The 144,179-nt window shown below is 42.5% G+C and overlaps 1 protein-coding gene across 6 annotated transcripts; it reads right to left on the reverse strand.

Moving 5' to 3' along the window:
• Positions 1-3,827: 3,827 nt before the first annotated feature.
• Positions 3,828-100,695, reverse strand: NUDT14 (nudix hydrolase 14). Of its 6 annotated transcripts, XM_061612339.1 has the most exons (6): positions 100,444-100,695; positions 52,070-52,113; positions 19,073-19,137; positions 13,884-14,121; positions 6,214-6,460; positions 3,828-4,518 (listed from the first exon to the last, which is right to left on the reverse strand). In XM_061612339.1, exons 1-5 carry the CDS (start codon positions 100,522-100,524, stop codon positions 6,220-6,222), a joined length of 669 nt encoding a protein of 222 aa, XP_061468323.1. In that variant the 5' UTR covers positions 100,525-100,695; the 3' UTR covers positions 3,828-4,518; positions 6,214-6,219. The 6 variants fall into 6 exon arrangements, with proteins under 6 accessions (XP_061468323.1, XP_061468329.1, XP_061468327.1 ...); XM_061612345.1 differs by having other exon boundaries at positions 3,828-6,460; XM_061612343.1 differs by lacking the exon at positions 100,444-100,695 and adding an exon at positions 74,532-74,564 and having other exon boundaries at positions 3,828-6,460.
• Between the last annotated feature and the right edge of the window lie 43,484 nt (positions 100,696-144,179).

Below are 144,179 nucleotides of genomic sequence, written 5' to 3' on the forward strand. Positions count from 1 at the left end.
GAAGCTAAGCAGTGGTGGTACTGTCCTCCAGGTTCAGGCCATGTGGGGCCAATGTGTCCAGAGAGTAAATCCAAAAGTTCTCCCTTTGGGTCAATGCTGCTGGATCTGCTGGCATCTCTATCGCTGTTATGGAAAAGTCCAACAGGCTGTGACCCTCGATGTTAAAATGCTTTGCAACTGGTTGCTCCACTTTTTTGGTCAAGATTGCCGACTTGTGGTTCCTGAAGCGCATGCGTAGGTCAGTAGTGTTTTTTCCTACGTATTAGATATGGCATCCTGGTCTTTTGCATTTGATGACATAAATTATATTGCAGGACCTGCAGGTGATGTTCTGTTTGATGTAATATGTCCTGCCTGTCCTAGTGCTTGTGAAAGTAGCTGTCTCCCTGAGGTACACACAGGTGATACAGCGTTTGGAGTGACAAGGATGAGACCCAGGATTGGTGATAGGTGGCTTAAGTACAGCTCTCACTTACAGTCTTAACAGTGCCCCACACAGCCATGAAGCTCACTGGGCATTTTAAATAAATTGAATTTTCTGTGGGGAAAGCATTTGGGAACCTCTGCCCTGTTGTGTTCAGTGGGACTTGGGCTGCAGTCTAATACATATCTACTCAGAAGTAAGCTCCATTGGGTTCAATAGGACTTACTCCCAGGTAAGTGTGTATTGGATTGCAGCCTTGGAGTGCCTTCAGCACTCTATCTTGCAGCAGGGATACCAGCGCATAACAGTGCATAAGCTTTCGGTGTGCACAATTAAAGTGGGTTAAAGCACTCTGCTGCCCCAGTGCAACAAATCCACTTTAATAAAGAAACATCAGCAAAAAAAAAAAATTGTTGAAAGATGTGTAAACAGCCCGCAAGCAAACCAGGAGGAATGCAGATGCAAGCCCATTGCTGTATAACCCGTGTCACATTCAGAAGTGCAGGGTCCCTTCATGGGTCATGCCACGCCCCCTCACAGACATACCAGCAGCCACGCCCCCCTGCGGCCCCTTTCTCTCACACTACTTGATCCCATCGCACTAGCGATGGGATCCGCAGCCACTGTGGATTCACTGCTAATCGGCTGCCCCCACAGATAAGCAGGGGACAGGAGAGGAGACAGGCTGCAGCCTGGGCAAATATCCACTTAATTCTGACCCCCACCCCCCGGCAGCCGAAACTGAGTGGATTTTTTGCCCCCTACAGCCTGCCTCTTGCCCCATGGTGTGGCATGCCCTCTTCCTGCTTCTCTTCCTCCTCCACAGTCTGGCCATTTGGGCAGGCTGCTGCTGAGGCCTCCGCTCTATCGGCTGGCCTGGGTGGGGGGCTCCTCTCCTGCCTCTTAATTCTTTGTGATGGGCAGTGTGTGTCTGGCAGATCGGTGGGTGCTGGCTGCAAAAAAAAGTAACAGGACAGCATCCTGACAGGATTACACATATGCATGTAACTGTCCCCCCGAAACAAATACAACAAATGCTCAGTAAAGAGTGGACATAGTCTAATCACCACATAAGCTTTGTGCAAGCAAAGCAGGATGAATGCTGAATGAACAGGTTGACTGGAGGAGATCTTCCTCTCGGAAATGTGTGCGTAAGCTTGCAGCTTTAATTTCTTTTCTATCTGTGCATTCATTTGGGAAAAAATGTACATATGTACACTGACCCTGTCCAGGAACTGGAGGTGGCCCAAGGATTTGACCACCCTAAATAAATTAAAGTGTCTCCCCATCGTTTTTGGTGTTTCATGTGCTGAGCAGTATTACAAGAGCACAATTTCAGAATTGGCCCAAGGATATTCTTTCTTATTTCTTTTATTGCAGCTAGTTTTTACAATTACAAATAGGGTTGCCCAATTTTCAGTTTTCATCCGGAGACTCTGGTTTTTGAGGGTCCTTTCCAGGTCTCTGGATGAGTCACATTAATATCTGGACTCTTAGCTTTCATTAAAAAAAAGTTTCTAGGTGGTCTGGTTCAAAAGATATAAACCAGAATGTCAGCTCCCCAGCAACTTCTGTTAGTAGGTTGCAAGCTATGGTCTGAAGGCACATGAGGCCAACTTCCTGCTGAGGCTAAGCAGAATCAGGTCTGGTCAGTGTCTGGATGGGAGACCACCTGAGAACCATATGTAAGCTGCCTAGGGTTTCTATCGTGAAAAGAAAGGCAGGGTATAAATGTAATAAATAAATAATAGTACTGGCTGCCCTAATTCCTGCCCTTTCAGGTTTTTAGCCCATAAGTGAAGTCAGGGTTGACAAGATTTTTTGACCCCCAGGCAATACCTAAACTGCATTTCAAGTTCTGAGAACAGTTTCCTTTTCCTGCTTGTCTCACCTCAGGAATTCAGTAAATATATAGCTTTCAGCAGCATAAAGAGTACCTTCCTTGTACAGGATTAGGACTTGCTTCTGAGTAAACATGCATAGGATTGCCCTACAACAGAAGATCACAGCAGGATCTTGGTGGGCATATGCAGTAAACAATGTTAGTTATAAAAAAGTGTGCATGCAGGTTTTATGTTATACTTTTCTAATTAAGGAGTCAAACAGGTTTAAATTTTACTAGACTATTGAAGAGGGCAGTTTATTTGTCTTATCATAACCTGTTTTCAAAACCTTCCCAATATGAAGCTTTTCTGGGAGTAAAGCTGCAATGCTAATTCCATACACCTGGGAGTTAACTCCTTTGAATTCAGTAGGACTTACTTTTCAGTAGACATGGTTAGGATTTGCTGAAAATCAGTGGGACTTTTGAGGCAACATAGAAAAGGATTGTGTTGTAAACCTTTCCCTGTCCAATCCTTTTTTTAAAAGCAGTTAGGCAGGGCTTACCTAGGTGTCACTGCTTTTATCTGGCAGGAAACTAATACTTTACATTACAGTGCTTGGTCTGCACACTCATATTGATTTTACAGGCAAACTTCCCTTCATAAAGAAATGCATTTTCCCCCCCAAAACAGACTGAGAGCTACCACCTGTGTGCAGCTGGATGTTTTACTTCCTTACTCCCTGCACCACTGGAGTAGCTTTAGCTCTGTGGCACTACAGAGCCACCACAATGTCGGACCAGAGGATATTACTGCAGCTTTCAGCCCAGCAGGGATTGGGTGACCTCAGGAGCAATCTGGCCTTTCCCAGTTGCTAACTCTGGCCTAACTCCTCAGGCAGAGTAGCATGTTTCTTTGCACAGACTGATCTATCACTATCTGAAGCCATCCTTGAACATCTACTGAACCACCAGCTTGCCTGCCTACATTATCCTAGGATAACGTGGTGCAAAAGGCGGTATACATTGCAGAAACTTTTATGCACAGAGTATCAGTAGCAGCAATGGCTGTGAAGAAGGATCTGTTTGGACAGGGCTTTGCTGCCACAGCAAAGTGCAGAGTTTTGACAGAGTCCTGTGTAAAGCCATTCCCTGTAACATTATCAACCCGAAAATATGCTCACACGGCTGCATGGTTTTAAATCAGTGGCACTGCTGCAAAATGTGTGCTTCTCACATCACACATCTCTTGAGATTAGTTGCCTTGGAACAAGCATTTTAAATCGCCCCACTGACACAGATAGCATTGCCATGGAAATTAATACTAACATAGTGAGGGAACATCACATTTAAGATGAGCTTTTCTTTTCTTCCATTTGTAGACATCCCATTTTAGATTTCCTACTCTTTGGAGGATGGCTATTCTACTCACAGTCTGCAATGACAGCACATTTCACAGCATTACTGAAGGCTGCATTTTTAAGGCTGAAGAATCCTTTTTGCTACCAGTATGACGATTCCAGTAACTTCATTTGGAAGTGAGAACAGGTAACAAGATTTAATTTGTCAGAATCACACAAACACTGTTCTAGAACTCTTTATTTCATGTTATTAGACACCTTTTCAATTTGAATCAAATTCTCAGAGCAGTTTACAAATTAAGATAAAAAGCATAATTAAAACAATGTCAAATCAATACACAAAACAAAATGAAACTGTCATCTCCAGTTTCTGGGATTGCATGAAGCCTCTCAGATTTTCAAGGCTTCCTTTACAGTCTTAGGAATGAAAATATTAACTGCCCCTTGTACTTACTGAGGTGATTTACAACTAAAGCAGCAGTACCAATGTTAAAACACAATTACTAAATATTAAAATGATTAAAAAGTAAATTAAAAACAGCAATAAAAATCAGTTGAAAAAGAGCAGCAAGATCAGAGAGCTAGATTCCATTAGAAACCTGAGATAAAAGCAACATTCAATGTGAATCAAATTCTCAAAGGGGCTTACAAATTAAGTATTAAAAAAGACATAATAAAACGACATCACATTAATATGCAAAATAAAACAAACAGCAGAATACAGCTCAATGCCATTTCCAGCATCAGCAATTATTTGTCCATGGAATCCAGTATTGTCTCCTCTGACTGTCAGTGGCTCTCCAGGGCCTCTGGCCGAGAAAGGTCTTTCTGATATTACCTGATCCTTTTCAGCTGAAGATACCAGCTACCCATGCAAAACATGAGCTACACCACTGAACTGTGTCCCCTCCCTTAAAAAAAAAATCATACAGAGGAATAAAATTATTTTTGTCAGAGGAAATCAAGCAAAGATCTATCCCAAAGTAGATGAGATTCAGGTTCTAGGCCAAGGGTATGAGAAGGATATCATAACAGGGAACATTTCAGAAACAAAATTAAAGTGACAGGGGCCACAGGGAAGCCAATACAACTTGCAATAAAGTTAGGCAGCAAAAGAGCAAAAGTGCAAGGAGGGACCCCCCCCCCCCCCAGGCACCCTCTGTAGCAGGCATGGGGCATCTTTTTGAGCCAGTGGGCCAGAGCTTTCTCTCCCCACCCTTATAGGCCAACTTTGACAGGGGGCAGAACCACCCACATGTCAATTATATCATTATGACATCAGGTCATATCATTCAATCATTATGTCAGTCATTATGACATCAGGTGACTGACACTTGTCAAAGTTCAAAGGCACAGTGCTTCCCAAGCGCCCAAAAAGCAGCTGATTGTGGTACACTTGAGAGGCACTGCACAAGGAGCTTTGCAGGCATTGCCAATCCCTTTTGGCCAAGCCCTGCCACATATGACATCAGATATAGGACCAGTGGGTGTGGCTTGGCCAAAACAGCCTTGTGGGCCAAATGGGTAGGCCTGGCAGGCCAAATATGGTCCCCTGTCTGAGTTTCTCCACCCCTGCTCTGTCGCATCCAACCACTGTCTCAGCAGTTCCCAAACTGGACCCAGGCAGGCACACCAGTGGGCTATGAGAGAACTTCCAATATGCCAAGAAAAAACATTAATCAAATAACTGGAAGCCAGGCCAAAGCACTTGCCCACAGAGACTGCTCTGCTCTTGCTCCTTCCAATAAGGACCCATCGAGGGCAGGTCATTCTACTGTATATTTCCCTAGAGTGTGATTGGCTCATACAATCACTTCTTTTGCACAGACATAACAGAATTACCTCTCTTTTGACAATTGCCTGTTGCATCTCTGCAAGAGTCACAGCTCTGAGTTGGTCTCCTACTCAAATCAGGAGGCATGGACAGATAATTGGCTTATGCAAAAATACATGTGTGTGTGTGTGTCATCGGAAGGCTAGTCATTCTTACTCTTACACTCAGTTTTTTGGAGTGCAAGGATGAGGGCTGTCTGTGATTATTATTGCTCTGTCCGTTAATACGCTTTTCCTGCTAATAGAGGGTGTATGGTCAAATGACATGCTACATGCATATATATGTAGCATAATCCAAATGGCCTTTAGAAATGATAAAAAAAACCTCTGGGAGTGGATGAAATGGGAGGCAGGCACATGGGAGTGTAATCCTTCCACTGTTTGCTGTTTTGTCATTCCAAATGGCCCTCCACAAACAGCTGGTGTTGAAATACACATCTAACCTGGCAAACTGGGATTCTGCAATCCCAGCTTTAGCAGCTTCTGTGTTGCCCAGTGTGACCTTCACCCAATCAATAATAAAACCAAGGTTGTCAAGATACACTGCCAATGGTGGGGGAGGCATCATGTTTGTGGCTGCAAATGGTTTCAAACACTTAACCCCTGCAGGGGAAAAAAAACCAACAGACTAAAGCCTCTTAATTTCTATTCATATTTTTATGACTCTTGCCTGAAATGGGTTTCTGAACTACACAAATTCAGCAAAAAATCTTATACATAGTTTGGTCTTCTGCTTTTTAAATTAGCCTCACGCTTCCAGTACACTTCAGTACCTGTTGCTATTTTTCTAGTAGCTTTGGAGCTATGTTGGTCTGGAACCATATGAAGCTAAAGATGACGCCCATCGTTTTAGGGCAAGATTCATCAAATGCAAAATTCATGCTGTTCTGCAGAGGTATTTCCACAACTTCAATCAGTTCACCTTCTTCTGGCTGACCGCCTCCTTCGCTGGCTTTCATCTCATCTGTTACCTCGGCATAGAATAATGTCTGCTTTGATCCTGTCACGCCAACTCCAGATCTTTAGGGGTGAGAAAGAAAAATTACAATATTATGTATTTAAGAAATCTTGTAGGAATACCTGCGAGAACAAGGGACACATCTCATCTGACGACAGAACCGCACAGTATAAGAAACACAGGCTGGCGCTAAAAATAGCAGCCCTGAGTTGTCAAACTCTTGCACTTTGCCTCAGTAATCTGTAGTACAGCTTACCCTGTGTACCAAAGTCATCAAGCTGAACGTTTTCCTGCCTCTACCAACCAATGATGTGGGGATGGGAAGGAGGATACACAAAGCATCATAGTGTAGGGTCACTGGTTAAGTTGCATGAAGAAATTAGCAGAATGGAACAAGGCAGAGGCTCCTATTAGCAGCAGCCCTGTATTGGCAGCTTCTTAGTACAGAGAAAGGTAACCAGAATGTTCAGGGGATTGGAATATTTTTCCTCTGTGGAAATGCTACGTTGTTCAGAAAAAAATAAAAGGCAACGGAAGAGGGAGATGTTAGGAGTCACTTAAAAACAAAATTAATCGGCAGCAGATTCAGGACAGACAAATGAAGCATTATTACGCACAATGCATAATTAAAGATATGGAATTTGCTGCATCTGGATGTGGTGATGGCCGCAGCTTGAAAAATGGAAATGGACTGCCTTCAAGTCGATCCCGACTTATGGCGACCCTATGAACAGGGTTTTCATGGTAAGCGGTATTCAGAGGGGGTTTACCATTCCGTTCCTCTGAGTCTGAGAGGCAGTGACTGGCCCAAGGCCACCCAGTGAGGTTCATGGCTGTGTGGGGATTCGAACTCTGGCTTCCCAGGTTGTAGTCCAACACTCTAACCACTACACCACACTGGCTTTAAAATGGGATTAAACAAATTCATGGAGTGAATGTCTATAAAAGGTTACTAGTTACGGTGTCCATATAGAATCGCCACATTCAGATGCAGAAGCATGCCACTGAATGACTTTGTAGAGGAGCAATAGTGGGGTAGGGCCCTTCAAGCCCTGGTTGTGGGCTTCCCAGAGGCATCGGACCGGGAAGCAAGTTGCCAGACTAGATAGACCTTTGATCTGATCCAGGAGGGCTCTTCTTAGGTTTATGTTCTTATAACATGTAGCCTTGGGGTTTCCAGTTTAAAATGTTGCCACTAAGTACTCTGACACAGTTCCATCGCTCTTCCAAGTTACAGCTGAATATTGATGAAAATTATGTACACACACACACACACACACACACAATGTAGCCGCTGGAGGGGAGAGTGTTCTTGCACTCATGTCCTTCTCATGGGCTTCCCCACTGGGGCACCTGGCTGGCCACTGTGAGCACAGGATGGTGGACTACATGGGCCATTGGCCTGATCCAGCAGAGCTCTCCTTACGTTTAGCAGGTCTCTCTGACAACTGTGTTCCATTATAGTCCCTGGATAATTTCCCTCCAAATCTTTTCTTCCTTTTTTTTTGCATTCACTTTTAAAAATTGACACATAATGACTGTCCTGTACTTTTAAAAGGGCAAGCCTCCCGTGAAATTATGAAGTTTATTCATTAATAAAATGAAATGTAAGTGAATGTATAACATGGCATTCAGGGAACGCTTTATGCCGGGTTTATAAGCAAATCCAAAATCATGGTGTTCTTTGTACTCCATGCCAAATCCATGCACACACACAATGAGTAAGCTGATGAGCAATTAAGGTAATTTCCCAAGGTAATTGATTTGGACCTTTACACAGTTCTGAGGTTATAAGTAGCAGGTGCAGGAAAAAATACACACAGAGAATAGAAGCAATTGACACAAAATTATATTATATTATACCATCCACAGGCAGGTGTACTGCCAGGTGATCCCTCTAATTACAAAGCATGTCATTGTACTATGGCCATTAACCACCGTGCAGTAAGGTTAAAATGGTGTTTATGCATAGATTACCACATAGAGTACAGGCTGACACAACATTAACTCTCCCAGGTACGGTCAGTTTATTGTTATTTTACTACTGGAAAACATCAGAGCAACCCGATTTGCAAAATCAAAAAAGAAATGAAGTGAGTCTACACCAGATGATTAAATATGCTTCTGAAATGCAGCCACAGTTTGAGGAGAGGCAACGACATTCCCAGTGGCTCTTTGTAAGGAGTAGCCACTGATAGTCTTGTCCTCCATGAATTTGCCTAATCCCCTTTTAAAGCCATCTTAGAGTTAGTGTTAAAGTTAAAGTTAGAGCCAGTGTGGTGTAGTGGTTAAGGCAGCCTTTCCCAACCGGTGTGCCTCCAGATGTTGTTGGACCACAACTCCCATCAGCCTCAGCCATTGGCAATGCTGGCTGAGGCTGATGGGAGTTGTGGTCCAACAACGTCTGGAGGCACACTGGTTGGGAAAGGCTGGGTTAAGGTGTTGGACTCTGACCTGGGAGACCAGGGTTCGAATCCCAACATAGCCATGAAGCTCACTGGGTGACCTTGGGCCAGTCACTGCCTCTTAGCCTCAAAGGGAGGCAATGGGAAACCCACTCGGAATACCGCTTACCATGAAAACCCTATTCATAGGGGCCCCCTAAGTCGGGATCGACTTGAAGGCAGTCCGTTTCCATTTCAAAGTTAGTGGCCATCCCCCACATCTTGGGGAAGTGAATCCTTTGCTGTATATGTGCCAGGGCGCCGCTCACGTCGAGCTGTACCCATGGTGGCTACATGTTTCCTGCAGGATCAGAGACTACATGCCTCCAAAACGTTCCTGGGGAGCAGCCATGGGAGAGGGCTCTTGTACTCAGGTCCTGCTTACAGGCCTCCCAAGGACATCTGGTTGGCCACTGTGGGAAGCAACGCTGGACTGGACAGGCCTTTGGTCTGATCCAGCAGAGCTTTTCTTGCAGTCATGTTATGTATTTATTTAGCATCCCTATACTATTCCTCTGCTACAAAAGCAGCACTCAAAGCAAGGCACACCACGAGGTTGGGGGGAGAAAAGCCTACCTAATTTGCACTTCCTGAAACAACGCATTTTTATTTTTTTCCTTAGCAAAATTTATACTCTGCTTGATTGTAAATAGTACCTCTAAGTGGTTTACACAAAAAGAAGCAGCAAACATTAATACTGTCAGTAAGAGAAAAACACAAAAATGGAAACATCGCTATCCTTTGAAATTTGCACTTCTTTGAATGTTGTGCGACAGTTCTCCAACAAACAATGTGCGTATTTATTTTATTTATTTATTTATTAAATTTTTATACCGCCCCATAGCCGAAGCTCTCTGGGTGGTTCACAACATCAAAATATCAACATACAATTTAAAACCACACATGAATCAATTTAAAACATGTCAGGGGAAAGTGTGCATAGAAATGTGCATATTAGTGAAAACAAAAAAAGGGCTTTAGATTATGGGAAAGTGCTTGCAAAATATTTATAATGGGGAAAGTGGTCTGCAAAAATGTGTACATCAGGAGACATGCACACTAAAATGGTGATGAATTTTCATGACACCTTTACTTGGTTTTGAAAAAAATCCCAGACTGATGTGGAAATGTAGCAAACAGAATTTAAGATTGGAAAAATGAGAAACGGAGTGAAATTGACAGATTTGTCTATCCTCATGCAGCACATATACACTACAGTTTAGATTTTCCTTCAGGTCCTAACTTGCTGAGAAGAATCTGGAGGGAGTCAGGACCCAAGTGGCCACCAAATGTCCTGGTAAAGAGAGAGGGGTTTCTGTAACTGGAGTACTCTCCCAAAGTGTAGGGTGGCTTGTTCTGTCTCTTCCCAGTCTCTGTAAGGACCCCCTGCTCTCCTCTTTGTCCCATCTGCAAATCCTCTGCATCCTGACTTATGTGGGAATCCTTGATGTTTGTGAGGGTGCTGGATGATTCCCAGCTGAGTTATAAGAACTGTATGGCAAATCGCAAGTGTGATCATACTGCTGAAAAGTAGGACATGTGCAATACGTGCTTGTAGTAACACCTAGATTCAAGCTCGGCATCTCAAGTGAAAATATATAAGGCCCCTCAGGCTTGGGAAACCTGGTGCCCGGGACATACACTGCTCATCAAAGCTAGAGGGAAAAAAACCCAGGATATCCTTATGCTGGATTCTGCACTAGGACATGTATCCAATGTAACACTAAGTAACTTGTTCCATTAGTGCAAAGATTTACGCTCGTCCAACAGAAATGTCCCCTCTCTGCTCCACTTGCGTGTCCCCCAAGTCTGTTCTGCGATTTCTCAAAACTAGGGATTGAAGGATCTGTTAATTTTGGTTCTCTCTGTTTCTCATTTTCCCAATCTTAGATTCAGTTCTCCACATTTTTGCAGCAATTTGCTATTTTTTTTTTAAAAAAAATCTTCATGAAAATTCTTCTGCATTTTAATGTGAATTACAACACACACACATGCATAGAGGACAATAAAGATGTTGTGTAAGGAAAAGGAATAAGTACTCAATGGAAATAAAGGATATTTTCTGCTTTTTAAAAAACTGCAGAATCCACATTATCCAAGGCTCTTTTGAATGTGCCTGTTTTTGGAATTAAAGCAATAACTTGTTCTGGGCAAAAGTGCTCTAATGCACACAAGGAGCTTCCTCACCTGCAAGGCCTCCCCCTCTGTCCTTTAAGGCAGGGAGCAGATCCAGAGACATAAATAATTCATTCTTAAAAATGGCATCACATCTTCCTTCACCATTTACATAGCTGCAGCACGTTGGCAGAAGGATATTGAGAAGGCTGTGGACAACTTCTAGCCTGATCCTCTGTTTACTCAGAAGTAAGTTCCCTCGAGTCCAATGAGGATTATTTCCAAGTATGCATGCCTAGGATGGCAGCCTTTGTTTCACACCAAAGAAAGCACCTTTTCATCTAGCAAGGCAGTCATATAAGCTGGCTCCAAGGAGTTGCAAGAGACATCTCCGTTTCACTCCTCCTCCCCCAGCAAAAGCTTGTTAATCCAGCAGGAAACGACATTTGCCAGGATTGACAGCTGTGGATCCGAATTTAATTCCCAGGTCCCATCCCCCCCCTTGCCCGTTCTTTTTAAAAGCATGTCAGTGTCCACTTCAATAGAGTTGTCAAGAGGAAAAGCAAAGAAAGTTTTTGTTTTCTTTTAAAGTCCCGGTTCTTCATACATTTTGATGTGTATTTCCAAGTATGAGAACAGATGCTTTTTTCACAAAGCTACAATCTGGGGAGGCAGAAGGCTCTGAGCACATTTTCAATTATTTAATTCTTGACATTTCCTTAATTCCAAATACTAGACGCATACTACACACACACACACACACACACACACTTGGCTTTTCCTCTTAGTTGTGGTGGAATTTCAACTAAAAAATAAAATAAAATAATTAAATTCCTTCTAAAATAGTTGGGATTAGAAAACGTATCTCAAAATGCATCTTTTCTTTTAAATCACCATGTAATGCCTGAAGAGCTGGAAAATGACCTACTCCAGTAATTCCTAAATGATATGCTGGGGCACACTGGTAGGCTGTGTAAAACAAATTAATTTGAAAACGCAAATATCCTGAGAGCCCAATGTACTTTCTATAGAGGAGGTTGCCTGTTGTGCCTCTGCATGATTTATTCTTCCGGCACTGCCTTCTTCCAATCACCTGTGCCAGGCGGTGTCATTTAGCCATGTATCTGCATCAGATGTGACCTGAGAGGTCTGAGGTTTTTAAATTAAAATATTAGCAGAAGAAATGCCTAAATATAATCAGTGGAAGGGGACAAGACAGATGTTATGCCCCACAGTGTGAATGTGTGTGTGAGAGAGCACGCACCAAAAACAGTAGCCCCATATTAAGTAATTTTCCTCACATCATTTCCCCACTTACCTGTTATCACGTTGCTTATTTCCCCATGATGTCATCATGTTGTGTATTTCCCCTCCCCAACTCAACATCATTGCCTGCTGCTGACAGACAAATGCACAGTGATGACATCATGACATGGGCAAGTATGTTTACATGCTATGGAGAGGGGGTGGAAGCAGGACAGGGAGACACATGACAGAGCTATCCTTTTCAGGAGCAGCCCCGTGTCAGATGTAACATTTTAGTTCTGCCCTGACTAATTTTGAAAGGGAAAAGGTTCAACAACAAATTGTACGAAACTGAAGGGGGACTTCGTTAGACTTCTGTGCAAACTAACAGTGGGAAGAGATATTATCTCTCCTATGCACCCGCCACACAAACCCCCAGGAAGCAATGCTCTTCTCAGTTACATAACAGCAACAGGTGAAGGCAGGTGAAGGCATTTCTTTTCAGGTTACTGTTAAGGAAGGAATAAAGCTTTTATTGCCTCCCTCAACTTCCAATTTTGTTTGTTTTATGGTGTTATTTGATGACTGGACTGGGTTTAGGGTGGTTGTTATCTGACCAGAGAGGGGCCATAGCTTAGTGGCACAGCACACGCTTGGCATGTAGAAGATCTTGAGTCCAATCCATGAAATCTTCAAATTAAAAAAAAATCAGGAGGGAGGCCTGGGAAAGGTCTCTGAGTCCCTTGAGAGCCATTGGTAGAGGGCATTATGCTACAGAGACCAATGGCCTGACTCAAAATGGAAGGGAAGAGGAACCTGTGGCCCTCCAAACGTTATTGGACTCCAGTTCCCAGCCAGTAGGGTCAGTGGTAATGGGATGATGGAAGTTGTAGTCCAACAGCATCTGGAAGGTGACAGGTTCCCAACCCCTGTAACATGGACAAGCTTCAGCTATTCAATGTGATGTTAGCTGCCATTGTTACTGGATGCTGTCTTGACCTAATGCATTATTTAGAGAGATAGCAAATGAATAGAGTTTGCCACCATTTCCCCTGATTACATAAAAAATGACTGGCCTTTCAACGGACTCTATAATGTTTAAAAGGAAATGGATAGAAAGATTTTTGCGTCTATTTCACTGAACGCTTCCCTGCTTTTCCAATTTATATATGCTTTGGAAAATGGACTTCCGACTTATGGGCAACCCTATGAATAGGGTTTTCATGGTAAGAGGTATTCAGAGAGGGTTTACCATTGCCTCCCTCATATATGGTTTAAAGCTCTTTTATTGCCCTGAAGCCTTTAGCAAACCCAGCTTTCTTATTGCTTTCACCTTCCAAGTCCTTCTTGAAGATGTTACTTCCACCAATTCATGGGATGACAAAGGTAAAAAGCTGTCATTCTAGCACACACTTGAACAATTTGTGGTCCATGGCCTGTTGGCCATAGCCTGTTGGCCATATGCTTCAGTGGCCCACCAGAGACTCAATACACCCTCTTGCTTTTGCTGCCTGCCTGACATTGGAGGCGGGAGGGAAGAGTGATCAAAATATCTAGCAGGCTACAATATACGCTTGTATATTGTACAAGTGTAAATATGGTTGTGTTCAGCTTGGCAGGTTTCATCACAGTCTATCCTACCAGCTGCTCTTTGAAAATCACCGAGCCCCGATCTACTTACCTGTATGAAGTAATTCTCTTCAGGCTGACTATAGGGACCTCATAGCCACACTCTTCTAAGACTTCCTTGCAAGCTATTTCTTCCAACGAGAGCTGTGGCTTGTCTACAATACCGGCACAGAGTTCATAGGTTACTCCCTCTGAAGCAGGCAAGCGATCTGGTAGAGTACGCCAGCTCTCCTGGTTTTTACACTCCAAGTCTTGAGGACAGTGTCGCTCCATCTCACACATGTAGACAGCTGGGGGAAAACGTAAAGTGTCAGACTCGGTGCCATTCATATCTTCTTGAGCATGCATGGTCGTGCTGCTCTGACCTTAACAAGGAACAGATCAAATGAAACAACCACACTAATCAAGCAACTCCAGGAAGCACATGGCACACATGCAGTCAGGCATAGGCCCACTTCTTCTCCCTGTATAAAAAATGGTGTGAGGGTACACTTAGGACATTCCCAGGCATTGGAGAGGATGGGGGAGTCCCGGCTCTTATAGAGCTCAATGTGTACCTTGGAGCCCCACAGAACTTTGGTCTGTACTTGTATATGGTGACAACAGGTATGCCATGTCCTTACCCAAAGGGGCTTACCATCTAAAACAGATCCAGGAAAACAAGAGAGGAAGGGGGAAAATAAAGCACTGAGGAAGAATATGTGATCATTTCAAATACTGTACATGCAGTTTGGCTTCATTGCAGTAGGCTTGCAACCACGATCCATGCCTTGGTAACCTCTAAACTCAATTACTGTAATGCACTAGCTTGTTGGACTGCCCTTAATATTGATCTGGAAGCTGCGGCTAGTGCAGATGCAGCAGATAGACTGCTGACTGGAGCACAGAACACCACCCTTAAAAAGAAGAGTACCGGCTGCCAATTTGCTACTGGGCCATCTTTAAGGTTTCAGTATTGACCTACATAGCCCTAAATGACGTGGGACTAGATTATCTGAGAGAATGGCTTCTCCCATACAGACTAATATCTGAGGCTCTCAGACAGAGCCTCCCGATAGTGCTGCAGTATGTCGAAACCCATCTAACAGGGACCAGGAAGAGGGCCTTTAATGTTGTAAAAGAAGAGCCTGTAGGATCAGGCCAATGGCCTCTCTAGTCCAGCATCCTGTTCTCATAGTGGCCAATCAGATGCTTATGGGCAGCGCACGTGCTGGACTGAGTACAAGAGCACTCTCCTCTCCTGCACTTTCCAGCACCTGGTATTCAGAAACATACTGCTTCTGACCATGGAAGGAGAGCATAGCCACCGTGGCTAGTAGCCACCGATAGCCTTATCCTCTTTGAAGCACCCATTCCTTATCATAGGAATAAGGCATGCGTCAGCAGTGATGCAGTTTTGGCACATGATGGAAACATATCCTTTCACCGAGGCTTTTGCTGGCTCCTACTACTGCCAGCCATTTTTTAAATTACATTCTAAGTTATATGTTAATTATTATTACTAATAATTAAATTTATAGCCCACCCTTCCTCCCAGTAGGAGCCCAGGGCAGCAAACAGAAACACTAAAAACACTCTTAAATATCTTAAAAACAGACTTTAAAATATATTAAAACAAAACATATTAACACAAAACATATTTTAAAAAGAGCTTTAAAAACATCTTCAAAAGTAATTCCAACACAGAAACAGACTGGGATAAGTTCTCTACTCAGAAGATTTGTTGAAAGAGGAAGGTCTTCAGTAGGTGCTGAAAAGATAACAGAGATGATGCCTGTCTAATATTTAAGGAGAGGGAATTCCAAAGGGTAGGTCCCGCCGCACTAAAGGTCCGTTTCCTATGTTGTGCAGAACGAACCTCCTGATAAGATGGTATCTGCAGGAGGCCCTCACCTGCAGAGTGCAGTGATCGAATGGGTATATAAGGGACGGTCTTTCAGGTATCCCGGTCCCAAGCTGTATAGGGCTTTGTACACCAGAACTAGAACCTTAAACTTGGCCCGGTAGCTAATGGGCAGCCAGTGCAATTCTTTCAGCAGTGGGGTGACATGTTGGCGATGCCCTGCCCCAGTCAGCAGTTGCGCCACCACGTTTTGCACCAGCTGTAGCTTCCAGACAAGCCTCAAGGGCAGTCCCATATAAAGCGCATTACAGTAATCCAACCTGAAGCTTACCAGTGCATGGACAACAGTTGTCAGGCTATCATGGTCCAGAAATGGCCAGAGCTGTCTTACCAGCCAAAGTTGGTAAAAGGCACTCCTAGCCACGGAGGTCACCTGGACTTCTAGCAACAAAGATGGATCCAGGAGCACTCCCAAGCTATGAACCTGCTCTTTCAGAGGGAGTACGACCCCATCCATTGATTGTTGCATTGCATTGACTGTTAATGCTGCTTGATTCATTTTATTGTTGTTACTGTGTTTTTTTTATGGATTCTAATGTAAACCACTTTGGGATGTTTTCATAATAGGTGGCATATCAATATTTGTAATAAATAATATTTATCAGAGGGATGAAGCCAAGTTTCAGTGAGGGAAAGCGGCTTGGACTAACTGTTGTTATTTTTTCCAAATGGTGCAAACTTTCAAACTACTTGTCTTTCCCTGGGGAAAAAAACCTTAAATATATATCTTGTGGGCAAACAGCTTTGTGGCTGGATCTGCTGCTCTTAAAACAAAAGAGGTGAGAATGGACCTGTTAATGAGATAATTAGGCTTTGCCAGGGTTAATGACTAAGGGCTCAAGTTTCCTCAAGTCAGAGTAAATATAGCAAATGGAAAATATGGAACAGGTGAAAATATAATAGGAGTAAGGCATTTTTACTCCTACTCTCTGCATTTATTACCACTGCAAACTCAAAATGGTAGAACTGACAAAGTAAATCCACTTTAAGAACACCCAACCCCTTGCATACATTCAGACTGGAAAAACTTTAAGGTATCTTTGAGGCATGTGCACAAATAATCTGAACCCATTTAATGGGGTTTGCACATCCAAATTTATCATAATTGAACACACACCTAGCATGTCATAACAGTTGCACTTAGAAGTCCCTGCAGCATGTTCTGTTCTGTGTAGTTTGAAAATAAGTGTGTGTATGCGTGTGTGTGTGCCTGAATCTATTAATGCTGTTAACAGAACACAGAACATTTGTAGTGTGTGTGTGTGTAATCTTGTAATGCAAGATTCCCCCCACCTTCAAAGTTCTCCTTCTTCAGCAGCAGCTTCTGTCTCAAGGCAACTTCCATTTGTCAGCCAAAGTGCATATTTCACAGGATTCATTGATTCTTACTGGGATGTTGGATTGTACATGATGTACCATGTGCACAATGACAAGTCTTTCAGCCTGTCAACTCAGCTGCTGTTTCGGCAGAGTTATGAAAAGCATGCATGTTTGTTTGAAAAAGTCCTTTTTGAACGTATACTATTCCCCCCCTCCTTGTACAGATTGTGGAGCGGAATTTGCAAAAGACCTTTTGCATTAATCTAGAAACAGCTGTTGTGGTAATACTCTCCTAAAGGAAATGCTAAGAGCCACTTAATACCATCAAAGGAAACACAAAGCGCTGGATTCTACATTGTTGGTTCAGTCAATGTCGCTGTGCAGACTGCTGAAAGACAAACCACTGTTACTAGCAGCCTTTGTTTTAGGGGTGCCACCTTTTTTATTGGCCTTGCTCCTGTGCCTTTAACAGCAGTCTGGCAATATCTAAATGACACAAATGAAATTTTTCCTGTCATGGGAGGTAACTGTTCGGAAGAGTGTCATCCACGCAAAGGCTGCTATTAAAGGCATAGGAGTAGGCCCAATGGAAACAATGGCAATTCTACTTTCTGATGTCCCTTTTATAATTTTGGTACAAAAAGGAGGGAGGTGGGGAGAGATGTTTTGCACTCCCTGGTGAACAAAATAAACCAAATGGAGGGAATCTCTGTGTATGGCTGCTGCTGCTGCTATCTTTAGTTTAGAGGGTCACACATTTTGAAGCCCTAGGATAAAGTTTTGGATTTAGAAAGGGAAAATCCTGGTTCAAATCTCCATTTGGTCATGAAGCCAAATGGTTGGGGCTAGGGAGTCTACAGCCCTGTCGTCTCCCATATGAATCTGCCCATCAGTTTTTAGCACGAATGCATTTGTCAAAAATGTGATATATAAATAAACTGACTGTGATCTCAGATTTAGAGGAAGCAGACCTGTGAGTACCAGTTGCTAGGAACAAGAGCAGGAAAGACCTATTGTGCTCATGTTCTGCTTGTAGGCTTCCCAAAGGCATCTGGTTGGCCAGTGTGAGAAATAAAATGTTAGAGTATAGGGGCCTTTGATATGATCTAGCAGGGTTCTTGTCATGTTCTTAAGAGTGGTAGCTACTTCTCTAGGGTCCCTCACCACCAGAGGCTTTTTAATTCATTTATTCACATTTATATCTCACCTTTCTTCCACCACAGAACTCAAAGCGGTTCCTAGGCAGTCTCCCATCCAAGCACTGACCAGACCCAGACCTGCTTAACTTCAGTAAGGTAGCAGCCTCATATGCCTTCAGACCGTACCAGTTAAGGGATGAAGTAAGGTGGTTACAGGAGAGATGGCCTTTTCTGTGGCAGCATTCCCACTGAGGAACTCCCTCCTTCTGGAGGTTTGCTTGGGACCATTGTAACTACCATTTAGGCTTAGAATATTCTATTTTCCCAAGATTTTAACTGAGTTTTTAATTAAGGATTTGCACCTCTAATTGTTAGGGTTTTTTTTTTTTTACTGTACTGTTACTTTATTTCACTTTCAGTTCATTTTATTGCATTATTTCATTTTATGGAGGTTTTGTAAGTTCCCTTGTGGATTTAAAAAAAATATTACATCAATGGCACGGCAGAGCATACATTTCTTAAATAAATGAAAGAGGCTCACTAGGTGACTTTGGGCCAGTCACTGTTTCTCAGCCTTGGAGAAGGGGCAGGATACAGATGTGACAGATTATGAATAATCACTTCCTTCTGATGAAGAACCAACCCTTCCCTCCTTAACTTGAAAGGGCATCAACGTGATAATTAACCTCAGGATGGAAACACTGTATCAGGAAGTGTAGTGGATCCTCATTTATCACAAAGGTGACTGCAACTGCCTCTATCTCCAGAACAAAATATTATACCACAAGTATTAACAGGCCTACCTGCGTTTTACTGGTAAATCCCTATAAAGCTTTGCTTCATTGGAGAGTAAAACCTAAAGCAAAGGAAGAAGATTACCTGGACGGAACTGCTTCACCAAAACAAAGCACCGCCGAGAAGTATTAAAGATCAGAATGGACACACTGAGGAAGGAGGAGAGAAAAACACAGATCAATGCACTTGTAAGAAAATAGGGCAGTCCTAGGTTTTAATGTGTTCAGGGCTGGGCCTTAGAAGACAGGATGAGTTAGCCAAAAATTAGGCACTAAAAGACATAATTATTAAAACCACAGTTGTACACACGGGCAAGTTATTTTTAGTAGCAGGCAGATGTCTAAGATAGGGTTGCCAGGTCAGAAGCATCCCAAATCCTGAGATTTCAGGGGCGGGCCCTAGTGATGTCATGGGGGTGGACCCGAGTGATGTCATTAAGCATGATATATTAAGCATCAATCACAGTTGCTTGGAACATACAATTCAAACAAAAACATTTCTCTGATTGGAAATTAAGGTAGAAATCTTAGCTAAAAGATGGAACTTGGGTAGGGAACATTTAATCTAGCCTACTTGCTTTCAGCAAGGAGGGTTTAAGTGCCTTCAGGCCAGGCCAGTCACCAGAAGGCCACTGTAGGAAGAAAGGAGCCTGGTGTTGTGGAGATGTTAGATGGGAGCACTGAGGAGTAAAGATGGATGCCCCTGAAGGCTGCAATTCTAAACACGCATACTAAGGGACTAAGCCCCATAGAACTCAACAGGACTTACTTCTGAGTAGATATACTTTGGATTGTGCTGTTGGTAAACCTTGACTAGGGATCCTCTGCAAAGACATCCATATCCAAGTAGGGTTGGCAACCCCCTGCCTGGAATGCCCTGCCCCTACCTTTTAACATGGCTGCTCCAAACTTCTTTACAGATTTGACCCTTCACTTCAGGAGGTGGTCTGAGAAATGAGTAAGAGTAAGAAGATTCTCTACCCTTTCTGTCTACCCTGTGGGCTGCTATAAACTCACTTTGACAGCCAACCCAATTCCAGTGAGTAATAATAATTGACAGAAAACACCCATGGTTTGGTCTACCTTCACAGGCAGCAGCTTGGGAACAACAATTGCAGCCACACTTCCAAATATGTGAATTCTCTTTTACCACTATTGGGCAAGAAACAAACTGCCATGCAACCAACAAGGTGCATCATCAATGGGTTTTAGGGGGCTAAGCTGAGCACATGCAACCACTGCTGTTGCTTCTATGGATGTAAGGGAGTGAGGTTAAAGGTAAATGAAATGCAAACAGAAAATGAAAAACACAAGACAGTGATGCTTTCCTAAATGCAATACCATACCAACCACAACAAGATTCCTATGAGTAAGGCAGACAACTCAGCATCCCACAACCAGTCAGGATTCATAACTAAAAACCAAAAGTAAAAAAAATCTGGCAACCAGTCAGTTAATGCAGAATGCTGTGGCATGATTGCTGACATGAGTGAGATCCTATCAGCACATCATACCTCTGCTCTGAAATCTGCACTGGTTGCTGATTTGCTACCAGGCCAAGTTCAAGCTGTGCTTTCAATGTTATGGGTGTCACATAGTACTCGTTCTGCTCTTGTAAGAAATCAGTCCTGTAAAGTCGCAGCAAAAATCAACTCATTTGAAATGTGGTGCTGGAAGAGAGCTTTGCGCATACTATGGACTTCGAAAAAGACAAATAATTGGGTGTTAGATTGAATTAAACCAGAACTATCACTTGAAGCTAAAATGTTGAAACTAAGGTTATCATACTTTGGACACATAATGAGAAGACTTGATTCACTAGAAAAGACAATAATGCTGGGAAAAACAGAAGGGAGTAGAAAAAGAGGAAGGCCAAATAAGAGATGGATTGATTCCATAAAGGAAGCCACAGACCTGAACTTACAAGATCTGAACAGGGTGGTTCATGACAGATGCTCTTGGAGGTCACTGATTCATAGGGTCACCATAAGTCGAAATCGACTTGAAGGCACATAACAACAACAAAAACAACAACATGGCAGCACCTACGCTTTGGAACTCCTTGCCTATTGACATTAGGCAGATGCCTCTTTCCAGCACCTGCTAAAATCATTTTTGTTTAGGCAAGCCTGTAGAAGCTATTGTGTTTTTAAATCTGTTTTTAACTCATTGTTGGTTTTATTATTTTGAATGTTTTTAAATATGTCTTTAACTGTTTTTGCCAATAATTTTATTGTTTTAATTCTTTCTGTAAACCGCTTTGAGATTTTTTTACAATAAAGCAGTATATAACTGTTGTAAATAAAATACATAAATAAATTTTGGAGTCATTGTGGCCCTTGAGTCTCTTCCCACTTTTAGGAACAAAGGAATCTGCCTTATACTGACTCAGGCCATTTGGTACCACATAGCTCAGTATTGATGACATGGACTAGCATTGGCTCTCCAGGATTCCAGGCAATAGTCTTTTCCAGAAATTGAATTCTGGACCTTTCCATGCGAAGTATATGCCCTACCAATGAGCTATAACCCTTCCCCTGTTTAAAAAAGTATCTTTTAAAATTGTTTTTTTCAATTCAGTCTTGAATGCATATCATGCCTAGGGCAGATCCACACCATTCATTTGAAGCACATTCAACGCCCATTTGAAGAACATGAATCCCACCACAGAATCATGGGAACTGTAGTTTGTTAAGAGTGGTGAGAACTATAACTGTGAGGGGGAAACTACACTTCCCAGAATTCTTTAGGGGAAGTCATGCGCTTTAAATGCAAGTTGGATGGACTTTACCTGCATGCAAATTTTTAAATTAATTTTTCAAAATGGAAATGAGCTATAAGGTATAGTGGGTGATATGGGCTACTCACCATCTCTCAGCCTATCTGCCCCTCAGGATGAAAACAATGGAGAACCATGACCACCTCAAGGAAGAAAGGCATATTTAAAATGTAGAGGAAGTACTGTATAACCATAGCGTGAAATCGGATACTTATTGGGACACAGTATGAAGAAATAGTTATATAAGCATGACTATCAAATATGTTTATTATATATACAATCTGTAAAGATATTTATAGTACAATCCTATGTTTGTTTACTCAGAAGCAAGTCCCAATGTATTCAATGGGACTTACTCAACCAGGGAAAACTGCAGCCTCAAGTGACAAGGAACTTGTTCTTTTAACAAGTCTTTTGAAAACTCATCCCAGTCTGTGTCTGTGTTGGAATTGCTTGTTAATATGTTTTTAAACCTTTTCTTTTTTAATTTTTTAAAAGCTTTAAAAATGTTTTTAAAGATGTTTTATTTTAATATATTTTAAAGTTTGTTTTTATGATTTTTAAAATGTTTTTAGTGCTTTTGTTTGCTGCCCTGGGCTCCTACTGGGAGGAAGGATGGGATATAAATCAAATAATAAATAAACAAACTTCATTCACCCAACCCAAAATTCAGAATCATGCCACTTTAAGCTGTTTTTGCAACTGTTTATACTTGTTTTATGGTTATTGTTTTTTTAAAGGGATTTATTTTTTATTGTGAGCTGCCTTGGTTTCCAATCACCAACCCTACCTCACAGGGTTGTTGGAAAGACTACACACACACCATATAATAGCTTACTGTCAAACCAGTCGGTCATTGCAGAACATTTAAAAAAACACCAGTATTAGTTTCCTACATAATAAAAACTGTGATACCTAGGTAAACCCTGTCTAATTGCTTTAAAATAGGATTGGAGAGGGAGAGAAAGATTTACATCACAAACACAATTCTTTGCTATGTTTACTCAAAAATCCCATTAAAGCACAATCCTAACCATGTCTACTCAAAAGTAAGTCCTAATGAATTCAGTGGGGTTTACTCCAGGTACATGGGATTAGCATTGCTTTACTCCCAGAAAAACAAGTATTGGATTAAAGACTTTCATATTGTGAAGGTTTTCAAAGCACTGCCCTCTTCAACAGCCCTGGGTCTGACAAGCTATATTCTTACTTACTCAAACTGAGAATCTCAAAACCACCATTTTCTGATGTTGTAATTAAGTCTAGGCACTGCCTGTGTCAACAAATCACAACCCTGGCTTCACTTATTGGCTACAATCCTGAAAGGGCGGGGTTAGAGCTAGGAGCTGCTAGAACAGATCCGTTAAAACAGATTTAACAGTTGTGGGGGGAGCAGCGGCTGACGTTTTGGTGTATATCTCGGGAACCAGACCACCTAGAAACTTTTTTTTTTTAAAATTGAAGCTGAGAGTTTGGAGATTAAGGTGAGTCATCCGGAGGGGACCCCCAAAAGGCAGAGAATCTGGCTGAAAACTGGACACCTGGTAACCCTAGTCTAAGACCACCTGATTTTGGAGATTTTGGCATGTATGAGTCTGTTTGAATGGACCCAAAAGGCTCTGTCTCTACGTTTACACAGCCCTCAAGGGCCTTAAAACAGGGCACCCCACCTTTCCACTAGAAAGCTGTGCTGGAATCACTTGGGGGCAAATTCAGATAATAATTAGAATTATCAGAAGTGGGGCCTGCCACAAAATGTTGCAGTATAGCATGCTTCTGTTCAGGGTTCCAGCCAGTCACACCCTCTTCCAGGATTCTCCATTTCATCCTCCCCCTTCTGCTCTTCCCCCAACAAAGCATTCTAAGCTCACTGAGCATGCTCCATCCTCATTGGACTGCTTTTGTGACCCCCCCACCTTCCCCCCAATGTCTTTTGCACTTCTGCAAACTTTGCCATTCCCCCAACCTTGCTCTCCTCTTCTGCATGGACAGTGGCATTTTTGGCTACTTACATATCCTCGAAGGGCTGGTTCACATGGCGATTTAATGCGAGATAGGTGCTACTTGCATCCCCGTTTAATTCACAGGGTTTATATGATGCTGCAGGCAAAGGGAAGGTGTGTTGCTGCTTTCCCCTTTAAACTCAAATTAAACCAACCTGCTGAAAATGCAAAAAGTGAAGGAAAAACTATCTCCGCTTTGCCCATGTAGGCGCTTTGCTCCAATGTTTTTTGCTGAGGAGTGGATTGTCACTATCAGATACTCTCCCTTCCCACTAAACTCTCCATTTTATTTCTGATGGCTCAACAAGCAACTTCCAACTGACTGCTCCTGAACTGCTGCAGCCCTTCTTTCTTTCACCCCTTTCTCACCCAGTAAACTTTCACTCCTGTTCTTTCTTTCTTTCTTTCTTTCTTTCTTTTTCTTTCTTTTTCTTTCTTTCTTTCTTTCTTTCTTTCTTTCTTTCTTTCTTTCTTTCTTTTTTAACCTTCAGCATGGTTTGCACTCTTTCCACCCAAACTCCTTTGGGCTTTGCAAAAGCGAAGCTGAATTATCCCCGAGACTTTCCCGCACAGCGCCACCAATCTGCAGGAAGGAAGAGAAAGTTGGGCTGTGAAGCGTGTGTGGGGGCGTTGGCATCTACTTTTCATTGCAGCATCTCTCTCTCTCTCTCTCTCTCTCTCTCTCTCTCTCTCTCTCTCACTCTCTCACTCACACATAACCTGTCTCTGACTACCTAACTTAAAAAAGAAAAAGGAAGAAAGGGTTTTACTAGGAATAGGAGGGGGGGACCTAGTCAGTGTCATGTCAACTTCTCCTGGTTTCAGCCTTGAAGCCAGAACAGTCATGGGGATTGCACTCCCCTCTCTATTCTGAGTTCCATAGTCTCTTCTTCCGACCACATCATGAGTGTGTGTGCGTTATTTAACAGCCCCCTGCATGATGGTCGATGGAAAAAAAACCCATATCGTTGTATCGCCCAATTACCGATATGAATGACAGAACACACACACTCTTCCACTAAAAATTGCATTTCATAAGTACTTAATAAAAAGGGGTTTTGCTATAAATAGCTCAGGAGGAAATGAAATTGACAGAAAAAAAGTTCTTCCTGTCAATTGCACCCCCACGCTCTCCCGCTTCTGCATGCAACTGTCAAGAAGCAATTAAACAAACCCCCTCTCCCCTTCTCCATTCGCAATACTCTGGAGGGATTGAATATGTAAATTTTGGGGTGGGGCCATAAGGAAACAGCAATACCTAATGTGAATGGAAAACAGCAGATTGGAAGGTAGTGGAAAACAGCGGATTGGAAGGCAGTGTGAATCTTGCAAATCTATCGCAAAGGGAAAAACTGTGTCTTTAATCTGAAGTTCACCTCCCGTGTGAATCAGCCTGTAGAATCAGTAAACTCTGTAAGATATGACATGGCAAATTGACTGTTCAACTTCCATCATGTGCTGGATTGCCAACATTTTCAACAAGTTCAAGTGGTGGCACCAACGAAAGAAATAACACATACATGAATGGAGTGTTGAATGGAATGATTTTGGCTGATTTCTCTGCAATAACTTCTGTCACTTTGATGCTTAGAAGTTAAACTTATATCAAGATGGGGAAGAGGTTCTGGCAGTTGTTTTACATTGGACACAGGAAAGAGACAGATACAGTTGCCAAAGAGTTTGCAAATAATCATTGAAAAATTAAATAATAATCATTAATCAAATTATCCCTAGAATATGTTAAAAACAATAGTCAATATCTGAGGCTACAGAGGTCTTTTAGTATTCTCTTTTTCTCTCACACCCAAACTTCATTTTCTCTACTGCTGGAGAAACTGCTCTCGCTCTGATTTGGCCTAACATCATCACATACCCAAATCTGATGTGGTGATTGGATGGCTTTAAAGAGGATTTAGACAAGTTCGTGAAGGATAAGGCAGTCAGTGACTTCTTTCTTCTCCATGATGACTGTGTACTACCTCCACAGTTGGTAGTACAGTGCTTCTGAATACCAGTTGCTGAAAACTGCAGGATGGGAGAGATCCAGTAGGATCCTTTTTATGTTCTAAATAACATTTCTCCCTAACTGATTCTAGCAGCCTTGGACTACTCATGTCAACCACAAGAAACCCTTCACCAACATTCTAAAAGGCTTACAAGCATTATACATGTAAATTAACTAAGATCTGGATCCTACTGCACTTAACACAAATTATGCTGTGTGCAGTGGTGTGCTGGTAAATATTTAACAACCAGCTCTCTGGGGAAAAAAATCCAAGCTGGATTTAGAAAGGGAATTGGCACCAGAGATCATATTACGAGCATACGCTAGATAATGGAATGGACCAAGGTATTTCAGAAGAAAATCACCCTGTGCTTTACAGATTACAGCAAAGTCTTTGATTGTGTAGATAACAAAAAACTATGGAACGGTTTTAAAAGAAATGGGGGTACCACAGTATCTGACTCTTCTGATGCACAACCTATACTCTAGACAAGAGGCTAGTGTAAGGACAGAATATGGAGAAACCAATTGGTTCCCCATCAGAAAGGGTGTGAGACAGGGCTGTATTTTATCATCCTATTTGTTTAATCTATATGCAGAACACATCATATGGAAAGCAAGATTGGCCCAAGATGAGGAGGTGTGAAAATTGAGGGAGAAATATCAGTAATTTAAGATACAGTAGGGCTTCGCTTTACAGCGTTCCGCTAATACAGCGGTTGTGAATTGTAGAAAGCCCCCGCTTTACAGCACTTGTTCCGGTTTTACGGCGTTTTTTTGCCGCTGGGCACAAGATTTATGTAACTTCAAAGTTGATAATGAGGACATTGAACTTGTCAAGAATTATCAATACCTTGGCACAGTCATTAACCAAAATGGAGACAATAGTCAAGAAATCAGAAGAAGGCTAGGAATGGGTAGGGCAGTTATGAGAGAACTAGAAAAGGTCCTCAAATGCAAAGATGTATCACTGAACACTAAAGTCAGGATCATTCAGACCATGGTATTGCCAATCTCTATGTGTGGACGTGAAAGGTGGACAGTGAAAAAAGCAAATAAGGGAAAAATCAACTCCTTTGAAATGTGGTGTTCGAGGAGTGCTTTGTGCGTATCATGGACTGCAAAAAAGACAAATAATTGGGTGTTAGAACAAATTAAACCAGAACTGTCACTAGAAGCTAAAATGATGAAACTGAGGTTGTCATACTTTGGACACAAAAGTAAGATCTACTGAACTCAATGTGACTTTCTTCACAAGGAAGTGCCCTTAGGATTGCATCTCTAAGCAATGAGAGAGTTTAAGAGGATGAGAGGCTAAAGAAATATAAAAAAATGATTTTAGAAAAATTAAAATGACTGAGGTAGGGGTAGCCAATGTGGTGCCCTCCAGATATTGTTGGACTACGAGCCCCATCAAACCCAAGCAGCATGGACAGTGGTCAGGAATAATGCAAGCTGGAGCCTAAGAACATCTAGAGGTCACCATGTTCGCTATTAGGGCTGTGCACTGTATTTGTACAAACCACAAATCAAATGGGGCCTCTTTGTATCCTGTCTGAATCACGTTGAAGCAGCTCCAACTCTCAACAAAGCGGATCGGCTAGTCCCAAATTGATTTGTTCAGATTTCTACAGGTCTGTCGTTCAAAACAGTCTATAATGAACTCAGACAGGGTGTCTCTGAAATAGAGCAACTACAACACCATAAAGGAGAATGCCAGGCTGGGAGAGAGGGAGGAAAGCTAAAATGCTATCACCCCACCCAACTCTCTCCAATCACAGTGCTTTGAAAGGGTGGAATCTTAAAATGCAGAACTCTTTTGTGAATTATGTCTCACAGAAATGTTTGGCGGAGGCTGGGTGGCATTTGTTCAACTTCTGCATGTTTTGCTGTTTTTCCAAATCAATCCCAGTCCCATCCTCTTTTCTTTTTCTTTTTAATATTATTGTCTGTGTTTTTATTTTATTTGATTCTCATTGCTAAGAATTATTATTAAACCTTGTGGGCATATTTAGCCACAGCCTTTGAATTCATCATCATCATCATTATTTTCCAGTTGCTACCCACAAAGAAAAAGAAGCGGCCAGCTTGCATGGCTACACTTTTTTTTAGTTATTATCAGTATCCAGCCAAACCTTGTGGGCATATTACCCAGCATTCTGAGTTAACAACAACAACAACAATTATTATAATTATTTCCAACTGTTAGCTACAGTGAATATTATTAATATGAAGTAGTATTTTAATATTATTTTAGTATTTTTATTTTTCCACTCACTACTTTTTTAAAAAAAATCTTTCTTGGAAAAAGCAATTTTAAAGATGGCTTGAAATTTGGCAGAATTAATCCCCTCTATAGGGACTACCCTGTCACCAAATTTCATGTCCCTTTCATTACTTCCAAGCTCTGGTCTCAATGCCCCCTAATGTTTGTTTTTTAATATATATATATATATATATAAAGAAAATCAAATACAAAAATAACAGCAGATCAACAACAAAACTGTCATGGCTAACAAAGGTTTTACAAAAAATAAAAAATAGATATAAAAAATAGATATATACACAATTTCTAGTAGGTATGTTGAGGTTCTTTACATGTTTGGTTAGCAAATACTTTATAGATTAGATCATTTAAAAGAATAAGAAAAATATGACATTTGTAACATCTATTCAAAGAGTTCCCAAGATCCTACAGTAGGGCCCCGCTTTACAGCACTTCGCTTTACGGCGCTTTGCTAATGCAATGGTCTCAATTAGACGCAATTAGACTAAAGCCCCACTCATACGGCGCTTGTTCCACTTTTACTGCGGTTTTCAGGCATCGCACGCCATTCTATTCAATGAGTTCCGCTTTTCAGCGGGGGTCCAGAACGTAACCTGCCGTATGAGTGGGGCCCTACTGTGTAACGATTGATATTATCATGAACCATATTATTACATATTATCCATGGGAAGATGTTTTGTTTTTAACAAGCCTTAAAGATGTTTATAGATGTTTTTATCGTTTCGTCGCTTGTTTGCCACCCTGGGCTCCTTCTGGAAGCATGGGCAGGATTTAAATTTAATAAATAAATAGCCTCCAGTGAAAGGATTCCTTAGAGAATGTGAAAAGGGAGGAGGAAAATTAGGAAAATGTTTTTCTTGTTCTCCTACCCTGAAGATCAAAAATGGAAAAATGAGAGATATTTTTTTGGGGGGGGGGTAAGAGTTAAAATAATCTAATGAAATATTTTCTCTTTCAGAATGAATACTTTTTAATGTACTTTTTAAATGAGTTTGATTCAGAGGTAATAAATGTTAGTAATCATATTATTGCTGTTGCAACACTCTTAAGACCTGATGCTCGAAAAAGGGATTTGCAAATATTGTAGATTGCAGAACACCATCAGGTTTTAAGTCCAGAAGTGCAGTCTGTGGTTCTGCAATGTACAAAAAGTAACAAAATGAGTCTAGATTTCATAAGAAGGTAAGTATTGCATGATTTCAACTTTTCTCAAAGTAAGTCTTTCCTCTGAAAATGGGGGAGGGAACAATATCCCCTATAAATGGCTGCTAAATTCCCCTCCCTCAAAAAATTCTAATCCCAGAGGGGAGTTGTGTGCTTCCGAAGGGTTCTTAACATGAGTTTCCACTCTTTATCACGGTAACCACCATGATTGGATACTTTACTAGTCATAAGCTTTAAAAGGCTCATGAAATTAGAATTTATATTCCAACAAAGAAAGAATAATGATTACTTGAAAATGAAGTAACATGTGTCAACTCACTGAAGAATTGGTTATTATTCCCCTTGCCCCAGATTCAGTCACTTAAAGACATGTACAGAACAGATGGAACAATCAGAACCAAGCTGTCGAAGTTAAGGAACAAGATCAAATTAAACTTGAATGAAATAGTGTTTTCATTACAACTGTCTCCTTTCAGTTGCCATCTTGAGACAACAGGGAACACTGAAACACGAGATTTGTTAAACTTACCAAAGTAACAGCAAAAAACCAAATTATTTGTTAATTCAATTAATAGTTCAGTTTCCTGAAAAGTGATGAAGGGGATTTTCTTGTTCTATATCAGAAACAAATATTTGTTTACTGTCAGAAATGTAAGGCAATTCATAGAACTAGGGTTTGGATGATGTACTTTACATTGCATAGTGACATGATTTAGGTTGGGGATGGGCAAAGTGGAACAAGCCCAAGCAAGCCTTGCCCTTATATGGCCCCCTGTCCTGCTCCTGTGTGGCCAGAAGGTCTTCGTTAGCATTTACTTTCAGTTTCCCTTAAATCTGGCTAGTCCTTCAATGTGAATTGAGGATTGTGGCTTATCACTAATTCAGGTCAGTTTTAAAATAAACCAACTTCAAACCATGGTTTATGGACACTGTCGTGTTAAAAATGAAGCAAGGAAAGTGTAAGCCATTATCCCCAGTTTGTACACAATGACAAGCTGAGTTTAAAGAAAACTGAACATAAATGCGGCCAATCCTTCTCCTAGCCATGTGAAAGGGGTGGGAGGTACACAAGTCTGAGGCTTGCTTGAGCTAATTCCACCTCATGCACATTACACTAAACCATGGTTTAGTGTGACCTGCAAACACAGCCACAGTGAAGCTTAGTTAGGCTAGTCGTTGCTCCGCATCTCAGACAACTGAGAACATGAACATGGAGGGCATATTGAAGTAAGTAATGGGCGTGACCATATAGTGTGACCTGAAAAACATTTTGGTTTGGGAGTTGAACACTCAAACAATCTCTATACAAGGAATATACGCAGAGCCCAAATCAGTGAACCAAGTCTCCCCTTCCCTGTCTTTCTCCCTAGGAAAGAAAGGCCTTATTTTGAGAAAGGGGGAGGAGAAACAGGACTGATCAGCACCACACAGGAGAGGACCTGAAGGCCTCATCTTAGCTGGAAAAGATGCTTGGAGCCCTTATATTGCTTCTCCTGTTTGACAGCGAGCCTTCTCCACCTGTAGCCCCTTCCTCAAGATAAAGCTCATTTTTGGCTTGCGAAGATGGTGGAGACCAACATTGAGGGCTGGGTAGTGAAAGGGGTGGACTGTGAATATCATTTTGATATGGGAGAAGCTCCCAGGGGACTGGACCCAATAAGAAATATAGGCAAACTTCTCAGACAGAGCCTTTTTTTTTTTTTTTGCATTTTGGGTTCCTCTAGCTGAAGTCCAATGTTAACTTGATAACAGTGTAACCGTTTTGGTGCTGCAGGAATTCCAGTAGTCTTGAATTTCTTCAGATAATGGGGAAGGGGCTTCCATCATTGGAAAACACACAGAAAGGTTATTAAAAGGTTCATTTAAACAGATGAAATCACTTGATATTTTCCCTATATTGTAGTGACAACATGTTTGGCACCATAATGAACAAAAGATTAGCTCCAACCACTGTATTGTTATTGGAATGCCAAAGCAGAACACAAGAGCAGGAAAAGAGTAGACTTTCCTTGGAATGTATGAAGCCAACACAAGAATTTAATCTGAAATTGACATCAAAAGGCACTGAACAATAGGTCTCATGTGCAAACATGCCAGAAATGCATACAATTTGTTTTTGTTCTTACTCCCTCCCTGGAGAATACAGTCAACAAAACTTTGTTTCAGGTGCCATGGGATGCTGAGAGCTTGCTGAAACATTTCATAGGCTACAGAAAGGAGCAATGGAAAGAGAAGATATTTTGGCTGGTGTGGGAGCTTTGACTCATGCACAGTGCTCCCTCACCCGCAAAGGCTTACCCATTCAAATTTAGAGAATATTTCTATGCTCATCACTTTAGCCTGGGCAGCTGCCCCTCCCCGGAAGAACCTGCAAACTCAGGAGATCCGTACCCACTGGAGAGCTCACAGGAGCACAGGCCAAGTTCAAGGTTCTGGTTTTGGTGTACAAAGCCCTGTGCGGCGTGCGACCAGGATACCTAAAAGATCATCTTGCCTCTTATATTCCCACTTGATCACTGTGCTCTGCAGGCGAGGGCTGCCTGAAGATGCCAACTTATCAGGAGGTCTGCTCCGAACAACATAGGATGCTGACCTTTAGTGCAGTGGCACTTACCCTTTGAAATTCCTTCCCCTTAAATATTAGACAGGCACCGTCTCTGTTACCTTTTCGGCGCCTACTGAAGACCTTCCTCTTTCAATAAGCCTTTTAAGTACAGATCTAATCCCAGTCTGTGGCTTTGTTGGAACTGCTTTGTAAGATAGTTTAAAGATGTTTTGTTTTTAATATGTTTTTAAAGAAGTTTTGTTTTAATATATTTTAGAGTGCCTTTAGTGTTTTTGTTTGCTGCCTTGGGCTCCTTCTCAGAGGAAGGGCAGGATATACATTTAATAATAAATAAAACAAATTGCCCGAGTCACTGTCAGGAATGCCAAGCTTGAACCAGCAGCCTTGCACCTGGCAGACTGCTACAAGTTTCACTAATCATCTTTGAACTTTGCTCAACAAGGGTTTGTGATATGGTGGCACTGTCGTTCTGCATGACTCCCCCCGCTGAGGCAGCCAACTGCAGTTCCCATCTGGCTAATACTTCTGGAGCAGCCTGAGTAACAAAATACCTTGCCTGTTCCTCAGGTCTGGCAGTCTCATTCTGTGTTTCTGTGTCCTATTGTTGCTACTCCCCTATTATTCCTTTGCCTGCTCCTTTGCTGAATTCTCACTCCTCATGGTTGGATAAATTCCTTATTAGCTAGTGATGTCAGCTAGCCTTTGACACTGCTTCTTGCAAGCTCCAGATGGGCCCTTGTGATTGACCTGATGTTACCCAAACCTCTTGTCTAGTCTTGTGCGGCACAGAGGAAGAATCAGTGCTTCCCATTCTAGAATCCTGCAAGCTGTGCCCACTTCCTCTCTTGATTTGGATATTGATTTTGCAATCACTCTTGACTATAACAGTGGGCAGGAGTTGTCTGCAACCCAGTGTGTGATAGTTTTATCATATTTCATTTTCATACCCTCTGCTTGTGAATATTCCAACCAAATGTCACAGGATCTCATTAACAGAAATGATTTCTGGGGGGAAAATATCTGAATAGGTATTCCGGATCTCTATGTATGGATGCGAAAGTTGGACAGTGAAAAAAGTGGATAAGAGAAAAATCAACTCATTTGAAATGTGGTGTTGGAGGAGAGCTTTGCAGATACCATGGACCGCAAAAAAGACAAATAACTGGGTGTTAAAACAAATTAGAACTATCACTAGAAGCTAAAATGATGAAACTGAGGTTATCATACTTTGGACACATCATGAGAAGACATGATTCACTAGAAAAGACAATACTGCTGGGAAAAACAGAAGGGAGTAGAAAAAGAGGAAGGCCAAACAAGAGATGGATTGATTCCATAAGGAAGCCACAGACCTGAACTTACAAGATCTGAACAGGGTGGTTTACAACAGATGCTATTGGAGGTCACTGATTCACAGGGTTGCCATAAGTCATAATCAACTTGAAGCCACATAACAACTAAATTACTGAGAAAAATTACAGCAGAGTCCTAACTACATCTACTGAGAAATAAGCTCCATTGGGTTCAATGGGACTTACTCCCAGGCAAGTGAGATTAGGATTGCAGCCTTAGGCTTTATTTTAACAAAATTTCTATACCGCTTGCTTGTAATAGAATCTTTACACAGTTTACAAAATTATTAAAATTATCAATAAACTTATTAAATTATCAATCATCAGTTTATTAACATTATCAATAAAGGGAAGACATATTTAAAAACATTCAAAAGTTAATTAAAATCAACAGTACGCTAACATGACGTATGTTTTAATCTCAAATTCCACATATTTGGATTGGTTTGCCTAAACAAAAATGTTTTAAGCAGGTGCCAAAAAGAGTACAGCAATGTTAACAATCAGGGAGTTCCATAGAATAGGTGTTGGCACACTAACAGATTGGTTTCTTGCAAGTGTGGAATGAGTATTATGTGGCACCTGTAACAGAGCCAGTTGCAAAAGCATTTAGCTGGTTCTGTGGCAACTGAGATGGAGAAAAGTCAGGTGGAAAAAGAACTGGTAAAAACTAAAACAGATACAGCAATACCTCAGTTAACAAAATAGATTGTTCCTGGACGTTACTTCTTTAACAGAAACTTTGGTACTGGAGGTAGGAATAACATGGAAAGAATAAGGATAGGTTCCTACACCACAAAAAAAGAAGAGCAGTACAAGATATTTCAGCAAACGTTTTATTCAAAACTGACAATGCGCATGTCTGAAATGAAACAACCAGGTCAGGTAAGCCTGGCATATAGACCACTTGAAGGCTTCTTCCAAAATGCATGCAGGGATGCCTGCCTTGCCTTTTTTCCTTTTATCATGTAGCATCTTGATATAGCAATTGAAAGCTCTGAGCACAGTTCTCTTCTCCATACACTCGAGCAGGAAGGCAAGGGGCAACCACCACTACCACCCTGTACTTGCCCCCCCTGTGCCATCCTCTCCTACACCTGAGCAGATGCATCTGCAGTAAACAGGGCTTCCAGGGTACCCGAAGCATCGTTTACTGTGGAGGCGCCTGTGCCACTTGGCAAGGAGCACCATTCCAGCCATGCGTGAAAGCTTCCTGCACCACCCACAATCCAGTAGACAAGGAGCCACATTCTGACTATGTCAGAGTGTGTGCCCCCCCTGCACTCAACTTTTTGTTGTTGCTATTAAAAGCAGCTTCTTCTCTGGAGGATTTGTAAACTGAGGTATTATTGTATTCATTTCTCCACTCAAATTAAAGATCAAGTTTGAAGAAGGCTTCTAAGAACACCCCATAAACATACAATGTGATAAACTGAGTGACATTACCTCTTTTAATCAGGCAGGCACATCAAGGAGCTTAAGCTGGAGAAAACACAGCCGTTCGGTTCCAGAGCAGATGTATTAAAGCTATGATTATTCTATGGTGCAACGCCTTTACTTTCCCAGAGATTTAACCATGAATGTGGGCAGGCCTAAGATTAAATGTGTCCATATTTCCACCATCTTTATTGGTTTGCTCAGAGCTCCTTCAAAGCATGTTGCTTTCTTCCCCCTCCCCAAAAGGCCAATACCATTCCAAATGGCTACTTAAGATGCAGACCGTCTCAAAGGTAAAGCCATAAGCTCTGGACAAAAACACTCAGCCTTTCAGGACTAATGACAAAGAGGACTCCCCCCTCCCGCCCCAAAAGATAATTAAAGAGGTCTAAAAGGCTGTTCCTAAAGAAGTGATGTTATAGCCCTCCCCAGCACGAAAGAAATTTAAAATGCAACTTAAATTTTAAAAAAGTTTGAATTAAAAAAAAGATTTGGCAAATATCTTAACTTTTCTACAGTGGTACAAAACACCGTACTAATTGGATATTGTGGTAATTAATTTGTAAATGTAGCTTTTTGAAACAACTATGTGATATATTTGACAACGACTCCTATCTAATGTAAACAATATAATTTCAAGGATATAACAAGGATTATTTTCGAGTGTACAGGAGTAAAATACAGTGATGATATCTGGGGTCTGTAATGACCCCAATGTTAATTTCTATGGAGTGTTATAGACCTTATTCAAGCATCACACCAAATCCTCTATATCCCCCACTCTTCACACTTGAAGGGAGGAAGTTTAAACCATGCCGTTTCTACAGAGCAAACAGTTTCCTGGTTTATCTGAATAAAGGAAACTATGGTTTGTACATTCTATAGTTAACAAACCAGGATATCAAACCATACATGTCATGAAGTGGGGGAAGGAAGGGACCATTGTTTGCCTTTATGTCAAGACTGGGCCACAGACTCTTGACACCTTCCCTAATGCATTTCTTCATTCAACCAAAAACCTCCTAGATGTATGAATAGCAAATACTGAAAGGTTAACACCTCCTTATCTTAACTTCTGCGGCATAAGGTACAAGTAGCATTGTTAAAATCAAAATTTTAATGCAGACCCCCAATATCTTAAGACGACAGTGGCTTCCTGCCCCCCATTCATTTTAACTGAAGCCTATCTGACCCCAAAACTCTTGTAGTTAAACAAGTTCTTCAAAAAAACACCCTTTTGTGGGTGTGCACATGTGTATGTGCTGAAACACCACAGAACCCATTTTACTGTAGAATACATACATGAAGTATGAACTGACATTAGTCAGAGGAAATGTTTTGTATATTTATACATTTACAGGGACAGTTATGTATGGGAGAGTTAAAAAAACAAGCTGTTCCTTAGGAAAAAAACTTTTTAGACTTGTTAGGAGAGGCACCACAGCAGGAAATTCCTTGTGACACTGCAACAAACCCCACTGTTTTAACAATCAGACTCACAACAGAATGAAGACTAACAATTTTTAAAATATGTTATCAATCCCATAAGCATCTATCTTTGGAATATAAACTACAGCTACTGATTATTATGTGGCTTGCGCTGCCTAAAGTATTTTATTTAATCAGCATATAAAAGAACGAGGCGCCAAAGGAAATTTTAAAATAAATAGATGCTCATCACTGGTTCAAGTGTAATAATGGATAAAATATAGAGGATAAAAATTCAGCAACAACAACAAAAGGAAATGAACTGTCAGGCCAACATTTTGTATACAATACACCACATTAGTCACATCGTTTTTAAGTACAATATACTCTCTGTGTCTGTGTGTGAGAGATACCTTGGCCCGCATCCCAGGATCCACAAGGCAAGGAGACCTTACTGCTCAAAACCATTTCGGGGGGATATTTAAATACATTTGAAGCCTATTGTGCTTAGATTCAATAAGCACCCTGTGGGTGTTATTCGCAACATGTGTTGGAAAGGCCTTTAACTATTTGTAAAAACTGCCTTGCCCCTATGCTAACACCCTAACCCTTAAGGAATCCAAAACTGTGATGGCACACAGAACAAAGGGTGTCACTACAGTGGCAAATCCGATCTGTTGCCTGCTGGTTGCAATCTGCACAATGAATGTGGAGAGAACTCTGCAGAAACTAGGGGCATGCAACAAACTCAAGATTCATCTTGTACCAGTAGCATTTGGAAGCAGCCTGATCTGGTTCAAATCTGCTCTGTGGTGTTCCAATTTGATTTGTTACTCAGTTGAAAAATAAAATCCACTGTTTAAAAGCTAGACCTGTCCATCAAAGTAAAAGATCACCCTCACCACTCCTCTCTACCCCTTCCACTCTTGAACTTTCGTGTTTCCCCAGTCAGGTTGCTTTCATTTCTCAGAAAAGAAAGGAAAGGTTGTGCGAGTTTAACTTTTTGGATAAACTGTGACCACAGAGCAACTTGTAAGATTAGAGGGCCCCTAATCCACCTCAAGACACCTTGTGAATGGTGCAATCCGACTTAGGAACATAAGATCATTGCCCAAATCATCCTGCTTTGCCTCGTTATTTGGGGTATCCAAACGCTTTAGTGTGGTGTGTTGGTGAAACCTCCTAAACCCTATCAAACAGCGATTCCCAAACTGGGTACTGAGGCACACTAGTATCCCGTGAAAAAGCAGGAACAAAGAAATATCCTTATACCAGGTCAGACTATTTCTTCATCTGTCCCAGTGTTGTCTACTCTGACTGAAAGCAGTTCTCCCAGGTTTCAGACAAGGGGAGGTCTTTCACATCACTTGCTACCTGATCCTTGCAACTAGAGAATAAGCGAACAGGAAGGGACAACAGGCTAGTGATGGAGCACATGCCTTGCATGCAGAAGGTTTAAGGTTCCGTCTCTGGCATCTCTGACTAAATGGTTAGGTCAGTAAAGACCTCTACCTACAGCCCAATCAGCTTGTGTGGGTGCGTGTAATTCTGCCACATTTCTGCATCAGTCATGATTGTTATTATCCAAGTACTCCTGATGCAGAGATGTGGCTGAGCTGCCTGCTTTCAGAGGAAGTTGCCCATCGCATCTGTGTATGTGCCACTTTTCTGGGCTTTCTTCCCAGCAGTCAGGAAGAACACAGATCACTGACATATGCAGAAACACAGGCAGAAGGGCTCCTCTGAGGATGACTCTAACCTAGCCTTTCCCAACTAGTGGGCCACCAGATGTTGTTGGACTACAACTCCCATCAGCCTCAGCCAGCATTGCCAATGGTCAGGAAAGATGGGAATTGTGATTCAACAACATCTGATGGCCCACTAGTTGGGAAACGCTGGTCTAACCTGTCATAAAGTAAATTTTCTGAGGTGTAAAATGTGAAGGGAGTCCCCAACTTTAATTCGGGGAGGGGGGGAAGAGTATGGCTCAGTCATCAAAAATTTGAAATTTACTGCCCTACCTTTCTTTCCTCCATTCTCATTTGAAATGCGGTGTTGGAGGAGAGCTTTGCAGATACCATGGACCACGAAAAATACAAATAATTGGGTGTTAAAATAAAAAAATGTAAATGTACTGCCTTCAAGTTGATCCTGAATTATGGCGACCCTACGAATAGGGTTTTCATGAGGCCAAGAGGCAGTGACTGGCCCAAGGTCACCCAAGAACAAAAATAGGGGGAATGGGGCATAAAAACCCAAAGGGACTGTAGGCCTAGGCTCTAACTGGAAAGAAATGTATAAAATATAGCCAGGCCAACACAGCAGGCTGTGCCGCTTGGCATCCTGCTTTCATCTTATGTTCCCATTCAAGCCAAGCTAGAATGAATGTATTTTGAATAACAGCCATCCAAGAGGTAGCGCACTCCATAGTTTTCAAATACATCCTATTACACAAAGATAGGCAGGAGGCAGAGTAAGATCTGCTGGCAGATCACAAGATGAATTGCAGTACACGAAAAAGGGTTTCTCATTCCAATTGTTTAATAACAGTGACAACAACAGATTGCACTGTTAATCTCAAAGATATTTACAAGGAAGCCTTTGAATCTTGCCCCACGACTGCAACCTGAAATGGCACCTTATGTTAACATGTAATGAACATGTCCTCCCTTAAGTTAAGATGCTTGGATACCTGGTAGATGGTAACTGAGATGAGGAATTGTACCTGTATATGCCAATCCTCTCAAGGTGTGGCTCATGGGTTGCAGCAGGTAACTGAATGCATCCCCTAAGTCAGCACCCTCCTCCCCATTTTGCACTTGGGGTGGGTTGGTGGGCCTTGGAGTACTTACAAAACAAAAAAACAAAGTAGACACCCATGAATCGTATTCAACTAAGTGTTATTCAGATTAGATCCAGTGAAATCAATGGACATATCTAACTTGGGTCCATTACTTTTAGTGGGTCTACTCTGAGTAAAGCTTAGCTGGATATAACTCCACAAGTCTAAAGTCTGCTCATGCCTGCTTTAAGATATCATCACTCTTCAGATTAGTTAACCACAGATGATCATCTTACAGAACAAAAAGAGGAAAATCAGCGTGTTCTCCCCAGTTACAAATGCTTAGCCTCAAAAATTAGAATGGCAAATGTGATAATATAACAGGTGGTAACTTAATGCACTGTTTCCTAAACAAGCATACATTCTGAAATTTCATTATTTCAAATTCCATTGCTGTTAAGTAGACGTCAATGGTGTAGTGGTTAAGGTGCTGGACTACGACCTGGGAGACCAGGGTTTGAATACGCACACAGCCATGAAGCTCACTGGGTGACCTTGGGCCAGTCACTGCCTCTCAGCTTCATGAAAACCCTATTCATAGGGTTGCCATAAGTCGGAATCGACTTGAAGGCAGTACATTTACATTTTTATAGTTTTATGACTCTCTTAAGTCGTACGTTTTTCCTATACATGTAAAAGTCTGTTTCTACCATTCCATCACACGCTAGTACGGGGTGGGGAACTTTTTCAGCCCAAAGGCCACATTCCCTCGTGGACAACCTTCCAGGGGCTAAAACAACTAGGAAATATAAACCTAACCTACAGAAATAAATAGCAATACAGAATTGGGTCTGTATGTCTAAATCTAAAAAGTATCAATGCAAAAATTAATAAATGAGAAAAAATGTTCAACTTTATCTCAAGCAAGTAATAGATGTATAACAATAGAGAGAGAAAAATAAAATGTCTAAAAGCTCTGTGTTATTCACATATATCTGGAATATATCCAGATATCAGCTGATATAACCAACAATGTTGTGACAAGCCAAATGTTCCATAACAAACACTAATATAATAGACCAAATGCATTTCAACCTTAAACGACTCTTCGTCAGTGGTCAATATAGATATATGATTCAATTCAGATATATGATTGCTGTAAACCGCCCAGAGAGCTTCGGCTATGGGGCGGTATACAAGTGCAATAAATAAATAAATAAATAAATTTTGTCACTACACAACAGTTTGCTGTTGTATCTTAACATTATGTACTGACCTGTGGAGAGAGAGAAAAACGGAATAAATGAGGCCACCAAAACTGAACTAAATCTGTTTTAAACTTGTTTATATACTACTCACCTATCTTCTCCTACAGATATATTTATATTCTTTGATGGATCTTGAATTTTTGTGTGGGTTACCCAATCTGAAAAAATAGGTATTACCTAGTTCAGAATTGTCCAAATTTAATGTGAGATACTATTTCCAAGTATCTTACCAGTAGGTACTCACCCTTCCTATTTGCAGGGCTTATTCCAAATAGTAATTCTCTCATAGGTCAGCCAGCAAACAGTATGTTGGGTAGCTCAAGGTTTACTTAACATAGAGCCCAGCCCAGGTGTTATACTGGATTTTGCCCTGTCATACTTAAAGGGCTATATCACTGAGATGATAAATCACAAATCCTAATCCTGCAGATACTACCTTTATTATACAGCCACAAGAGTGGCTGTATACTATAGTCAGCGGGGATTTTTCACATTCCGCAATGTTAAATGGAAAATATCCCCACATGCCATTCTGAGGCTTCCCATAAGCTCATTTCAAAACAAAACCTTACAAAACTTATAGTTATGAACTCAGAAACGCTTGCTTAACAACCCTGTCAATTTTCATGGCGATACACAAAATAGTCAGAGAGAATCGAGAGTTCAAAGTCTAAAAAGAGAGAAAAAAACTCAGAGCCCTTTTTGACTTTTTTCTGCGAGTTCTCATAATCTGTTGAAATTCATTAAAAATCAGCCATGTTCACAGAGTACCTGTAATCCTAATACTGACCTTGCCCCATACTCTGACCTTCATCTACTGTAGTTTAAAAGTTAAAAAAATGCCTGGTTGATTTTTAATTAATTTAAGAAATTTTGGCTGGAAGCCTATTATAACGCGGGGCATACACCTGTAATCAGCCCAAATAATAGAAATAAGATATGTCCTGTGCTGATCTTGTTTTAGCCGGGAGGAAGCAACTTTATTAGGATAGTTGATATAGTTCAGATGGTCACTTTAAATATGTCTGATTTACTTTGCAGTTTTAGTGAAGTTTTCTATAGGAAATCATTTTCTTTTGCTTTTGTTTCTATGAATATGTGAAGTACAGCAACACTTTGCAAAATTTATACTAAAAAAACTCCAAACATAATTGTGGAATAATGGTACTGACTTCTGCAGAATAGTCTCCAGTGGACCTCAGAAGTGTCTCAATTTGCACAAGATAAAACAGTGGGAGGTGAAATATATTCTAGCAAAATTCTAGGTGTGCTCTATGTTTTTAATTGATCGTGAACACCTTGCCTTAAATAAAGTGGTTTAAACATAGCAGGCTGAAAACATGCATCCTCTTTTTTCCAACAACTAGAGTCATTGCTAAAGTAGCAGCATCTTGTAATCAGTCTGATTTTACATTAAACTGCAGTTTCAGGTCCAACTGTTAATGCACCCAAAATAGAAATAGAACATAACCTCCAGTTTGAAACACAAAAGGCTGTCTTCACCATCATACGACACTGACCAATAAAAAGGCTTTGACATTAATAAAAATAAATTTGACACAGATTTCCAGGATAATGAGGGAAATAAAATTTTCTAGTTTAGATTCTCTGTAGAAACATTAGTAACACAGAAAAGAAGCAAAGTAAGAAGAACACCAACAAACATACAAAAATATAATTCTCCATCTTTGGAGATGGCAGGTGTTGCCACCACTCACCATATGCTCTGAGGCACATGTTACCAAATTCTTCCAAGCTACACTGGAAGTGGATTGGACTGTGAAAGACCAACCCAAATGGTGTTTGCATTTTGACAACTTTGTAGGGCAGTACAATATCTCAGAGAGGAGTTCAGGTCTCCTGCTCCCCTGGTGCATTCACTATAGCTGCCCAATTTCCCTGCTTTTTAAAGTTTGGTAGAAATATCTGTGGGCTATAGGTACATTCTTAAACAGCAAGGTTTTTTGCCTATTAGTGAATATATATAGAACATAATATAACTTATACACAAGACACCGTTCATTCATTACATAGGCCAAGGGAAAAAAAATACCCCCAAACATGTTCTTAGATGTCAGTTCTCAAATTGCTGAATAATTCATAGCATCACTGTCAGTTGATCTCTTCATTAAGTCCATGTGATGACACGGTTTTAAATGTGTATATATTAGGGCTGCCAGGTTCAGGGCCTGAGACTGATCCTGTATCTTTAGGAGAAGAGAAAGTCAGCCAAGTGCAGGTGTTCTTGCAACATTGTAATGGGAAAAACCACAAGGTGGAATTCTCCCTTCCCCCTGCACAACTTTTAAAGTTGGTTGCCAGCTCAATTCTTTCTGCATAAGTTTCTGGTGAAACTGTTGTCCTTTTATGTTTATCTTCAAAACCCATCAAATAATATAAATATACCTTTAGGAGAATTTGAAATGTGGTGTTGGAGGAGAGCTTTGTGCATACCATGGACTGCAAAGATAAATAATTGGGTGTTAGAACAAATTAAACCAGAACTATCACTAGAAGCTAAAATGATGAAACTGAGGTTATCATACTTTGGTCACATAATGAGAAGACATGATTCACTAGAAAAGACAATAATGCTGGGAAAAATAGAAGGGAGTAGAAAAAGAGGAAGGCCAAACAAGAGATGGGTTGATTCCATAAAGGAAGCCACGGACCTGGACTTACAAGATCTGAACAGGGTGGTTCATGACAGATTTTATTGGAGGTTGCTGATTCATAGGGTCACCATAAGCCGTAATTGACTTGAAGGCACATAAAAACAACAAAAGAAGATAGGTGAGCAGTATATAAACAAGTTTAAAACTTCGGCTATGGGGCGGTATATAAATGTAATAAATAAATAAATAAAACAGATTTAGTTCTTCAATTTTGATGGGCTCATTTACTCATTTTTCCCTCTCTCTCTATAGGTCAGTATGTAATTTTAAGATACAACAGCAAATTGTTTATGTAATGACAAAATTGAATCATATATCTATATTGACCACTGAAAAAGAACTGTTTAGGGTTGAAATGTGTTTGGTCTATTATATTAGTGTTTGTTATATAATATTTGGTTTGTCACAGCATTGTTGGTTATATTAGTTGATATCTGGATATATTCCATAATATATGTTAATAACAAGAGTTTTTCAGACATTTATCCCCCCCGTATTGTTATATACATATTGATTGCTTGAGATTAAAGCTGAACTTTTTTCTAATTTATTAACCTTGGCATTACTACTTTTCAGATTTAGACATACAGACCCAATTCTGTATTGCTATTCAACCTTCCAGGGGCCACATTCCAGTGATGGGCAAGGCAAGAGTGAAAAATGGATGGTGCAACAGATGAGATTGTTACCTTTGTACAGGAGGCTACATTTCAACCATTCAAATGTCAGAGGGTTCTATACATACACCTTGCATCATCCTCCATTCAGGTAAGCGAGAGGCTATATCACAGTTTAAGGAAACATTCCAGTCAAGGAAAAGCACCCAAGGAGGGTGTGGAGCAGCCAAGCTGGTGAGGGGTGTGGCCTGGGGACAGTAGCAAGAGCTGGAGAGAGAGGACTTGAGAGCCTCATTTTGTCTCTGGGCCTGAGATTCCCCACTCCTGCTGTAGTGTCACACTGTACAGTGGGGAAGGGCCATAGCTCAGTGGAAGAGCATCAACTTTGCATGAAGAAGGTCCCAGGTTCAATCCTCTGCATTGCCAGCTAGGGCTGAGAATGTCCCCTGCCTGAAACCCTGGAGAGACACTGCCAGTCAGTGTAGACAATACTGAGCTAGATGGACCAAGGGTCTGTATCAGCATAAGGCAGCTTCCTTTGGTCCTAACCTGTGGCCCTTCCATCGGCTCCACATAGGGTGACCAAGGGTCAGAAATAATGGGACCTATCGTTCAGCAGCATCTGGGCAGTTTCAGAGAGAAGAGTTTCCTGAGAACCTTTTTATGCAAAACATGTGCTCTACCTAAAGTTTGGACAAGATACTCTGGTCATCAGGAGAAAGGATCAACTTCAGTCTCAGTGCAATAGCATCTCCCATATAAATGAGTGGCTGCAGTTCACTCCTAAAAAGAAAAGAATCAAGCTTGAGGCAACTTTGCAATAGTGTCTACATCAACCTTCACCACCCCACCCCCAATACTGAATGGTCCAGCCTTCACAGACAGGGATTCTGGGGGAGAGAAATGTAACATGGCTGTGTGTGCACAGACCTCAAGGTCTCTCCACATAACCTATTTGTAATAATGATAACTATTTTACTAGGCTGAATATATAATTAAACAAAGGGATGTATGCATATGTATATAGGAGTCACAGCTGTCCTGCCACACCCTTTCATCAACATAGACCATATAGTTTATTTCTTGGTAATGCTGGTATGTGACAAAACGTTGCAAACTGGGTTTTATACAAAGGCATATCTCATCTCTCTCTGCCCTGTACCTTAAATCACAGGTTGGTTTTTAAAATAGAAGGATGTTAAAGGGAATATTGTGAGTTTATTCAGTGAGAATGATGTGGGAACAAAGGTTCTCCAAAACCAACCTTTTTTTTTTTTTTCAATAATTTTTATTCAGATTTTCATAAAACATACAAGACAAAATCATAAAACATTCAAAGACAAAAAACAAAATCAAAAATAGTTAAACAAAAAGAAAAAAAGAAAAGAAGAAAAAAAAAAAAAACAAAAATAAAAAATAAAGAGTAAAATATTGACTTCCCATTTGTCAAAGATCAAATCAGTTATAAGTCTATAATATATAGCAATCCTGTCTCTTAAGTCATATTATAAAATCACTTTCCTCCAGTAGTTATCTTACTTAATCATCAAATCTCATAAACATTACTTTATTCTTTCCACAAAAAGTCAAAGAGAGGTTTCAATTCTTTAAGAAATATATCTATCAATTTTTTTTTTTCCAGATAAGCATATCGATTAATCCATCTCATTACTAATTATGATAATCTTATTGTCATAACCATAGTCAAAATAAACATTTCAATTAATCCATCACATCAGAATCTGTTAGGTTCAGTAATTTCAGTAGCCATTGTTCTATTATCTCTATTAGTTCCATTTTCCATCTTCCATCTTCAGTAGTCTTGTTAAGTCCAGTAATTTCAATATCCAATCTTCCATTATCAGTATTCCATAATAATCTTGCTGTCAAAGCCATAGTCATATAATAAGAGTCTGATGGGAATTACCTCTATCCCAAATATTTTCTTGCCATCCATTCTGAATAAGTTGCTGAAATACTGCTGTAAAATCATATCTCTGTTCTTTTTTTCAAAATACACTGGGTCATCTCTTAAAAGTTTTTCCATTGTCACATGGCTGCAGTTAATTCCATAGATTTTCTCTATATTGGGCTCCATCACATCATTCCAGTCCAGAAGATAATCCATGCCATTGATAACTTTATCTCTAGAGTCTTCATTAATTTCTTCAGAGATAACATTGAGTTCCAAACAATAGATTTTATTTCTAAAGTCCATAGACTCCAAATCTTGTTCCTGTTCCACGTTTGTTCCAATCTCCGGGATCTCCTCTCTCACAGGGACCCCTATTCCAGTCTCCAGGGTCTCCTCTCTCACAGGGACCCCTATTCCAATCTCCGGGGTCTCCTCTCTCACAGGGACCCCTTCCAGGGTCACCTCTCTCACAGGGACCCTTATATCTTTAATCTCCTGCTTCATTTTACTCAATTCAATTTTCGTTATCTCAATCTCATTCATTATTCTCTGAAACATAGTTATTTCCAGATTCTCAGCCACTTTCTTAATTGCCATTTTAAAAGAAAAATATAGGAAAACCACTTCTTATTTCAGCAACAATTGGGTTAATACTCCAAACTTGGTGACATCACAGTATAAACAGAGCAGACAGCCTTATCTCTCCAATAGTTAAGTAAACAAAATGCAGTTCCCAGGATCGAAGCAATTAATGGCAATCGTCAAGAAACAGATTCGTCAAAATAAAATAGACCAAAAAGAGAGTAGTCTCAAAACAGTATAATATTTTTCAAAATAAAAATCTGGAATAGAAATCCCTCTTCTGTGTGTATCTTTAGAATGCAAATCCAGGACAGCTTTTTGCAACAAAAACAGAGATAAGCTATTAATTAGTGCGTAGCAGAGAGAAGTTACGGCTCCCCAGTGAGATGTCAAAAACCGATCAATCTGGCAAATCTCTTTTAAGCAGCAACAATTTAAGTCAAGTAAAAGAAAAATATAGAAAGAAGGGTGCTTGCCTGTTAGTGCGTTCTCTCTTAGAAGATAAGATGAACGTTCGCTTTAACAGATAGAGCTTGCTGTTGAAAATCCGTCCCACCTTCGTCGGCTGGACCTCGTCCCATAAATTAATGAGATCTGGTCGTCCCAACAAAAATAGGCTTTGAGGTTAATCTCTTCGTTTCTCCCTACCCGGGAGAAGTTTAATCAGTCAAAAAAAAAAGAAAAAACTGACTGATATATCTGAATAAGCTTCTTTTGAGGCAGGAGCCCGTCTCAAAAGCAGGCACAGGCTAAGTCACCCTTCCCGGAAGTCTCCAAAACCAACCTTAACAGACACCACTTAACACTTGAGTGTACAAACTCACTGCACCTAACTTACCTGCTGTTGCTCCCAACCTAACATGACACCTGAAGGACAGCCACTGTGCCTGTCCAAGGCTGTTACAGCTAATGCTGTATTGAAGGTTCTGTCCAAAGAACAATTGTGAACATGATATACAACAAATCAGCTAATTATCTCAGTTGAAAGAAACATTTAATAAGTTCTTGGCTCATTTCCCTCTACAAAGACAGGATGAAATTCATTATCCCTGCATCATCCTTGATGAAGAGGTGTCAAGTCTAGACTCGATTAGCTTCCAACAGTGTTGATTGCACAACATCCCTTCGTACCGTGTTCAAAAAGCTTTTTCTTAATGTTTAACCTGAAATGTTCTGTCTTCAGCTTTAGATGTCTACTTGTTCTGTTCTCAGTGGCCAAGGAAGATAATTGATACCTGTCTCTTTTAAAGATCTCTTTACATGTTTATAAAAAAGTACTCTTGTCTCCCCTTAAGGCTTCACAGACCAAGTATGAACACGTCTCCCTCTTGTACCAGTACTTGTTTGTTTTCAGTATCTTTGTTTGGTTTCCTTTGTACTTTTTTTCAATTTCGAATATGTTGATAATATTTAGAGTTACTCAAAGATCCACTCATTTTTACCATCTTGGCTCTTATAATTCAGCCCATTGCATGATGGAAGAAAACGCTTGTGCCTCTCACCACCCATGAACTTATTGTAATATGACGCAAAAGCTTGGCAGGCACAGCCGTATGTGCCATGGCCCAGTTTGCATGATCTCTCCTCAAACTAAACGAAGCACAAAGAACTCATGCCACACATGCGTGTGCACTCCCTCCACCATGGGAAAGAATTCAGGCAACTGCATCAACTGGGCCTAAAAACTGGGTGGATCTTTGAGTAATTAATGAAATTATCTATATTAATCAAAATTAATATGTACCCAAATCATGTGTGCTTACAAGGTAAATTCTTATGTGTACTAAACCATCTCCCTCCCCTTCTTTATTTATTTACATAATTTAAATTCCATGCCTTCAACATAAATTCAGCTTGCAGGGTGGCTCACACATGCACTGGCTATTCTGCATGAATTGAATAGTACACAGTTGGAAAAAATGGGGGGTGTCCTTGGAGGCCCCCCAAATCTTTCAGGATCACATTACTGCAGTGGGAAACCTATGAATACAGACAATAAAAATGGGAAAACTGGGTGTGTGGGGGGTACAAAAATATTTTGGCAACATCGCATCACAGTAGGGGGCCCATAGGAACAATCAGTATTTTTTTTAAAAAAATATGATTTTTTTTAAAAAATGAAACCTTTTGGAGGGGCCCAAAAATGTATTGAGAGTCTCAATATGGCCCTTAGTCTGCAGGTTAGCCAGCCCTGATGCAGAATCAATGACTGCATGGAAATCAGCATCGGCCACCATGATCGTATCCACCTCCACACACACATTCAGTAATGTTTGGTTTTGTGAACAGACTTAGGATACATTGGCCTACAGCTTTTGTGAAAAGCTAGTAGGCCTAAAAAAGATGATCAGACAAATATAAGGAGGATGAGGCTATCAGTAGCTGCTAGCCATGATGGCTTTGCTCTGCCTCCACTGTTGGAGGCAGTATGCTTCTCAATACAAGTTGCTGGAAGCCACAGGAGGGAGGTGCTCAGGTCCTGCTTTCAGGCTTCCCGTAGGTATCTGGTTGGCCACTGTGAGAACAGGATGCTGGACTAGATGAGTCATTGGGCTTATCCAGCAGGCTCTTCTAATGTTATGTTCAAGGAGGTTTCTAGAATTATTCTTAAAAAGGAAGGGGGGAATCAAATCCTATTGCTGCTGAAGAAGTTTTTATTGAAACATGTTGCACTTTTTAATTGTCTTCACTCTGCAACAATGTCTTTATCTTGCATCAGTTTGAGGCCTGCCTCTCATTTTCGTGGGTAATCTCTACATGAAAGTTATCCTTATGCAGGAAAAGAGAAACATGTCTTAGGGCATATGTGAAAATGTGTGCGTAATCTGGCATTATAACTGTGCAAAAAACTGTACCTATACATACAAAAGTATACATTATAACTATACATAAAAGTGCAAATTATTGCAGAAGTGTAAACAAGACACAAAAAGTGCAAACTAGACATAAATTCACACCTCTGTCTCTAAGGGAAAACCTCCAAAACCTGGAACACTCCATGCCTTCTCTCTTACATGTGTTTACCTAGGATGGCTGTGCTGGTCTGGGCTGATGGAGGGCATCAGATTGGGAAATGTGATCAATAGGCCCACAGTTGCTAATTTAATGCACTTTGCTGTAAAAGAAATGCTTAGTAGTTCTACATGGACCTAGGATTCTTATTATCTTAGTGGTTATTTAAATTTAGAATGTTATGAGCTCATTCAAAATATCTTTTTTGAAATCTTAATGTATCATTAATAAAAAAGGAAACTTTCTTTTAGCATGATCCCACAGCTGAACACACACTGCGTCACTATTAGGACCACAAAGACAACCAATCTCCACTTTAATAATAATAATAAAAAGAGGAGTAAAGATTGTGGAAGGACTCATGAATGAACCTACAAAAATGTAGTACAAATGTAGTTTCAGTCATTCAAATCTAAAACATTACTAGCCAGAGCTAGGGAACAGGGTGAAATTTGATTCAGTTCACATTTAAAGCCAGATTTATCGAATTTGCATTCATGTTGCGAAGATAAAAATGGGATGACCCTGTGCACGCTGCATGTTTGAGGAAGGGCAGATTACAAAAGTGATCAGACAAAGAGATAAATAACATAAGAGGCTTCCAATGCAGGAAGCATTCAGAGTGGGTTCTGTCTCCCAAATAAAACTAATCTAGCATTAACAGTTCCAGATGACAAATTTAGGGCATGGGGTGAAGAAGCCCTTTGTATTCCTATGAAGGTAGAAAGCCTCCAGTGTTGGGCAAGACGGCTTGGCATGCTCTCCGTTGAATGCTGTGCTCTGTAGTCATTGCAAAAGTTACAGGATGACAGCTGCTGTACATGTAAAGGCAACAAATGTTATGTGACCAGAGATGACTGGCATGACATGTGCACCTTATGCAATCATGTTCCCAGCTATTTTAAAAATGTCCTGTGAAAAAGGCCTTTAAAAACTAAAATTGTAAACACACAGACGCACACACCAGCCCTTCTAGAAAATAGATCTTTTGTGAGCTTTTCTCTGCAACTATTTTTTTTCTTTTGGAAGTCTGCTAGGTATTATAGCAGCAATATTTATGAAGTGTTATCCACAGGAGAAATAATTTATGACGTTAATATGTTCCAGAATACCAAGGTGTAGTGAGGTGCTGCATTTCCAGGAATTTTCTGATCTCTATAATCCCCCAAAGGTAACCTCTTGAGAATGCCCCTCTCTTCTCTGAAGCATGATGGTTGTGTTTTTTAAGTGTGTTCCCTAACTTTAGAACTTCCTTTCCCTGCAGGCATAAAAAAACAGCATAAACTAAAGGTCACACTAGACGTGACACTAAATGAATCACTTGGAAGCATGTCAAGGCTTTAAAAAAGTAATAATGGGGAGGGGCAGGATGGAAGATATATATATATATATATATATATATATATATATATATATATATATATATACCACCTTACTATGTGCTTCCAAGTGACACATTTAGTATCACACCTAATTTGGCCCTGAGAGCCAATGAAAACATTTAGTGAAGGCATGTGGCACAGTTCAAGCAGAAAATACATCACCTCAGAATGAACATGGGGGAAACTGAATGCTTGAATACATGGCCATGTTTTGATTCTCCCTGTATGGCTAAAATTAACATATCAGCAACACCCACCCCTCAAACAAACAAACAGCCTCTAGTCTAGCTGAAACCTCTTCCCAACATGCTGCCTGTCTTTGACAAGATGGTCCAGTATAGAATAGCAGGCTCTTAACAGAGATTTGCTATTTGTATACAACCAAAAGGATGGATAGCTAAAAGACTGAGCTCTAATTCAGGATGTCTTTGTTCAAATCTTGCCTCTGCTATGAACTCACTAAGGCCAGATTCACATGGGAGCTAAAATCCATAATGAATATGAAGTTTTTTCCACTGAGATAGAGTTCCACGGTTCACACACGTCCGTCCTTCTTATCTTCCAATTCGCTGTTTTGCATTCACACACATTCACATTTATTAGTATTGCTGTTTCCTTGTGGCCCCGCCCCCAAATTTACATGTTAACTCCCTCTGGAACATCCCCATCGCTAATAGAGAAGGGGAGGGGTGTTCTGTCAATTTCATGCTAAGCGGGAAGACAGTGGGGGGGGTTCAACTGACACAAAATTACTTTTTTGTTGTTGTCAGTGTCATTTCCTCTACACATAGCCCTTTTTTGCGCAGAACGAATGAAATGTTTATAGTGCGCAGTGTGTATATTTTTGTGTTTTTGTGTGTGTGTGTGCGCGTGACTTCATCGCTGGCAATTGCGAGATATAATGAGGGCCAAGAGGGGGCTCCTCCGCTGCCGCCACCCTTCCGGGGCCACCTCCTCCTCCTCCTGAGGGGCCACGAGTGAGAAGCAGTGGCGGTGGCAGCAGCAGCAGCAGCAACACCCGCCTGCCGCAGCCCTCACCTTGTAGCAGCCAACGTGTGATAGCATCAGCCTCCTGGGCGAAGCTGCTGCAGTAAAGGACGCCCAGCAGAACTGGGAAGGAGGACAATGAGGAGGACGGTGGCATAAGCATAACACACAAAAATATATGTTGAGAGAAATAAAACTAGCGAGTAAACGGAGCACGTCGCTGGTTTAAAGGACTGAGGGAAGGAACTTGTTTGGGGGGGGGAAGGAAGGCTAGAGTGACCGGAAGTTTGTTCGGCAGCAGCAGGAAACAAAATGACGTCCATAGACAGTGTAGGGGGTGGAGAAAGGGAGGATCTAAAATGGCGAACAACCTGTGCAGCCAAAAACAGTGGAGGAATGTGACTACACAGCAGGTGGGCACCGAAGCGGGTGCGGATTTTCAAACAAATTTTGGATTTTTATCACATTGATTTAATCCGGATTTAAAGGCAATAGCAGCTGAATGTACTCGCATTGGCAAAAATGTCACGTAAATGGTCCAAATTAAAAGGATCTGCAAAAAGCACCAGATCCACATTAAACTTCAATGTGAATGGGGCCTAAGAGTCCTTCAGCAAACTTCTCTCTCTCTCTCTCTCACCTCCCCCCCCCTATGTTTTAGCCCCAGCCTTTTAGTACAACTGACCCATCTTAGAAGGTTGGCAAAAAATTACAACAAGGATGACACGTGTGAAAGCTCAGAAGTGCTATATGGATGTTAAGTATTATACTGGGGGGGGGGAAGTAAGTAAGAGGATTACTCCAAGAAATATGTAAAAGTAAATAATGCTGTGAAATTTACCTGTCATGTGTTCGCATGAAGTCCCAAGTCTTTGAAATACCATTCTGGAAAACAAAAAAAGTCATCACTAGCAATTAAGTACAGTGTTAACACTCTTCACTTCCATGCTATCTATAAACTAAGAATCTGTACAGCATATTAATCTTCACTCACATCAATCAATCAATCATTTTACACACACACACACACACTTTTAGATGCTATTGTAGGTTGTGTTGAAAGTTGTCTGGGATGCAATGTTGCTCGCAGAAAAGTGGTGTATAAATATTGTTATAAATACGTATATAAAATTCACTAATAGGCAAAAAACCTTGCAGTTTAAGAACGGACCTATAGCTAACAGATACTTCTATCAACCTTTAAAAAGCAGGAAAATTGGGCAGTTATAGTGAATACACCAGGAGAGCAGGAGACCTGACCTCCTCTCTAAGATATTGTAGAGATAAATGCAATTAGTGAAGGGTGCTGAGAGTCGCTAGGAGACGCCCTGTTCCCCTCACAGAACTTCAGTCAGAGCGGCTGACTGTTAAACCACTCTGGCCATTGGAACTCTGTCAGGGGAATTAAAGTCTTCTCTCAGCACCCTTCACAAACTACACTTCCCAGGATTCTTTGGGGGAAGCCATGACTGACTCAAGTGAAATAAAGGTCTGGTGTGGGTGTGGCCCCGATTAGCCAAGCCGAGCAGCTGTGAGTCTGGGTTTTAAAACACTGACAGTTGGTTCTTACTGAGCATGCCTGGCCTTATCATTGAGTTCAATGCAAAATTACTTAAATTAATTAAAAATCAGCCAGGCATTGTTTTAACTTTTAAACTGCAGAAGATGAAGGTCAGAGTATGGGGCAAGGTCAGGAATAGGAGTACGGGTACTCTGTGAACATAGCTGATTTTTAATGAATTTCAACAGATTATGAGAACTCTCAGAAAAAAGTCCGAAAGGGGTCTGGTTTCTCTTTCTCTCCTTTTACACTTTGAACTCTTGATTCTCTCTTACTGTTTTGTGCATCACCATGAAAATTTAGAGGGTTGTTAAGCAACCATTTCTGAGTTCACATTAGTTTTGTAAGGTTTTGTTTTGAAATGAGCTTATGGGAAGCATCAGAATGGCATGGGGGTATTTTCAATTTAACATTGCGGAATGCAAAAAATCCATGCCGACTATAGCATACAGCCACTCTTGTGGCTGTATAATATATTTGCTCAGTTTAGAATATTTTGGCAAGGACTATGGTGGTAAAGGGAAAGGAGGGAAGCGATGCTGGGGGGGAGATGGGGACAGGAGCCACAGGGAGCGTGATGTTAGTTCGCTTCATGGGGCTCAAATGCACCATCCTGGCTTCTGGCAGATCTACTTAGCCTCTATTGTTATTATCATCATCATCTGCCCTTCACTAGCAGGGTGGATTACAACAGGGGTAGGTTTCAACTTCCCAGCTGGATGACCAATGGAAATAGAGGACAAGTTTCCTGCATTTTATAACCATTGTGTATAAGCATGCCATGTCTTTGTGATGCTGTGCTGAAAAATGTGGTCTATTAAACACACAGGAATCCTTTCCTCTATTGCAGCTACTAGCCCTGTTTTCCCAAAATTTCTCTTATATTGCTGACAAATTTAGGCATAACGTAGCACAAAGTAAGGAGACCAGGTAAGTCTAAAAATGTCAGTCAGGGATCCTACTGAAAATGGCAATCAACCATTTGAAAACAGTGGGTTTTGCAAGACAGTCTGAATTAAAAAAAAGGTAATTGGGTTATGAATGTCAGTGACACAACACCTTGCCTTTCAGGGAATTTAACTGCAGCTGCTTTATACTGAGTCAGACCAACGGTCCATTTAACCCAGTACTATATGCTTTGACAAGGCAGCCAGCAGCTTTCCAAGGACTCAGGTAGAGTTATTTTCTGAGATACGAATAGGCAAGGAGTATTACATTCTGTGATGATGTTGTGGTACAGTACAGTGTATCTTCTTGCTAAATAAAACTATTATCAGCCAGGTCTAGTACCAATTATCTTAGGATAAATCACATTTTATTACAGTAAACGTATGTTTACTGAAAACCCAGAACAGACTTAAGGGGCACACGGAGGAGGCAGGAGAGGGGGAGAAAGTTCTATTGTGCAAGGAGATATGCTGAAGCACCTTGGACAGCTCCTTGGAAGTTCAGACTAAAACCTGGAGTGGATTCCACTGCCCCACTGATCAGCTGCCACTGAACCCTGGATCTCTTCTACACTGCTAGACACACCTCCCCATCAAGCTTCAAGACCCACTGTAGGCTTCAATCCTCACTATCATTTATCTTGTCCGTGACAGCCTGGAGAAAGTAAGTCACATGCTATATCCGGCTTTTGGAATCATGCTTTATTCTATTTTTAGCTTTGGTTTTTAAAAAATTATTGGCACTTTTTACACACAGAGAAAAGTCCCAAAGCAATTTACAACATAAAACATTAACACTCCACACACAATGCCTAAACATGCCCATCCAAGAATAAAAGGATAAATCCTCTCCACCCCGCTAAAAGATGAGCCCTAAAACAGGTCAAAAAACCGTAACATACTGTCCTCCAAATGAATGTTCAAAGGCCTGGGTAAACAGAAATGTTTAGCTTAGTGCCTACAAGCAGACAATGATGGTGGCAGGCATTCTTCCCTGCAGAGAGCATTCCATAAACGGGGAGCCACCACTGTGAAGGCCTATTCTTGTGTTGCCACCCTCCTCGCCTCTCTTGCAGGAGGCACATGGAATGGGGCCTCTTGTTTTATTTCATAGGTTTTAAATTGTAGAATCATAGAATCGTAGAGTTGGAAGGGGCCCATAAGGCCTTCTAGTCCAACCCCCTTCTCAGTGCAGGAATCTAACTTAAAGCATATCCGACAGGTGACTGCCTCTTGAATGCCTCTAGTGTTGGAGAGCCCACCACCTCCCTAGGTCTATGGTTTCATCATCGTACCACTCACACAGTCTACCACGATGGATACCCGATCAAAAAATGAGATGTTGGCTTCTAGTAATCACTGCATTGTTTTCAAGGTGCTTACAGACTGACCACTTTATAATCTGCTCCAGAATTTTCCCAGGGATTGATGTCAGGCTGACTGGTCTGCAGTTCCCAGGTTTCTCCTTCTTGCCCTTTTTGAAGACAGGGACAACATTAGCCCTCCCCTCCAGTCATCTGCCACTTCACCCACCCTCCACGATTTCGCAAAGGTAATAGACAGTGATTCTTAAGATTTCTTCAGCCAGTTCTTTCAATACTCTAGGATGCAGTTTATTGGGCCCTGATGATTTGAACTCGTTCAAAGTGATTATTTATTTATTTATTTATTTATTATTAAATTTATATACCGCCCGACTAGCAATAGCTCTCTGGGCGGTGAACATACTCTAGGATGCAGTTTATCAGGCCATGCAGATGTGAACTCATTCAAAGTGATTAGGTATTCCATGACCGTTTGTCTATCAGTCTCAAGCTCCAATCCTGCCCCTTCTACTTCATGTTTCCCAAGAGGGTCATAGACCCTTTTTTGGGAGAAGACTGAGCCAATGTAGGAATTGAGCACTTCTGTCTTTTCTTTGTCATCTGTTATCATTATGCCAGCCTCGCTGAGGAGCAGTACCACCATTTCTTTTCTCTGTCTTTTACTATGGATGTACCTGAAGAAAGCTTTTTTGTATCTCTCACTCACATCACCTCATTTTCATTTTTAGCCTGCCTGACGCCATCCCTGCAATTCTGTGCTATCTGTCTGTACTCTTCCTTTGAGGCCTGGCCTTCCTTCCACTTCCTGTATTTGTCCTCCCCCCCCCCGAGCCATCTCTAAGCTTTTTGTGAAGCTACATTTGTACAATGTATTTGTATGTTGCCTGAATTTTATTCATACATTTGTATAACGCCCTGGAAACTTTTGATGGAGGTTAAGAAATACTCTAAATAAATAAACTGTTGTACTGTGTGAACAAGGCTGTTTTGGTAGCCTGTTGAAAACCTTAAGGCAGATGAGTAGCAAAAATGGCAAAGGATGAAATTAAGTTATTGAGTGGGGAAAGATGCCACATAGCAAAGGCAGGCCTGTAGGCTTATATACAGAATTTGTCAGGACAACTGAACACAGAACAGTTGCTGGGGATTAAGTAACTACCGCATTGCCTTGGAGTTTAAAAGTTTAGCCAGGCTTTTTGTTGTTGCTGCTGTTTGTCCATTATAAAACAGTTGTTCACCTCAAGAGGAACTCCCCTCAAATGTAGGCTGTTCCAACAGCAGCTAAAACTGACAGAACCTACAAGGAGATATCAAGGGGAAAATGAATACACTGGCTTGGATCCTAAGATAAGTTAAGTATGTTCACAGAAGGAATGTTTCCCACCCCTCCTCTCCTTACCTGCAACTCCCCAAAACCCTCTCTGGAGGATTGCCCTCCCCCAACAATGTGAGAGGGCAGGGAAAGGAAATGTTCCTTCCGTTAACTCTAGGATTCAAGCCTGACTTTGGGCAATTCCCCCTTCTCCCAGCAGTTCCCCATGCCATCCCACTTTCTTCACCAGAGCCTCACAACCCTCCAAAGAGGGGGGGGATGCAAGCAGCTGCAAGGGGGAGACTTTCCCTCCATGAACAACTTGTTAAATTATCTTATAGGAACATAAACAAGTGCCTTATACTGAGTGGGACCAATTGTCAGACAGCCCTACTTGGTGATGCCAGGGATTTCACAAGGGACCTTCTACATGCAAAGGAGATGCTGCACCTCAAGCCAATATGGGAGAATAAACATTTATAGATGCAAATTATTAACAAAAGGGCACTGTCTTGAATGTTAGTGTCCTGGCAGCCAAAATCTGGGCTGAAAAGTTATGTAAAATTCAGTGCCCCCACACAATCAATGGGTTCAAGTAGCACACTGTCTCCATTTTTTCTTATGTGTCCAACCTATTCCATTTCTTCCTTTTCTTTTTTAGACGAACCTATTTCTTTAAGAGATATTTCCTCCTCCATGTGAGCAAAGGGAGTGTTCGTCTTTCAAGATGGTGCAGATGCCATATGCAGTTGAAACTTTATATATTATATATAAATCTGGGACCTGATTAATCAGGGCATCTTTTTAGTCGATTAAAACATTTTAAATCAGGAACATAAGAACAGCTCTGCTGGATCAGGCCAGTGGCCCATCTAGCCCAAGATCATGCCCCCACAGTGGGCAACCAGATGCCTCAATGGGAAGCCCGCAAGCAGGACCCAACTGCAACAACACACTCCCCAAACATGGTTCCCAGCAACTGGTATTCAGAAAGAGGCATCCTGCTTCTGATAGCAGACGTAGAACATAACTGATTAATCAACTGCTTAAATTGATCAAACATTGCAGGCCTACTTGAAAATCCACCTCAATGTGATATACTCTGAGGCATGGGTCAGGCATGTCTCTGATTCTCCAAACCCAGGATTCAGGGATCTGAACTGAGCCTGTCATCACAAGCTCTCCCCCTCCATTCCCTCTGATGCGTGGTTGCATGAGTAACTTTCTGGTTTCATCAAATCAGTTTGTCGTTATATCCATTTGATCCAAACAACAGTTGGAGGATCAGAAAAGTTAAGGCTGAATCAAGCCTAAGGCTGAAATCCTATGCTACCTTACCCAGGAATAAGCCTGACTGGACTCAATGGGTCTTGCTTCCAAGTTCACATGTATATGGTGGTGTTTACTTTTTAATGCCATCACAATTTCCTAAATTGCACTGGTTGTGTGTACAGCTCCCATGTGGAGGCTCCAGCTCATACAAATGGTGCTTTGGCCAGAGTCCTTAAGAGCAGTGCTCTGCATTTCCAAGGTGCTTGGGTAGGGGCCACCTGAATTGGCTCTCACACCTGTCTCTACTGCAGCCTTTCCCAACCAGTGTGCCTCCAGATGTTGTTGGACCACAACTCCCATCTTCCTGACCATTGGCAATGCTGGCTGAGGCTGATGGGAGTTGTGGTCCAACAACATCTGGAGGCACACTGGTTGGGAAAGACTGCTCTACTGTGTTGGCGTTCTGGTAGTAGTACACAAGATTAAAAGTAGGCCTAGAAGTATCTTCTAGATTTTTACCCTCTTGGCATCTTTCCTTGCTACTCCTTTGTCACTGTTCTGTCAGGTTATCTAATTCTAGCTTTTGCTCAATCAGTGATGTGGGGTGGAAAATTTCCCCAAACTAGCAAAGTTATGACACATACATTTTTCCACATAAAAATACTGGAAAAATTTCCATACTATAACTTTGCTAGTAACCATGAACGGATGCCAAGTGAAGATACAATATTAGGCACGCTTGGCAGTTTCAAAATGTTTAGCTTTCTTTACTAAATACAAGTAAAGAAACATGCTAAATTAGATCACTCTCTCTAGGGCAGCCTTTCCCAACCAGTGTGCCTCCAGATGTTGTTGGACCACAACTCCCATCAGCCTCAGCCAGCATTGCCAATGGTCAGGAAAGATGGGAATTGTGGTTCAACAACATCTGGAGGCACACTGGTTGGGAAAGGCTGCTCTAGGGTATCAGAAAATTGTCTAATACAAACTCCAGTTTTCCAATGTAAATTATCTTATACAAATTAACCTAATGTGCATAGGGTGATTTGCAAATATGCACAACATTTTCCAATTCAAAAATTTCCAGAAAACTCACATCGCTGTTCCTGGCCCACATTTGTGGGCTCTTGATCTACAGTAATAAAGTCATAAAAAGATTTAGAGACTGTTAGCATATGCATGATTTTGTTCATCCCTATGCATTGGTCCAATAATGCTTGTAAAGGTATATTATAGATATCTATGAATCAGATCCAATTTTACATGGCCAGCTTGCACCTGTCCAAATAAATAAGGCAATAAACAAATGAAACTGTCCAACATCCCATTGTTTGCAGTGACAGAAACTCAAATGAGTACCATTTGCTGCTATTGTCCTTGTGTAATGTAATTTGAACTCAGCTATATGCAGCTGAGCTTCTATTGTGCCAAATGCCTGGCTCCTTGCTAACAGTCCTCTATGAAGGCTGCTAATTATTAATAGCAGGTAAACAGTTACCAATGGTTATATGACTCTGTGTACTTTACAGCACACTAAATCCAACGTGCTTATAGTGATTTTATCAAGAAATAAGCAAGCTTATGGCACTGATTTACTTTCCTCTGTTCGACAAACCTGTATTTGCATAGTATAATGAAGAGATGGGCAACTGGGAACTCACTCTGGGCTTAAGGGGTTCTTGCTGGGCCCCTAGCAAAATCCCACAACTGCAACCACCTCCACTCTTACTATGCATCTCAATTACATTCAAAGGGCCTCTGCCTCTTACTTAGAAACATGATCAAATTATATAGTAATTTGGGGGGGTATCAGCTAAAGCACTTGTTGCTATTCACACTGGGGAGGAGAGGGTTAAGATACTTTTGCTTGTGCTTTGGTTTATGTAGGAGCAAGTCAGTAGCCATCATCAATGTTCTTGGCTCATGCTCCACACAAAATGTAGCCCCTTATTAGAAATTCCTTGACTGCTAAGAACATAACAGCCTGCTGGATCAGACCAATGGCCCATCAAGTCCAGCATCCTGTTCTCGTGGCCCATAGGAAGCCCGCAAGTAGAATCTGAGCAACTGGTATTCAGAAGCGTACTGCCTCGGTCTATGGAGGCAGAACATAGCTATCATGGCTAGCAGCCACTGATAGCCTTATCCTCCTTATTGTCTAATCCTCTTTTAAAGCCATCCAAGTTGGTGACCGTCACTCTTAATGGTTGGTAAAGAATAGGCTTGTGTATTTCTTTACTGCAACCAGTTTGTGCATTTGTATATTTACACATGCGGTAACCAAGTGGATCCATGCCACTGGTTTTGCATATATGTTGTCCAAGAAAATAGCTAGAACAACGAAAGCCTCCAGCAGAATCTTTTCACTAGTGACCCATCCCCAAAGGGCTTTTTAACTAAGCATGTTTTCACCTGCCTCTTATCACTGAACAAAGTTAGACAGGTGGGCCTACCTAGGGAGTGCCATAACTTGGGTACCACAACTGAGAAGACCCTGCTCCAAAAAACTGCGTAAGAATAATCCCCCCCACAAACACAAACAGAGCAGGACCTTGCCATTAGATTTTTTTTAAAAAAAGGAAATTTATAGAGGTGAAGGTGCTCCTTCTATGCCATTCTTCATAGTTAGAAGAAAACAGTCTGTAACATTATTTATTTATTAGATTTATATCCTGCCCTTCCTCCCAGTAGGAGCCCAGAGCGGGAAACAAAAGCACTAAAAACACTCTAAAACATCATAAAAACAGACTTTGAAATATATCAGTGGTTCCCAACCTGGGGGTCCTGACCCCCAGAGGGGCTGCAAAGCAATCTGCGAGGGCTGTGAACAGTAAAGACATGATTTTTTTTTTTAAAAAAGTCTTCCCTCTGGATGCTGTCTGCTCCCCACTGCCGCTGCAGATGACACTTTTGCCTTGCTCCAAACAAGAGGGGAGGACTTTTGCTGAAGTGGCAGAGTGTCTTTCAGGCATGCCAAGGAAAGGCGTCTGCCTATAAAACACGTGGCAAACACCGAAGGAGGCTGAGGGTGGAGCTACCAGAAAGAAGAGGGGATTACAATTGCCAACTGCTTACTCCTTGCACTGCCACTGCTGACGACACCCTTACTCAGAACAAGAGAGAGGGCTTTTCGTGAAGCAAAAGGCAAGGTTGCAAGGAAAAGCTACTTTCCCCCTTCCTTCCTGGCAGCCAGCCTGCCTGCCTTTGTTGGCTCCTGATTCACTGCCACCTCCTTTTAAAAATTATTCTTATTTGTGAGGCTGCCCAGATCTTGCCTTCAGCCCAGAAGAAACCAAGGAGCAGTGAGGAAGTGTAGGACTTGTTCACCCTCCATTTCTGAGGCTAAGTGTGTGTGCCAGCATCCCTCCTTTCTTCCACCTACACTCCACCCCCCCCAATTTCTCTCTCCAAGACGCTGCAGCAGCTGAGGGCTTCCCCCCTCCTACGTTCCTGAATGCATGCACGCCTGCAGATGCTTGCAGGAGGGGCAGGTGTGCTTGTGCATGTGTGTCTTCTGACCTGTCTTCTGTTCAGCTTTCATTCGCCAAGTGCACACTAACCAAGTCATCAGTTCTGATTATCATCCCAAGGCCTAAAAGCACTAACCCCCCTCCTCAATCTGTGCACCTTGTTGTCTGCAGTGCACAGTTTAGTATCCCCAGCATGAACACGTTGCTGCTTCTTGATTATTCTTAAAAAGAAAAAGAAAAAAGCTTAGCAGGTTGGCTGAGGCTGGGATCCTGGTATTGCATAGAAATGTATTTATTTATTTAATTATTATTATATTTATATCCCACCTTTCCTCCAAGTTGCTCAAGGTGGTGCACATGCCCCCCCCTTTCTATTTTATCATTACACCAACCCTGTAGATAGGTCAGGCTGAGAGACTGTGTTTGGTCCAAGGTCACCCAGTGGGCTTCATGGCTGGGTGGGGATTTGAAACTGGTTCTTAGTCCAACACTGTAACCCACTGGTGTTAGGAGACAGGACTGTATATCTTCAGACTGTGTGTGTGTGGAGGAGCAGGATACCAACTTGATTGGACCTTTGCATTAAGAAAAGGAAGTAACACCTCCCTGTCTGCAGGGAGCTTTTAATGGAAAGGGATATGTGAAGATATGATTTTGCCACACACCATTTTTTCAATTAATGGAGACTAAAATTACAATTCGCATGGGGGGGGGGGTCACAAAAATTTTTGAGCTTACAAAGGGGGTCCCATACTCATAAAGGTTGGAAACCACTGAAATATATTAAAACAAAACATCTTTAAAACACATTAAAAATCTTTAAAAACATTTAAAAAAAATTTTTTTAAAATCTTTTTTTAAAAAAAGCTGTAAAAACATATTAAAAAACAATTCCAACACAGATATAGTAATGTACTATCATGAGACCAACCTTTTTTTTTTTTTTAAGCAGAGGGCTTCTAGCTTAGTAACAAAACTGGAGGTTCGGGATTAAATCCCTGGTATTTTCAGTTAAAAACATCTCAGGTAGGAGGGCTGGGAAAAATCTGACTACTGGCTATACTGTAGCTGGAGCTGATGGAATTGGAGTCCAACAATATCTGGAGGGCCACAGTTTCCCCATCCTGGACCAGATCAATGGTCTGACTCAGTACAAAGCAGCTTCATGTTCATAGTGAAGACTGACATCCTCTCTAAGCTAAACCGTGTTTGCTGTGTAGAGTTCCATTACTGAACAAGAACAACTGAAAGATGCTTAACCATCATTCTTCTCAGCATGAGCCATCTTCTTATCTGCTGCACTCCTTGCTCCCATTAGGTGAAAATGCCACTTTGTTTATCCATTTTCCATTTCTCCTTAATGGAAATTGATTTCACATCTATGTGGTTTGCAAGAAAAGATGAACTGAGTTTTCATAATTTGAGTTTTGGGGTGTTTTGCCAACTGCATTATTAATGCCAGTTACTGTCATGTAAAGTCAACAGCTAACATCTCCAGTGACTATGGCAATGCCCCTACACGCTCCGTACCTCTAGGTCAATCTGAACTTGGCGCAATTTGTGCATTTCCATTTGCATGCCTTCACCTCTGCATTGTTTTAATTAGCTCTGCTGCTCAGGAAGAATTGTTTTCAGTGTCGCTTTGAGTATGACCTTTGTGTAAATAAAATAATGAGGAAGAAAAAAAAGCACACAAGTTTTCACGTTCAGTGCCAATCATCACTTAAAGCTATAGGGGATTTTAAAAGGAAGCACAGAGCCAATTCTCCATGTGATATTGTGAAATCGGAATTATCAACATAAATTGTACATTGCAAGACAGAGGCAGCACGTTTGGGCTTGTACAGATTTCTATGTAACAAACTGAACTGAGCTTCTTTCTACGCAGCATTACAAGAAGCCTGACATTCCAGAACATTCTAATGTAGGAGGAAAAGACTGCCAACCTTGCAAGAGACATTTCCCAAATTATGAAGAAGTCTAGTGCACCAGATACAGTGCTTGACTTGGATCTGAGTTCAAATCTGTACCTACCTTGCTGGATAACCTTGCCATTCAACCTAACAATCTACCCAGATTATAATAATAACAGTCCCAGGCTATGGTCTGAAGGCACATGAGGCCAGCACCCTGCAGGGTCAAGTCTGGTCAGTGCCTGGATGGAAGACCGCCTGGGAACTATATGTAAGCTGCTTTGGGTTTTTATCATGAAAAAGAAAGGTGGGGAATAAATAAATAAATAAACAAAACACTTCACAGGGTTCTTATGAGGGCAATATGGGATAATCCCCATATAATACCACCCAGAGCTTCGTGGAGGAAGGGTGGGATGTAAATGCGATCAGTAAACAAATGACTGAGGATACTGAATAACTGGATGAGATGATTATGATGTTGTGGTTCCTGGTGTCCATGGGACCTTTGAGGTGCACGAGGGTGATCCCAAGCTTCCATTCAATATCAGGCTGGCTGGATGAAATCAGGCTGCTGTCAAAAACTGCATCCTTGCGACTAGTTCTCCTCCTCCACTGAATTGTTTAGGCTCTTCATTAAGTATCATTGCTGGCTCTATTGTGAAGTAAGGTGAGGTACCCAACCTTAGGAAGCAGATTTGGGGCTACCATTATTATTTGTTATTGTTGTTGTTATTTTGCTATTGTATTTACCTTTTACCACCATGGAGGGTTTCATTATTGGTATTTTCTGCTTCAGGCATCAAGATGTCCAATACATACAATGTTGCAGCCTTTTCTAGAATATGCAGTCTGGGGGGGAAAAACAACTTCAGCAACCACAGCAGGTGCTGAGGTCCCACAACGACAGGCCCAATACGAGGGAGCTTGACAATGAAATCTGATTTGTATCTCAGTTGTAGTTGGCTATCCTGAACTAAAAGGATATTTAAGCCAACCAACCAGGGGAAGAGTATAAATACCTCCCCCTATCCAATAATCATCTAGAAAGGCACACAACCCCAAATACACACACTGTAATTTAAACAAACCGCATCCATTTTAGTCGTCAAAGTGAGTGTTATTACTTTGGCGGGAGATTGTAATGAAACTGCATCCAGACACTTATGGAGGTATAGTTTTACTGTTCAAAAGGTGTGGGATTTTTTAACCTGTTACGAGGTAAAAACAAATATCTGAGAACATGTTCACTTATTCAGCTGTTAATATGATACTGCGGGCTAAGCCTCTATGTTCACTTCATATCCATCAGGTCTCAGGATAGATAAGCTAAAATATATGAAGTGTGAATTAAAGTTTCTCTTTACTGTTTAGACAGCACTGATTTTTAGGCACAAACTGACACACTTTTTACTCCTAAGATTTATACGCCCTTGATGTTCTTTCTGACAATACAACCAATGCCACTGAATTTTAAAAAAAGTTATTTCAGCCAGCATGTGGAAACGGCGAAAGTGTTGCACTTGGACCCAGGGAGACCTGGATTCAAATCCCCACCCGGCCAGGAAACGTAAACAGTGACTTTAGGCCACTCACTATCTCTCAAGTTTAGCCTACTTTACAGAGTTGCTGGGAGGATAAAATGGAAGAGAGAAAACCCACTCATGCTGCCCTACGCTCCTTGGAAGAATACCTGTACAGACTAACACAGTGTTGTAAGCAAGCTGTGTCATCCAAAGTCATTACAGTCTATCTATAAAGCCTACACTTTTCACAGAATCATAGAAGAGTAGAGTTGGATGGGGTCTATAAGGCCATCGACTCCAATTCTCTGCTCATTGCAGGAATCCAACTCAAGCAAGTATACAGTAGTATGTTGAAACTGAAACCTGAAAAGGGGAAGGATATGTTGCCGGCACTAGGAAACCTGATAGGTTCAGAGATTAAAGTTATGACTTTTCCTGCTACTTTCAGTATACCACTAGGTCAGCAATTAAATTAAGGTTATAACCTGGGATACAGATGTGGGACAACTGGCACTGACACAAACGGATTCTAGAAAAGAGCAACTCAGCCCTTTCAGAAAAACTCAAGATGTTACGAGGAGATGCACAACTACAGGACTTTGCTGCTGTATGGCGGACCTATATTTCTTACATTTCTGATCGTCCTCAGCAAAACCTGCTTCCTACTAATCGAGACTTTGTATAGACATATTTATAGAGACCATGTTTGTGTTTTTTCATTTTTCTTATGATCTGGGGTTATTGGATTTTTATCTTCCTTATATGATTTTTGGATTCATTTTAACTCTCAGTGTTTACTTATTTCCTTTCTCCTCAATTACCTTCTTATGCCTTATTTTCTTGACAATGGAAGATATTGTTTTTGCTATTTTTGACTACTTTTTGTTCTTGATGTGTATTCTATCAATGTTAAATAATTTTTTTAAAAAATTAAAAAGAAAAAAGCAACTTATCTTGGTGCTTTAGTAATTTTTTTTTTAATTATTTGATTTATATCCCGCCCTTCCTCCCAGTAGGAGCCCAAGGCTCCATAGTAAAAAAACATATGAAAGAGGTGAAGGTGGACATTATACCACTTAGTATTATGACTCATTTTTAAATAAGGAACATAGGAAGCTGCCTTATGCTGAGTCAGACCCATTTGGTCTATCTGGCTCAACACTGTCTACACTGCCAGCAACTCTCCAGGGTTTCAGGCAAGGAGTCTCTCCCAGCCCCACATGGAGATGCTGGGGATTGAACCCAGAACTTTCTGCGTGCAAGGCAGATGCTCTATCACTGCGGCATGGCCCTTCCACTTACAGAGAAACTATTGCACTCATGTCCTGCTTGTGGTCTTCCCAAAGGCATCTGGTTGGGGTACAAGAGAAGAGGAAGCTGCCTTCTACCATGTCAGACCCATTGGTCCATCTAGCTCAGTACGTCAACCCTGACTGGCCGCAGCCCTCTAGGGTTGCAGGCTAGGGTGTTTCCTGGTCCTACCTGAGATGCTGTGGATTGAACCAGGGACCTTAGAGTCATAGAATAGTAGAGTTGGAAAGGATCTGTAAGGCCATCGAGTCCAACCCCCTGCTCAATGCAGGAATCCAATAAAAGCATACCCAACAGGTTGCTGTCCAGATGCCTCTTGAATGCCTCCAGTGTTGGGAGAGCCCACCACCTCCCTAGGTCATTGGTTCCAATGTTGTACCGCTTTAACAGTTAGGAAGTTTTTCCTGGTGTTCAGTTGAAATCTGGCTTCCTGTAACTTGAGCCCATTATTCTGTGTCCTACACTCTGCGATGACTGAGAAGAGATCCTGGCCCTCCTCTGTGTGACAACCTTCAAGTACTTGAAGAGTGCTATCATATCTTCCCTCAGTCTTCTCTTCCCAAGGCTAAAACATGCCCAGTTCTTTCAGTCTCTCCTCATAAGGTTTTGTTTCCAGGCCCCTAATCATCCTTGTTGCCCTCCGCTGAACCTGTTCCACTTTGTCTGCATCCATCTTAAAGTGTGATGTCCAGAACTGGGAGTAATACTCAAGCTCAGGCCTAACCAGCGCTGAATAGAGGGGAACTAGTACTTCATGAGATTTGGAAACTACATTTCTATTAGCATTTGCCTTTTCTGCAGCCATATTGCACTGTTCGCTCATAGTCAGCTTGTGATCAACAACAAATCCAAGATCATTCTCACATGTAGAATTGCTGAGCCAAGTGTCCCCCATCTTGTAACTGTGCAAGAACCTTTCACTTATCCCTGTTAAATTTCATTCTGTTTTCAGCCCAATGCTCCAGCCTATCAAGATCACTTTGAATTTTATTTCTGTCCTATCCCTCCCAACTTTGTATCATCTACAAATTTGATAAGCATTCCCTCCACCGCCATTCAAGTCATTAATGAAAATGTTGAAGAGCACTGGGCCCAGGACTGAGCCCTGCGGCAACCCGCTTGTCACCTCCCTCCAGTTTGAGAAGGAACCATTGATAGGCACTCTTTGAGTACGATTCTGGAGTCAACTGTGGATCCACCTGATAGTTGTTCCATCCAGCCTACATTTAGCTAGCTTGCTAATCAGAATATCATGGGCACTTCATCAAAAGCTTTGCTGAAGTCGAGATATATTTTGTCTATAGCATTCCCACAGTCTACCCAAGAGGTTACCCGATCAAAACTGAGTTAAGATAAGCCTGCAGGATTTGTTCTTGATAGATCCATGTTGGCCTCTGCTAATCACTGTATTGTTTTCAAGGTGCTTACAGACTGACCACTTTATAATCTGCTCCAGAATCTTCCCAGGGATTGATGTCAGGCTGACTGGTCAGTAAATCCTAGGTTCCTCCTTTCCCCCCTTTTTGAAGATAGGGACAACATTAGGCCTCGTCCAGTCATCTGGCACTTCACCTATCCTCCACAATTTTGCAAAGATAATAGACAGTGATCCCATGAGTTCTTCAGCCAGTTCCTTCAAATACTCTAGGATGCAGTTTATCAGGCCATGCAGATGTGAACTCGTTCAAAGTGATTAGGTATTCCTTGACCATTTGTCTATCAATCTCAAGCTGCAATTCTGCCCCTTCAACTTCATGTTTCCCAAGAGGGTCATAGACCCTGTTTTGGGAGAAGACTGAGGCAAAGTAGGAATTGAGCACTTCTGCTTTTTCTTTGTCTTCTGTTATTATTTTGTCATCCACATTGAGTAGTTTTACCACCATTTCATTTCTCTGTCTTTTACTAAGGATGTACCTGAAAGAAAGCTTTTTTGTTGCTTTTGGCATCTCTCACTAACTTCAGCTCATTCTCAGCTTTAGCCTTCCTGATGCCATCCCTGCAATTCTGTGCTACCTGTCTGTACTCTTCTATTGTGGTCTGGCCTTTCTTCCATTTCTTGTATGTATCCTTTTTTGTTTTCAGATCATCTCTAAGCTTTTTGTGAAGCCACATTGACTTCTACTGTCTTCCCCCTTTTTTCCTTGTTGGAATTGTTTGCAATTATGTCTTTAGAATTTCCTGTTTTAGAAACTCTCACCCATTTTGGACTTCTTTTCTCATTAGGGTTGCTTGCCATGGAACCTTACTTATCATTGTCCTGAGTTTATTAAAATCGGCTTTCCTGAGGTCCAGGGTACACATATGGCTACTCTCAACTTTTGCTTCCTTTAGGATCAAGAACTCAAATATAACATGGTCACTTTCCGCCAGAGCTCCTGTAACTGCCACTTCATCCACTAAGCCATATCTGTTGGTTAGAATCAAGTCAAGGATAGCTGATCCTCTAGTTCCTTCCTCCACTTTCTGTAGTATCATTCGTTCCCACATGGATGAGAAGAAAGGGGTACGTGTCAGTGGGCTTTATGAGCAATGACAACCCTTTTGTCACATCTCTAATCTGTCCTCCAGGGAGACGCATACCGGCAAAGTTCATGGGTTTTCTCTGCATACTTGGGTTTCAATCCCACGCAGGTGGGAGTCTCCCACTACTGCTACACTTCTTGTTGTGGGGCATGGTTTCATTGCCTTTACTTGACTGAGCTCCAGCCTCTCACTCGCTGTCACATGGGGTCTCCTGTAATTCTTCCTTGGCAGGCTGTCCTCCAGTCTCATCTTCAAGTGCCTGAAATCGATTCCATAGTTCAATCCGTGCAGGGTGTCTTCTAGCTCTTCTGCTCCTGTCACCCTTTCCCCTTGAGTTTTGTCTGCTTCATTGTTCCTCTCCTCAACATGCTCCTCTTCTGCTTCAACATGCCGTTGTTCTTCTATCTCCTCTGCTTCTCTTTGCTGCTGTTGTTCCAGTGTTCTGTCTAAGAATTCTTCATCTTCTCTTATACTCTTAAGTGTGGCCACCCGCTGCTCCAGGCCTCTCACTTTTTCTTCCAACAGTGCTACCAACATGCTCTTGTTGCACATATATACCATGTTGTTCTCAGGCAAGAAAACAAACATTGCACACCTTCTGCAAGAAAAGCAGACGTTCTACCAGTCAGCTATGGGCCATGTCCCAAATAATTAGTTTTGTTTTGAACTTTTTATAGCCCCAGCCTACTCCTATACACTTTTGGCACAATCTAGTACCTCATGCATGCTGCATGATGATGATGATGTGTGTACACACATAAAACAATTGCACAAGGTTGCAGGTATGGATCACACAGAGCTTGGGTCCCCTGTTTCTGTTTCTGTAGCTCAAGGGAAGGGGCTGTAGCTCAGTGACAGAGAACTTGCTTTGCATGCAGAAGATCCCAGGTTCAATTCCCATCATCTCCAGGTAGGGCTGGGAGATACCTCTGCCTCGAATTCTGGACAGTCACCACCAGTCAGGTGAACTAGGTGGACTAATGATCTGACTCAGTATTAAGCAGCTTCCTATGTTCCTGAGAAAATCTTCCAGCAAGAGCCAGATCTCTACTGAAGTATCTGCGTTCAACCTTTGTTGAACCATTCACCTATAAAAGAGGGGAGCAAGGAGTGGCATAACAGAGACATCTGCCTTAGGTGCAATCTGTTTTAGAGATCATGCAACACTGATAGTCATCCAGTTGTGTTTATTTTAATATTATTTACTACACTGATATACCAAAGCACTCAGTGCAGTTCACAATTTTAAAAAATGGCTAAGAGGGACAACATAAACAGAAAAAAGAATAGGAAGGGAAGAGGGAAATGAACAAATACAAGTTCCATACTCTTAGTAACGAAGGTACGTAATGGAATGACAGGAGAGTTATGGGAAGGGTGGAGCCAAATGGCAATTGGTTCCACTTGAGCTGATGGAGGAAAGGGCCCTCTCCATTTCGCCTTTCCCTCAGAAACAAACTGGTGGGATAGCTGATGATTATTATGTAGTGTTTCTTTTCTTTTTAAAGCAGGGGATGATTAAGCATGTTTCCAAAGTAGTAGGTGAAAAGCCAGATACCAGCTTTTTCAAAAGCCCCAGTAGAGCAGCCCTACTGAGCTGATCTCATTGGCCCTTTATCTGAAGCCTAACCTGAGAAAATGAGGAACGTGACAGTGGACAGCAGTAGCTGCCAGATTATATTTTCCACAGTAGCATTTGAGCAGGAGCCATCTATCTGCATAGTGAGAGCTCTGACGTTCAGCAGTAACTGCACACCTCTTCGAAGGCCAATGAGGCAAACGTATTAGCACAGGAAAAGCCAATGTGATGCCCTCCACATGTACTCGGACTACAACTCTATCAACTCCAGTCACCACGGCTGGCAGTCAGGGATGACGGGAGTTGCAATCCATCAAGATCTGGATTGGCAGGTCAGACTAAGACCAGGAAAGGCCTGGGTTCAAGTTCCAATTTAGCCAGTAGTGTAGCGGCAAATTCAGAAGTGCAAGGTCTCTTCATGTTAGTCACAGCCATGCCCTTTCCCCTCCCTTTTATTTTTTTTAAAAGATTTGTATGTATTTATTTTTGCTCCAGGGTTGAGAATGAGATCCTTGTTAATGCCTTATCCCACAACAACAGACATTTATAAGAGCCAACGAGCATGAAAGCGGTGAGTGTTAGCTACTGAGAAGAGTCTTCTCAGTGGCTGACTCACTTCCTTTCACTCTGATTGGCTCCAAACAGCAGGAAAGGACAAGGAAACACATAAGGAGACTCTTCTAAATGACTAACACACTCCTCTTCCATGCCAATTGGCTCGTAGGATGCTGAAGAGAAAGGGACCTTGCCCCCAACAAAGTAAGGGGTCTAAGAACCCCAAGACCCTGGACGAATATACCACTATATTTAGCCATGAAGATCCCTGAGGGAACTTGGGCCAGTCGCTACCTCTCCGTCTAACCAACATCATCCGGCTGTTGTGAGGATAAACGAGGCGGAGGGTAGCCTGCATGGCAAGCTGAGCTCCTTAAAGGGTGGGGTAAATAAAAATGTAACTGAGGGATTCAGACCCATTCTCAATACACCTGTGTGCTAGTTCTAGTGAGGGAAGAGGAGCATAAAGTTAAGAGCTTCCTCAAAGTGTAGAATTAACTACTTACAGCATGGAGAGTGAGGGAACTGAAGATTATGCAGCCAGTCTCTCCACTAACATGTGAAGACTGAAACTGATAGGGAGAGATCATTATTCCTTCCCAACTTCCTCTTCTTTTTAAAAAAAAGGGGGGGGGGTCAGGGAAACACCCAAAATTATTAGAGAAGTACTAAAGTACAGGAGGTGAGAACTTTCACCTTTGACTAGTTGTAACTATAATGTCTTATTAAAATATCTTATTTTCAATTATTATCACAGAAGTCTTTTTAATGAGCAATTCTCCCATTGATATGTTTTACTTGAAAGCAAGGGCAGTTTTAGAAGCTCAGCTTCTCAAGGTTCCAGAGAAGCCATTTTCCACTCACTTGCTTTGAAAGCCATTAAAACAACTAGATGGTGCAGCAGTGGGGGGGTTAATGGGAGGCAAGGTTTAGACACAATCTTTAGATTTTCCCCTTTCTCACAGGACCTTATTACAAAAACCACCTTCACCTCCCCCAACCCTCTAAGAAATCAATACAAAACAGACAGATGCCACTGAGCCCCAGGTTTTACACTATGTCCTTCACAGCACACAATGACTGGCCATCTCTCTCTATCTCTCCAAATTCTGCATGTGCAAAAAATATTTTTAACGGGGTGGTTTGTTTTCCTGTGTGTGTGTGCACGCACACGTGCGCAAGCGTGTACCAAAAGGAGCACTGGCTCACTTGCATTCCCTGTTGACAATAAACAGGGTGGCTGGGCCAAGACCAACAGCCTGTTCATCACTTAAATGTCAAGTAAGAATTTAGAAAACACTGCTGGATAACTTCAAAAAAGTCCAACTAGCCCAAAATCATGCTTCCCACAGCAGTTAGCTAGATATGGCGGAGCTGAGGAACCTCCAGCCAATGGACCAATCTTGAGCATTTAAGGAAGTCCAATTTAGCCTGTGAGGCCATTTCCCCAAACCACAACCACCTGTCAATCAGTTGGTGACACTAAGTGGCTTCAGCTGATGGGCAGGATGGTGGGGTTCAATCCTGCTGGGTGTTGCTTTGTCAGTGCATTCCCTGCAGAGAATGTGTTGGTGAAGCAGACCCTTGCAGGGAGCAGGACTGAATCCTTTGCTTGTCAGCTGGTGCATGGAGCGTTCAATCCTGCTGGCTGCTGCTTTGTCAGCACATTTCCTGTGAAGAATGTGCTGATGAAGCAGACCCATTACTCCACCTACAAGTCAACTTTGACTGGTGGGCAGGAGCGCCCACCTACCAGTCACCGGACACTGTAATGGCATCAGATGACTTGATAGGTATGTGGCCCTGCACATCTGTCAAAGCTGACCCACAGTATGGGGGAGATAAAGATTGTGGCCGGCAGGACCAGAGAAGTCCCCCACCTCCAAGATATAGAAAGGCCATAAGCACAGTGTAAAGGCAACAGCCCTCCCCAAAGCAAGTGGTATTAAGAGTGATAAAACCCCAGCTATTTAATGTTATCATGGCTAACAGCTATTAACAAAAACTATTATCCAGAATTTGCACATAAGCATGAATGATCCATCACATATTAGGTCTGTGACTGTGCTGGAACTGCTTTTTAAGATGTTTTTAAAGCTTTTTTTAAAAAAGATGTTTTGTTTTAATATATTTTAAAGCCTGTTTTAAAGATATTTTCAGAGTGTTTTTAGTGTTTTTGTTTGCTGCCCTGGGCTCCTACTGGGAAGAAGGGTGGAATATAAATTTAATAAATAAATAATAAATAATATTGAATGCTGTATCAATTCACATAGTCTCAAACACCAGAATTTTTCAGACCTGGATCTACCCACATGCAGAAGAATGAGGTGGTAGAGTTCTGAAGTGGTAGAAAGGGCTGTCCCATTTTAGAGTGCAAGGGCATGGGGGAGTCACATTTTGGAATTCTTCTGGGTGCTAGAAAATCCCTGCCAATAAAGTACTAGCAGAACTAGCAAAGGGCTGGGATAAAATATTTATCCCTAATAATAATATTCTACTTTCCTCTGTACACAGTTTGTTTTTTGTAATGCAGAGGGGCATGAAAAGTGGGATCCCCCACCAACAATTTTTAGCAGCAGTCAAATCTCCTGTCTTGCTGGAGAATGAAGTGACTGGACTGTCATGGACTCTATTACTTCAGACTAGAGTTGAGGGGTTGCAAGCTTCAATTCTCCACATTAAAAGAAAAAATTAACTACTTGTACAGATAGAATTAGCAGATCAAGGTGAAAGATTTTAGCACTTTGACAACTGTGCTGGTGTTTCATTTGCAGGGATTTTAAAACATATGGGCACCCTCAGAAATGTGATCTTCCACTTGCAATCTAAAAGTGGTACAGCACAATCCATTTTACCACCTCAGCACTCTAATCACTTCTCCCTGCTGCATAATGCACAGACCAGGCCTCAGGGGAGCTGGTTCTCGCATTCAGCTGTTGAGGAATCAAGCAACATGCATGCCAGTGTGAACTGGACAGAAGGAGGCACTCTGTCCTGCGTGTTTCCTCCCATCACTTCAGCACTGAGTAAGAAAAAGCCACACCTGAAACGGCAACTCTGCTCTCAATACCATTTTTAAAAGGAACAGCATAAACGGATCTGACAAACCTAGCGGTAAAGCATATTTAATGATATTTGAATTCTCTATCATTATTTAAATGAGAGGTTTAGGTTTCGCTCCAGTCACTTGTATGCTTACAGTGGCCAACATGGCAAATGGGATACGTCTTCTGCCTCTTTAGTAGTTACGTAGAGGAGAGAATTTCAGCAGGTACACTGCAAGCTACGCCTGCAGAAATCCCCTCTTATATGCAACTATTAAAGGTACAGAAGCCCTGTCTAGGGTTGCCAGGTTCTTGGCCTGAGACTGATCCTGTATCTTTAGGAGAAGAGAGTCAGTCAAGTGCAGGTGTTCTTGCAACTCTGTAATGAGAAAAACCACAAGGTGGAATTCTCCCTTCCCCCTGCCCAACTTTTAAAGATACAGAAGACCTCTTGGTTGCCAGAAGGGAAACCATTTTGGCTTCTAGTGACAGTTCTGGTTTAAGTTTAGAAAAAAGGTGGATTGTGGGGGACATGGTAGAGGACTAGGGGGACGGGCTTCCGGTACTTCTTCCGGTAAGAGGCGTTTTTCTGCTGCTCCGTTATTCTCAACATAACTCGCTAATTAATTTTACTGACAGCAATCTGTTACCTTTTTTCTATAGCTGGTTCCTTTTAGTAGCTTTTGCCACACCAGTATATATATCAAACAAACTTTAGACTGCTTTTCTTAGCTTGTACTCAGTCTCAAAAGGCTGATAAGCCCTGGCTAGACAACTCATTAAGGAAATACCAACGGAGGTGGGAGTGTAATGGAGGGTGATAAAATGAAGAGTAATGCTCAAACAAGAATTACGGACTATTTCATCTGTGAAAAAGATCTATCTTATACTTCAGCTCCCACTAAAAAAGTTATACAAAACGACCCTGCTTTAACTGTCCCACATGAATGGACGTTAGGAAATACCTTTTCAGTGCAAGCATATGCAGCAGAGATAGCAGCCAAATCCTTAGCAGACGAACTTCATGACGCTGGTTTTAAATGTGTCTCAGAGGAGGGGTCAGAGAGCTCAATAATAGAGATGATTACTCTGGACTCTCTTGAAAGCGAATTAACATCCATGCCTACATTGAGCCCTGAAGCAAACATTCAATCATCTACTCCCCCTCCCCCGGCTTCTACGAACGCCATTTTAGGTTGGCATGCCCTCATCTCAGAAGAATTACGTCTTGTCAAAGGTTTTCTCGTTGAAACAAACAACCTACTTACGACCTTAGCGAATGCATTAGGTCCTCATCTTTCCCAGGAGCAAAACGGACTGAGGTCTTTAATATCTCCTGCTAACAACTTGAAACAACAGGGACCAGAACAGAAAGACATAAAGGAAAAAGACAAGAAGTCAGCAAAGAAAAAGCACACTAAAAATGGAACTTTAAACCATAATAGAAAGACTAAGAAAACTAAGAACATTACAAATACCAAATCTTCATTTAACAACAAAATGAACTTTAAGTCACTATTTAAACTTATAGACTCAAAAAGTTCAACTTTTTCTAACAAACGTCACTCAAATAAGACTGTGAAAATAACTGCCCAAGAGAGCAATAACATCAGCTCGGACACACCGAACAGAACTGATAACACAGATAACACCCTGAAGTCGTCACTCCAAATGCCAGGAACATACCCAAGAGTACTCTCTATTAATACGCAAGCACAACCATGGAATCTAGTTCTGCAAAGGAACAAATTAGCAGTGTCTTATAAGCGCAAATATTCAGGAGGTAACCTTATAAATCCAAGTATAGCGTTCTTGGATAAGTGGTTTTCCCAACTGATGCAACCTTTACACAATACAAATTACATTAGGTCATTGCTTAATATATCTTCGGACTCTGACTACCTTCGCATGATAACCACCTTTCATTCTACAGCAGATGTCAACCGGATATATTCAATAAGAGAAAAATTTGAAAAAAGAGGTTTATATTTACAGAGATATTACATCAATTCAATTTCGCCTATTTCTCTAATACAAATCAATTCTCCTCAAGACTCTTCGCTTGTGACTGTCTCCTCCATCACTACAGATAATTTGGGATCTCACAAACAACATAATAAGACACTGAGTCCGATTTCGTTGGTATTGCCTGCGGTGCCCCAATCTCCAACCTCTTTATTAAGTGAATTAATCCCTGAGGAACTACATCTTAAGGAATTATATTCTCAGCTACCAACCACTGAACGCACGCTGATCATTGACAAACTTTATCAATTAATTCATCATCTTTTGAGTGACCAAAATGAAAGGAATAACATAGGAACACAGAGGCAGTCCCCACACAGCTCACCGGATATAATGCCAGTGCAAGCAAAGGAAAGAAATAACATCAAACAACATACAGTTAACCAGTCAGGAGTAGTATTTGTTGATCACACTGGCTTCCTGGAGCAAATAGAAGTAATGCATTGACCCGCCTTAGAGACAGCAGCTAGGCCACAGAACTTAATGCCATCTCCTAGTCCTCCCTCTGTATTCTTTATTAGAAAAAGATCTGGGGTGGATTTACCCCTAAAATGTATCTCATGGAACATTGCGGGTTGGGCCTCAAAATTTAACAACCCTGACATGAATAGCTATTTACATAAATTTGATGTCATTTGCCTCCAAGAAACATGGATCACGTCAGCAATAACCTTGGATGGATACATTTCTATAGAACTCCCAGCATACCACGCATCAGCGGAAGGAAAAGGCAGAGCAAAGGGTGGCCTAGTAATCCTACTCTCTACCTCACTCAAGATGCAATTGGTTAAACAAACTCCCTGTAAAAATATTGCTATAGCGGTAATACTTACATTTCAGTCTTTATCTCTGCTATTGTTTAATGTTTACATTCCCCCTTCCACAGCAAGGGCAGAAACTGATCAAATGTGGGAAGAACTAGACAGCTATGTACTAAAATTGGAGATCCGCTACCCGAAGGTTTTAACAATTGTTATGGGTGATTTTAATGCCAGAATTGGCTCCAGTAATGATACCTTATTCTCATCTAAACTGTGGGGGGGTGAGGATAAGGAACGGTTTGTCAACCACCCAGCTAGATCCTCTAAAGACAACAGAGTAAACTATTCAGGCATTTGCTTAACCCGTATGGTAGGGAATCATGATTTGGTAACACTAAATGGACTAGAAACTTGGGGGTCTTCTAATGAATTCACATTTATTTCCAACAGAGGAAGTAGTGTCATAGACTACATAATAATTCCTCTCAGACTTCTCAAGGCTATAGATAATTTTGCAATAGGCACTAGGCAAGACAGTGACCATCTGCCGTTAACCTGCGCAATTCGAATAAATGAGAAAATAAGACTAGAGAGGAATTATAATCTGTCATTTAATCCCGCACAACAATATCATAAAAGACACAAATGGTCCTCTTTTATAGCTTCCAAAGTAGCAGAGTTTCTTGTTTCCCTGCCTGCACAGGCACTACAATTCCAACTAAGCAATACCACTAGTATCTTAAAGGCGCTATCTTCATATACTTCACTTACGGAAACTTTAAATTCCATTGTCTCCAATTCCTATGATAAAAAAATGAAATCTAATATGCATTTGCCCCACTGGTTCGACCAGGAATGCAAACAAGCAAAAATACATGTAAAACAATTATACCTACAATACAGACACTGCAATTCAATAAAACTTCCTTCGGAATACTATAATGCCAAAAATGAATATAAATTAATAATAGCAAACAAAAAGAGACAATTCCAAAAGGCAGGCTGGAATTCTCTAATACAAGCAGTTAAATCTAAAAATACAAAAAAGTTTTGGTCTTTAGTATCTGGAAACCTTAGGCCCACAAACTACATTCCCTGTAATATCCCCCCCTATATATGGGAAGAACACTATATAGCAACGCAGAAAAATGAACTACACACAACATCAAATAGCCCATTCATCTTTGATCTAAAATCGGTGCCACTTTGGAATCCAGTCTCCCATCTTGAAATAATAGACCTAATTTCTCAGCTTAAAGCGTCAAAAGCACCGGAAGGAGATAACCTACCGCCAGAGTTACTTAAAAATCATCAAGATTGGTGGGCTCCGGTCTTGGCCAATCTATTTACATTAATAAACAATTCAGGACTTATTCCTCCGGCTTGGAGTGAAGCTATAATCATACCAATCTACAAAAAAGGTCCCAGGGAAGACCCTAATAACTATAGACCAATCAGTTTGCTTTCCGTTATAGGAAAATTATATGCTATCTATCTGAAAAACAGACTGGTTTCATGGATAGAGGAAGAAAACATTCTAGGCTGCGAACAGGCTGGGTTTAGAAGGGGTCGCTCGGTAATTGATCACTGCGCCCTATTATTTCATCTGGCGGAAAAGTACAGGAACCAAGTGGGCAGTGGCTTATACACAGCGTTTGTGGATCTAAGAGCGGCCTTTGACTCGATACCTAGGAATATCCTAAGGAACAAATTAGCAAGTACAACGATCGAGAAAAGACTGCTCTTTCTTATTTACAATCTACACAAAAACACCTCCCTCAGAATTCGCTGTGGCATAGAAGGAGGGTTGTCTAATTCCATCCCTATTATGAAAGGTGTAAGGCAGGGTTGTGTTTTAGCGCCCCTGCTTTTCAACCTTTTCCTTAATGATATGAGAAATAGTTGTCTTTCCCCTTCCTTCCATTCTCCTAAGATTAGCGAGCATAGATGTCCAATATTGCTCTATGCTGATGATGCGGCCTTACTATCCTTCTCCAGAATTGGCCTAAAACGCTTGCTCCGTGCTTTTATGGCATATTGTGCACAAAACCAACTAACCATTAACTATAGTAAAACAAAAATTGTAGCCTTCTCCAAGTCACTAAAAATATTCAGCTGGTTAATAGATGGGCAAAGAATTGCCCAGGTACCCTCTTATAAATATCTGGGCATTACGTTTCAGTCAAACCTCTCCTGGATTACGCATATACGAGGGGCAATGATGACAGCCCAAAACACAACAAAAAATATCATTCGATACTTTTTCACTAAAGGGGGACAATGTATTTTGGCGGCCATACAAGTGTTTAATACAAAGATCATTCCCCAATTGTTATATGGGGTCCCTCTTTGGATTGCTGCCTTTAAACCATCCTTAGAAGCAGTGCTTTCGACCTTTCTGCGCCAAATTTTAGGACTACCAAATTGCGTCCTGAGTGCAGCGATGAGATTGGAAGTTTGCTTAAATTCGATCGGCTGTAAGGCCTGGATACTAGCCTTTAATTATTGGTGTAAACTTGCATACAACCAAATACCAGGATACTTAGCTAAAATCTGGGAAGACTCGTTCACTTCCAGATGGATGTCATCTTACTCTGATAAACTCTCCCATTTAGGTCTCTCCTTACAATATCTAGCTTCTCTTGACATAACTACTGCCAGAAATACCATATGCTCCAGACTAAAAGATATAGACAGACAAACTGATACAGCAGCAGCCTTTAAAACTTGCTCACCCTTGTCCCATGCTTTATCTTTTGATCCTCTTAAGTACCCGAGCTATCTTAATTATCAGTTAATTCCTAAATACTGTCATATGTTCATAAAAGCTAGATTTAACTGCTTAAGTTCTTCAATAATGGATGGTAGATATAAGCGAATTCCGTATAATCAACGCTTATGTTTGTGTAATGAGGGGGTACTGGAAACGCTTTCGCATACCTTGTTGGATTGCCCATTATATACTCGGGAACGTCATGACTATATTTTTCCAATTACAGAAAAATATTCTAGTAAATGTTCAAAGGAGCTCGTAATATGCCTCTTGAGCGGTCTGAACGAACAATATACGAGAGCAGTAGCCAAATATCTGTACGTAGCTCAGCTTAAACGTTCAAACCTTTTAAAGTGATTGTATTAACATTGAAATTCTAATTACCAGATTTCTTGATGATATTTGAGAACAACCATTTTGTTTATTCTTGTAACAAATACTTTAAATTCCTTTTATACTCTTGTATTAACTCTGTATTAGCTATTATTTTGTTTTTAATTCTATTCGCACACTTCCAAATATTGTATATTAACCACCGATTTTATGGGTCTTTGACCGCAAATAAACTTTGATTTGATTTGGTAGAGGACTATGTGATTATGCACAGTGTGGAAAAGGTAGATAGACAGAAGTGGTTCCCCTCCCCCTCATAATACTGGACCCAAGGCCATCTAATGAAGCAGAATGTTGGAGGATTCAAGACAGACAAAAGAAAGTACTTCTTCAAACAGCAGATAACTACTTCGCTTCCACAAGAGGTGGTGATGGCCACCAACCTGGATGGCTTTAAACAAGGATTAGATAAATTCAAGGAGGATAAGGCTATCAATGGCTATTAGCCACAATGGCTGTGTTCTACTTCTGCTGTTGGAGGCAGTATGCCTTTGAATGTCAGTTGCTGGGAATCACAAGTGGAGAGAGTACTGTTGGACTGAGATCCTGCTTGCAGGCTTCCCATAGGCACCTGGTTGGCCACTGTGAGAACAGGATGCTGCCCAAGTGGGGCTTGACCTGATCCAGCAGGACTCTTCTTATGTTCTTAAGGGTTGCGTTTGGTGGTGGGGCTGCCCACTCATACGTGCATGCATGGAAACACACAGAACACACATGCACACATGTAGGGGCATGAGCTTCTCAGTCATGAAGGCATTTTCGATTGTGGCCCCCACCCTCTGGAACTCGCTTCCTTTTGACCTTCGACATGCCTCCTCCCTGACGGGTTTTCGCCGAGCCTTAAAGACCTGGCTATTCAGGCAGGCCTATGGGATTTCTGGGGTGGACTAGTTTTATGATGTATTAATTGAAGGATGGTTTTAGATTAATTGATGTTTGTGCCTTGTTGTTTGTATATTGATTTGTATATTGTATTTTGTACGTCGCCTAGAGTGTCCGTTAGCTCGGACAGATAGGCGACTAACAAATTTTATTATTATTATTATAATTTACTTAATATATGGTAGGGGGTGCTGGAGACCCTTAGAGGGCCTAATAAGCATTATGTTTAACAACCCTATTTCAAAGACATAGTAACTTTCTTAGTGGCAAGATACTGACAATTCAGACCAGGTTTGATCTATGGATTGTAATGGGGCTCAGTGGGCAACCTATACTCTGCACAAGAGGCTACTATAAGGACAAAATATGGAGAAACCGTTTGGTTCCCCATCGGAAAGGGTGTGAGACAGGGGTGTATTTTATCACCCTATTTATTTAATCTATACGCAGAACATATCATACGGAACGCGGGACTGGACCAAGATGAAGGTGTGAAAATTGGAGGGAGAAATATCAATAATTTAAGATATGCAGATGATACCATACTACTAGCAGAAACCAGTAATGATTTGAAATGAATGCTGATGAAAGCAGTGGTGTCACTAGGGGGGTGCGGACTGCACCAGGTGACACCATCAGAGGGGGGTGATTCTCAGCTTTAATTTTAAAAAAAATAAGTTTCTAGGTGGTCCGGTTCTTGAGATATACATAAAAACGTCAGCCGCTCCCGTTAAATCTTTTTTAAACTACTGTATAGCACTTCGTAGCTTTAACCCCGCCCATTCAGGACTGCAGCCAATCAGTGAAGTGTTTGTTTGACCTGTGGCAGTGTCTAGTAAACCTCATTGCAAGGCCAGAAAACGGTGGTTTCCCCCCCGTTTATCTGAAAATCTCATAAATTGGGTAAGTATATACATTTCAGTCTTTTCCCCTCTTGTGTGTAGGAGTCAGATCCTGGGCAGTGTTTTGAAAACCTTCCCAATACTTGCTTTTGTGGGGGTAAAAGCATTGCTAATCCCAAATCTCCAGAGTAAATCCCATTGAATTCAATAGGATTTACTTTTGAGTAGACACGGTTATGAATGTGCTGAAAATCAATGGGACTTTGGAGTGAATGTAAAAAAGAATTGTGTTTGTTCTCTTTTTCTCCCCCCCCCCCCCCGCAGTCTATTTTAAAGCAAGTAGGCAGGGCTTACTTAGGTATTACAGTTTTTATTCTGTAGGAAACTAATACTGATTTTTTAAAAACTAATACTGATTTTTCTGCAATGACCAACTAGTTTGACAATAAACTATTATATGGGCTGTATGTATTTATACATCTGCAGTGTGTGTGTGTAGTCTTTCCCAGAGCATGGGAAAGTTACTTTTTTGAACTACAATTCCCATCAGCCCAATCCAGTGGCCATGCTGGCTGGGGCTGATGGGAGTTGTAGTCTAAAAAAAGTAACTTTTCCAAGCTCTGGTCTTTCCAACAACCCTGTGAGGTAGGGTTGGAAACCAAAACAGCTCACAACAAGAAATAAAGCCATTTAAAATCCAATAACCATAAAGCAAGAATAAACAGTTGGAAAACAGCCTAAAGAGGCACGATTCTGACTTTTGGGTTGGGTGAATGAAGTTTATTTATTTATTATTTGATTTATATCCCGCCCTTCCTCCCAGTAGGAGCCCAGGGCAGCAAACAAAAGCACTAAAAGCACTTTAAAACATCATAAAAACAGACTTTAAAATATATTAAAACATCTTTGAAAATATTTTTTTAAAGCTTTAAAAAAACATTTTTTTTAAAAAAAGAAAAGGCTTAAAAACATATTAAAAAGCAATTCCAACACAGACTCAGACTGGGATAAGGTCTCAAAAAGAACAAGTTGAAAGAACAAGTTCCTTATCACTTGAGGCTGTAGTTCTCTGCACACTTCCCAGTTTGAGAAAGTCCCATTGAATACATTGGGACTTGTTTCTGAGTAAACAAACATCGGATTGCACTCTAAATATATTTACAGATTGTGTAATTCATAAACATATTTGAGAGTCATGTTTATATAAATATTTTTTCATACTGTGTCCCAATAAGTATTTGATTTCACACTATGGTTGTAGATGATTTTTTCCTCTACATTTTAAGTGTGACCTTCTTCCTGGGGGTGGTCATGGTTCTCCATTGTTTTCATCCTGAGGGGAGGATAGGCTGAGAGATGGCGAGTAGCACATTTAAGGTCTCTTCACCTCCCCCCCTTTTTAATTTGTATTTATTTTATATTTCTCCAATATCTTCCCCTGGCTGTTTTTATGTATTTTAAATATTTTTAGATTAAATAAATAGGAAATCATAATTGTGAACCTCCCTAAAAGCAATTTACCTATCCTTATGTTTTGGCAAAGTGATGGTGTGAAGGCATGCTGGTAGAACAAGAGACCATGTTTGAGGCATGTTATAAGGTGTTTGAGGGCTTTGTCACACATTACTTTTTGAGACCTGTAGATTCATGTTGGAAAGAACACATGCACGTACTGAATGGTGGCTTGGGTGCTGTTTTTTCAGTCTACGCTGCATGCGTAGGGAAGGTGATACATCATCTGGCAGCTAGCTTCATAACGTGAGAATGAAAAACATTTGGATCACCATTCACTTGTTTACTTTTCTCACTATTGAGACCACTTCATATATTACTTTTTCATACACAGAAATGTAATCTTTGTATAGGAAAAAGTATTTTGTAAAATGTGAAGGACAGTGGCTGCCCAATCAGTATAACCACTGTACAAGATCTACTCAGCCACTGTAATTACCTTTTTTTTTAAGTGCCCTGTTGTCTGGGTCTTGGTTCAGGTGTGTATCCAACTTTGATGTGCTTATGGAAGGGGTGTGCAAGTAGTGCCCCCCAAGTGTGGAGGCTTGGACAAACATTGTGTTATGGAAAACCAAAGTCTGTGTGAAAGTACATATTTGGAAATGTCATCAGTGTAATCCTAAACACACTTAATAAATAATATTGAAGTTGCACGTCACAAAATATATTACGGTCATGTCCATAAGCACCAGGAGGGTAGTCGCCCAGGGGGTCTTAGTCCCTCTGCTTTTTTGGGAGCAGGGTCCCTATGTCTCCAAGCATCCTACAATCAGCATGAAAAGGGAGTGTGTTAATCACTGAGAAGAGTCTTCTAATATGCTTCCTTGCCTTTCCTGCTGATTGGAGCCAATCAGAGTGAAAGGAGGTGAGTCAGCCACTGAGAAGACTCTTCTCAGTTGCTAACGCTCTCCACTTTCATGCTGATTGGCTCCTAGAGATGTTTGTTGTTGTGAGAGAATGCATTAACAAAGATCTCATTCTTAATCCAGGAGCAAAAAAGGGTGTATGTGGCTGCAACTATCATGAAGGGACTCTGCACTTCTGAATTATCTACTAAACAACTGATAAATACCTATGCAACTTTGTGTCTGGAGACTTATTATTAAGAATCACTTTCCATAACTGTTAGGAGGTATGTCCACACACATGCATCCCAGGCACCTAAATGAGAGGTGAGAGCAGCATAGGGACATAAGCAGATATCTTATACCAGGGGTTCCCAAATTTTTCTTCTACATAGACCACTTGAAAATTGCTGAGGGTCTGAAAGTATCTGAAAATTTACTATGGGCATATGCAAGATAATTAACTCCCATTAGTGATAAGAGCAAGAATTTGGGCTGTGCGTATGATATTGTAATTTAAAGGTGTAATTTTAAATTTGCTAGTTGTTTATGTCACTACTATTGCCATTACATTCAGTGATATACGGGAATTACGATTTACGAGTAACATTAGTACAAAAACATTACTAAGGATTCTGTATGGTCTGGTATGGGAGGAGGTCCATGGGGATGACACCATGAGTTACCGCACCGGGTGACACCAACCCTAGTGACGCCACTGGATGAAAGTTCAAGAGGAAAGCACAAAAGCAGGACTACAGCGGAATGTCAAGAAGACTAAAGTAATGACAACAGAAGATTTATGTAACTTTACAGTTGACAATGAGGACATTGAACTTGTCAAGGATTATCAATATCTTGGCACAGTCATTAACCAAAATGGAGACAATAGTCAAGAAATCAGAAGAAGGCTAGGACTGGGAAGGGCAGCTGTGAGAGAACTAGAAAAGGTCCTCAAATGCAAAGATATATCACTGAACACTAAAGTCAGGATCATTCAGACCATGGCATTTCTGATTTCTATGTATGGATGTGAAAGTTGGACAGTAAAAAAAACGGATAAGAGAAAAATCAACTCAATTGAAATGTGGTGTTGGAGAAGAGCTTTGCGCATACCATAGACTGCAAAAAAGACAAATAATTGGGTGTTAGAACAAATTAAACCAGAACTGTCACTAGAAGCTACAATGATGAAACTCAGGTTATCATACTTTGTACACATCATGAGAAGACCTAATTCACTAGAAAAGACAATAATGCTGGGGAAAACAGAAGGGAGTAGAAAAAGAGGAAGGCCAAACAAGAGATGGATTGATTCCATAAAGGAAGCCACAGACCTGAACTTACAAGATCTGAACAGGGTGGCTCATGACAGATGCTCTTGGAGATCACTGATTCATAGGGTCGCCGTAAGTCGTAGTCGACTTGGAGGCACATAACAACAAAAGTTGTAAGTAGGATGACCTGAAGCAAAGGATGAAAGAACTCCTGCTCCTTCAGTCATTAGCAGGACAGCTTGCACCTTCCCTACAGATCCTCTCGGATGTTGAGATCAACAGAGGGGAGCCTTTTGGTAGTTCTGCCACCCTAGGAAGCTCACGGGCAGTGGCCTGGGAGAGGGCATTCTCTGTGGCAGCCCCTAAGCTGTGGAACTCCCTCCCCATCGAGATGTGACTGGCAATTTCATTGTACAACTTCCAGGGAATGATGAAGACACACCTCTTTACCCTGGCCTTCGACACTTGAGGTGTATATTTTTAGGACCCACCCTATTTTCTGTGATGTTGTTTAGGTTGTTTTTAACTGTTTTTAATTATGTGTTTTAAAATTGTTGTAACCCGCCCTGGGACCTTTGGGGTGAAGGATGGGTAATAACAATAACAACCACAACAACAACCATAGAAAAGATATAAATATTTCAAATCTTGATAAATAATAGAAAATTCTCTTTTTGGCACAGCTATTAAAAGTGTCAGTGGCTGCTCTGCCTTGGCCGTTTCTACCCTAGCTTTAAGTGTATCTCAGACCTGTTTTTTGTTTTTTTGTTGTTTTTGCATGACAAAAATAAGTAAATCACTAAATCCCCACTGACCAAATAAGAAAAAAAAAAAGCTTTGGTCAGGCTAAAGTAATGTCAAAGAGATAAGCAATAGTATTGCAAATGATATTTTTCAACTGTTCTGTTATTTCAATTTTATACATAAACCTGCAAACAAACAGAGCTAATAATAATTAAAAAACCCAATCTCTTCTACTCATTTTTGGTTATTGTTTCCAGACAAAAATGCCCTCAGCAGTATAAGGGTTTCATTAATAATAATGTAATTAAAACAAACCAAAATGGCTGTCGTTTCTTTCTGTGTAGTAGTGAGCATCACAAATGCTGAAAGGCAAAAACTTTCCCATAATTAAAATGACCAGATTCACGGAAAGAACATCACTCACCTTGAGGATTTTCTCCTACTTTTGCCCGTAATGTATTCATCACCGCTCATCACATCTGTCCCTGCAAATCCTATTTCCTGTTCTATTCATAAGGTGCAGCAACCTGGAGCTTTAGTGATTACCGCCACACTTTTCCCATGGCCTTCTCACCTCTCATCTCCCCTCCAAGTACCCCATTCCCATTGTTTATCATCTGTTCTCCCCTGCTGGAAACTGCTGTCAGATGTTCACTTATCCCTAATCTTGCTTACTGCCTTTGATATTCTTTCTAATCCAACAACCTGTCAACTGGGGCACCGGCCCATGTCCAGGCCAGCTGCTCTGTCCCAGGCTACAAGATTCTCTCCCAGACTCCATCTGAAATGTTTCTAGAGGATTCTGACCCAGCAAGGAAAATGTGAGGCAAATAATTAATGTAGCTTCTATCAGTGTTCATGACTTTGGTGTGCCATTAAGTGGCCCACTGAAGGAAAGTAACCTTTTAGAAATTTGTTTAAACTTGAGTGTTAATGTATTAATGAAACTCTGGTCAATGTTTAAGGGACATGATTGAGGACAAGCGAGGTCTCGAGGAAGGCAGTGAGAAGATGCTTTTTAACTGAAAAGTAATACAAGAAAATTAAGTTTACATAGAAACCTGCCAATTTAGACAGAATGTTCTTGCGGGCCTGCAATTTTAAGGCAGAGTTTGCAGAATAAATGCTTTCCTCGAGCTCAGTGTAAAATATGAATATTAAGAATGAGCAAGTGGTTAAGTTGCATGACAACAGCCGTGTTACAACACACAGTGCAAAAATCCACTGTTTCCCACTTATCGGACAAAAGGGTCACTACTTCTTTTTTACAGGTCATTCTCTCATGTTTCTTTGTAGCCCTGGCTGTAGCACACGAACATTTAGCAGGCAAAGCTTTTCCTGACACAGAGACCAAGTGGTGGGAACAGCTTCATCTGTTTAATTTGCAGAGGAAAGGGGTGAATGAAAATAAAATAAAAAACAGGCAAGCCTAGGATAAAACTTAACAAGGTTACCAACTTCAGAGCCTGAGGCAACATGTTACCTTTAGAAGTTGTTTAGGAGACAGGACTTCTTCACCTGTAGATTTTCCCATCAAAACTCTGCTATAATGGGAGATGCCCTCACAGCTGACAAAATTTTCCCTTCTCTGCAATCTTTGAAAATACAGGGACACTCTCAAAGAGTGGATGTTTGCAAAGTGCAATTCTACATTACAAAGGCTGTCCCCTAATTCACATTTCATAGGGTAGGAATGCTAACTTCTGTGACAGGTAAGACACTCTGTAAGGATGTTGAGACTATTGCTCATTGTTCCTTAAGAAGCACTCTGCACTGATACACTCTATTTGTACCTGACTTTTTTTTTTAGCAACACTCCTAATTTCATTTGGAGGGGAAAGTATGCAAATTGCATTGCATGCCACAATTGCTTTACTTTTATACAGGCATGTGGATGAAAATTAAACACAGAAAGTTTGAGATTTGAGAACATGTAGAGGTGATTTGAAGTATATTACAGAACATCAGATTATTGAAATTAAAATTGCCAGGGCCAGACCCTCAGAAGGCAATATCTCTCCAGTCGTGGCTATTCCCATCAGAGTGTTGCAGTTTTCATTCTTGAATGAATATAAAATGTATAGCAAGAAACTGATGTTGTCTTTTTTCTATCCATAAATAGCATATCCATAAATTCTGAATATTAATTCAGGAGAACACTACATATGAAGCTGTCCTAGACTGAGAAAAGCCACAGGTTGTTTTCAATGCTAGTCCTACTCATTGAAGTTAATAGACATGACTAACTCAGGTTCATTAATTTCAATGGGTCTACTCTGAGTAGGACTTACTAGACTACAAACTCTACTTGTCCATCTAGCTCAGTGTCATCTTTGGCTAGCAGCAGCTCCCATGCCTTAGGCAGGGTCTTTCACAGTCCTGTTTCTTGAGATCCTTTGAACTGGAGAGGCCAGGGACTGAACTTGGGACTTTTGGGAAGCAGGAGCTAAGCCCCCCCCCCCGAAATACCTGGATGGCTCAGTTTTTCTCTTTCAGGCTAGAAGCGAGGGCATGCCTCATAGCTGGTTGCTCAGAAGTTCTCCTCAAAAAACTATTGCTGATAACCCACAGTAAGCACGTATAGAGATGTAAAATTTCCAGAAATTTTGAAGCCATGGGAAAAAACTTTTTTTTCCAGAAAAAAACAATTTTTTGGAAAAATGCAATATTAGCACTCTTTACAGATTGAAAGTCACTTTGTTACTTCAGGAACATCAAATGTAATTATGTACAAGTTGGTTTGGCATAAAATTATCACATTTGGTATATTAAAAGTACATTTTTTCAAACAATTATTACAAATTGAATTTACTTTTAATTTTTTTTACTTTTTTTAGTAAAACTTTTAAAAGGCAAGAAGCAAACCTTTTATGAAGCAAATTGGGCGGCACTGGACATGGCCGTGAGCACAGGCAACGAGGCTGAATTCTGGAAGCGTCTACAAGGTAGCCTCGGGTCAGATTATTATTTATTTATTTAAAATACTTATACCCCGCCCTTCTTCCAAGGAACTCAGGGCGGCTCACAATTAAAACAATAAACAATCAGAACAACCAATATGCATGTTAAAAACAATTAAAAATAAATTAAATAGATTAAAACTGTAACATTTTCAGTTAAAAGCCCGCCTAAATAAAACAGTCTTCACCTGGGCGCGAAAGGACGATAGCGAGGAAGCCAACCGAACCTCGCTAGGGAGGGAATTCCACAATCTAGCCATCGAAAAGGCCCTATTCTGTGTCTCGGTGAATGAATGAATGAATGAATGAATGAATGAATTATACCCCCATTCCTCCCATATTACAGGAGTGGAAAGAGCATTTTCACTCTATTTTTGGGAATTCATATACCCTTCCACCGGTGGCCATAGCTAACGTCCTGGCTGGCCTCCCTGCCTGGCCTTCGGTAACAACTGCAGAAGTTAGGGAGTTAGCCATGTCTCTTCAAGCGGGAAAAGCCCCTGGGGAAGATATGTTTCCACCAGACTTCCTGATACAGGATTTATCCTGGTGGGCTCCGCTCTTGGCCTCCCTTTTTACATATATTAATAACACTGGTGCTATTCCGCTAGGCTGGCTGACCAGCATTGTGGTTCCAATCTTCAAAAAAGGCAACCCGGCGATTCCCTCAAATTACCGCCCCATCAGCCTATTGAATGTGCCTATGAAGTTGTATTGTCGACTATTACTAAATAAGTTGAGGGACTGGGATCTTACCAGCTCAATTATATGCGAAGAACAGGCCAGCTTTCGATATAATAAAAGCACAATTGATCAGGCATTCATATTGCACCATCTAATTAGGAAAACAAGAATTAAATCCTTTAAGTCGTTATATATTGCCTTTGTAGATTTCTCCGCAGCCTTTGACTCTGTAGACAGAGAGCTACTGTGGCAAAAATTGGTCCAGACTAACACTGATAAAAGGCTCTATTGGCTTATTAGGGCCCTCCACCAGTCCAATGTAATCCAGGTACGATTAGGGAAAAATGGCATCCTCTCACCAAAAATCCCGGTGCACAGGGGAGTAAAGCAATTATTATTTATTATTATTTATTTATTAAATTTATATACCGCCCGACTAGCAATAGCTCTCTGGCCCCCTTCCTATTTAATTTCTTCATTAATGATATTGTGGAGGTGCTTTCTTCGCCTGCCTTTTTCCCGCCTTCAATCGGCCTGAGGAAGATTCCTGCCCTACTATATGCGAACGATCTGGCCTTATGCTCTTTAACCAAAGTCGGTCTCAAATGCATGATCCTGAAACTGGAGGAGTACTGTTTAATACAGAAACTTACTGTCAACCAGTCTAAAACTAAAATAATGGTTTGTGGCAAATCTGTGAGGACCCAAACTTCTTGATCACTAAATGGCGCCCCGACTGAACAGGTTCAAACCTTTAAATATTTAGGTATTCATCTTTCCAACATTCTGTCTTGGACCCCTCAGATAAAAGCCGCGTCCCTTGTGGGTTCTCGCGCTTTAGGCCAAGCAAAAAGATTCTTCTACACTCATGGCGGTCAGCTGGTTGTCCCCATGGTTAAAATTTTAAAAGCTAAAATTCTCCTGAAAATTCTTTATGGCTCTGAACTGTGGGGAGTTCTCGCCAAGTCCAAATTAGAGTCCATCCAAAATACTTTTATGAGACAAACCCTTGGCCTCCCACCAGGGACCCCTGCTGCCCACTTAAGAGCTGAGCTTGGTCTTTCTTCACTTTCTGCGTGTATTGATCTGGCTTACCTGCGCTATTGGCTTCGTGTTGCCAGCCTGGACGATTCTTCCTTGGTTAAACAGTCCTGGATGGAGCAACTACGATCTGGCGGGTGGGCTCAAGAATGCCAAGGGATTCTCGATAAATATAATCTTCCCCATAGTAAATTCCTTGAATTAAGTAAGGTTGCACTACGAAATTGGATCTTCGACCAAGATGCCAATCAAGACCGCGCTACCATAGCGACGGCCCCATTTTCAATCTGGTTTCCACGTATAAAACCTAACCACTCTCTTTCGGATTATTTGGGTGTTCTATCAAACGCTCCCATTAGGAGAGCGTATACCGCCCTCAGATTTCAAACAATGCTCTCGGCCTACCTTGAAGGCCGATATCGCGGCATTCCAACTTCTCAACGTTTTTGCATCTATGGCTGTAAGGTTATTGAGGAGATTTTACACTACCTTCTCCACTGTCCATTATATGAAGACCCCAGGAGTAAATTTCTACTCCCTGTTCTAGCCCCCTTTGCATCTTGCCCAACAGACGAACTGGTGCTTGAGCTTCTGGCTGATAATTCCAAAGCAGTAACACTAGCGGTTGCTAACTTTGCTCTAGCGGCACAAAACTTGAGAATGAAATTTACCAATGAAATACCCCAGGAGGGTTGTTCCCCTTAGTCTCCTCTAGATACTCAGATCTTAATGAATTTTAATGGTATATGTTTGTTTACGTTTGTTTGTATTTATTTTGTTTGCACATGGCCTATGGCTAAGACTGCAATAAATTTTACCTTACCTTACTTTTTTTAGTAACAAATGGATCTACAACATCCTGAACTGTAAGGAATCTCTTTTGTTTTGCCAGTTTATGAGGTGCAGGCAAAAAACAATTAAAAAAACACAGAAGAAGCCATCAACATTAATAACAAAGAACATTATTTATGTCTCCGCTAGTCCTCCACAGTGTTAAGCAGACATAAAGCATCCATTCCCATAAAAATAACTGAGAAAAAGGGGGGACCAATATTCAATGAAACATTTTATTCATCATGTTAAAATAAAACATTCCATAATCCATTTTTTCTTCATTTTTTTCAATTTTTCCAATTTTACAGGAAAAAAAACAAAAAAGGCTTTGGAAAATTCTGGATTTTTCAGGGTTTCTTCTGGGCCTTCACATCTCTAAGCACGTAAATGGCAAATCACAAGCTGGGATAAAGATCAGGGGATGGCAATAGCTACAGCAAAAAAGTAAACCATGGGAGCCCGACTGTAATCCTACTGTTAAGTGGTTGAATGTTAGGCCAAATGTGGATAGTATTGTCAACACCCACTGGAACTATGCCCATCTTTTAGCAGACACAATCATGAAGCAACATGGAATTCCTTGAATTCCTCAAATGAGTCATGCACTACAGGTGGAGCCTATATTATAAAATGACAAGGAAGGCTGCTATGCGCGGCTGGTGGGCTGTATTTCAGTTGGTGAGTCATATGTTGTGCAGGCCTGGACTATAATCACCATATTTGTATTTTGGAAGTTATTTATTTATTTATTATTTGATTTAAATCCTGCCCTTCCTCCCAGCAGGAGCCCAGTGCGGCAAACAGAAACACTAAAAACACTTTAAAACATCATAAAAACAGACCTTAAAATACATTAAAACAAAACAACTTTAAAAACATTTTTTAAAAAGCTTTAAAAACATCTTTTAAAAAAGGGTTAAAACATATTGTTAAAAAAAACATTAAAAAGCAATTCTAACACAGACGCAGACTGGGATAGGTCTCAACTTAAAAGGCTTGTTGAAAGAGGAAAGTCTTCAAAAGGCGCTGAAAAGATAGCAGGGATGGCGCCTGCCTAATATTCAAGGGGAGGGAATTCCACAGGGTAGGTGCCGCCACACTCCGTTTCCTATATTGTGCAGAATGAACCTCCTGATAAGATGGTATCTGCAGGAGGCCCTCACCTGCACAGCGCAGTGATCAACTGGGTATAAAAGGAGTAAGACGGTCTTTCAGGTATCCTGGTCCCAAGCTGAATTGACCTTGATCAATTTGGTGTATAGGGCTTTGTACACCAAAACTAGAACCTTGAACTTGGCCTGGTAGCAAATGGGCAGCCACTGCAATTTGTCTGTCTGACTCTATGCATTCAGAAACCTTTTAAGATATTGTAACCAAATTTGACATGGTGGTTCCTGAGATCGAGGGACAGGTTTCTGCCAATTTTTGGATACTGTCAGTTGCCATTTTGAATCAAGATGGCAGACTGAGTATTCCCACATGAGGACAACAGCATTCTCCTGCTGATGTCCCCCAGCAACTGGCATTCAGAGGCCTGTTGACTCTGATCCTGGAGATAGGATACAGCCATCATGATTAGTAGCCATCACCCACAAATTTATCTAATCCCCTTTTAAAGCCATTTAAATTGGTGTCAATTTCCAATGTTATCCCAGTGTTCTTGTATTTTTGAATTTGCAATAACACTGAGACTGCAGCAAGGAGTTTTCTGTTTAAATTACATCAGCTGTGAACATTGTAAGACATTTAGAACATTTCTTTATTAGCCATCCTGCATTTTTGAGGCAGTAGACCTCTGAGTTTGAACACAAAATGCTGATGAGATTATACCTTCCTTACCCAGAAACATCAGGCTGATTCTATCCTATTTCTGGATCTTTTTTTCTTTTAAAAAGTACCATGCCACCATCTGCAATGCCACAAAGAAGTGAGGAGACTGGGACATCTATTTATTTGTAAATGGGATGTCTATTTGGAAACAGGGCACTTATTTGCCAGTGAGGAACATATTCATTGGTGAATGAATGGACCATCTTTTTTTGCATGTGTGGCTACCTATTTACTTGTTTAATATCTAGCAAACAAACAACCCCCCCCGCACTACAGGAGTTCTAAAGACATTACATACAGGAAATAAAGAAAACAGTTATCATCTAATGCAAGAGACAGAAACTGAATCCATTATATATAACCCCTCATGTTTCCCATATTGTTAAAGCATTGGCTGCCTGTATGTTTCTGAGCTCAATTCAAGGTGCTGGTTTTAACCTATAAAGACTTACATGGCTTGGGACCACAATACTTGATGGAACGCCTCTCCCGACATGAACCCACCCATACACTACGCTCAACATCCAAGGCCCTCCTCCGGGTGCCTACTCGGAGGGAAGCTGGGAGTCTGGCAACAAGGGAGAGGGCCTTCTCAGTGGTGGCCCCCAAATTATGGAATGATCTTCTTGACGAGGTAAGCCTGGCGCCGACACTGTTATCTTTTCAGCGCCAGGTTGAGACTTCCCTCTTCTCCCACGCATTTTAGCATGTGTTTTTAAATTGCTTTTTAAAAATGTGTTTTTAAATTTGTATATTTGTTTTTGTTTTTATTTATTTATTTTATTTATTAAATGTATTAGTTGCCCATCTGGCTGGCTGTCCAGCCACTCTGGGCGACATACAAAATAAAAACATACAAATACATTAAAACATTAAAAATCTCAACAATAATAATAAAACCTAACCCACCCCAGAAGCCTGCCTGAAGAGCCAGGTTTTCAAGGCCCGGCAGAAGCTCATCATACAGGGGGCATGGCAGAGATCATTTGCGAGGGAATTCCACAAAGTGGGGGCCGCAATTGAAAAAGCCCTCTCCCTAGTTCTCACCAGTCTAGCTGTTTTAACTGGTGGGATAGAGAGAAGGCCTTTTGAGGCTGATCTTGTTGAGCGGCATCCCTGATGATGTTGGAGGCGCTCCTTCAGATAGACTGGGCCGAAACCGTATAGGGTTTTAAAGGTCAGAACCAACACCTTGAATGGGGCCCGGAAAACAACCGGTAACCAGTGCATCTCGTTCAGCACTGGAGTGACGTATCTCGCCAGCGGCTGCCTTTAATCAAGCAAGCCGCCGCATTCTGTACCAGTTGCAGCTTCCGGACCGTTTTCAAGGGTAACCCCACGTAAAGCGCGTTACAGTAGTCTAGGCGATAGGAGACCAGGGCATGTACCACAGATGGGAGCAGATGGTTGGAAAGGTAGGGGCGCAGCTTCCGTATCAGACAGAGTTGATACAGCGCCGCCCGGCTCACAGCCAAGACCCGAGCCTCCATGGACAGCTGGGAGTCAAGAATGACCCCCAGGCTGTGGACCTGGTCCTTCAGGGGCAATTGTACCCCATTGAGAACCAGGTCAACATCCCCCAACCTTCCCTTGTCTCCCACAAACAGTACCTTGGTTTTGTCAGGGTTCAGCTTCAGCTTATTCCTTCCCATCCAGCCACTCACCAACTCCAGATAGGGTTTCTACAGCCAACCTCGGTGAAGATTTGAATGAGAGATAGAGCTGCGTGTCATCTGCATTCTGGTGACACTGCAGCCCAAATCTTCTGATGAAAGCCCCCAGTGGCTTTATATAGATGTTGAACAGCATCGGGGAGAGGATGAAGCCCTGTGGCACCCCACAAGTGAGAGGCCAAGGATCCGAAACCTCATCCCCCAATGCCACTCTCTGGTACCTACCAGAGAGGAAGGAACGCAACCACTGCAATACAATGCCCCCTATGCCTAACCTCTTTAGGCAGTCCAGAAGGATACCATGGTCAACGGTATCAAAAGCCACTGAGAGATCCAGGAGGACAAGGAAGGTGCATTCGCCCCTATCCAACGCCCTCATCATATCATCCACCAAGGCAACCAAGGCTGTTTCAGTCCCATGTCCAGGCCTGAAGCCTGATTGAAATGGATCCAGATAATCCGCTTCCTCCAAATGCACTTGCAACTGCTTCACCACCACCCGCTCAACCGCCTTGCCCAGGAATGGCAGATTTGAGACTGGCCAAAAGTTGTTCAGATCTTGGGGATCCAAGGAGGGTTTCTTTAGAATTGGTTTTATTACTGCCTCCTTGAGAGCTGATGGCATTACTCCCTCTTCCAGGGACGTATTTACCACCATCTTGCTCCCCTCGCCCAGTCTGTCCTTGCAGCTCATAATGAGCCACGACGGGCAAGGGTCGAGTAAGCAAGTGGTTGGCTTTAAGGTTGAAAGCACCTTGTCCACTTCATCAGAAGGAACCGATCCCACACCACCGGAGCATCACTGGCCACCTCTGGCTCGCTCACTGTGTCCACAGCGCATGGAATAGCACTCTTAATACGATTGATTTCCTCTGTAAAGTGCTTTGCAAACTCATCACAGGAGGCCTTAGCATGTTCCACCGGTTCTGGGGCAACTGGACCGACCAGTCTCCGGACCACTTTGAACAGCCTCCTGGGACAGCATTCTGCAGATGCAATAGAGGCAGCATAAAAATCCTTTTTTGCTGCCCTCATCGCCACATGGTAGGCTGCCGCAGCTGCTCTGACCCATGTCCGATCATTGTCAGAGCAAGATTTCCGCCACTGGAGCTCTAGCCGTCTCACCTCCCGTCTCAGAGTTCGCTACCGTGGAGTATACCACGGTGCCGTTTGAGCTCTATTCAGGGGGAGAGGGCGTTTCGGAGCCACCCGTTCTAATGCCCCGGTGATTGCAGCATTCCACCCCTCCACCAAGGTCTCAACCGAGTGCCCGTGTGCACGCTCCGAAGAATCCCCAAGCGCATTCAGGAATCCATCTGGATCCATCAGACATCTGGGGGAGACCATCCTAATGGGTCCTCCACCCCCACGGAGGGTTTGTGGCACCAAGAAGTCCACCCTCACCAAGTAGTGATCTGACCATGACAAGGGGGTGATGGATGTACCCCCAATTTTCAGATCACTCCCCTCCTCTCCCGAGACAAACACAAGGTCGAGTACATGACCAGCTACATGGGTGGGCCCCATTGGAATAAGGTGCAGCTCCCAGGAAGCCATGGTTTCCATGAAGTCCCAAGGCGCCCCTGTGAGGATGGCCTCCGAATGTACATTAAAGTCTCCCAATACCAACAAGTTTGGGGACTGCGCATGCACATCCGAGACCACCTCCAGTACCTCAGCCAGGGAGTCTGTTGTGCAGCGGGGTGGACGGTACAAGAGCAGAATCCCTAGACAGCCCTTTGGGCCTAACCTCCAGTACATGCAGTCAACAACCTTGGTCTCACGGAGAGGAGGCCTGGTGAGAATCAGGGACCTTCGTTAAATAACCGCCACTCCCCCTCCCCGACTACCGACCCTCGGCTGCTGTGCATACAAGAACCCAGCTGGACACATGGCCGTGAGGATAGGAGCAGCTGCCTCATCCAGCCAGGTTTCCGTAATACATGCCAGGTCTGCGCCCTCATCCAATATCAATCGTTTTAACTGTTGTAAACTGCCCAGACAGCTTCGGCTATGGGGCGGTGTACAAATGCAATAAATAAATAAATAAATAAATAAAAGCAGTTGCCAATATGTGTCCTTGCATATTGTCTTTAGATGCATATAAAATAAAGTACTACCAGACAGCATAAAAGGTCTGTGGGGTTTTTTTTGTCTTGCAGGTACCAAATATTACGTGTAATTTTTCCAAGCGTGCAATAGTTCAAATACTTCTATGCCAAGCAGAAGTTTACATTTTCAAAGAATTTCCATCTCTGAACTACAGATTGCCGTGTGGCTGGCAATCATTCCTTACATTTAGTATCATGAATTATATGTGGTTATGGATAGCAAAAACAATTCCAGTAAGTTCTCTCATTATTTTAACAAGTTCTTGGTGGATCTGAGACCAGAACTCCTGTATGTACGGGCATACCCACCAAGTGGTAGTACATCCATGCCAACATAATGTATTAATTGAGCACGCCATGTAAGATAATTGAGTCAGTGTTCTGTACCACTTATGTAATATTTAAGGATTAGTTTCCCTAAAATTTGCTGACACTGACTTAGCTAATTTGGTAGACCACACGTTATTCCATCTTGCCTCATCAAAGTTTAGTTTCAAATTGTCGTCCCATATTTTCTGTAATCCTATTAAAGATCATGTTTGAGAGTCAAGTAAAATGTTGTAACAAGTAGATACAATCCCTTTTCCTCCCATAAGGGCCCTACAAGTATGGGATTTAACATCTAAGTCTGTGCTCCTACTCAAAAGTAAGCTCCATTGGGTTCAATGGGACTTACTCCCAGGTGTGTATTGGATTGCAGTGTAAGTCAGGAAGAAAATGAACCAGCTAACCCTTGTGTAACCAACCAAGTTACCAATTTATTTATGGTCTACACATCAGTGAAGGTTTTGTGGGCAGAGCTTTTGATATGCCTGTTGATCAACTTTTGTCCTAGCTGCATTTTTCTGTATCGCTATGCAGATTTTTAAATGTCCTGAATTTATTTATTAATTAAATTTTATCCTGCCCTTCTTCCCAGAATGAGTCCATCATAGGTGTAAGTTGGCAAACTTAAATGGGAAGCAGGGGACACTGGGCTGGGAAGAAAGTACAGAGCAATTATGATGAGTCTCTAGAGAGCAAAAAATGGAACTGGACTGCCTTATGGCGACCCTACGAATAGGGTTTTCACAGTAAGCAGTATTCAGAGGTAGTTTACCATTGCCTTCTTCTGAAGCTTAGAGGTAGTGACTGGCCCAAGGTCACCCAGTGAGCTTCATGGCTGTGTGGGGATTTGAACCCTGGTCTCCCAGGTCGTAGTCTAACACTCTTACCACTACATCACACTGGCTCTCTCTAGAAAGCAAAAAAAAACTTGGCTTGAAAGCTTCAACCCAGGGATGTTACTGTGTGTGGCCTTTTTCTGAGGTGAAGGGGTGGGGTTTACAGGTCACCTTTTGAGGAATGAGGGAGTGTGGGGAGACATAAGAAAACTAGCAGCTTAAAACAGTCACATACTTTCCCCCAAAAAATGTTGTCACTACCCACTAGAAATTGTATGCACCTTTTCATGAGAATCCTCAGGGGAGGTAGAATAGATGGGTTTACATTGTTTAATTTGACCCAGGAACTGGTTTTCAGAAATTATTATTTCTTCTGTTTATACACTGCCCTTCATCCAAGACCCCATGGTGATTTACAATAGACCAGGGGTCCCCAAACTGTGGTCCATGGACCACCAGGGGTCCACAAGCTTAATTTGGGTGGTCTGCAACGTGTCTGTAAAAATGTAACTAAAAATCATACAGCATGCAGCAGTGCATAACAATTGTGATGGCAGGCAGAAAAAATTATTAAAGCTCCAATCCAATACACACTTACCTGGGAGTAAGCACCACTGAATCCAACGGAGCTTATTTCTGAGAAGACATGTATTGGATTGCAGCCTAAGTGGTCCTCCAAGACCTTCAGAAATGTTCAAGTGGTCCATGGGGGGAAAAAGTTGGGGAACCACTGCAATAGACTAAATACAAAGCAATATGCATGCAAACCAATAAAGTAGCAATATATCAGCATACTAAAACCAAAGAAATGGAAATGGACTGCCTTCAAGTCGATTCCGACTTACGACAACCCTATGACCAGGGTTTTCATGGTAAGCAGTATTCAGAGGGGGTTTACCATTGCCTCCCTCTGAGGGTGAGGCAGTGACTGGCCCAAGGTCACCTAGTCAGCCTTACAGCTGTGTGGGGATTTGAACCCTGGTCTCCCAGTTCGTAGTCCAACACCTTAACCACTACACCACACTGGCTCTCACTAAAACCAAAACAGTTACTAAATCACAATAACTAATGTATCAGCAGCAATAAATAAATAAATAAATAACCCCCACTAAAAGTATTAAAATAGGCATGGATGAATAAATATGTCTTTAACTTTAGATAAAAATGCAATACAGACAACACTGTTGCAACTCGGGGAGCAAGGAGATCCAAAGAGGAGGTGCCAGCACAGAGAAGGCCCATATGACAAGATTTCCTTGATATATTTTTCCCTTCTGTAGCTGATGCCATATTGTTTTATTTTGGATTGGTGTTTTATGCTTTTTGATTTTAGATACAACTTTAATTTTATGCTCTCTCTACCCTGCCCTGGGATGTTTTGTGAAGTGAAGGTGACAAATATTTATAGTAAGCAAAATAAATATTATCTTTTGCAAACCAATATTACCTTATCCAGGAGCATTCCTGCTAAATGTGGGCAAATGTACCTCTTTTTAACGCTGCAAGCATTTTAGACATATGTGCGCCTTTTTGTTTTACTATTTTTACTGGTGATAGTACTACTTGTACAAAATTTTATAGAAATTTTCCATTGAGGCCACATCCACAAAGTGCTAATAAACAGAATGGAAGCCTACTCGGATTTTTACTATCCTAATAAGCATTTTATCTTCTTGACTAGTTGCCAGAAATGGATGACGCAAAGGCAGACAGAAAATTCTAGCTGAGCTGTTCTTACAAGAAGTGTACGTGTAGTTGCTGACCAGCGCTACCTGTGAACTGATGGCTGCATTTATAGCATAGTGCAGCAGAGGAGTCACTGCCTGCTTTTTCAACGCAAGACATCTCTCAGGCTGCAGCAGCTGTAGAGCCACAACTTCCCATCACCACCTCTGCCCCTATGAGCAGGCAAACTGAGGAACAGGCATGCTCAGGGCATCCTTTCCCAAAAGAAAATCACTCCACACATATGAACACTGGCTGTTTACCCTTGAATGCTTTTTTTTTTTTTAAACAGAACAATGCCACCTTTCTCGTGTGGGTTGAAATTCTGCATATGCTCAGAATCACTCAATCCCCTAAGCGTCTCTCTCTCCATCTCTGGCAGACAAAAAAGTAGCAACTCTACTAGGAGAAATCCCCTCAGCGTTTGCAGCACGAAAAAGGCTACTCTCCGCCCATGTGCAAAGTGCTCTCCACATTAATTAACAACCAGCCCTTCCCCACCTAAGCCTGGGCTAGCTGGAGAAAGCCTGGCGGGATAGCGGAGGTGTCATTCTCCAAGCCTTGAACCCCGGTATTTCTTCCCATGGGAAGATAAGGGAGGGGGGAGGGAGGCTCGTCCTCACGCCGGTTCCCAGGCCCGGGGCCGTTATGGCTAGAACGCCAGACTTGAAAGAGGCCCCCTCAAAATGTGGCCCTCTGTGGGGAGTCGACCTCAAGGAGAAGCAGGCCGGCTGGGCCTAGTCATGGAACTGCGAAAGAGAACAGCGGCTTCTCTCTCGGCCGTTCCACCTAGCGAGATTACCTGGCGGTAGCGGAGGCGAAAAGGCCGCAGATATTGGGAGGCGGCGCAAGGCCCCACAGCCAAATCCTCGATGGATTCCATGAGCGGCGGCGGCGGCGGCGGCGTAGAAGGAAGAAGCAGCGCCTTCGCCTCAGAGAAGCGTCCCGGCAGTGCACAAGAGAGACCGCGGGAGGAAAGGAAAAGGGAGGAAGAGGGCCCGCGGGTAGAGAGCGAGCGCAGCAAAACGCACACGGAGACAAAGGGGGTGGAGAGGTTTCCAATATTTTTTCCTCGCCCCCCCCTTTCCCATAGCTTAGCTGTTGGAGGCGGCTCACAATCGATACCCACAAATCCGTTTACTCCGTGTTAATATTTGTATGTATGTACGGACATATATGTACGGGGGGGGGAGAGTAACATGGAACAAAATATAGGCTAGAGATTGTTAATGGCGGGAGTCTGAACGTTCAGAGTCGCACAGGGGCTGCTTTAGGTTCGAGGCAGAGGAAGAGATTATTATTAAAACGCGACATGCACGCCCTTCTGATGAAAGCTTTGGAGACCTCAGGGAAGAGATAGAGGGCCATGCCCGTAATAATAACTATTGATAGTAACGGCAATTAAGTCTTTGCATTTACATATCACTTTTGCAGCATAAGGGTATACATGTTTGCACGGAAGCAAGCCCTGCTTTGCTCAGTGAGGCTTACTCCACAGCTGAGTGTGAATAGGGCTGCAGCTGGAGAGAGGTCAGAGTGCTTTATGGGGGTGCTGGGTCATCTTTACAACAGCGTTGGAAGGTGATCAGTGTAATTATTTCCATATTGCGGAAGATGGTGTTTAGAGACGGGCAGGTAGGCTGGCAGAAGACCATCCAGTGGATTTATTGCAGAAGCGTGATTTGACCACTAGCATATATTAATAGAACAATTACCAAGTAGTTTTTCTCTTCCCATCCTTTACTGTAATTGAGATACAAAGGCAGGGGTATATGATCAGAGGCTGTGTAGAATGCATTCTTTAAAAATTAAAAGTATGCACAAAGAATATATGGGGTCTGCAACTGTTATAAATTAGATACATTGAGCAGCTTTGCGTAATGTTCTCTTTATTTTGCATAATGTTCTCACCATTTGCTGTATTTTGCATGTGTTTTTTCCCTGGTTTTATTAAGCAAATCTCGCAGCTATAACAGCTAGCGGAAAGTTGTTTCAAAAGGAAGAAGAAAACCTGAAATTCTCAGGAAACTGAATGTTGTGGCCAGTACTTCATTCTTTGTTTGCCCTGTTTCCCCACAGAATACATGAAGCCCTGTGCAGGATCATTACTAAATATACTATTGTGTAGTGCATGCAGTATAGGGCTATCAGTGGCTACTAGCCAAGATGACTGTGCTCTTCCTCCACTGTTGGAGGTGGCATGCTTCTGAATACCAGTTGGTGGAAACCAGAGGAGGGGAGAGTGCTCTTGCCCTCAGGTCCTGCTTGGGGTTTCCCATAGGCATCTGGCTGGCCCCTGTGAGAACAGGATAGGCCACTGGCCTGATCCAGCAGGCTCTTGTGTTCTTACGTTGTATAAATCAACAAGCGTTGTATCATTGCCTCACCACGCCGCACCACACCGCATTGATTTGGATTCCTGCATTGAGCAGGGGGTTGGACGTGATGGCCTTAGAGGCCCCTTCCACCTCTACAATTCTATGATTCACATATCTCGCTACCTGATGCAGTGTTTTCCGAGCCCCTGACCACTGTGGCATAGTTTTGTATGTTTGTGAATATACATTAGTTTAAATAACATTGGAAGCACAAATCACTTGACATTCAGAAAGATACATATGTTCTCAGTCAACTTCCAAAACAATGGGCAGGTTGCAGAAAAGCCCAGTTAATCCTGCTTCTTGCCCTGTCATTTGCTCAGTTACTCAGGGCCAAATTAGGCCAGGCTGACTTCTGGGGTTGGAGCTGAGCTGTGGGGAAACTGCTTAAAAGCTATGGACATAGCAAGGGAAAGGCAGAGAAGAGAGATATTTTGCTTCCCTCCCCCGTGCATGCCATTTTGTGTAGAGTGGGACCCCATCCACCCCCCTTCCACTTTATATGTAAATAAGTCAAATATTTGGTCAGCATTCATGTGATTGCCCAGCATGTCTGGTTTGGCTTTCGAAGCTCAGGGATAGTTTGGAATTGTTACACACACCCCAAATACAGTAGGGCCCCACTTTCCGGCGCCTCGCTAATGCAGCGGTTTTGAATTGTATCCATGTTCCATATGTTCGGTGCTTGTTCCGTTTTTGCGGCATAATGCGAATAGCTTGGAAAAGAGAGACGCTGAGTGTACAAATTGATGGCACCCGATGCCCTGAGCGCATCGTCAGAGCTTGGAAACGTTCCTTTTTTAAACTACAGTTGGGCTGATGGGAGTTGTAGTTCAAACGAGGAACGTTTCCAAGCTCTGACAACGTGCTCATCAGCTGAGTCTGAAAAGGTCATTGGGCGCCATTTTATTGTCGGTGAGCCAACACTCTTAAGATTTTAAGGTAAGCAATGTGTGTGCAGCAAGCGGTGGGGCAGTGGGAGAGTGAGCGGGCAAGGGGGGATGAGCGAGGGAGCTGGCGGAGGGCGAGGGAGCGAGCAAGCAGGCAGGGGGGAGGGTGAGCGGGCGAGGGGGGGACAAGCAAGGCAGCCAGTGGAGGGCAAGCGAGCAGATGCGGGTGGGCGGGCAGCTTGTGATGTCCCTGTCTTTTAATATCTGTAAATATGGCAGGTTTATTAAGTGATATATGGTAAGTGACTGAGTGAGAGGGGGGAGTACATGGGCTAGAATGCTATATGATTATTGGCTGAGTGTTTGAATGGCTGAAGGTATAAATGAGAGGATGACAGTTGGTTCAGGGTTCTGTTTTGTGGGGGAGTTGTGGGCGGTTGGTTGTGGATTGGATTATATTTGGCTGGTATTTAGACAGAATATATAAGACTGGAAACATAAAGAGTGACACTATATGAAACCATACGCTTGTTGAACATTCCTAAAGTAAACTTGTTATTTCCTGGTGTTATCAAATAAATACTTTTATTGGTTTACCTAAAGCCTGATCCTTGGCTGGGGATTCACAGACCAGGAGGGAGGGCAGGGTATTTACCAAGGCGGAGAAACAGTATCAAATGGTGGCAGCGGTGAAAAGATAGTGTATCATCAAGTATCCAGGGCAACCCAGGGCTATATGCTTTATAGACAAAGATACAGGGGGTTTGTGGATGGCAAGGGCACCCAGACACAAAGTAACAATAAGCCATAGGGAGACAAGGCGAAGTCTCTAGCAGTATTGTTTACAGGGAGTGGCTGGTGGTGGTGCTGCCTAGCAGTGGGATCTTGTGAGATCTGTGCTAGGGTGAGCTAAAGAAAAATAAAAACTACGTTTCTTCCTGGTGGGAGCCACGGGTGGGAGCCTGACAGGTGGTGCCATGGGAGGAACATTACATGTGTTGGCTGTAGCGGTGGGATACAAACAAAAGAGAGTCACTATAAAGTGGTGTGACTGTGAAGGAAATAACAAATAAAGATTACTTGTGAGTGTGTGGTAAAGTGCGAGATTTAAGAAACATGGCTGAGTTCTTAAAGATGAAGAGAGAAGAGCTGGTGGAGAAGTGTATAGCTTTACATTTACCTCATGAGGGTAAAGGGTTGGATGAATTGAGGGTGGCATTAATAACATATACGTCAATCCAAACCAAAGAACCTGTAAGCGAAGAGAACCTAGAAGGGTCAAGTAATCCTGCCTATGTGGAGTATTTAAGAGAGAAGTTAAGATGGGAACGTGAGAAAAAAGATAAGGACAGAGAGATTAAGATGATGAAACAGAATGGATAATGAAAGAGTGAAAATGGAGGCTGAGGAGAAGGAAAAGCAGCGAATGTTGGAGACTGAAAGGTTGAGAATGGAGGCTGAGGAGAAGGAAAAGCAGCGAATGTTGGAGACTGAAAGGTTGGAATTAGAAAGAGAGAAATTTCATTATGAGGAGACAAGAAAAGAGAGAGATGAAGCAAAAATAAAAGTTACTCCTAAAGACTTTGCTGTGTATGAGCCTGGTCAAGATCCACAAATTTACCTCACAACATTTGAAAAGGCAGCTCAGATGTGGGGGCTACCTGAAGATAAATACATGCAGTATTTATCAAGTTTAATTAAAGTGGGATTGGCTGCGGTGTATCAATATTTCCCCTCAGACAGGTCAGTGACATATGCTGAATTCAAAGAAGCAGTGTTTAAAAGATTTAGACTGGGGCCTGATTACTTCAGAAAACTTTTCAGAAACTGCCAGATACAGACAGGGAGGTCTTTTGTGGAGTTGGAAGCAAAACTGATGGACATATTTGAAAAATGGCTGACAAGTGCTAAAGCTCAGTCTGTGGAAGAGGTGAAAAGCCTCATGATATTAGACCAATTATATCATCAATTGCCATCAGAAATTAGATTGCTGGTCAAAATCGTTCCCCTAAGTCTGTGCAGGAGGCAGCAGAACTGGCAGATCATTTTACCTCAAACTGATCTGGTTGGATGGGAAAACACCAAGAGAATTTAAATCAAAACCAAATAATAATGGCAGAAGAGATGTGGTACCACAGAGACTAAACCCTCAAATAAAATCAGAAGGGCACAGGACACCTCAGTTTGGGTCTGTGTATCCTAAAAGGGAGGAGAAGCTCTGCTACAAATGTGGTAAGCCAGGACATCTCCGTTTCAAATGTGACGCTGCAAACCCTATCAGTAATCCTGTTCAAGGAAGAGCAGTGAAAAGCGAACTGAGAGGGGGAGAAACGAAGAAAATACAATTCTATCAAATAAGCTGGTCAAATGTTCAAGATTTTGATTCAAGCTTGAGAGAAGAAGTATGTGTGCAAGGGGCAAAATATTGGTCTTTGCTGGACACTGGTGCTGCTCAGACGTTACTGAGGCCAGATTTGATAAGATCTGAAGAAATTTTACCTCAAGAAAAGTTGGTAATCCAAGGTGTGAGAGGTGAGCCAGAAAGCATTCCCATGGCCCTAGTGAAATTTATTTATTTATTTATTAAATTTATTAGTCGCCCATCTGGCTGGTTGTCCAGCCACTCTGGGTGACGTACAAAATAAAAACATACAAATACATTAAAAATCTCAACAACAATATTAAAACCTAGCCCACCCCAAAAGCCTGCCTGAAGAGCCAGGTTTTCAAGGCCCGGCAGAAGCTCATCATAGAGGGGGCATGGCGGAGATCATTTGCAAGGGAATTCCACAAAGTGGGGGCCGCAATTGAAAAAGCCGTCTCCCTAGTCCTCACCAGTCTAGCAGTTTTAACTGGTGGGATAGAGAGAAGGCCTTTTGAGGCTGATCTTGTTGAGTGGCATTGCTGCTGATGCTGGAGGCGCTCCTTCAGATAGACTGGGCCAAAACCATATAGGGTTTTAAAGGTCAGAACCAACACCTTGAATTGGGCCCAGAAAACAACCAGTAACCAGTGCAACTCCTTTAGCACTGGAGTGACGTGATCTCGCCGGTGGCTCCCTTTAATCAGGCGAGCTGTCACATTCTGTACCAGTTGCAGCTTCCGGACCGTTTTCAAGGGTAACCCCACGTAAAGCGCATTACAGTAGTCTAGGCGACTGGAATTGAATTGAACTGGAGAGGAAAGGAGGAGACTTATAAAGTGGGTATCAATGCGCAGCAACAAGGAAAAATCTATTTGGTGACCAGACAACAACTCGGTAAAGCAGCAGAAGCCATTTTATCTGATGCTGAACAGAACAGGGTGGAACTTTGTTATGAATGTTTTCTACTGCAGAAACACAACAGTTCAGGGATGAGTTGGAGAAGGACAGCAGTTTGAATCCAATAAAGGAACAAGCCCTTACTCAAAGAATCCCATTTACAGAGACCCTGAGGGATCAAACTGTGTGGGAGAATGGTGTACTGTATAGACTGTGGTTACCTAAGGAGAGAGAGAACTGCTGTGAACCAGTTAAACGATTGTGCCTAGCAAATTCAGACCCAGATTGCTAGACATGGCACATGATATTCCTTGTTCAGGGCATCTTGGAATAAAAAAGACAAAGAAAAGGCTGACTGCTCATTATTATTGGCCAAATATTTCCAAGGATGTCAAACAGTACTGTTCCTCTTGTATGATATGCCAAAAAGTGGGGTAAAAACAAAAGCTCCATTGAAGCCCCTTCCTACAATAGGACAGCCATTTTATAGAGTGGGAATAGACTTGGTGGGCCCTTTTTCTAAACCCACAAGGCATGGCAGGAAATATATATTAGTGGTGGTGGATTTTGCAATGAGGTGCCCAGATGCTGAGGCCCTGAGGTCAGTGGAAGCCCCTGTAGTGGCAGAGGCATTGCTGAAAATCTTTATGAGGCTGGGTTTTCCACATGCGGTTTTGACTAATCAAGGCAGTGTATTTATGGGAGAAGTGATGCAATGTATGTGGAAGTGTTGTGGATTGAAGCATTTGAAAACCACCACATACCATAATGGGTTAACTGAAAGGTTTAATGGGGTGCTTAAAGGAATGATAAAAAGTTATGTTCAAGATCACCCACAGGATTGGGATGAACGTTTGGGGTGTTTCTTATTTGCCTACTGAGAAGTACCTCAAGAATCAACAGGGTTCTCACCCTTTCAGTTAATGTTTGCGAGGAAAGTGAGGGGATCTTTGGAGTTATTAAGAAATTCATGGGAAGGGTCCCTGGAGGAGTATAAAACATCAGTAGTTGATTATGTACTAGACTTTCGCAACAAGCTAGAATCTATGATGGAAGCAGTACAAAATAATTTGAGCCAAGCTCAGCAGAAACAAAGTTACTGATATGACAGAACAGCAAGAGAGCGTGTGTATGAAGTGGGAGATATGGTTATGGCATTCATCCCCAGAAAACACGATAAATTACAAGCCAGCTGGGAGGGACCATATATTATTAGAGGAAAAACTTGACACATTGACATATGTAATAACAGCAGTTTTACATCTCTCCCTTTGTCATGGACAGATCACCGCTTACTGAAGTTTAGACTTACAGCGGCCTTTCCCCTCTGCAAGGGTGGGGGACCTATTAAATTGGTCCGCCCCTGGAGACTAATGAATCCTGATGGTTTTCAGAGGGCTCTGGGGGATTTTCCGGCTGAGAAGACTGGCGCTCCTGTCGAAGCCCTGGTCAAACTGTGGAATGCGGAGATGACTCGGGCTGTTGACATGATCGCTCCTGCGCGCCCTCTCCTGTGTAGAGCTCATGCAGCTCCATGGTACACCCCAGAGCTGAGAGCGATGAAACAAAATAGGAGACGGCTTGAGCGGAAGTGGAGGTGAACTCCCGACGGATGCAATTATGCGCTGGTAAGTGGTTCCACTAAGCTGTACCTAGAAGCGGTGAGGGTGGCGAAAAAACAATACTTTGCTGCCACCATCAAGTCATCTCTTTCCCGCCCAGCGGAGCTTTTTAGAGTTGTCCGAGGGCTACTTCATTCTGGCTCTCAGGACATGGTAGAGTCATCGGTAGCCCGCTGTAATGAGTTTGCTGGACACTTCCAGAATAAGATCCTACGCATCCGCCGGGACTTAGAATCCCAGTTTATAGCAGTTGATCCTATTGAGGCGTCCAGAGCGCAGTCTTGTCATGTTTTATTGGATGAGTTTCAGTTGGTTCAGCTCGAGGACGTGGACAAGGTACTTGGACTGGTACGTGCAACCACTTCGGTACTAGATCCTTGCCCCTCTTGGCTTATAAAAGCTAGCAGGGATGGAACAGTTGGCTGGGCCAGGGAAGTGATAAATGCCTCTTTACGAGAGGGAGTGGTCCCTGGTTGTCTGAAGGAGGCGGCAGTAAGACCACTCCTGAAAAAACCTTCCTTGGACCCAGAAAATGTCAACAGCTACAGACCAGTAGCGAATGTTCCATTCCTGGGCAAGATCTTGGAACGAGTGGTTGCTAGCCAACTCCAGGTGCTATTGGATGAAACTGATTATCTGGATCCATTTCAATCGGGTTGCAGGCCTGGTTTCGGCACTGAGACAGCCTTGGTCGCCCTGTATGATGACCTATGTTGGGAGACGGACAGAGGGAGTGTAACTCTGCTGATTCTCCTTGATCTCTCAGCGACTTTTGATACCATCGACCATGGTATCCTTCTGGAGAGGCTCGCGGAGTTGGGAATTGGAGGCACTGCTTGGCAGTGGTTCTGCTCCTACTTGGCGGGTTGTCTCCACAAGGTAGTGCTTGGGGACCATTGCTCGACACCGTGGGATCTCCAATGTGGAGTCCCGCAGGGGTCGGTTCTGTCTCCCATGCTTTTTAACATCTACATGAAGCTGTTGGGTGCCGTCATCAGGAGTTTTGGAGTGCGCTGTCATCAGTACGCTGATGACACGCAGCTCTACTTCTCCTTTTCATCCTCTTCAGGTGAGGCTGTCAATGTGCTGAACCGTTGCCTGGCCGCGATAATGGACTGGATGGGAGCTAACAAACTGAGGCGCAATCCAGACAAGACTGAGATGCTGCTTGTGGATGGTTTCTCTGACCAGGTGGTGGATACCTACCCTGTCCTGGATGGGGTTACACTCCCCCTAAAGGAGCGGGTTCGTAGTCTGGGAGTTTTTTTAGATCCTTCCCTGTCACTTGAGGCTCAAGTGGCCTCGGTGGCTCGGAACGCGTTCTACCAACTTCGGTTGGTAGCCCAGCTACGTCCCTACCTGAGCAGAGAGGACCTTACATCAGTTGTACATGCTCTGGTAACTTCACGATTAGACTACTGCAATGCACTCTACGTTGGGCTGCCTTTGAAGACAGTTCAGAAGCTACAGCTTGTCCAAAATGCGGCGGCCAGAGTAATAACGAGGACCAAGCGGTCGGAACACATAACGCCTATTCTGGCTCGCTTACATTGGCTGCCAATATGCTTCCGGGCCAGATTCAAAGTGTTGGTTTTAACCTATAAAGCCCTATACGGCGCGGGACCACAATACCTGTCGGAACGCCTCTCCCGATATGAACCTGCCTGGACACTGCGCTCTGCATCGAAGGCCCTCCTCCAAGTCCCGACTCATAGAGAGGCTCGGAGGGTGGTGACGAGAACTAGGGCCTTCTCAGTGGTGGCCCCTGAACTCTGGAATAGTCTCCCCGTTGAGGTGCGTATGGCGCCGACGCTGCTGTCTTTTCGGCGCCAGCTTAAGACCTGCCTCTTTTCTATGGCGTTTTAATTTCAATTTTAAAATATTATGTAATCTGATTTTTTGCACTTTATACGTTTTTGTAATATTTTATTATGCACTTTTTATGAGATGTATTTTGTATTTTCTGTTGTACACTGCCCAGAGAGCTATTGCTAGTCGGGCGGTATAAAAATTAAATAAATAAATACAACATAAGGTAGTACATGTGAATATGTTAAAACCTTATCACACCAGGGATGCAAAGGTTTTGCAAGTTACCTTGTTCCCTGAAGGAAGTGGTCCTGATTTACCAGACTTAGTACAAGAAAGCAAGGCAGAAGGTGGGTTAGTTCAGTTGGAATGGTCGGAGGAGGTAGATGGAAAAGTCCAGGAACAAATTATGAGTGTTTTGCACAAATATAGGAAACTCTTCAGCAATAGACCTGGTAGAACCAGTGTAGCAAAAGATATTATTGACACTGGAAATAATTCCCCAATTAGATCTACCCCTTACAGTAAAACAGTATCAAATGGTGGCAGCGGTGAAGAGATAGTGTATCATCAAGTATCCAGGGCAACCCAGGGCTCTATGCTTTATAGACAAAGATACAGGGGGTTTGTGGATGGCAAGGGCACCCAGACACAAAGTAACAATAAGCCATAGGGAGACAAGGCGAAGTCTCTAGCAGTATTGTTTACAGGGAGTGGCTGGTGGTGCTGCCTAGCAGTGGGATCTTGTGAGATCTGTGCTAGGGTGAGCTAAAGAAAAATAAAAACTACGTTTCTCCCTGGTGGGAGCCACGGGTGGGAGCCTGACAGGTGGTGCCAGGGGTGGAACATTACACAGCTCTCTCCCTGCGATCCTGCGGAAGGGAAGCACTACTCCCCCACCCTAACGAATGTGAGTGAGCGAGCGAGCAGGGGGAGAGGGTGATGCACAGAAAACATCGATCAGCTATTGCGTGGGGAGATCCAGGGGCCAAGCACTGTCAGCTGGAGTTCCCGCGCTGCAGCTGATGGATGTTCCATTTTTTGGCTGTTTTCGCTTTTTGGTGGGGGTCTGGTCCCTAACCTGCCGTATGAGTGGGGCCCTACTGTAGTGAGAGATCTCAGGGATGTCAATGTATGCCTCTGGTTGAATGAAGCACTAAAGACTGTGGTGTCTTTGATATACAGTTTAATATGTGCATACATACAGGCTGAGCATTTGGATTTAGCACAGAGAGCAAGCCTCTGTCTTTCCAGCTCCAGACTAAGGGTAGATACACTGTTCTGCTGGTTCCAGTGCATCTCCACCTCTTCTGAAAACAACGCTAGTCAAACCCCACCCCTTTTTACTGTTAAACCTGAAGGGATCAGCTCGAGGTTGTTTTTTAAATCACCTCCAGCTGAGGGAGGAAGAAGGCCTTCCACCTTTAGCCCCCTTCTGGACGCATCTCTAACTGTTTCTGTGGCAACCAGCCACTTGTACTCTTTAGTCGTGCAAAGAGATACTTAACAGACTTGCCTAGAACCATTAACCCCAGTGTAATGAACCTTTGGCCCTGTAGGTGTTGCTGAACTGCAACTCCTATTATCTCTGGATGTTGGCTATGCTGGCTCGGGTTGATGGGAGTTGTAGTTCAGTATTACCCAGAGGGCTAAATATTCTCCGCTTCTATGTTAACTTGACAAAGAGACTTTTTTGACCATCTTAGCAGCTTCTTTTTTTCTTCAGAATGCCATTTTACATATATAAAACCACAGCCTTAGAGGGGACCCAAAGATGGCATCCAGACTAATCTTCCCCCCATACTATAACAGTATTTCCTGGACTATTTATTTATTTATTTATTGCATTTGTATACCACCCGATAGCTGAAGCTCTCTGGGTGGTTTACAACAATTAAAAACATTAAAAACAAATATACAAATTTAAAAACACATGCTCAAGTACCTGGGAGAAGAAAAGTCTTGACCTGGCCCTGAAAAGATAACAGTGTTGGCGCCAGGCACACCTCATCAAGGACGTCATTCCATAATTTGGGGGCCACCACTGAGAAGGCCCTCTCTCTTGTTGCCATCCTCCCAGAGGAGAGCCTTTGATGTTGAGCATAGTGTACGGGTGGGTGATCTTTCTGGAATTCTTGCATGCCTATTAGCCAGAGCATGAGCTGCATCAGGAAATCCCAGGGTGCTGCTCTTCCTCCATTCCCCAGGAAGATATTGCTGGCCATATATTGTCAAGGATGTGCATGGGAAAATCATGATCATAATAGGCCTTTCTGCTCCAAGGAACATAGAATGGATAGGTGTATCGTGTCATATTCCTGTTCCTCTTGTGGCCCATAGTTTGGGAATCGCTGCCCTAACCTATGAGCAACAGGTCAGGTGGCTTTTTAAAAATCTCCTGTCACAAGTGGTAATTACTTTTATATATGGGCAATTGGGTGCCTTTCTTGTAGTCTCGGTGGTGAATCTTTAACTAAGACCCGAAATGCCAATTAGATGATGTCACTATCACATTAAAAGGCAAAGCAGCAGATGGCCAGAATTTCAGAATAATGTTTTAGTACAATCGATACATTCGCTAAGTAGTTTAATGTAGTGATTAGCAAACAATTGTGTCTGTGTTCATCTGTCTTGCTGTTGCCTAGAAAGTGAATACAAACCAGAGACAAAATGACTGTGACGAATTTGGAACTTCTGTTCAAGAATCTAATTAGGCAAAAGGCCATAGATTAGTGGTAGACCATCTGCTTTGCAGTCAGAAGGTCCCAGGTTCAATCCCCGGCATCGCCAGGTAGGGCTGGGAGACAACCCAGTCTGAAATCCTGGAGAGCTGCTGCCAGTCAGTGTTGACAATACTGCACTAGATGGACCAATGGTCTCATTCAGTATAAAGCAGTTTCTTGTGTTCCTAATGTTGTCCGTATTAATGATGATGATGGACTGACTTCATGTTCATCCTGACTTATGGTGACCCTTTGAATAGGGTTTTCATGGTAAGTGGTATTCAGAGGGGAGTTACCATTGCCTCCCTCTGAGGCTAGTCCTCCCCAGCTGGCTAGGGCCTGCTCAGCTTGCCACAGCTGCACAAGCCAGCCCCTTCCTTGTCCGCAACTGCCAGCTGGGGGGCAACTGGGCTCCTTGGGACTATGCAGCTTGCCCACGGCTGCACAGGTGGCAGGGCACGTAACCCCTGAGCCACTTGCTGTGGGGGTGATCTTTAGTTGGCCCTTGACACCCAGGAGACATGAGCGGGGATTTGAACTCGCAGACTCTGGACTCCCAGCCAGAGGACAGATTTTGGTTGAACATTAGGAGCCAGCCAGGTTCTCCTCCCCACTGTGCTATACCAACTGTTTTTTAGGGAGTCTTAAAAAGGCATTTGCCTTCTTGGCTGCCAAGAGTATGGAAAAGTCAATCAGGCTATTGAATCTCTCTCTCTCTCTCTCTCTCTCTCTGTGTGTGTGTGTGTGTGTGGGAGGGAGGGAGGGAGGGAGGGAGGGAGAGGGAGAGGGAGAGGGAGGGGGGGGCACATACAAATATTAGATGTAACTTTTTAAAATGAGAATAATAGTGGAAGAACTATATAAAAAAATCCATTTGGTTTTTGCCAGGGATGTTTGGTGTTTGCTGTGTCCATTCCAGGTGTTGTAAGCATGAGCTATTCAACAAAAGGATATTTTGTAATCCATAGGAAGGACATTAATTACGCTACATTTTACAGGGTAAATCAATCTGAAAATATCTAGGCAATGCTACCCGATTTAGTTTCCTTTGGATGAGAAAATGCTGGAGACCCATGATTTGTTTCTTTGTGGTATTTGCTTTATTTACACATATAAAAACAGAGCACACCGAGAGCAAACAAATTCCTTTAGAGTAAAAAACTAAAAATCCTAGAGGGAACTCTTACACCCTCAGCGTGCTTCACCTTCAGACAACTCAGAGTTCCACAAGTTCTCTAGCCTGGTTCAGTTGCAGCAAAAAAAGCTTGAGGCTCACCTCCTCCCTCTTCAAATTCCCCTTCTCCCTCTGTTCCTGGTTTGAACATTTGGTCATTTGCCATGATGTCCAAATAAAGGGCAAACTATGCTTTGCTTCCAAAACAAATCGAAATCCAGACAAGTTCAAACACTTGTTTTTGGTTCTTTGGATTCAAACAATGGTTTGCCCTATTGGAATGTCTCGGCAGCCTATAGCTTGCTCAAATCAGGAAGGGAGGCCATTGGAACATAAGAAGCTGCATCGTGCCAATCAAATCATTGGGTAATCCAGTTCAGTGTTGTCTACGCTGACTGGCAGTGGCTCTCTAGGGTTCCAGATGGGTCTTTCCTACCTCCACCTGGAAATGCTGGGGGACAGAAGCCAGGACTTTCTGCATGCAAAGCAGATGCTCTACCATTAAGCTATGGCCCTTCCTCAAAAGGATGCAGGAAGTTGCCTTATATTGAGTCAGATCATTGGACCATCTAGCTTAGTATCTCCAGGATTACAGAAGGGAACTCTCGCATCCCTATCCTGAGATGGCGGGAGTTGAACTTTGGACCTTTTGCATGCACAGCGTGGTCTCTACCACAGAGCCCCATGTGCAGGGGAGGAAGCATGTAAGCTGGAAACCAGATGTCTCTGTCTTAAATGGCACAAATGTTTTATTTTCTCATGTATCCATTTCCTGGGTATGTGTCCCATACCACATTCAGGGAACCATCCAGAGTCATTAAGAAATATTAATATTCCTTTGTCAAGTCTTTTCTCAAGCTCATTTACGCTGGCTTTTGTCAAGCCATTCGAACTCACACCACCAAACACCTTGACGTTGCCTCAGTGCCCTCACAAGCTCTGAAGCAGGCATGAAGGACCTGTGGCCCTTCAGATGTTGGACTGCGACAGCTGGAGACAGCCAGTGTGGTGTAAGAGGTTAGAGTGTTGGGCTGGGGCCTGGGAGACCAGGGTTCAAATCCCTGCTCAGCCATGAAGCTCACTGGGTGACCTTGGGCCAGTCACTGCCACTCAGCCTAGCCTACCTTGAAGGGTTGTTGTGAGGATAAAATCAGGAGGGGGTGAACCATGCCTGTATGCCACCTTGAGCTCCTTCGAGGAAAAGTGGGATATAAATGAAATAAATAATCTATAATCCCTGGCCATGTTGGCTGAGGCTGATGGGAGTCCAACATCTGCAGGGCCGTAAGAAGGTCCCTATCCTCACTTTAAAGTAAAAAGAAAAGCAACTCAACACTGGGATAGCAACCCTTTTTTGTAAAGGGCATTTCCCCTGCAAAACTATCCTGCTGCCACGGAAGCACCAACAAGGTCCAGCCCTAAAATGCAACTTCCCTTATTGCTATAATTGCACAGATTTCCTTTTACTTAATGCAGTGTGCAGGAAACAGGCACATTCCTTTTATGTAAACTGGAGGGGCATCAATGGAAGGGTAAGATAAACTCTCCTTTACCCACAGGTCTTGTGATGGAGGGGGATCATGAAGGCAGTAGTGTAGTGGTAAATTCAGAAGTTCAGGGTCCCTTCATGTTAGTCACCACCACCCCTTTTTTTGCTGCTGGGTTGAGAATGAAATCCTTGTGCATGCCTTCTCCTACAACAGCACACATCCCTAGGAGCCAATCAGCATGAAAGGAGAGAGTGTTAGCTACTGAAGAGAGTCTTCTCAGTGGCTGACTCACCTCCTTTCACCCTAATTGGCTCCAATCAGCAGGAAAGGACAAGGAAACATGTTAGAAGACTCTTCTCCATGGCTAACGCACTCCCCTTTCATGCTGCTTGGCTCATGGGATGCTGGAGGCATAGGGACCCTGCTCCCCAAAAAGTGAGGGGTCTAAGACCCCCTGAGACCCTGGACAATGACACCCCTGCACAGAGGCTCGCCTGTTTACTTCTCTTTCACTTATCTACAGCAGTGGATTCTTGAGAGCGAGATTAGTTTGCCTCTTCCTTAGGCTGTCATGGTTAGGGTCTCCCAACGCTGGTGGATTTCCTCTCCTCCCCTGCCCCTTGCAAAACAGCACAGGGTGCTAATAGGTCACCCACCCCTGCTGCTGGCTAGGCATGGAAGGCTGTTAAAATATAGCTCTCAAATTTCACTAGAACATGAAGCAGGTCTTTACATGATCATCTCATAGTTATTTGGGTTTTCTGTGGTCTCAGTGCAGGTCTGTGCAACTTGTGATTCACCAAGACGCATGATACAACAAACCATGTGTTGCGGCTTGCTTGACAGTCCTACCCCCTTTTTTGCTGCAGTTGTAGGAAGGCAGCAGGAAAAGAAGTGCTATCAAGCTCCTGTTGGACCACCACATGGCTGGATTTGGCACGAAGCATTATGGCTTGTCTTAATGGGATAAATCCCATGCAAAATGAGGAATGAATAAGCGGCTGTCGGTTTTGCCTCTTTGCACCCTGCTGTAGTGAAAAACAGGGTTACTTCCCTATGTGTGTTGGGTTTCAGGTAGGGATGGGGGAGAATCTCAATTCGGTTTGCATTTCGAGCTGAATCTATCAAATTTGCACTTTCCAAAACATTACAAGAACCGGAACACAGCCATCCTTCTAAATCTGTTCTTATTCGAATTTTGCAATGCAGTTTGCCAACCAGTGTCTACAAAAATGCATATATTAGGGGTGAGTAGGCATAAAAATGAATATATGAATGAAAATAAAATATCAAAATGCATTATGGGATGGGAAATGGTTTTGCCAAAATGTGTATATTAGTCAAAACTGCCTATGAAACTGTGTTCATTTGGAGAATTTTGCACTAAAATGCTAGAGAATTTTCATGAGGATTTTAAAAAAAAAAAGTAAATTGAGGGGGAAATGTGGACAACTGAATTTAAGATTGGAAAAATGAGAAATGGGGAGGACAGAAATGGGCAGCCCTTTCCATCCCTAGCTCCAGCCAGGTGAGGTTACCACCCCTCCCCCTGGCCAACACTGGGCTCCCGTGCCCTTGACTGGTACATGAGAAACAAAAATGCAACTGCTGAATTTTCTCCCAGCATGTAGGTAGGGGCAGTGACCTGATAAATGGTTTGTTACACACCTAAAACTGGCATGAAAAACCTCGGGCCCAGGAGCCAAATGCAGCCCTCTATGGCCCATGGGGCTGTGGGCCGCTGTCCCCAAACCATACCTCCTCTCCCCAAGCCAAACCCCTTACCAGCCCGGCTTTGCCACCTCGGTGAATGTTTTTGCCTGGCTGGAATGCATCTCTGACCTCTGGTAGTGCCTCATGCCTGGTCAGAGGGTATAGAATCATAGAATAGTAGAGTTGGAAGGGGCCTGTAAGGCCAGAAACTAGCCTGCTGTTCAAAGGTAAAATTGACCTTTGCTGTTCTGCCCCATTTGCCTTTGGCTCTGCCCACCACTGGTAGGTTGTGGCCCCCGGAAGGCTGCCTAGAACAGAATGTGGCCCCTGGACTGAAAAAGTTTCCCCACCCCGATCTAAAAGAACGAGAATCCTCTCCTTCCATGCCCTGCCCCCAGCTCTTTGCAGCATGAACGTCTCGCTACGGATTGGGGAGTGCTTCCATGCTCAGTTGCTGCTGTGCTGAACGCAGCCAAAGCTGGGTGGCATCCTGATGATTTGTGGTGTTTGTTTTAAATTCTGTCGGCTTTCGAGGACGGCTGCCAGAGCGAATGTTTCCCGCGCAAGCCTGGGTGCTGCCTCTCTCTGCCCTGTGCCTTCTTGTGGCAGCTGCAGAGGGCAAAGCACGCCCTCCCGGCTGCACCTGTGCAATCGTGTGGAGCCAGTGAGTCAGAGTGGCCGCTGCTGCCCTGCCCTGCCCTTCTGCTCAGGCAGCAGCCTGGTGTTTACTTTGGACACACAGGAATGCCTCTTGCAGTGCTTCTCCCTTCTGCTGCCACCGCTTTGAACCAGAGTCTGAGCCGCCTGATTCATTTTTTCCAAGTTAATACTTAAAACACATTTTTAAAGCAGAAAAAAACACATTGCCTTTATAACTTATGGCTTAACTCCAGAAATCATAAAGAGGCAACCTTTGCAGAGATAGAAACTTCCTTTAGGTTGTGTCTGAGTAAGTCATGGAGTAGACCCACTGAAAACAATGGACTCATGGTAGTCCTATAATCCACTGATTTCAGTGAGTTGCACTTGTATCTTAAGTTAGCCACACTGAGAGTAGACCCATTGGGAAATATTTAGCGCGCTTGTTCTGTTAGTTCAAGGATTCACACTTGAGCAACAGAACTTTCCCTCCTTTTCCTCTCCCTGCATCCTCCCTAAATCTGCTCCGGAGGGTTGGTGGAACCCTCTACGCAGATTTATGGGGAGCATGGAGGCAGGAAAGGGTGAAAGGTCCATTGTGGAAATGTAAGTCCTTGCATTAATGGAACAAGCAACTTAGTGCTACATTGGATACATGCCACTGAAATTAACAGACATGACTAACTTAGGCCCAGTAATTATAATGGGTCTACTGTGAGTACAATTTAGCTGGATATAACCTTTTGCCTCTGTGGCACTCGCTCAGATCCAATCCATTTTTTTGTGAACGTTGTGCTTCCAGTAAAGTTGCATGGAACCAGCTTCATCTCAATTTGTGCTCAAAAGGAACCCATCATTGGCAAGGGGTAATTGTTCTGCTCTTGGGGGCCCACCCTCCACCAGCTGTCTGGAGCTGATGAAAATTGGAGTCCAACGACATCTGGAGGGCCATAGGTCCTGGAGGGCCACAGCTGCAAGACAGGCAGAAGCCAACTGGTAAAGTTTCCTATCATAGAGGTTATAGTGATGGGAAAAGCCTTGCCTGCTGACTTCTGCACATTGCATACCTTTTAAAATAGTCAGAAACTCTACTAATAAAAAGAGCAGCAAATGTACTAGATTTAAGTGTAAAACAGCAATCTTATGCACAATGGCTTATTTATTATTTATTAAATTTATATCCCACCCTTTCTCCCAGTAGGAGCCCAGAGCGGCAAACAAACATGAAAAACACTTTAAAGCATCATAAAAACAGACTTTAAAATATATTGAAACAAAATGTTATTTAAAAACATGTTTTAAAACAAAACATATTTAAAAATATCTTTTTAAAAAAAGCTTTAAAAACATCTTAAGCAATTCCAGCACAGATGCAGACTGGGATAAGGTCTCTACTTAAAAGGCGTGTTGAAAGAAGAAGTTCTTCAGTAGATGCTGAAAAGATAACAGAGATGGCACCTGTCTAATATTTAAGGGGAGGGAATTCCAAAGTGTTGGTACCGTTACACTAAAGGTCAGCTTCCTATGTTGTGCAGAACGGACCTTCTGATAAGATGGTAGCTGCAGGAGGCCCTCACCTGCAGGGTGCAGTGATCAACTGGATATGTAAGGGGTAAGACAATCTTTCAGGTATCCTGGTCCCAAGCTGTATAGGGTTTTGGACACCAAACCAGAACCTTGAACTTAGCTCGGGTAGCTAATGCTTTGAGAGAAAGACCCACTTAATATAGTGGAGACTCTCTACTTTGCACTACAAATGTAAAGCTTATGGAGCTTAAACCATTATTGTTGTTGTTGTTGTTATGATGATGATGATGATCATGTTTACTGTGCTAATTAGACCATTTAAATTTAAGCAATTGTTTGGCCTGAAGCTTGTTATATCTCACGTGTTCAACAACAATGAAAAGCTTGAAACTGCCAATACAGTAGGGCCCCACTCATACGGCGGGTTACGTTCCAGACCCCCGCCAAAAAGCGAAACCCACCAAAAAGTGGAACTCTATCAATTAAATGGTGCACAACGCCTGAAAAACGCTGTAAAAGCGGAACAAGTGCCGTTTGAGGGGGGGCTTACTTTAATTGAAAGCCTCCGTATTAGTGGAACGCCAAAAAACAGGCCGCCAAAAAGCGGAGCCCTGCTGTACTTACACAAAATGTCATGCTGCTTATCTTCTGAGGCATAACCCCTTTGTGTGTATCCATAAATGCAAGTATATCATACTTACTCAATTTCTCTAGCACCCCGAAAGACCATTATGGATTGGGAATAGAAGGTGCTTTAAAAATAAAATAAAATGCATGTTTATTGTTTCATAGTGAAGGGCTGATGGGAGGTGTATTTCAGCAACATCTGGGGACCCAAAGGTTGGGAAAGGCTGATCTAGAAGCCTGCAGCCACTTATGCTGAGTGAGACCATTGGTTCATCATTCTAAACCAGCACTGTCTACTCTAAAAAGCAGTGGCTTCCCAAGCTTTCAGGAAGCACACTTTCCCAACCCTTCAATCTGCAGTCATTTGAAATGGAGATGATGGGAAGTGAACGTGGGACCAATAGCTTATGGTCTACCAGTGAACTGCCTCTCCACTCCACAAGTGAACAACCTTCCTCATCTCTGTAGCTCCAAGACGATCATGGGTACCTCTCCTCTCTCCCCACTCTCTCCCTTTCTCCTCTTTCTCCTTAACATTCCTCCCTTTTGTCGTCTTGTCCCATCATTTCTCCAGACTGCACTTGTGGTATCTACTTCATGGTTTATTTGTGGGGTCTACTTTCATGTTTTACTAGAATCTCAAGGTCCACTGACCAGAGCCTGGTGCAATACAGTGCCTGGAAAGATGGAGCCAATGACATTCTGCACACATCATGGGCCATACACCGAGGTGACCTGCAAATACAAATTGACATCTGAGTTACTACAGATCGGGGGCTCTTAACACAAAACTCTACAGCTGGCCAGTAAAGTTGCACAAAGAACATCTCAAAGGCAACTAACAAATACTCATATTTAACCAGGGCTTGGAAAATTACTTTTAAAAAGTAATAAATTACAGATACAATTGCATGGCCCAAAAAGTAGTAATCACCATTACAATTACAATTGCTCTGAAAGTAATTGATCACTTTACTTTTTCTCAAAAGTAATCACTACAGTTGCATTTCAGTTACTTTGAAAAAAACATGCCTACAAGGTGCTGGCCTTGACTGCTGCACATCTAAGTAGCCTACAACAACATTAAAAATAAACACACACATACAGAGGTAGTAGGATAATTCTTTTTATACATAAGATAGCAATGGTGGTCTCTCTGCTGGTAAGGGAAGTGGGGAGGGAGGCAGAGGCCACTACGCAGAACATTGCACGTCAAACCAAGTGCAACACCCTCCCCCCACTCAGCCAACAAGCATAATCTCTCTCACTCAACCACCTCTCAGACCCTGCCCTGCCACCAACTAAGGGACACTCACCCAAGCAAACATTTTCCCCTTAGATGCAAAAAAGTTAAAATACTGCAAATGCAGCACAGTAGCCAGAGAGGGTGGTGGAGGCCACTTTGTGTGCCAAGTGCAAACACAGTATTCACACACAGTCATCTTTCACCTCCACAGTTCTTTATCTCCGTTCTGCTGCTGCCTCCTTCTCCTTTATCCATGTTCTTGCCCTCCAGCTCCTTTGTCCCTCCACTCCTTTCTTCATCACCACCATCCATTTTTTTAAACAATTGTTTTCTCCACTCCACCCCATCTCACTCTCCACCTCCTCCCTCATCACCTCCTACCTACCCACAGAGCATGAGGGAAGAGCGATGCTGCACAGAAGCCCAGTTTGAGGCACATGATTTTCATCCACAAATCAGAGGAGCAGAAGACTTCCTCTGCCCCCCCCCAAGTAATGCCCAAAAGTAATGCTGGAGACATTACAATTACTCCACAAAAGTAATAAAATTACTCCTAGTTCTATTACAATCAAAATGCAATTACCCACTCGTTCCTCAAAAAAGTAATGAATTACAAGTAATTCATTACTTGTAACGAATTACTTCCAAGCTCTGAATTTAACAGTTAAGACACACTGCAGCTGAGAGATAAGTGATTAGCACGTGCAACTGGCAATGTTTTTTTGGAGTGGCGGTGGTGCTTGTTATTCTTAAACTATTCAGAGTCAGAAACACTACCTCCACTGTCGGAGGCAGTATGCTTCTGAATACCCGTTGCTGGAAAACACAGGAGGGGAGAATGCTGTTGTGCCCACGTCCTGCTTGCAGGTTTCTGGTTGGCCACTGTGAGAACAGGATGCTGGACTGAGTGGGCCACTGGCCTGATCCAGCAAGCTCATCTTATGTTCTTGTGGATCTACTACACTGCAGGTCACTCACAAATCTCCCTGACCCTTTTCTAGAGCCCCGCCCCTCGCATACTCTTTTCCCAGGACCTCCTAGCCTGCTTCTGTACATTTCCTGTCTTGTTTCCGAGGTCTCTTCTTCCTAAGTCATTTTACCTATCCTTTCATATTTTTTCCCTGTCTAGAATTTGAGCAGCTCAAGGCTCAAATTCTCCAATATGGTGTGGCGTGAGTGGATCAAGAGAAGGTTTTCTTTCTTTCATGATACTAGAACCTAGGGCCGCCCAATGAAGCTTAGTGGCAGAAGATTCAGGACAGACAAAAGAAAGTGCTTCTTCACACAGCACCAAGAACAAGCAAAGCTGTCAATTTTGGTTTCTTTCCATTTCTCATTTTTCCACTCTTGAGCTCAGTTCACCATATTTCCACATCAGTTTGCATTTGGTGGTGTTTTTTTTTTAAAAAAGGCCTCATGAAAATTCTTCAGCGTTCGGGTGCAAATTTCTCCGAAGAGAAATTTTGTATGCACTGTTGCCTAATATATGCATCTTTGCAAAGCAATTTCCCCTAATATAATGCGTTTTTGTATGTTATTTTTACTAGTATGTGCATTTTTATGCACACTTTAGTATATACATTTTTGTATACATTACGTGGTGGGAGAACTGCATTGCAAAATTTGGAGAACGGTGAATTTTGAAGGGTTTGGCTGTGTTATAGCTCATCATTTGTTTCGGAAAGTGCAAATTAGCTACATTTGTCTTTAAATGCAATTTCTCCAGCGTTGCAAGATCCACTTCCAGTAGCTGCTGTTCATTTTTTTTTAGTGCAGAGGCCCAGTCACGGATCTCCTGTGCAACTTGTAACTCGGTTCTAAGAGCCACGTGTGCCTCCAGTTTAATTGACCAGTGGGGCAACTACCTTTTCACTTATCTCAGCTGACCAAAAGTCCTGAAAAAGCCCAGGGCAGAAATGCAGCTCTGCTCAATTACAAAATGATAATCTTTCTGCATTCTTGTGGAACCCCCTTAGTAGTCAGAAAAACATTACCTTGCCTGTGGATGGCCTCATTTTGCTGCCACTATTTATTGTTTTTCTTTTGAAAGATGTTTAGATTGCTTTTTACATGTAAAGGTCACAAGGCGGTTTATAATTTTGCACATGGAGTAAATCACACTTTAAAAACCCAATAAACCCATATAATATTTATTATTATTACTTTTATTATCCCACCTTTCCTCCAAGGAGCTCATACATAGTTCTCCCCTTCTCCATTTTATCCTCACAGCAACCCTGTGATGTAGATTAGGGTGAGAGACAATGACCAGCTCAAAATGACCTAGTGAGCTCCATGACTAAGTGGGGATTTGAACCCAGGTCTCCCAGGTCCCAGGTCAACAGTCTAACCACTGCACTGCACAACATGCACAGTATTACGAAAATAAACTAAACAAACAAACAGTAAGACTAAAACTAGAGCTGTCCTACAATTAGCCATTTTCCCTCTTTCTATTCGCTTTCAATTTTTTGTTACAAATATATATCTGGTTATGGAAAATTAAATAAGAAGAATAATAAACACACAGTGAAAAGGGTCTCGTTTGAAAATTTCATATGGGATTGCATTGCCGCCGCTTGGGAACACTGCGTTAGAGATTAAACGAAACAAATTGGACCTGTAACAAAATGTTGCAGTGTATTCTTTCTCACGAAAAAAAGTGCTGCTAGTCAACACTGCAGGCAGGCAACATATCACACCTTTCTTCATCCCAGCACTATTCTGTTTTTCTCCAACTGATGCACGTAGGCTGCACGCACCTTACATTTAAAGCACATAACTTTCCCCCAAGAATTCTGGGAACTGTAGTCTGTCAAGGGTGCTGGGAATTGTAGCTCTGTGAGAAGTAAGCTACCGTTCCCAGGATTTTGGGGGGGGAAGCAATATGTTTTAAATCTGCTTAAAAGTATGGTGTGTGTATGCAGTCTACATTCTGTAACTACTCTGCATGCTTAATCCTCATTGGGCTGTTTTGGAAGAGTTCACCTCTTAAGAGTTTTTAATTTTTTAAGAATTTTTTTTGTACTTCTGCAAACTTGGGTTTCCCCAAGCATGTCAATACCTTCTTATTTCTCAGTGGCCCTATTTTGACTACAGTCTTAATGGCACTCACCAACTGAATTTGCTATTAGAAGGAGTGATAATTATGTTTAAGATGTGATGGATGTTTTAAGATGTGTAGATTACAAATGTATAACTATAGGTGCAATATAGGAGTTGGGGAAGGGCCATAGCTCAGTGGTAGAACACCTGCCTTGCTTGCAGAAGGTTCTAGGTTCCATATCCAGCCTCTCCAGGTCGGGCTGGAACAGATTCCCCTGCCTGAAATCCTGAGGAGCTGCTGCTAGTCAGAGTAGATATACTGAGCTAGATGGACCCATGGTCTGACTCGGTGTAAGGCAACTTCCTATTAATAAATGCTATAAAATTCAACAAGGCTTTTGAGTACACATGTATAGGATTGCATTATAGGTATAACTACTGTAGTCCTAACGGGTTCCACTCTACATTTTTTACTTACATAAAGTTTTACTTAAATAAGATTTTAATTTTACTCAACTAGTCTGCATGAACTATTGTGACTTCCTGCAATCTCAGCATTTCAGCTTATCTTTGGTGATCGTATGAGAAAAACCTTCTCCTTGGTGCTATATGCAGATTTAAATCTACACAGCTTGTTCAGTTGCAGAGATCAATTGGTTTGCTTGGGTTTTTAAAGCCTTGTTGACATGTGGAAGGGAACCAGCACACAAACATGTAATGCACTATTGGCATGGGAGCGAATTTTTGGTGCTGGGCAATTTGATTAAAATTGTGTCCTTGATAGTCCATGGTGCCTCCTGTGTATCCTGCCATTGTGTTTATACAGAGAAGAATGAGGTCTGCCCTTTCCCATAAGAATATACTCATATTTTTCAAGTATAGCTAAAAGGAGGGGAGGTGTTGAATGCAGGAAAATATATATATATATGACATGTATTGGAATCATTTTGCAAATCTTTAAGTCTCCAACCTATTGCCCCAGGGATTTGTTATTCTAATTACTTTAAAGAAACTGGTTTGTATCCAATTAAGTTTTATTCAGAGTACAGTAGGGCCCCGCTTTCCGGCGTTCCGCTGATGCGTCGGCTTTCAATCAGGGGAAATTCCCAGTTTTAAAGCCGATTTTGCCGTTTTGCGGCATTTTTGCGGCAATTTTGCGTGACGCGACCCATTAAAGTCAATGGGTTCCGCTTTACGGCGATTTCCACTTTACGGCGGGGGCATGGTCCCTAACCCGCCGTATAAGCGGGGCCCTACTGTAGACTCTTTAAAATCAATAGGCATGGCTAATTTAGGACCATTGCTTTCAATGAGTCTAAGGTTACATACACACTATATATTGAAAGCACAAGACTTCCCCCAAAGAATCCTGGGAACTATAGTTTGTTAAAGATGCTGGGAATTGTAGTTCTGTGAAAAGTAAACTACAGTTCCCAGAATTCTTTGAGGGAAACCGTGTGCTTTACATGCATGGTGTGTATGTAACTTCAGTAAAACTTAGCTGAATATAACCCACTATCAATTTCAGCAAAAAAAAAGTATTAAGCCTGGGAGGGATTGCATAGATTCCTCATTAACATGACCATCAATTTTAAACCCACCCAGCATAACACCATTTGATTGATACATTTTTAAAAAATTGTTGCAGTGCATTAAACAAACCCTGCTGTTAAGTGGTTAATTTATATACTGAAATATCACTGTAATAAAACTCACTTTCTTTGATCTTGCAGTTAGAAAAAAATTAAAGTATTAAATTGCACATTAGACTGCCAACCACTGGCAGATGTCAAGCTTTTCAAGAGTGTGATGGAGAATGACTGAAAGGCAAGTTGAAAGATAGTTTAGATGCAATTATCCAGAAACTGAATTCCTCCGTTAATTTCAGATTTCCTAAATAAAAAGGTAGTGCTATCGACTCAAGTTGCCACATTAGATATAGGAAAATTCCACCCCAGATAGTTCTTTCCTACACACCTCTCACTGCTTGGAAATTATTGGAAAGAGTCCCAGTGAGGGACTTTAAAATGAATATGATTTCAGTTCCCAATTTGTAATAGAAGAATTCTGCCCTCTGCTACTGTTAACTTGCCCCCCTCCATTTGCCGTTAAATTGTGCTTGGCCGATACACAAGGATATTCCCATGGGATAAAATGGACAATAATTCTCTGTGAAGGATGCAAGAAAAATTGTATGCCTTAGTTTAAACACCATGCAGAACATTCTCCTTCAGTCCCTTTGGGAAGACAACGGATCTGGGAGCCGCCATATTAATTTCCCACAATGCTTCCCATCAAGCATCACTCCAAGGAATTGTAGGAAATGTAATTAGCAGCTTACCACCACCACCACTAGACAAGCCCACAAGAGCCCACTGATATAGGATGGGGCCTCTATCCTCAAACTTGGAGCTAGCCCTGCCTCAGGAACCTGGGACACTTGAAGCTGGCCCCCATGTAATGACTACCAGAGTTAAGGCTTTGTTAGGCCCAACTCCTGGCAAATCACTTACTTGCTGAGACCAGGTTTAGGGAAACTGTGGCCCTAGATGTTCCTGGACTACATCTTCCATCACCCCTTATATTAGATCAAGGGCTCCCAAACTGGTCCAAGGACCATCAGTGGTCCATGGGCTTCATTCAGGTGGTGCATGGTGTGTCTGTGGATTTGCCGTTGAAGACAGGAGATTGCACATCCATCACATTAAATAATCATATTGATTTTTTGTTGTATTTTTATCACTTCTTATATTGTATTACAATTTGAATTTATTTATGCTGTGTGACAGTGTGGGGTGACCACATTCACTTTAGGCCTTGTTGTTATTGTTGTTGTTGTTGTTGATGATGATGATGATAATCTGATTTATTACCAGCCTTTCATTCTGAACTCCCAGTGCTGGTCACAACGATTTAAAATATAACATTAAAAACAGTTTAGAACCAATGACAATAACAGGAATAGGATGGGTCCTCAAAATATGCATCTGAAGTGTCAAAGACCAGGATAAAGAGGTGCGTCTTCTTCAGCATATGGCAAAAATTGTGCATTGAAGGTACTAGACACACCTCTACAGGGAGGGAATACCACATCTTAGAGGCTGCCGCAGAGAACGCCCTCTTCCCCTACCACAAACACAAGCATGTTTAGCCACTCCAGGTGTACAGGCTGAATTTCTGCCTCTTAGGTCATAGGTTCAAGTTTATTTATTTATTTAATTAAATTTACATCCTGCCCTTCGTCCCAGAAAGAGCCTGGGGTGGCAAACAAAACCTCTAAAAGCACTTCAAAAATCTTAGAAACAAAAGACTTTAAAACATATTAAAACACAACGTATTTGAAAACATATTAAAACAAAATATCTTTAAAACATCTTTTTAAAAAACAACTTTAACAACATCTTAAAAAGCAATTCCAACACAGTTGCAGACTGCAATAAGGTCTCTACTTAAAGGGCTTGTTGAAAGAAAAAGGAGTTCAGTTGGCGCCGAAAACATAACAGAGACTGTGCTTGTCTAATATTTAAGGGGAGGGAGTTCCAAAGTGTTGATGCCACAACATGAAAGGTCTGCTTCCTATGTTGTGCAGAATGGACCTCCTGATAAGATGGGATCTGCAGGAGGCATTCACCTACATAGTGCAGTGATCGACTGGGTATATAAGGGGTAAGACAATCTTTCAGGTATCCTGGTCCCCAGGGCTGGCTCCAGGAATGCCGGGGCCTTTGGGCATCAGCTTGCCCTGGGCCCTGGTGTGTGTGCGCGTGTGCGCGCATGCACTCAGCCCACCCACCCCCACCTGCCTGTCTGCTGTCTTTTACCATTGCCCTTAACAAAGATGGCGGCCGCGGTTTCCCTAAGGGGATGATGCTTCTGCCGCCATCTTTGTTCATGGCACGCGTGCGTGCTACATGCGCGCATCTCTGCTATCAACTAAGATGGTGGCAGGGGCTTCAGTACCAAGAAAACCACGGCTGCCATCTTTGTTAAGGGCAATGGTAAAAGACAGCAGACAGGTAGGTGGGGGCGTGGGGGGCATGGATCGCGGAAGGGGAGCGGAGGGGCGGCTGAGGGCACCCCGTAGCTTCAGGGGCCGTCAGGCCAGTGCCCCACCTGGCCGCCCTTTAGAACTGGCCCTGCTGGTCCCAAGCTGCATTGGGCTTTATATAGCAAAACCAGAACTTTGAACTTGGCCCGTTAGCTAATGGGCAGCCAGTGCAATTATTTCAGCAGTGGGGTAACATGATGGTTATATCATCAGGCTATCCCGGTCCAGAAACGGCTGCAGCTGTCTTACCAGCCGAAGCTGGTAAAAGGCACTCCTAGCCACTGAGGTCACCTGGGCCTCTAGCGACAAGGATGGATCCAGGAGCACCCCCAGACTACAGACCTGCTGTTTCTGAGGAAGTCTGACCCTATCCAAAGCAGGCAATTGACCAATTATCTGAACTTGGGAACCACTACCCACAGTGCCTCAGTCTTGCTAGGATTCAGACTCAGTTTATTGGCCTACATCCAGCCCACCAACGACTCCAGGCACCAGTCCAGGGCTTGCACGGTAGGCTTGCCAGGTCTCCGGCAATCTGCCGGAGACTCCAGCAAAAGGGGGCCGTCTCCGGCCTCTGGCTATACTTCAATTTAAAAGGTGGATCTCCGGCTTTTTATTGGCCCCCTCAGCCATGCATGTGCGATTGACCACGCATACGTTGGGCTGCGGCTGGCCGACTTCCGTTCTTTACAATTTCAGGCAGGCAGGCAGGACTTGAGCAGCCGACACAGTGAGGGAGGGACTCCTCCAGCAGCAGCCCCTGCCCGCTCCCGCCACCACCCACAGAGAGAACATACAGGTGAGGCCGGGGCCCAGGCGTGTGAGGGTGATCTGATGGCCCATGGGTGGGTGGAGGCAAGCGGTGGCAGCGGAGGCTAGACTGGGCCGGCCTGGCTCCGTCTTTCTTAGCCCCGGCCGGCCCGGAGCCAGTTCCCCGCCCTGGGGCTCAGGCTGCTGAAGTCTCTGGTTGGGGGGGATCGCGGCCGCTGCCGCTGCCGCTGCCGCTGCCGTGGGTGGACTGAGGCGAGTGGTGGGGTGGCAGTGGAGCCCAGGCTGGGCCGGCTCCCTTTTAGCCCCGGCCAAGACGGGGCCCATGCGGCTTGCGGCCTGCCTGGCAGCCTCAGCGCAGGAGCCGTGGAGGGCAGGCCGGGGCGGCTCCTCCTCCTTAGTCCAGCCAGTTCTCCAGCTCCGGAAAGGGACGGCCGGCCGCTTCACCCCTCCTGCTGTTGGCACCGCTGGGGGGGCCCATCGTGGCCGCTGCCGACCAGGGGCGCCCACAGCAGGAGGGGTGAAGCCGGCGGCCGTCCTTTCCAGAGCGGAGGAACCGGCTCCGGGGCTAAAAAGGAGCCGGCCCGGCCTGCCCTCCACGGCTCCTGCTGAGGCTGACAAGCCACGTCAGATCCGTCTCCTAGCAACCGCTGCCGACGCGGCCTGCAGGCTCAGCGGGAGGCTCCGGAAAGGACGGCCGCCGGCTTCACCCCTCCTGCTGTGGGTGCCGCTGGGTGGCAGCGGCCGCGATGGGCCCCCCCAGCGGCGCCAACAGCAGGAGGGGTGAAGCGGCCGGCCGTCCTTTCCGGAGCAGGGAGAACCGGCTGGACTAAGGAGGAGGAGCCGGCCCGGCCTGCCCTCCATGGCTCCTGCTGAGGCTGACAAGCCGCGACGCCCGTCTCCTAGCAACCGCTGCTGAGACAGGGCCGACGCGGCGGCCTGCAGGCTCAGCCTGAAGATCTTAAAGCCAGAAACATATTTCACGTAATCACCTATTGACATTAACTTTCATGAGCATCTTAGCCACAAGTTCAGCACACGCACACAAAGTCAAAATCTTCAGCCACAGCTTTGCAGAGCGTCAATAAAAGGCAACTGACAAAGAGGCAGAGAAAGAGAATATCATATTGACAACGTGGAGCATTTATTTACAGCATTCCCATTTTATTTAGTTAAAATTACTTCTCTACAGTAGCAATGACACTTCACATCAGGGAATTTGAATACAACTGCAGTTGAAGGGTGGCAGGTGGGAAGTTATAAACTGTCCTAAAATGTTCCCCTAAGAACACAGAAGGGTTTCAATTAAGAACTACCGTGATAACTGGAAAGGAATTTGGAAAATACTAATTATACTCATTAAGACAACATAGCTTTCTTGTATATCTTTTTCACATGTCCTTCAACTTCACCAGTTCCCCCCTAATTTTAGTATGGGACTGCAGAAATGGGCAAGTACAATTTTTTATTCAATTGCTTTTCAAAACATTTGAAGTTTTGATAAATACAAAACTGATGGTGATATGTCTTCCTTTTATTTATTATTTATTATTTGATTTCTATCCCGCCCTTCCTCCCAGCAGGAGCCCTACTCTTCATAGCTTAACTCAGGCTAGGGAGCTTCTGGTCCTAATCTGACCCACCAGGTCTCCAAATGCGGTCTCTGGAACTCTACTCAGGCCATGTCCCCTTCCCCCTCTCGTGCACCCCTCACCTGCCATGTTCTGCAACCACCTGGCCATGGGAGAAGAGAGCAATCTTTTCTTCCATGGTCAGCTATAAGGGGTTGATGAAGCACAGTGCTCTGTCCCTCCTTCGCCACCCTGATTGGCTTCCATACTGGCCATGGAATAAGATAGCGCTCCTTCATCACTAGCTCATTTGGGAATCTCTTCTGCATTGCATTTCCTTTCTGGGCATTGGCAGACAGCTATTTTCTCAGCACACAGTGAGAAATCCAAACTGACAAACTGGAGTGTGTGGTGTATGTAGCCCCGTCCACTTTGCCCTCAGGGAATTTGGCCCAAGTGTAGCTGAAGCTGTACAATGCAGGCACCAGGGACAAGTTTGCACAGCCTCTAAGCTGTTTCACACATTCCAAGAGCAACACCAGGTTGGCCACCAGGTAAAGGTGCTTTTCCTTTGCTTTTGCAAAAGAAAAGCAAAGTTGGAGGAAAAGTTGTCCTTTGAACCAGTAGTACGCTAAGGCCACAATGTGATATACTGGCCACAGCCTAGACCAGTTTGAGTATGGCTGCATCCATGCTAAGCATGATATGTGTGAATGTTTCATGGGCGTGGTGAAAAACGTTCAATGTTCGTTTGCAGGTGCCCTGTTTATTCACTCTGATTTGTTTGTGGGGAGGTTAGACAATGTGTCATGCAAGCGTTATTCCACTTTCCTTACTGCAAAAAGACTGATCTTTTGGGGAAGCAGGCTTGTTGTGGAAGACCTACAAAACAATTTGCACTGCATAATCTGAGTTTGCCTTGATGTGATTGGATCCCACCTGAAAACAATGACAATCTGGAAGCATCCCCAGTCCAAGGTTTAGCATTAAATGATTATGCTAGTATTTTTTCCCTTCGTATAGCTGTCCCAACCTTTTAGTTGGTGTTAAAACCCAGCCTGCTTTAAACAATTAAAATCATGTACTAGCCCAGTTGTAAAAATCACAAGGATTGACAAGTTGCTGCCATATCAGAGTGTAACTTGAATGACAGCTGTTGGGACAACAGGCTGCTGTAAACCTGTTTTGGCCTAGGTGTATTTAAAAAGCAGACAGAATGTATTAATCAAGCAGTGAGGGAGGGTGAAGCTTTGGGTAGAGTAAGAGGAGCCAGGAGATGATGTGGCTACAAATGATGGGCTTAGGTATTTTGGCAACTCAGTACAACACTGACACCATCACCCTTTTCTTTGGTGTAGTAGCAATTTTTTCCTTAATGAATGGAAACCGAAGGCAAGAAAAGAGCACCTCCTCTGGAATATTCTCCCACAAAAGCAGAATAAAGCCATCTTTGCAAGTCCATGCATTTAAAATGGTGTATACTTCTGTGATAGCAGTTTGCTTTTTTCATGTATCCACAATGAGAGTACACATACTACTAGCCACATGTACTTGAAATCAACCCTGATACTCAGGAATGACAGTTCACGTACATTTTGGCATTCAATTCATAATGTGACACCCACCTGCTTCACAACAAAGTATAACATGATTATGGTGCAGAATGCAACCCTTCAACTCCCCGATTGTTGATCATGCCCCCCCCAATGCATACAGAGGTAGAGATGTCTTCCTTTTTTGTATGCAGCATGTCTCAGGTTCAACCCTTCTCATTTCCAGTTAACAGGATTTCAGATGGGAAATACCATTGCCTGAAACCAAACAGAGTTGCTGCCGGTCAGAGTAGATACACTCAGTTTGACTGTGTATAATTCAGCTTCAAACATTAGGGACAAGATATGAGTAAAGATTTGAAGCTTCAGTAAAGGAACACACTATCCTATCTCTTGGCACCAGCTGCAAGTTGCTGTATAAACATTTATCATAGCATTACAGCAAATAAAAAGTATTTATTACTGAAACAATAAGGAACAAGAGACCAAAACTTACCCCAAAAAGTAATTTTTTTAAAAAAAGAATTACATCCCACCTTTCTTTATAAAATAATCTAAACCAACTAACATATCAATCATCAATCATTTATTATTACTGTCTGGCTATAGGCCTCAAACAGGAAATACATTTAGTACAAACAAATATTTTCAATGTTACATTTAAAATCATAAAAAAATATTTAAAATCAAAATAGCAGGAAGAGTTATCTAACTAGTATATCCTAGCTCCAGTAAACGTTATATACATGTATGAGAAACCTGGCAGCATCTGAAAGTGAATGGATGCATGGAAACTATTAATGAAATAAAATGTTGGCTGTTGAGAAGCTTCTTTCAAAATTGAATATCTATTTTGCCAGGTGCCCTACTTCCTAGTGGAGACTGTTTTCTTTGTACTAACTAAAACCTGAACCACTATTTCTATCAGGAAATGTGATCCTCTTTGGAGAGCCTGATTCTCTTTGAAGTTATCTAATAATCCAATTTACAGAGCATATGTACTTGTGGCTCTGATGTTCTTTTGTCCCTGGAGGTTTGCAGCTCAACTACACCAGACAACTTGATACAAGTTTCTGTGGGACCCATTAAAATGGATGAAGTATCCCTTGTTTCAACATTCCTTTATGGAATCATATGGCTTCATTTATGGAATCAATCCATGTCTTGTTTCGCCTTCCTCTTTTTCTACTCCCTGCTATTTTCCCAAGCATTATAAAAGATTATTCTTATTTCGTATAATCTTTTATAAGATGTTTCATCTTGATGCAATTTAAAACCATTCAATTGCTTCAGCAGGCAAAGCAGTCATTAAGTGGTCTGCCAAGACCCTCAGTAATGCTCAAGTAGTGGTGGTGGTGAGTTTGCAAATCCTTGGTCTATCGCCTTGCTTTCTGGTTGTGAACTTACAGGATGCATTTGACCGGCCAGGGTTGGATGCTGGGTTTGAAGAACATAAGGAGAGCCCTGTCAGTTAACGTAGAATGCTGCAGCACGGTTTCTGACATGAGTGAGATCCTATCAGCACATGATACCTCTGCTCTGAAATCTTGTTGTGGTTGGTATGGTATTGCATTTAGGAAAGCATCACTGTCTTGTTTTTTCATTTTCTGTTTCCATTTCATGTACCTTTGACCCTCCTCCCTTACATCCATAGAAGCAACAACAGTGGTTCCATGTGGTCAACTCAACCCCCTAAAACCCATTGAAAATGTGCCTTGTTGGTTGCATGATGGTTTGTTTTTTGCCCACTAATGGTAAAAGAGAATTCACATATTTGGAAGTGTGGCTGCAGTTGTTGTTCCCAAGCTGCTGCCTGTGAAGGTAGACCAAACCATGGGTGTTTTTTCTCTGTCAATTATTACTCACTGGAATTGGATTGGCTGTCCAAGTGAGTTTATAGCACCCCACAGAGTAGACAGAAAGGGTAGAGAATCTTCTTTCTCTTACACATTTCTCAGACCTCTTTCTGAAGTGAAGGGTCAAATCTGTAAAGAAGTTTGGAGCAGCCACATTAAAAGATAAGGGCAGGGCATTCCAGGCAGGGGGTTGTCAACCCTGCTTGGATATGGATGTCTTTGCAGAGGATCCCTAGTCAAGCATTACTAACAGCACAATCCAAACTATCTACTCAGAAGTAAGTCCTGTTGAGTTCTATGGGGCTTAGTTCCTTAATAAGCATGTTTATAATTGCTGCCTTCAGGAGCATCCATCTGTGCTCCCATCTAACATCTCTGCAACACTAGGCTCCTTTCTTCCAATAATGGCCTGGCCTGAGGGCACGTAAACCCTTCTTGCCAGAAGCAAGGAAGCTAGATTAAATGTTCCCTAAAGGTGTTGAACTGTGACTTGGGAGACCAGGGTTCAAATCCCCACACAGCCATGAAGCTCACTGGGTGACTTTGGGCCAGTCACTGCCTCTCAGACTCAGAGGAAGGCAATAGTAAACCACCTCTGTCTGAATACTGCTTACCATGAAGACCCTATCTGGGACTAACTTGAAGGCAGTCCATTTCCATTTTGCATCACCCTAAGCTTGTGAGAAAGAATGACCTTATTTTACACCCTATTTTAGGTAAGATTTCTATTTTAATCTCCAGAGAATTTTTTTTGAATGGCATGCTCCAAGCAACTGTGGTTGATACAATGTATCATGCTTAATGATATCACTAGGGCCCGCCCCGTGACGTCACTAGGGCCCGCCCCGTGACGTCACTAGGGCCCGCCCCGTGACGTCACTAGGGCCCGCCCCCATTTTCTCAGGTTTTTGGATGGCTCCGACCTGGCAACCCTATTGCACGGCCTCTCCCAATTCAGATGTTACAGAGAAATAGAGCTGGGTATCATCAGTGTACTGCTGGCACCTCACTCCAAATCTCCTGATGACCTCTCTCTTGGGCTTCAGATATATGTTAAACAGCATTTGGGACAAGATGGTACCCTGCGGCACCCCACAGCACAACTGCCAGGGGGCCAAAAGACAATCACCCAATGCTATTCTCTGAAAATGACCCTGGGGGGAGGATCAGGACCACTGTAAAACAGTGCCTCCAATACCCATCTCACTACGTCAGCTCAGAAGGATACCATGGTAAAGTTCTGCTAGGGTGGAAGTCCCCGCAGAAGCTTTGTATATGCCTCTTAAAACATCTAAATCTCTTCAGCTGCCATCAGTAGTTGATGTCCAGAATTTGCTACTTCTCTCTACCCACCTCCTTATTCACTGCTATGGCATCTATAACAATAGGCTGTAAATTTCTATATAGAGGTCTGAACACACTGTGTTGTAAACAGGAGACTCTTTAAATGGGAAACAAAGGATTTATTGGAAAAGGCATACTATGTGCCGAAACGCAGCCCTCCCACTAACAGTAAATGACTGTTTACGATTCCAGTTTGGGTTCTTTGGAAGGGGGTTGCTATCGCAGTAACCTGAGCCCATGCTTGAAAGCAAGCAAGCAAAATACTCAGAGGAGAAGAAAAAGAAAATCCCGGGAAGATAAAATAACCACATATAATGCTAGGGGGGAAAAGACATTTTCATAAGGAATGATCTAGAGCATTTGCAAAGTCAGGCTCCTCGGCCTGTGCCCCAAGAGGGTAAAAAATAAAAACCGAAATCAGTTATTGCCACCTCTCCTCTGCTTTGAATTTTTGATTTTTTCCAGCATGAAGCCTTTTACCAAAATAGGAGAGGAAAAGTGAGCTGAATGACATTGGAGGCCTCACGGACAGAGCTCCCCGGCCCCTGTAGGGGGGCAACAGTAACAATCTTGGTTAACAAAACACACACAGTGATATTAGATAACTGGAGTTTAAGTGTTGCGGTCACTTGAGCAGGCAAGTATAAGGGTTTTTTTTGGTCCAAATGATGTTTCTTGTAAAGGGAGTGATCTCATATGTTTGCTTTCTCTGGCTGCTCCTTGTTTGTGAGAATAATCAGAGGAAAGGACCAGGAATTTCTTTTGTGTGTGTATGTGCCAGAAGAAAATGAGGTTGCCATCTTCCCAGCCCTGCTGTTGCTCCTGTGCTTTTAAACAGCTGCTTGACAGGCAGACATTTGAGAGGCAGCATTTTTCTCTTTGCTGGAGCTCTGCACTTACACAGCTGCTCCTGTTGAAGTTTCTGTCTAACATACAGTAGTGCCCTGCTTACTGGCGTTCCGTTTTGCGGCGTTCCGCTCATGCGGCACCTTTCAGTTCGGGGAAATTCCCCATTTTAAAGCCGATTTTGGGCTTTTACAGCGTTTTGCGACATTTTCACGTCATTTTCACATGGCGTGGCCCATTATAGTCAATGGGTTCTGCTTTACGGTGATTTCCGCTTTATGGCGGGGGCCTGGTCCCTAACCTGCCGTATTAGCGGGGCCCTACTGTACTAAAGGCAGCAGAAGCCCTCCTAGGAATAACATAAATCCTAGTGAGGCTGAATTTACATCTTCTTTTCCCCATGTAGATAGGGCAGAGATGGGGAACTTGTGGCCTTCTAGATGTTGGACTACAATTCCCATCATCCTTGACCATTGGCCACGCTGGCCAGGGCTGATGGGAGTTATTTATTTATTTATTACATTTGTACCTCCCCCTTCTTCCCAAAGGGTGGCCAACAATATCGGGAGGACCATAGGTTCCCCATTCCTGAATAGGGATGGAAGGATCTGTCAGTTTCAGTTCTCTCAGTTTCTCATTTTTCCAGTCTTAAATTCAGTTCTCCACATTACTGCAGCAATTTGTGATTTTTTAAATATCCTCATGAAAATTCTTCAGCATTTCAGTGCAAATTCCTCCTAAGAAACACACTTTTGTAGGCAGTTTTGACCAACGTACACGTTTTTGTAAGCAATTTCTCTTCGTATAATGCATTTTTGTATATTATTTTCACCAATGTTTTCATTTTTATGCACACCTCTCCTAATATATGCATTTTTGTACACATTGTTTGGTTGGAGAACTGCATTGCAAAATTCAGAAAAGTGCAAATTTCAAAGGAAGGCTTTGTTTTGATAGTCATGGTACAAATTTTGTGAATTCAACTTTAAATGTGAACTGAATCAGATTTCTTCCACATCCCTATTCCTGATACTGAGGCAGGCTTCAGTGTGAGCAAACACCACAGGCTTTTCAAGGCAGCATAATGTTACTTAGCTTCTGCAAATGTAGCCCTTCTGAGCATTCCATTCTCAAAGCTCTATAACTGCCACCTTGGTAACAGCATTTGTATGTTAGCAACATATGAAGGCAAAAGCCGAAATGTTTTGGTAGTATAAGAAAAACCCCTGTTTTGTTAATTGTTGCTAGGCCTCAGGTTTTCACCCGGAGACTCTGGATTTTGGGGGTCCTCTCTGGGTCTCCAGATGAGTCAGCCCGATTTCCGGACTCCTTCCTTTTTTAAAAAAAAAATGTTTCTAGATGGTCTAGTTCAAGAGATATACGCCAAAATGTCAGCTGCCTGCCTGGAACTTCTGTTGAATGAGCTCATAGCTGGCTGCTCTAACCCTGCCCTTTCAGGTTTGTAGCCAATAAGAGGTCAGGGTTGTGATTGACAAGGCATTTGTTGACCTCCAGGCAATAGCTAAAACCCACTGCAAGGTCTGGTTTATAGGTTAGTTTATAGCAAAAGTCCCTTTCTCTGTGTGTGCACATCAGGAGATATAGGACAAAAAAATCACAGCAGCATATTTGTAGGCAATAGTTTACTGTAAACAATTTCAGCTATGATTATCATAAAAATGTACATGCAGTGTTTTTTAAATTACTTGCAAAAATAGCATATTATACATTTTATCTTTCAAATAATTTTTGAACAGAAATTTAAAAGGAGCGTACATGCAACTTGTTTAAGTTTTCCTGGGCTGTTGAAGAGGGCAATTCATTTGTCTAATTCATAGCCTGTTTTGAAAATCTTCCCAATATGAAGTTTTATTCCTATACTTGCTTTTCTGGGAGTAAAGCTGCAATGCTAATCCCACATACTGGGAGTAAACCCCATTGAATTCAATGGGACTTACTTCTGAGTAGACATGGTTAGGATTGTGCTGTAAATCACATTAGGCTGAGAGATGGCAAGTAGCCCATGATCACCCAGTAAACTTTGTAGCTGAGTTCCATTTTAAAACATTAGAAAACGATTTACACACAGGCAAAGTTTATGAAGTAGTTCTACACAATACATTTAAAGCAGATCCAACTCACATTTAAAGCACATGACTTCCCCTAAAGAATCCTGGGAAGTGTAGTTCCCCCTCACAGTTATCGTTCCCACCACCCGTAACAAACTACAGTTCCCATGGATCTGTGATGGGATTCATGTGCTTAAAATGTGTGTTGAATATGCTTTAAATTAATGGATCTGTCTCTGCCCTAGGTGTTCTGTGCATTCATTAGTCAATTGAAAAGAACAATTTTAAAAGATACTTTGTAAACAGGTGAAGGGCTATAGCTCAGTGGTAGGGCACATGCTTTGCATGCAAAGGTCCAAAATCCAATCTCTGGAAAAGCTTGTTGCCTAGAATCCTGAAGAGCCAATGCTAGTCCATGTGATAATTACTGAGCTAGATGGTACCCAGTGGCCTGAGTTGGAATAAGGCAGATTCCTTTGTTCCTAAAAGTGGAAAGAGACCCAAGGGCCACAGTGACTCTAAAATTTATTTATGTATTTTATTTATAACATTTATATACCACTTTATTGTAAAAAAAACCCTCAAAGCAGTTTGCAGAAGGAATTAAAACATTGAAATTATTGGCAAAACTGTTAAAGACAAGTATTTAAAAACATTTAACATAATAAAATCAATGAGTTAAAAATAGATTTAAAAAGTAATAGCTTCTACATGTCTGGGTAGTCTTGCCTAAATAAAAATGTTTTTAGCAGGTTCCAAAAAGAGTACAATGAAGGTGCCTGCCTAATGTCAATAGGCAGGAAGTTCCAAAGTGTACTTGCTGTCACACTAAAGGATTGGTTTCTTGTCAACAATGTACTTGTTGATAGAGCAGAACAAGTACTATGTGGTACCCGGAAGCTGCTGCTTGGGGATTTCTTTGGCTGACTGGCTGCCAGGATATTTTAAATTTTGGTTAGGAACACTGACTGGTTGTGGGATGCTGAGTTTTATGCTATAGAAATCTTACTGGTGGTGGTATGGTACTGCATTTAGGAAATCATCACTGTCTTTTGTATTTCTTTTTTTATTTGCATTCCATTTACCTTTAATCTCACTCCCTTACATCCATAGAAGCAACAACAGTGGTTCCATACGCTCTGCTCAACCCCCTTAAACCCACTGGTGATGTACCTTGTTGGTTGCGTGATGGTTTGTTTCTTGCCCATAGCGGTAAAAGAGAATTCACATACTGGGAAGTGTGGCATCAATTGCTGTTGTTCCCAAGCTACTACCCATGAAAGTAGACCAAACTCTGTGTTTTCTTTCTGTCAATTATTCACTGGAATTGGGTTGGCTGTCAAAGTGAGTTTATAGCAGCCCACAAGGTAGGCAGAAAAGGGAAGAGTATCTTCTTAACTCTTACCCATTTCTCAAACCTCTCTCTGAAGTGATGAGCTCCGATTAAATGTTCCCTAAGCATGTGGGAAGTAATGATGCTGTCACTTCAGCTGGACTTGGGAACACCCTCATTTCAGCTAATATTCCTATCTTAATTTCCAATCAGAGATTTTCGTTTGTTTGAGTGGTATGCTCCAAGCAACTGTGGTTGAGACTTAATAACATCACTAGGGCCCAACCCCATATATAGCTAAAAAAGCCTGTTCCTTAACGAAAAAGAGTGAGAGCAAGAGTGCACAATTAAGATCCTGCTACCTTCAGATCGACAGATGTCCCTTTTTGTCCTTGAAGAAACAGAGGAAATGTGTGATTGACTTGTAGTTCTGCCGCTGCTCCTCAGCGACAAGGTTGCCTACTAGTCATGTCTTTTTTCATTATTCTTTTGTTTGGAAAGGAGCTGCACCTGAGTGCAACTGGAGGCACTGGATTCTCAAACAAAAGGAGTTTTCTTTTAATTTTAGCAACAGCATCATTGAAGCAGAAATAAATAAACAGGCTCCTCTTCCCCCAACAGAGGGGAAGTGCTGACAAAAAAAAGAGATGTATATTTAGATGTGAACTATGCAACGAGTAAAAATAATCATCATCATCTATGTCACCAGAGGATCTGATGATTATAGAATAAGGCGGGAAGGGTTCTGGTTTCACCACCAAAATGCGTGGAGCCTTTGATGCACTGAATTAAATTTGAATGCACTTCTGCAATTTGCAGAATGGAGTTTTCATTTGGGAATTTATTGGCAAGGAGAGATGGAAAGAGGAAATGCATGGGGAGGATGGAGGGAAAAAGGAAATAAAAAACACATGGGGAGGAAGGAGGGGAATCGGAAGTAAGAAACGCTGATAAGCTGCCATGTGCAAATACAGGAAGTTGTGTGGGATGTGAAAAGAGAATGAAGGAAAAAGTGACACACAGCTCACACTTCCAGTTCTCATTTAAAGACTGCGCTTTGAGTGGCAGGATCATAACAAAGATGAGGGGGGGGGAATGCTCTGCCCACATGTCCCTATGGGGCAAGCCCTATTGGCTTGGCATGGGTTGTCCACCCAAAGTCCACATTCCATTGGAAACAGGAAGTGCCAGTCAAACTCCATTAAGGCTTAACACTTCTCCAAATTTTGCCGCACAGTTTTTCAGCAAAACAATGTGTGCAAAAGCATATATACTAGGGTGTACGTGCACACACAGATGCATATATTACTAAAAACAATGTACAAAATGGATTACATTTTGAAAAAATGTGTATATTAGGCAAAATTCCTTCCAAAAATTGTGTATATTAGGAGAAATTCTCAGTAAAATAGTGATTAGTTTTCATGAGGACACAAACTGATGAGGAAATGGGGAGAATTGAAGATTGGAAAATTGAGAAACGGTGAGGTACCAAAACTGATATATTTGCCCATCTCTCTTCATGACACATCATTAATGCACAGAATTTACTGCCGTAGGTCAGGCGTGGCTTATCTGCAGATGCTGTTGAGTTCCAACTTCTCTCAACCCCAGCAAGCATGACTAAGGTCAGGGCTCATGGGAATTAAGAATCCAACATCCAACGCCTTCCTCTTTCAACAAGCCTTTTAAGTTGAGACCTTATTCCAGTCTGTGTCTGTGTTGGAATTGCTTTTCAATATGTTTTTAAATATACATTTTTCAAACAATATGTTTGTAACCTTTTTTTTTAAAGATGGCTTGCAAGATTTTAAAAATGTTGCTAAAGAAGTTATCGTTTTAATGTATTTTAAATAATAATAATAATAATAATAATAATAATAATAATAATAATAATAAAATTTTATTTCTAGGCCGCCTATCTGGCCGAATTAACGGCCACTCTAGGCAGCGTACATAGACTAAAATATAACATATAATACTAAACAAAACCCCAGTAGTCTATAGACATCCCGAGCAGCAGATTCACGCACACATACACAGTTGCTGCTTTTGTAGCTGGAGAGAGACAGGGCTCCACCCTTCCAGGCCAGGTGGAAATCAGCCAGAAATGCAGGGAGCAGGTCTTGCAAAAACTCACACAGGTAGATGGTCTCTGGCCCCTTCAGCAGTTGCTGCTTTTGTAGCTGGAGAGAGACAGGGCCCCACCCTTCCAGGCCAGGTGGAAATCAGCCAGAAATGCAGGGAGCAGGTCTTGCAAAAACTCACACAGGTAGATGGTCTCTGGCCCCTTCAGCAGTTGCTGCTTTTGTAGCTGGAGAGAGACAGGGCCCCACCCTTCCAGGCCAGGTGGAAATCAGCCAGAAATGCAGGGAGCAGGTCTTGCAGAAACTCACACAGGTAGATGGTCCTGTCGTAAAGTCTGTTTTTACGATATTTTAAAGCTTTTTAGTGCTTTTGTTTACTGTTCTGGGCTCCTGCTGGGATATATATCAAATAATAAATAAATAAAATCTAGAGGACCACTGGTTCACCAACCATGCCATAGCTTGCGATGACCACTAGCAGAAGTTGCTTTAATAAACACCTATTGGACCAATTCATAGAGGACAGATCTATCCATTTTTCCCCTCTCAACTAGTTCATACATGCACACATATCACCTGATTTTTCTGTGACATCAAAAGTGATAATGGAAATTCTGGCTGTGGAATTCAATCCCTGTCCAGAAGCATTGTTGATGATGTGTAATAATTTGTCATTAGGGTGGTGATGGACATGCTTGTCTGAGCCAGCATCTGAGGAGTGACAAAAACTAGAAACTTCTGATACCTGTTCCACACCCTGTATTCCAGGGATGGGGAACCTCAGGTGTGGGGGCCCAAATGCAGCCCTTCAGATCTCCTTCTCTGGCCCTTGGGATTCTCCCCAGCCACGCCCTCTCTCCTCAGGACACACCCCTGACCTCCTTTGCTTTCACATCATCCTTGAATGTTCTTGCTTGCTTGGATGGAGGATAGAGAAGAGTCTGCAAGTATATGTAGAAAGTAACCTACTGTACAAAGGTTGCTCCACCCACGTTCGCCTCTGGACCCATCAACCACTGGTGTGTGGCCCCTGGAAGGTTGCCCAGAATGGAATGTGGCCCTTGGGATGAAAAAGGTTCCTTACCCTGATGTAATTGAATGGATGATGCAGCCCTTGGATAGGTCAATGCAAAGCTACCATGACCCCTTAATTTCCAAGTATTGGGGGGCAAACAACAGGGGGGTCCTCGCCTATATGTCTCATCTTGGAACAGCAAGGGGCAATTAGCTGCATGCTATGGGGCTAGGCAGCCTTTTGCACTGATCTAGCAAGGCAAATCGTATACCAAACTAGGAATGTGGAATGATGCACGATGCACATTTCATGCCAAGGCTTGGCATTATTTATCGAAATTCCACATCCTTCCTATGAACTTCCAGCGGCCAACAACATACTTGTTTTTTCTTTCTTTCTCCAAAATCTTAAAGAAGTGAAAATGCACAGCCCTGGGATATTCCATTTTCCTTCTGACTGTCAGAAGTTTCCTGAAAAAAAGTCTGAAAAACAGCCACAACCAGGCTTTCTTTTATGGGAGTCACTCAGGAAATATGAAAAGGAAGCACAGCTCTAAAAGCTGGCATGGAAAAAGCAGCCATATGAGCTGCAAAATTTCCTCAGCCTTCATGTAATAATTGTAGAGTAAGAAGGGACACAACCCCCCACCCCCACCCCCATCCATTCCTATCTGGGCTAGGCCAGGCTACCTTCATATAATGCAAGGACGAGGAACCTGTGGCCTTCTAGATGTTGTTGGACCACAACTCCCATCAGCCCCTGCCAGCCCAGCCAAAGGTCAGGGATGATGGGAGTTATAGTCCAGCAATATCTGGAGGGCCAAAGATTCCCCACCCCTTTGTGGGTGGAGCAATTAATGTATATTTTACCTTGTACAGTAGACTAGTTTCTACATACAATATACTTGCAGACTTGTAGACTTCACAATCCACTCTGTACTGCAAAAATCTGGAACAGGACATGACAAAAAGGTTCAAAGAAACAGAGTCTGATCTTTTGGATGTAGTTATTCATGACTACCTTTGACAGATGTGGAAATATCTTCTATGCAAAAAGCTGTAATGCAGGGCATTACATCAGAAAAAAATTCCTAACTGTTAGAACGGTACGACAATGAAACCAATGACCTAGCGAGGTGGTGGGCTCTCCAACACTGGAGGCATTCAAGAGGTAGCTGGACCTCCATCTGTCAAGTATGCTTTAAGCTGGATTACTGCATTGAGCAGGGGGTTGGACTCGATGGGTTTATAGGCTTCATCCAGTTCTATGATTCTATGATCTATGATGAGAATGTACTTCAGCCTAAGAACCCCACCCCACCCCTGACACTTTCCATTGCTTTTCCTTCCTCATTCTCAGTTACCCTCTTAACTTTTGGGGCTCATTATATCTGAACTAGCAAAATGTCCACCAATCAGTGACAAGGTTTATAGGCCACAGCTTGCTGTTTAAGAGTTTTGGAAATTTTCGAGCATGCAAATAAAGGAGGGTTAGGGTTAGGGTTGGTTTGCTGGCTGCTGATTTCACAATGGCCCTAAACTCCACATTTAGAGAACCTTTTCCGCACTGCTGCTCTAAGGGCATGTAGAATATATGGGGCTATCTCTCAGGTCACAGGTCTTATAAACCTGGCCTGTCTGCAACCTTCCTGTCCCTTCCTGCAAGCATTCTCGACAGTAGCGTCCCAGCCTGCGTCAGCATTGCAGTTTCAGAGGAAAAGGCTTGTGTATTTGCAAGCATCTTAAAACATGACTCTAGAGATGGGGTTTCTTTCTTTTTGTCTTGACAATGTATTTTCATTATTGGTGTTCATCTTAACTAGGAAGGGCTGGAGTGCATTGGCCAAGCATCTGCTTTGCATGCAGAAAGATACTGGTTCAATCCCTGGCTTCTCCAGATAAGG

The sequence above is a fragment of the Rhineura floridana genome, chromosome 2, assembly GCF_030035675.1.
Source record: "Rhineura floridana isolate rRhiFlo1 chromosome 2, rRhiFlo1.hap2, whole genome shotgun sequence".
Classification (NCBI taxonomy): Eukaryota; Metazoa; Chordata; class Lepidosauria; order Squamata; family Rhineuridae; genus Rhineura; species Rhineura floridana.

Bases quoted from the DNA above. Each gene is read 5' to 3' on its own strand.
- NUDT14 (XM_061612339.1), bottom strand. From the start codon at position 100,524: ATGGAATCCATCGAGGATTTGGCTGTGGGGCCTTGCGCCGCCTCCCAA. The intron at 52,114-100,443 runs GTAATCTCGCTA...TTTGTTTTCCAG, and splicing joins TTCGCCTCCGCTACCGCCAG to AATGGTATTTCAAAGACTTG. The intron at 6,461-13,883 runs GTAAGTAGATCG...TCACCCCTAAAG, and splicing joins AAGAGAATTACTTCATACAG to ATCTGGAGTTGGCGTGACAG.